Raw genomic sequence first — 132,096 nt, forward strand, 5'->3', positions numbered from 1 at the left:
GACTTGAGTGAAGAGAGGTATACATTGGTCACAAATATTCGAGTGTAAATAGCTGGTTTTGACACCTGCTTAATTATCACGCTCTCTCAAAATCTATCCATGGAGTTTTGGAAGGATCTGTGGTCTGACACACTGACAGCAATGGTTTTGCAAGGCATGGTGCTTCATGGAAGGCAAAGATCCTTCTAAATAACAACCCTAATTCCAAAACGGCCTCATTTGTGAAGAAGTGCTGGTAGATACATGAAGACAGTGATTCTGCTACCTGAAATCATGCAAAAATACATGAATAATAAGGAACACTAGAGTTTCTGTCTCAAGGAAAGTGTTTGGTTTTGGTTTGAGTTTTTTTCTGATTTGCATTTAAAGTTTAAAGCTTTATATGGAAGAGAAGAAAACTGTAAAAATCACTAGTATTTATGTGGTCTAGTAGGCAGAAGCTGATAGCTTTGCACATACTGAACTTTTAGGTTTCTTCTGTGAAAACCAAACCTGAAAGGAAAGCAAAGTAATGCTTTTATTTCTTACTCTTGTCTAGAGCTGAACCTTCAGTAAAAGGCAAGCGAGGAGAATTTGATTACGTGACACACTCTTGTAAGGGCTTTCCTTCATCTCTGTTATATGCTCAGGCCTGTACAGGTTTGCATATTTCAGTTGGTTTCTTCTGCAACCCTTGATGACAAAAATACAAAAGAATTCACTCATCAGTTACAGACAGTAGGATTTTTTACGGAAGCAATATATGTTTCTTCTCTTGTTCATGCTGTGCCACATCCCTTCTGATACTTCACAAACATGCCTTCTTCTGCAAACCTCATTGAAGTTCAAATCTGTTTTAAATTACACTACACTAGACAGGTGCAGTCACTGAGATCACTTAGATAACACAAAACACCTTTGACTTCTTGCACATAAGCCTTGCCCACAGAACATTCGGGTCACGACAGCCCAGTATGACTGCTCCAGGAAAAAAAAAAGTATGTAGCTGCAGAGGAAGTTTCAAAACCCCTGTTTAGTAATTTTGGTGTTTTGCAAACTAGGGTATACTTTGGGAAAAGACACACAGATTGGTTGTCATATTGCAAAGCAAGAGTAAAACTAGGATTTCTATTAGATATGCGTTTTCAAATACTTCAATTTTTAGGATACCCATCATAGCTACTTACTTGGAAACCAGTAGAAATGTTTGTAAGGAGCTTTTTGGTTCAACTCCTTTTCCATGTAAGGCAAGCTTATCTTGAAAGGAAACATCAGCTATACATTATCAACCTTTTTTTAAAGCATCCGTTTGTTCTCCAGTTTTCTTTAGAGGTAACAGAGGAAGGCCTCTCCAAAGATAGGACTGTTCTTCTCAACAATGTTTTGCTGAGTAGGAACAGAAACGTTCCAACTGAATGATGAAAAGCTTTATTAAAATTTTCCTTTCCCTTCCTATCATCCCCATGTAGCTCACACCCAAAGACTTCTAGCAAACATGAGCAAGGATGGAGAATTCCAACAAATACAGACTACTTGGTTGGCAGTGGAGCCTGACAGAGAGAGAGATGCAGAAATCTCATTCTCCCCCATTCCCAAAATAACTGTGAAACACACTGGTGACACTACTCTTTGATGAAGCCACAGTATATAAAGAACCTTAGAAAATTTCTGCCCACTTTAGTGCTGCGGTTACTGACAGAGGTGGGAAAACACACTTGCATCAGTTCCAGAAGTCAGAGGATGTGGGGCAGCATACTTCTCATGGGGCAGGAATGTGGTTCTTCCGTGCCCCCATCTTCTCCTGCAAAACGTGTGTTCTGTGAAGGACACTGCTTACTCCCCAGTGGGATTTGGCAGGAAAGCAGATGATTTCATAGCTTGCTTTGACAAGGAAGAGATTCAGTGTCATCACGGGACCTCCAGATTTTGTCACTCTGTCCTCCCTCCTGAGGAATAAGATCATTGTTTCTTTGGGTCAAAATTACTAGACTCTTACAGTGAAAATGCCATAGTAACAACTAGCTTGTCAGTCAAATCCAAAGCTACTATTAGGCTATTTTTAACAAGATCTGAAAGCCTTTCTCAACAAAAAAGTTACATTTTCAGCTCAAAATGAGAGCAAAACATCTGTGGAGACAGGGCACCTGGGCACATGTACTTCTGATGGAGCTGCTGGTAATGTAGACTGTCACTGTTGCTTTTGAACACTTCCATCCCTACAGTGGGCAGGGTTTTCGCAGCGTATTTGAAAAAAAAAAGCCCCGGCCATATCTGCCCTTTTCCTGAGGCTGCAGTGCCAGCCTGTGCACAGCCCAGATGAACACAATTCTCAGTTGCTTATTAGATGCAGACTTGCAGCCAATCTTTTCCTCTGGTGTCTTATGTGAAATCTTCAGGAGATACAGTTTAAATATTTCCTTAAAGTCATTTCTGGAAGAGAAAGGCTCAGTTAAAAGGAATGAGAATCAGCATGTCTGCAAACAGTATCAATACATGGAACCTGATTTGCTTTACCTTTCTCTTTAGATTTGCTCACGTTGTGTCAAGCAATCTGCATAGGCTGCTGTCCCTCTTCTATCAGTGAGCAGGATTTCAAGTGGCTTTTTGTCCACTCCCCATGATGAGTGGCTGGGTGACCCAGGCATCTAAGTGCTAACTGTGGAGCAGCGGCAGACAGGCAAGGTAACCTTGGCTGGCTAAAGGCAGTGGTCTGGGAGAGGCAGGCAGGGAGCAGGGATGCCACCGGAGCCACTGCAGCATTTTCCTCGCCAAGCTTCACGTGTGAACCAGCTGATTTTTGTTGACATGTGAGCCCTGAAGACAATTCCATCATTTCTAGAGCTGATACATTCTTAAATCAGGGTCAGTACTTACACAGTGCTTTTATCCACAAAATGGGTAACATGAAAATTTGTACACTTTTTGTGGAATTAGCAGATGTATGGCAAAGTATCCAAGTAAACAGATTTTCATAGCAAAAGCATATAACCACACTGTTCAGCTCAGAAAGATGGTGAAGATACATCAGTATGGACTTTTCCTCTGATGATCAGTATACCATGAACGTTTTTTAAAGTGAATATGTGTATAGAAAGTAACCATTTTATGGTAAGATTAATAGATTTATGAAATGTGATTCCTTCAGCATCTTATTCCTTATGCATAAGTACATAACTTCTTTAAGTGCCTCTGTGAAGCTCTCAATGTGCAGTTTCAGACAGATGGAACTGTGTTCAGCTTCAACAGCAAAAAGGAGTTCAAAAAATGTTCTTTCAGGACTATACTATTTCTGAAATCGCTGACCTGCTGAGATGCTTGCTTTGCTGAGAACACAACATGCCGTGCGACATCCACTTATCTCTTCAACTTTCTGGAAACACGGCATCAAATATTCAGTCCCCTCCAAAATCTCCAGATCATTTATGTATTGTACACTCAAGCCTACCACTGAGATAACAGTTATCAGCTGCTTCTAATAAACCCAAAATGCTGCTGTCCATCTTAGACACTGCTCTAAAGGTTAGTACTCCATCTACCTCACTCCAGTCTAGAGGCGGGTAAGCTTCTGATGCTGACACCATTGTTAGACTTCTACACCTGAACAGACAGGATTCAACCAAGCCTAAGGTGATGAAAAATACCTGAGATGCCCTTCCTTCCTATTTTATCCAGCCCAGAAGATTCAACAGGATATGCTTTCTCACAGCCAGGACTCCTTCAGACAGACCTCAATGCTCCACGTCAAACTGGAAAGATTCCTAGAGCTAGGGTTAGTACTGAGACGGAGCTACTATTTCCTTATCTACATGTTATCTGAAAATACACAACATATAAACATCACCTGACCCATACTCTGATTCTTCATACGGGACTGTGACACAGACTAAAAAGGCATCTGCTTCTGGATATGAAGATGACACCCTAATGCCAACACAGTCCCTGATATTAGAAATCCTAGCACAGTCTTATTTCCACATGCCAAGAAAATAATGTGAATTTATGGGATGCTGATATGCAGAGAAACAGGATGCAGCACACACCACTCTATCTAGTAACTACCCAGGGCCTACTGTGGATGTAGACTGCATACAAGCACTTACAGAACTGCTGGAGAAAACAACCATTTGCTCACAGCTTCAAAAGGGGAACTTGCATAGTTTGACAGGGCAGTCTTACCCTTTTGCTGAATACAGCCAAGGGTACGTGGGTGTCACTTAGTCGTGTCTGTCTCATCCCTTACAATGCAATGGAGTGTTTCTCATTCAGTCGAGGGGTTATCCAACATAGTCAGGAACTTTATAAACCTGCTAACTTCCCCTGGAGATATAGTGCTCAAGGAAGACTACAAGTACTACAAGTTATCAGCGTATACCACTCACTAGAGAGGGCAAAGAACATATCCTGGAAGAGCAGAAGCAGCCTCAAAAGACACTTATCCTTTCTATATTTCTCTCCTTTCTGTCCCCCTTTTCTTCTCTTCTTTTGTCCACACTCCTATGCAAAGATAAGCTGAAAAATGCATTCTAGCAGCTGTACCTGCCCACCCAATAGTCATCAGTAGCATTATTTAATGGGAAAGTAATTTTATTGGCAGACCCCCCTCCCCCACTTCCAAATTTGTTTTCCAGTATGCACTGCACTGCACTGCGTGCTGCATTGGTCACACATCTACCATTATATGCAGCCATAGCAATTTATTACTGGTTCAGGAAGGAGGATCACCTCTTAATTGGTTGTTCAGAGAAAAGAAGTTGTTTTAGTATTCTCACAAAGACCATCTCCAGCTTCTATCATCATAATCCTGTTTCTTCTACTATCTTCTTTCCCAGTGATGTCATCTCCTTATTTAATGGCTCTACTCCAAGATTTCTGAGACTCAGAAGAAACTGAGGCAACCTAGGATGTAATAAATCACATACTTTACACTGACTAAGCCTGTGATACCAAAAAGCATTCAAGGGAATCCCCACTTCTCTTGCCTTTTCCAACAGCATATGCTTGCCCTGTAAGTTCATCATTGCACGGGGACGACTTCTACCCCAAGCCACCCAGTGCTACCAAAATCTTATTAACAACTTTTTCATTAACACACACAAACTTGTAGTCTAAATCTACTTACCTTAGTACTTTCTTAACTAGAAGCCATTTCACTTTCTATTCAGTTCCTGTTCACCTTTACTTCTTTTCCATGAGTTTTAGAGGATTGTAAGTCTCTTGCATTACTTTAAATCTCATTTCTCCCTCATTTACCATGTTTCCATGAACTTTCGTTTTGCTGAAACAAATGAAGACCCTTGTGGAATATGCCCCAAATTTCACAGAGAGAATGCTGCCACAATGGCAAGACACATTATTTTCAAAGTCAAAACTCAAGTCAGTTTGAACAGAAAGTCAATGGGGTGACCTCAAAGTTTTGTCAGACACAACGTTAGACAAACTTGCATTAAACTAATGCGCAGCACCGAGAGTTTAAACAGTCTGAAGTTGAATTTAATGAAAATCTGATGGTTTCCAGGAGGGATAAGTGTGGGGCTGGGAGCGCAGATTCAATTCAGATGCCTATATGCATGATATGCATGAAAGTCATTGGGTAGGCTGAGATGTTTTGACCAGACAGGCATCTGATTAGTCGCCTTCGTGTAAATTTAACTTAACCTTGTCCTAAAGTATGAATGCAAATCAAAATAAATAGCCACCCTTTTGGAAAGAAATACTGAAGCAGTCAAACTTTCAAGAGCTTCTTTGAAGCTCTGGATTTTGATTATTCGAACTTTTATATTACTTAATAGTGACAACTTTTATAACAAAAGGAATTCTTAATACTATGTTCTTTCTTCTATTTTAGCATAACAGATCACATAACTGTTTTTGGGTTTCCAAATATAAGCAAGTGGCTACTTGTAAGATTAAATGGATATACGGGATATGTATATTCACATCCACTTACAGTCTCTATTTCCAGTGACCCACAACAGTGAGTTATTAACAAACATTTTTCATTCAATCCTACAAAATTTCTGCAAGTATGGACTACTATGCTAAACACAGCACTTAAGTTTTGATGTATTATTGTTGATTTACAATTAAAATTATTTTTATTTTCACTTCTAGCTCCTTAAAAACCTTAACATAAATACTCTTGGCATCCCTCCTGCACACCCACTCTTGCTGATTTGTGGATCACTTAAAAACATTCTAATATTTTTTAAATCATCCATCCTTTTCTGTCCTCTAATAACTACACTCAGATGTATAGACATAGGCATATTAGGTTGGGTTTGTTTTTTTTTTTTTTTTAATCTGACCTTGCAATAACATCAATTTCTAACCATAATAACACAAGAGAAACTAGAGAAGTAATTTTACTTCTGTGTAGGTGACTTGTAACACAGTTTTATGGATAGGAAAGAACCACAAAAATGATCCAGGAATGTGAAAAAATAACAAGAACCCTAAAAAGCTCAATCTGTTTAGCTTTTTCTTAAAACAAACAACAACAAAAAAAATTTGAGAAGTAACTTGATTACAGGGTAAAAGCACCTTCCTGGGGAGAAAATAGTGAGTCCTAAAGAGCTCTTTAATCCATCAGACAAGGCAAAACAAGAATCAATGACTGGAAGCTGAAGGCAAACAAATGCAAATTAAATAAGGTAGAAAATTTTTAGCAGCAGGCATGATTACTACTTGTATTATCCTAGTATCTGGAAGCCAAATCATGGATCAAGGCTCCGTTAAGTGCTGGTAAAAAAACCCCAACCCCAAACCAAAAGAAGACACCCAAAACACAGAAAAAAACATTGATCCCTGCCAAAAAGGTTACAAAAAGCACTAAGATGAAGTAACATAATAAATCAGTGATAATATTATCTGATATGACAGGCAGCAGTTTCAGGCCATGGTTTCACAATACAAAGTGTTGAGTTGGGATACAAACTTAAGGTGATTCTGCTTATCAAGACTGTTTTGTCCAATTCCCACCATTTCTCTACTCTACTGCTATGAAATGTTGAAGACTGATCCTTATTTTAAAACAAAATCATTATTAAATCAGGGTTTTCATTTTTATTCTGCAACAAAATGCCAGTGAATACTTTTGCAAGTATTTTGTTTTTTTATGAATTTCACTGAATGGTGTGACCAAATTTTCCCTAACAGTATTCCCACCAGTCCTTTCTACAGAAACTTGCTGCATTACTTGTGAGAAAAGACTCCTTTTGCAGGTTTTTCTCTGGGATATGCAAAGCTTGAGATTGTTTTGTTTTCCTCACAGCAAGTCACTAGGCTTGGTGACCAAATCTCAAGCACCATCCATAAAGTAGACATCAACAAAACCTGAAACTCATACCATGGTCTGGCAAGGTTTCTCTGAAAAAAACTAAATATGCTACCAAATTCTAACATAAAAGATAACAAGATGAGCTTGTGTTCCCAACACAGGCTCTGGCACTGGAGCCTACACACACATCCTTGGTAGCTTACAAACACAGTAGGCCACTACAGCTTGACTGGGAAGAAGATTATAGGTGTAAGCCAAGAGCAGCATTTTCCATTATTAAAGTTTTTGCCATTTTTTTGTGAGATCAAGGATCAGAAGGATAGCCCCTGAAATTCATTGTGGAGAGAACAGGGAGCATCTCTGCTTATTTTTCAACAGGAAAACGTAGGAGAAAAACCCACCTTTGATTTCTGTTTCTTGATTTAAATTATTCGCAGACTACAGCAACACCCCCAATGTCTATTGCACTGAGAAGCTCTAGAGGAGCTATTTTTTGGGGGTGGGAATGCTGAAGGGAAAATAAAAGCTAAAGAGCTGGGGTCAAAACTCCACAAATAGTCCCTGAGACTTGGAAGCAAATCGGACATACCCATGGTGTTAAGCAGCCATCCTTGTTCCTTCCCTTCCTCCCTGGAGGTGGCCAGCCTCCTCCCATCGGCTGATGTTCTGTGTTTCCCTGAGCTGGATATTCACACTCACATTCATGTGCTAGAAGGAAATGAATTACAACCAGTTCTAAAAGCTTTCATTTTTCTCTTGTTCCTTGTTAAAAACACTTCGAGCTATAATAAGTGACATTAAAAGAACACTGCTTCATTGCAAAGTTTAAACACTTAAGAGCCTTACTCTGTGGCTTTGTGCACTGTGCTGAATTTTTCCACGGGACTGCGGCCGCTCCATGTGTGCAGGACACAGCTCAGGAAGTGAATCAGGGCTGTGCATCAAATTAGATTATTTATTGGTTGGTATACGTGTTGTCTTTAGGAGTTAACCCAAGAACAAGACAGAACTACAGGAAGACAGCAATGGGCATGTGGTTAAGACAGTTGAATGCCACACAGATCACTCAGTTCTGCCTCCGCCTTCACCAGCAGCCCCCGTGAGCAAGGAGCAAGTCAGACCTCACACCCTGGCAGATGGCCAACCAACCTTGTCTTCCTCATTTTCTAGGAGTCCAAACAGAAGTACCTTGGGCCTTTCACATAGAAATGCAAAGCAGATGATGATAATGGAAGGTTTGGGTATTGAGGGAAAAAAGGAGCTGGAGGCACAAGGTTAAAAGGCAGGAGAATCCATTTAATATCATTGACTTTACTACTGACTAAACAAGTGGCTCAGTTTTCTCCTTGGTCTACCAGGACAATGGTGCTTTTCTATTCTGGGAATATGCAAAAATTCATCCAATACCGTGAAGCTCCTGAATATCATTGTAATAAGCCTACAAAAACAAAAAAAGTTTTCCTGATTCTCTATATAGAGAGGAAGTTTTGGATCTTTTAATCTCTTAATTATCATATACTGCTACATACTTGCTTAAAATATATATACAATATAAATACTGACATGTATAGAGATAGAACACATCTGTTTTTCCTCTCACACTCTATTTGTGATCACACTCTATATGTGATTTTTCAAAGTCCTTTCCATAGCTTTTCTCAGGGCTATAACTTTAGAATTCAGTGAAACTGCAACATGGAATAGGACAGGGAACAGCACCCATTGTCAACAAAAGTCATTTACTGGCTTACAAAAAAATAAAAATATCTGCACTCTCAGTTGCATGTTGTGTAACGACAGCCATAGGAATAGAAAAGCAACAGGAGAGTTAGTAAAAGGTAATGTCTTTTCCTACTTAATTACATCAGAGTATCATCACATTGAAAGCTTTCAGTAATACTGGGCTACCAAGTTTGCAAAATAAAATATTATACTTCGTGTCCAGCAAGAAATAAGCAAATTTACCTACATCTTTAAAAAAACCTGAACAGTTACAACAGTTACTCTGACTTAAAAATCTGAATTAAGAGAAATACCACAACAATTGCAAACACAGGTGATATCTCCTCCATTTTAGGTAGAAAGCCACTAAATGTAAAAATCTAACACAATAATCCAAGCAATCATTAGGTTTAGGCACACAACAGAACAGAAATATTTTAACAATGTCTGACAACATCCCAAGCACACAGTGTCTGGACACTACTTGAAGTGGATGTGCATGAGACTCAAAGACAACACCATTTTAAAGAATAATTTTCATCATTTAAGAAGCAAATAGAAGGAGAACAAAATAGAAATTTAGGTTCAGGCCTACAATCAGATCTTCAGAGTGAGAACTTGCAGAGTCCCATGAACTTCATCAGGCCCCCAGGCTATTGAGGTCCATCTGAACAAATCCAGTTGCAGGACTAGGACCTAAATATGTAAAGAGAAAAAGAATGAAATCAGGTAACACAGCACACAGTTCTAATTAAAGAGACACTAAACTAATCACAGAAAAATAATCTGAGTGCCTAGACCATGACAAGATCTCTATTTTTACCCTAAAATGCTGCAGCTACAGCAAAGGCAACAGTGGTATCTTAAACCAAGAGATTTATAGAGCATTAATTGATCACAGCACATTCCCCTTCAGGCAAACACAAGTAGCTGCAGTGTGTTTGCTCACCTCCTGTGTGCTGATGCTTTTTTGTTGTTATATGCAATTTGTTTTATTATTTTTAATAAAAGAGAGTGGTCTATAATCAATAAAGGTGATGTATTTATCTTCGTCAGCTCTTCATGTAGATTTTCAGCCTCTTAGTAACACGATGGCTAAAACTAAAATGAGATAATCTCCCCATATTTTTAGACACTGCAAAACTGACAGAATGTAAATAATATTTCTATAAGAAGCGTCATTGTTATGCCTATCTGAAGGTTGTGAGAAGTTCTAGCTTGGCAGTGTGTCTTCCTAAGGTTTCAGTGAAACCCCATGGTAGAATGCAACTAGTATCATACAACTGCTAATGAGAAAAGAGACTGTAGCAAAAAAATGCCTACCTCAAAGTGAGGTTTGCCCACTGAAATATAGGCTTCAACACAACACGAGTGTGTGACAGAAGCAGCGAAGACACTACAGGAATATCAGATTTGTGGTGGCACAAGCACATGGAATCACAGACTACACCGTGGAGAGCTGTGTCATCCAAACTTCCACAGCAGCACTTATCATCCACCCCTGGTCCATGCTTCCTCTCTACCTAAGGCAATCTCTCAGCTTGGGAGGCTATAATGGCCAATTCACCATGCCTGCAAATGTCAGCACTGCACCTTGTACCTTCATTAGCATGAGCTCTTTGAGACAGCCAGACCAAAGACAGAATGAACTGTCCAGGAGTATGATACCATCCTTCCTGTTACTAGAGCAGAGTTATACCTTCAGAGATCAGCGTGTAACCAGACAAATCAATATAAATACACCTTTTACCCCAAAAAAATGTTCAAGACAATCAGCAATCCCTGATTACTTTTGTATCTCCTGTAGGATGGCTTAAGATGCGCCAAGATCCTTCACATTAAAAAATTAATAAGTTTATAAATTAACTCAAGATACATGAGGACACGAACATGTTAAATTTACTGAGACATTGATTTGCCTATAGCACTCATGGAGAGAAGGACTCAAACAGCTATTATTTCTAGACAGGAAAAAATAATATTATAAACATAGTTTTCCATGCAGATGGACATTAAGAAGCCTTTTTTGCCAAGATGACACACTGACTTAGACCACTTATATATAAGGAAGCTCATAGATATGCAAGGCAGATGAGATTTCCAAACTTTGTGAGGAAAAGAAATGTGTTTGTCTTTTTAGAATTGGTGCTAGCTCAGGACAGATATCAAAATCTTTACTCCCATTTTAATATTGAATACCCAGTTATATCCCACATGTATGTCTGAAACTGGCATATGGTAAAGAATCTGCAACACTGGACTTCAAATATAGTGTCAGATTTTGGTCATTTTATCTCCAGAGAGTTACAGCCTCAAACTTGGGGTCACTCTGTAGGCATGTGGGGACTTGGGGGGAAGACCTTGTGCAGGCAGAGGTCCCAGGGCCCAGTATGCCCGTGGGATATGTTTGCCCAATCAATTTATGATTTCACAAGATTTCAGCAAGCAGAGAGTAATTTACTGCCTTATCTGGCTATCACTGCTCTTTCTTTGAACAACCTGAAACTATTGATAGGCCATTAATATCAAATTCCTTGCCAGAGTGACATTTCCAAAGAAAGGCAGGTTTTAATTTCTTTTCCTGAAACTTTATCTTTTTAATCTGGACACCTAACTACTCCACACCTAAGAATACCTTTCTTCTTGCTCTTGCAAACATACATTAACAGTTTAGATTTCCACACCTGGCAGAAATGTATTGAAAAACAACAACAACAGCAGCAAAGCTGTTTGGATTTTTTTTCTTCAGGTTATGCCTCCTTGACACTAAAGCTGCCTCATCTCTGGTTTAAGTCAGAAAAGTACAGAAACAATTGTAATTCACACCTCTTTGCTACCATGTCCATACAACTACACACCACTGGAAAGTGAGCCAAGTGCAGATGTATTCCCTCTGTCCTTTCTCAACCTGTGAGTTCTGCTCCATGCTGAAAGGGGAAGGAAAAGATGACTGTGGCTGGTATGGGACCTGGCCATAAAACTCTCAAGCTAACTGAAAGCTTCTTCCTCCTGGGGGGAATTCTTGTATCATCAGGCAGAATCAGAATAAGGAAGAGAATCAATTAATTATTACTGAAATTCTATGGAGTATTGTTATTAGAAGACTTGACTTCATAATTTAATTGTAAGGAAGTTACTGTATCTGTGTTCATGAAATGAAAAGATCGGTGCCTTCCCAGCAAATGCAAAATACGTCTTTTCATGCTAGGCACCCCACTGTGACATTACAAATCAAAATCAACAATTAATGTCCAGTCCTTTGTGGCAGGTGGGGAAATATTCTAAGCAATATTATGTGGGAAGCAGTTGTAGGAGTGAAGAATGTCAAATAATAAGTAATACAATTATATTTGAGGACAGATCTTTACAGTTTTTCCTATGAATGACTTAACTGTTGGTGACACAAAGCTGCACAGCTACATCATCATCCTGCCTATTGCTCAGACACGTAACTCTAGCATCACCTTACATCCCATAGATACTCCCAATCCCAAGACTGATATTCATAATTTGCAGATACTTTCAAAGCAACATTTTCAAGATGGTATTTTTCTTAATCCTCCCAATCAGCTAAAGTATTCAATCAGGTTAATCACCATCATCATCATCCTGTTTTGATTCAGCAAGATTTTGCTCTATGTTTTTTGATTTAGCAACATTTTTTCTCTCTGCTTTTGACAAACACAGCCTAATATCACACACATTCACTCAGAGAACTGCTGCAAAGACTCTTTTCCTAGTCAATCACTCGGAGAACACATCAGTATCTTTACAGCTCTCCCTGGCTACTTCTGCAGCATCTACCACTGGTCTTCACTTTCAAGGTCCATCCTTACTTATCACCATCACACCTATTGCTCCTTTATCCCTGTCAGGAAGACAGCTGTGGTTTGCTCATGTTTGAAACCAGGCCAATTTTCATAAAACATAAAACTGAAAACACCATTAGATCGTACTGTCTAATTTGATTATTATGTCATGCTTGGCTAAAACATTTTAAAAAACCTCCACTTTTTACTGATAAAAAAAATTTCAGGGATGCTTCTTGTATCTCTTCCCTTGCTATTTCCCATCTGCCATTCAGTGTCAGGAGTCCAGTTTCCAGCTCCTCTCACACCCACATGGTGTATTTTCAAACAAACCTCTTGTGCCTTTTTCTGTCTTACACCTTACACTTTATGGAAACTCCCTTAAATATCTGAAAACATACTGCATTACTGTTGTTCAAAGCTTTCTCTAAAATTCAGCTTACTAACATGCCCCAACGGCCCCTATGAGCAAAATATGTGATGAGTAGTTATATACACATCACCTGTTTTCAAATATCTAAAGTAAGCAAGAGTGGGATGTAGGAGACAGATCCTACCCTACGGTAAATAGAGAGAGGCTCCCTGAGAGAGATTTGGTTGAAGGAACTCCTGAAACACTGCAAAATGTCCTGTGAAGGAGTCTCTGCATATGCTGTGGAAATGGCCTAAAGAAATCAGTCTTTTGATTTAGTTACGTGAGTTGGATCCCTAAAGTATGAATGTTCCTGCTGACTACTAGCATTTCCCTTCTCCTCTGTGTATATTTTCTACTTTCAACTGTATTATATTTACACTGCTAAGATTTAAAATTGCAGATATTCTTTCCAGCACGTCTGTGTGATGCAAAGCATCATAGGAAATTTCACCATTGTACAAAAAAACAATCTTACAGTGCTATACAGTATTTTATTAAGCAGATCTTGACCATGCAATTATCACAGCATTACACACATATGCCTGGTGGATGATGCACAGCTCTGTGCACTAACTTCAACTCCGGCATTTACTAAATTCCTTAATCCTATACTAAAGGCCTAGAATGTGTTCATGGCTGGCACCAGCTTTTTTCTCCCCACTGTGAATCATGGGCAAATCCTCAAGACAAATCAACATAGCTAAAAAAGCAGAGAAGGGAGAATAGGAATATTAGGAAGAGTTAGGATATCAAGAAGAATTTATTCACATCAAGGGTGATTAGACATTGGAATGGGCTGCATAAACAGCAATCAAAAGTCATACCAGGCACCATGTAAAAAAGAAAATAGAACAGAACAACTGCTACTGGAGATGATCTAGTTCTTGCTCTAGATAACAGAAAATAAGTTCTTTCAAAGCCCAAAGTAAGAGAAAAATGCCTCCTGAAGCAAATAAACAAAAAAAAAAAAAATTAGGACACTGTCAGTCATAGATCCAAACCTCATCAAAATCTGACCACAGAATATATTGAATTAAATTATTTGATTTCATTACAATAAAAGTCATTAGTAGCAAAGAGTTAACCACGAAATGCTGAAAAGGACGTATTTGGTCCTGTACTATGGAACAGCCATTAATAATTCAGAAACCGGGGCAAGTATCATGGCATAAAATCTGCAGTTATTTCAGTTACTCAGAAACAAGGAAAATTATTAATCTAACCAAAATTAGTAAGTGGACCCCAGAAACACTAAATCAAGTTTAAATTATGATAGCTAGATAACAAACACATACTAAAATAAACCCATAAAAAAACCCAGTCTGTGCTTTATGAGGTTTCAAATTAAAGATACAACTGTAAGGAACTTGGTGAAATAAAACGTAATGTATTAGGCACACGGAGGGTAACAGTTACCTACTAAATCTCCAGATAAATTGATGTTAGTCACTAATATTTAGTCTCTTATAGATTTAACTCATTCAGTCTTACGTTCACTTATTCACAAGCACTGACACTTATCTGTTTAAAGGTCTGGCCAAGATAACTTACATGAAAAACAAAAGACAAGGGCCATCAGCTGTGAAGTCCTTGCCCCATTTCAGGAGTTGTTTTAATTACCAATATCAATTAGACAAGTCACAGAATCATAAAATGATTTGATTTGGAGGGGACCTTAGAGACCACCTATTTCCAACCCCCCCTGCCATGGTTAAGAACACCTTTCATTGGACCAGGTGCTCAAAGACCCATCCAACCAGGCCTTGATCACCTCAGGATGGGGCATCCACAACTTCTCTGGGAAGCTTTTCTCACTACCCCACCACACTCCCAGTAAAGAATTACTTCCTAACATCTAATCTAACTCTCTCTCCTTTCAGTTTGAAGCCATTAACCCTTGTCCTATCACTGCATGCCAGTGTCAAGTGCAAGGGGGTGGTAGGATTGCATTTGTTTAATGGAAGTCAATCATTAGATCAGTTATTCCATAATGGGAAAACACACCAGTTGCTTTGGCCTCAGGAAGGAACCAGGAGTCACTTCAGCAGTTTAGTTAAAAATCTCTGCTCAACACACCACTACAATTAAAAAAAAAAACACAACTAAAACCAAACCAAAACAAACAAAAAAATCCCACAACCAAAAAACAAACGAACAAAAAAAGCAGTTTAAACAATACAAGGCAATTAGAAGAAAACTAGTGAAACAGGATTATAAAAAGCAGTGCTGTGACCCTACCAGAAAAAAAAAAATCCCATATGAGGTACATGTCACTCTTTCTGCAAAAGGATACCAAAGATATGGACAGGGTTCAAGTGTGAACAGTAAAAAACATAGAAAATATCCAATAAAGAGGAATTAGAAAGTTTCAAATAGAGAATATTATGCATGGACATGTAAAGTAATTGCTCTAGAGAGGTCAGATCAGACATCGGTATGCTTGCTATCTTACAACACAAGAAAAAATACAAAGAAACACTGAAAGTGTGGAAAATTCAAAACTGAGCAGAAGAAATGTTTTTCACACCATTTCATCTATTCATATTGATTATCACGGAAATTCAGTTATTGGTCTAAATACAATGTCCCTATCAATGACAGTATAAATTAAAGCAGTTACTACATAGAGAAGTCAGGAAGCAACTTACTGGTAGTTAACGTCAACTGAAGCATTAGGTGGTATTTACTAGTTAAACAGGAAACTGTATTATGGTTTAAGCAAATATGATAATCCCTATGTAGAAATATAAATTAAAAAAAGAAATAGCAACTTGATTTCATTATCAGAATTTTATTCACAATCTCACAGTAACTCTTCCTACAGTTTGCATGAATACTATTAATAGCTCATTAACAACAGTCATTGTCTTTAGAAGGTCTTGAAACAACTAAAGTTTGGACACATTAAGCTTTTATGTGAGCAGTAAAGGCAAATACCTGAAAAATTAAAACCAGCATGATTATGAACTTGTTTACTCCATCACTGCAGGTTCTATCTAAAATACATTTTCCCCTCACTTCCAATCACAGCCAGTTTCTTAGAAGCTTGTCTGTTTTTCAAAGACCTGATACTAAACAGTGTTCCCTTGATCACTTTTTAAAAGAGTTATTTTAACAAGGATTCTTATCACAAATCTTGCTAACAAGCACCCAAGAACTGACTACTTACCATTCACCCATAGACAAGTGAGCTACAATTAGCTTAAGCACTGAATCCTTAGCACACAACTCTACTGCTTGGTTATCGTGATTAGATCATCCTGGTTTAATTTGAAATGCACATTGTCACTGCACATGCTAAGACCCACACTGCCCTGTTGCATTAGCAATTACAAAAACATATATAACAATAAAACCTATATAAAACATATATAACATCTTAATTTTCTATCAAAGAGCAGAGTCTTAATTTTATTAGGACTCTAATGGCAAAAATGAAAGAGAGCATAAGGATATGGCTTCATATATTTTGGTTGATTTTTTTTCCCCATCATGTCTAGGAAGGTAAAGAGAATACTATATTGTCTGGAGGTGGGGGAGAAGGAGAGGCTGTCAGCACTGTGAATGCAACGTTGGGCTTAGTCAGGGGCTGGGTCAGGTAAACAGGGCAGAAGTAAAAGGATGAAGCACCACACAGTACCACAGACAGTAAAAGTGAAGACTCATACATCAATAATATAGAGAGCACAAAGAACCTGCACAGGCAGAAAGATTGCCTGGGAACCCTTTCTTGGATAGAGAAAATACAGCTTGTACTAGGACACAAGAAACAGAGATTTAAAGAGCTACAGGAACTTTATGTGGTGATACTTGAGTGTAGGCTCTGGTTCTGGTAGAGAAGGGAATTTCAGTCCATGGGCAGCTGTGGGTCTGAGAAGACCTTACTGCCAGCAGTGACAGGAAAGCTGTCTGGAATAAAAGCAATGCAACAGGTTGCAGAAAGGCTGTATAACATTTCTGAACCCAAAAGGCAACATCATCAGTGTTCTGAAAGCAGCCAACTATTCACCACCAGGATACTAAGAACATAAAAATTATTCTCCTTGGGTAGCTTACTCTGGTTTGCTGTTTTCATTGGCTGTTTTCGTTTATTGCATTTGAGTGCAAGAACTGTCACTTGGCCGATTTACCTTTCAGTTGTACAGTTTCTACCTGTGATCATTTTACTAACATATCCCATTAACAAATACTGTCACTTTCTAAAATAAAAGGGACATTTTGCTTTTCTAAAGCTACTATATGCTTGATAGTATGTTCTGAATGTACATAACTTGAAATACACCTCATTGGACGTTTACCTGCAAAGTTGCCCCATGCTTTTTTCATTTTAAGTAGAAGGTGGGGAAGACCAATAAATTAAACTCATGGGAGAAAAGGTGTAAACTTACTTCATTTAGATGTAAAGGAATTTCTAGTTAAGGACACTTCTTTGCTCATTCCAACAGTACCAAAGCTATTTATTTGGTAATAAGAGTTTCTGGACTGAAACGGACATTTCTGAACTTGTTGATGATTAATGCACAGTTTAAGAGAACCATTACTTTGTGACAGGCACTACAGAAGCCAAATGTCAGATAATATATCAACTTCTGCTCCACTCTAATTTAACGGTTAGAACTTTTATTCTTACGGTCTTGTTTCAAATATTATACTACAAAGAGTTCAGCAGGATACACAGTAGTTGCTGTAAGTCTTGTAGTGCGAATATCACGTAGGCATTAAATTCGACGTATTTTAGCATTAGCCAAAGCACGTTTTTGAATGCGAACACGTGCCACAATCCCCTGCCTAACCACTGAAGGAAGAGCTAAGTTTCTGCTATAAATGAACGAAAGAAACCTGACATGGAGCCAGCGTGGAGCGGGCGCGCCGCCCGCCCCGGGCAGCGGCCGGGCCGGCGGGCAAAGGTCCCTCCAGCCCCGGCCCCGGCCCCGGCCGGCTGCGGGCGGCTGCCGCTCCCAGCGGCGGCGGGGAGAGAGGAAGGCACCACCCGCCGGGTCCTAACGCCGCCGAGCCCGGGCAGGAGCCTCTCGTCTCCCACCCCGGCGGGCTGAAGGCACTAAGGCGATGCCCGGAGCATCCCAATGGAGAAACTCCTGGCCGCGCTGGCTCGAGGACACATCTCACGGGGAGCACCCTGAGGCCACTTGGACGTGCCCACGTACAACACGGTCCGTGCGCCGGCAACCGGCAGAGCTGAGCACCGCCACGGGTGAAATCGCCTCCCCTCCCCGAGAGAGAAGCAGCGAAGGATTCCACGGGAAAACACAGAGGTCGGAATCGGCAACCCCTGACATCGATGTTCCCTCTATATTTGTAAGAAACCCTGATTTGTTCGTCAAAACTCAGCCCCTGAGCTTTACCTGAGAGATGCTCATCTTCATCACACAGTACAGGAACAGAAAAACGCTCTGGAACAGGTGGGAAAGTGAGAGAGCAGGACTAAAACTGTACATGCTGCAGCAGACACAAGCACGATTCCAGGATGTCTCCCGGCAAACAAAGGAAGGCTCTTGACAAGCCAAAAACAAGAAAAAGAGGAGACTGCAAGAAGAGGTCTGGCAAGGCAGCTTTTACACTTGTAGATGTGGAATTCACCAGCATGTCCGCTTTCTGGCTTGCTGTTGTTATTACGGTCTATTAAAAGCAAATGCAGCTGTACAAGATTACCATCCTCTGCACCTTCACACCATTCTTTCAAACACATCAGCCTGGCCAGAGCAGTAATTTCTAATGTATTTTCACTTTGCTACCTCTTTCTTCTTGCCTATACATCAACATCACTTGAAGATTAAACAGCAGAATTGTTGTAACTTTATATGTTTTAATACCATTTTAGCGCAACATCCTTAAGTGACCTGAGATGACATGGTCTGGGAGTGCCAGAACAGCAAACAGGATTGAGACAGTTGCTTTTATTGCCTTCCAGTGTTTCTTGTGGAATTGTGATCAATTTTGTTAACAGTTGCACATAGTTTTCATTAATGTGCCCGGTCTTGCTGACAAAGCTGACAAAGGGACAGGACAAATCCGTGAAAGTAGAGTTAGGTGCGCAGTGACAACTTCCTCGCAGAAACAAGCAGGACAGAAAAGGCTGCACCCAATGTACAGCCATGAGTAATGTTGAGTAAAAAACTCATATTAAAGAGTGGTCTTCCCACAAATCTGTTCGCTTTGGCATAAACTCCTCCACTACATACTATGCATGACAGAACACGACCATTATTTAAAAGCCAAAATACCTGACCTGTGATATGTTTTATCTATCCTGTCACAGCAACCTTTCTTACTCGTATCAAAACCACAAAACAAAACCACAGAACAAAAATTCTGGAGCCATAGACATACTTTCACTATATAAATCAACGCAGGCTTAGAGTTAACACCACTATATGGCACATGAAAAAAGCCCAAATGTCCTAAAGACTCAAAACAATATGAAAAAAGTTTTACTTCATATACTTTTCAAAGCCTTCTCACTGCTGTGAGTGCACATCTCTCTCTCTATTACAGATCCTAAAGAACCTGCTCCTAGCAACATTCTGATGTGAAGCTTCTGTAATGTAAGTGATGATTTGTGTGACTTCATCAATAGGTAAATCTGTTTGGTCTTTCACATTCTTATTGAACAATGAAAAATCAAATGTGTAAGAAAGCCAAAATTCAAGGAGAGCTAAGGTAATCAGGTCCAACTGGTTCAATATAACACTAATTAGTGTTTTCACAATGTGGAGAGCATTCTATTTGTGCTATCAACTTCCTAAACAAAACAATTTCTAAATCTGTCAAAATACTTTAAAAAATGCACAGGTGGCAATGCAAATCAGATACTTTTGTAGCCTCTCATCAAATATTCCAGAAATCAATACAATGAAACCTTGTTAAAAGAAAAAAAAGACAACTAAAAATTACTATTTCTCAGTTCCAACTTGGGCTCACAAGACAGATGTAGCTTACAAACTCAGCAAATCAACAGTGTGAAAAAGAGCAATCAGACATGGTAAAACACAGCTTTTGGAAAGAACATACATTGAGTAATTGCTAGCACACGTGTCCGAAGTGCACAGAACTTCCCAAGGATTCAAACGGATATGAGCATCTTCCACATTTTTATGCGCAATGGCATCAAGTTTCACTGTGGGCTGCAGCAGAGAGGGCATGCCTTGAGGCTGGCACATTCATTTAACATATGAGTCATTCAGTGTGGAAACAACATAACAGAAATATCCACAAACCAATGAATTGTGAAAGAACTGTAACATTTTCCCCCCTCAGGCCTGCATCTACTAAAGTGTCACAAATAAAGCTAATATCACAGAAATGATTCAGCAAAAGAAGAATTAAGCAGTAAATGACAGTCAACTCTTTTACAAGTCAATAACTTGACTGTTTTGATTTGAAACCATACCAGTCAATACAGTCATCTTAGAAAAGATCAACAAAAAAGACAATCCAGACCTGACTCTTATAACTAGTGCAACTACAGATTAGATACCTCTGAGACATGGAAGTTGCAAACGAGGTTTTTCTTCACTTATATCCTCCTTCAGAATCTGAGGGAATTTAAAACTAAGAACTTAATCACCACTCCCTTAGACCCCTCTTCCTCCACCCCTCCCCCCAAAAAAGTTGGTTTAAAATATAAATGAGATAAAATAATTAACCAAACACTTGGCATGCAATGAACCTGAGTGAAAGATTAGCCTGGCAAGAAAAAGAAAAAAATTGTAAGTAGCCTAGCTTCCTCTCCATTAGCTTCTCACTACATTAGCCCACAGACTCACAGCAGTCAAAAAAACCCCCAAACATTTGTAAGTACATCAAAGCAGGTATCTAAGTTTACATTCATATATCTAATATGCATATTTGTCCAAGTGCAGTTAAGGGAACCTAGTATGCTCCTAAATTTAAGTTCCTGATTTGTGTTTCATATTTTGGCACTGGAATGAGTACACAGTGCTTTGAGGGCCAGATTTTTTCTCCCTCCCACCTCGAAAGTAAAAATGAAAAACCAAGTGTTACAGAAAGGGATATTAAATAGTCACTCTTAGTCACCTTCCTTGCCAATCTAATTTCAAATAAGGAGACTGTTTACATTAATCTTTTTAGGTCTAACTTAGGCACTTATATCAGACTTTTGGAGTGTGGCCACAGACCTCTCGAGCACACCTACCAGGCATTCTCTGTCCTTCCTCCCCCAGTATTTTAGTGAAGATGCTCTGTTTCAATTAATGCTGCCCTAGGTACCTGTTGCGATGTACATCTATACCGTGTAATGGAGTCCAGAGCAGTTGGGTTCTGTCAGCCTGGCTGGGGCTCACCCCCACGAGAATACAGCCCTGTTTTCTTGCTCTCACTGTGTGTCCATGGGAGGTATCTGTGTTAGCACAAGGATGTGTCTGAGCTCCTTATCCTTGCCTCTCAGCAGGGCTAAGGCCTGTGACAGGCCCACTGCTCCCACTCAGGCATGAACCACCACCCCTCTGACCAACACAGTCTATCCGATTAACGCCTGAATCAGCTCCTGAGCCACCGCTGCTTCCTGCAGGCCAGGACAAAATTACGAGTTCCTGAGGTGTGTCTAAACCCTAATTTCACTGCAAGTAGCACACTCTGGAACGGCTATCTCAGCTATGAAACTGGTTCATCAGAAGAATGCGCTGTGTCTGCTGCTCTTTACTACAGAGCACACGCACATCCAGCACCTCAAAATACCCATACCAAGAAGCTCTAAGAACTGCCAGCTGCCACCCCAACAGTTCCACTTCAATATAAACCACCAGTGGAATTCAAAGAGAAGGAAGAAAAAGAGGCACAAATTCTTTGTTAATTTCAAGAAGTCAGTATATACACAGATAAGAATATGTATACTCGGCTTTGGTGAAAACAAGATTTTTTGCTTAGAGAATTGCTGGCCTAAGTAATTTCAAATACTTAAATTTAAAGGAATCACTTCTACTACACTGCAGTTAGAATAAAACTTTCACTGGTGTTTTTACTTGCACTTTCTAATTGTGTACATTATTTAAATGATGTGAAACTCCCAACAAAGTAGTACCAGTACAATAACTTAGCATGTTGCCATATTTTTTAACCAATACGAGGATTAAAAGTTTCCAGCTATGATTAGTTTGTCAATAACTACGTGCTTTGTATCTCCTGCAAAGCTGGATGCAATGCCTGTTAGAACATTCTCATGTGTAGTGATGAAATATGTCATGAGAGATTATACTCTGAGTGAAAAAAGCCTTTTTTTTAAATGAGAGTTCAAAAATATTCAGTTCTAAATATTCAGAGAAACAGGCTCACAAACAGTGAGCCATAAATGGCCACTAACTCCCTCTCTAAAATAACTTACTTTCCTAAAAAGATGCTTTCCCTATTTTTATATGCAAGAAGTCAATGCTAAGTAAAGTTGTTGTACAATGCTTCAGAATTTAAAATACTTCATGATATAGAGCACTCCTCCTACTTTTCACATTTTAGAAGGAAATGTAATCAGACAAATCCTCAGAGAGACACAAACATTTTTACTGAGAACTATCACGTAGTGTTTAATAAATTACATGCAAATTCCTACCAGAATGCCACTGTTTTTGAAGATGCCATATCCATTGTTATCCTCAGGATATCCATTCTTATTCATCATTAGTACCCTGCTTCCTTTGCACTCAAGCTTCAGAACGGATTTCTGACAAGCAGCCCACACCTACCAAAATGGTTTCTAGAAAGCAAATTATACAGCTGTAAGACATGGAAAATAAACCAGCAATTTGCAAACCACTGCAAGTGCAATGCAAACACAGCAAATAGAAAATTCGTTCTGAAATGTTCATTCTATTATGGTGGACACTAATATAACCACAGCTGTAACATTATACTTTTAAATCACTGGTTCGCCTATAGAGAAACTGCAAAAGCAAAATTCCTTTTTATCCTATGGAATCTCATATACTTCATCTCATTTGGGGGGGGGGAGGGGGGTCATTTACTCATGAATGGTTTTTATAAAAGAACAGGATAAAGGAACATTATTCTAAACTATACTTAAGGTCTTCTAAGGACTTACAAAAACTGAAGTTCCATTTACGCTGGATAGAGCAAATACACAGAACAGTAAAAAGTCCCTGATCACATTAAAAAAAACAAGTCTAAACAGGTAAGACAGCACAGGGGAAAAGTCCACACACAGCACAAACAGCAGGACTGCAGTAAATATAACAGCAGTTCTACTTTGCAGGTGGCTTTTCCTTGCAAACAGCATAGAAGGAGGTACAGGGTAAGGAGGGCACATTGGCTGGGAGGAAGCATATGTAGTATGCAGGAACGAAGCAGAAGTGAAGAGGCAGAATGAACAGCAAGAGGTGGAAGAAACAGACAGTAACCACAGAACAGAGATCAGCTAAAGTTAGTGAATGTTCTCTGAATGGTCAAAGGTCCCTGGACTTTTGGCTCTTTCTGTTCCTGCGAGTTAAGTCTCTGGCAAGGTCCTTTCTTTACTGCTCCCAGGCTTAGAGCAGTATACTTTGACTTACTTTATACTTATTTTCAGTTCTTTTCCTCATCGCAGTCCCCTCTCCACATTTTAAGATGGTATCAAAGATCTCTCCCTCACTTGTAGCTTTAAAACAGAGATGATCTGAATCTACCCAAAAACATTTGCACAGAACAAGCACATGCAGATCAGCCCTATTTGCAAGTGATCCAATTTCTGATATTCTGACTTCAGCCTTCCTAATGCTTTCTTAGGTAACACATACTGGATAGCAGAAAAGTGAGGCAAGGCACTGATCTAAAAAACAGTCGTTGAAAGTTGATAAGAGTATGTAAAACATACTCCATGCTGAATAACAGAGTTGTTAGGATTTGGGATGGGGACAGCTGTTGTATAGGCTCCGGTGCATACAGTCAGAAGGAAATATTCCAACCTTCACAGTAAACTGTACTTGTTCTAGTGTTAACTGAACAGATTAGGCCATATCAGAATAGGAGACGTATTTTCATCATCAAAACACTCACTGTTTATATCCTTTAGCATAGATGGAGATAAGTCAGTGTAAAGAGCAAGTCTGCCTACAAAGGCAAATCAAACCTGTGAAACTGAAGTGCTGTAATTTTTTATGGGGCTGTATGGATAGGGGCAAATAAACTAGATTGAAGTCACTTTCATCTGGTGCAAGATCTCCAATAGGAATGGTTTATACAGGCACAGCAACTGCAATATAATTAAAAACAATTTCTGGAATTTGGCCAGCACCCCTAGGTTGTTTCCTTCTATGCAGAAATAAGCTACCAACAGATACAGTTTTATACTGATACAGCTCTATTCACACCGGGGAAAGGTGGCTGATACTTTAATTATGCCAGTACAGATAAAGTAGAGAAATGTCTGATAGAAAACTGAGTGTCACAGATATAGTCCTTTTACCTACTGCAAGATAGCAACAATGTTCCTAGTGCAGGAAACACTTTAGAGTACTAATTCCTAACTTTAAAAATAATCCCTCCTGTGTCATTCCCAGAACACCATCAACCTTTGAAATGCTAATGAAATTACTAGAGAAAAAACAGACTTTGAATTTCTGCCAGATTCTGTCGGGAGTGCATCTGACAAAAGTTCTCTGTGCCATTCAGGTGTCACTGTTCTCTTCATACCTCCTTTTCTGTTAGAGTGAACTTTTTTTTTTTCTTTTTTCTTTTTTTTTTTTTTTAGCAACAATGTTGTGGTAACTTTGAATCTTTGTAAAAAGTAAATCTTTGGCAAAAGTAGAATGTGTGTATTGGCTTGAAAAATACACATAAAAGCAATTATTACTCCTCTGCCAGACTACAGCTTTGGAAATTACCTGCAACTTGCCAATGACAATAACAGGCAAGCAGTTATCCAGCAAAATTTCTTTAGTTCAGCTGCACAATAGCACTTCCACGCTACCTGTACTTAACTTGGTTGTTTGAAAGAGCATCTGCCAATTACAGCTGTGCTATTAAAAAAAACCAACAAAATGTTTTTGCTTCTAAAAGAAAAAAGTTTAGTTATTTATCCAAGTGTTCTTTAAAGAAGAAAACAAATGGAAAATAAAAAAAAAAAGTTTTAACCACTGTGTTGTCCCTGGGACACTATGAATGGTAACTCCCAGACAACTAAGTTGAGACACCAGAATAACCTGATAAAACAAGAATGCATTTTCTTCTTTACTTGTGGCTTCTTCACAACAGCTTCCAAAACAGACTCAAGAGAAATGCTTTGTTTTTGTCTCCCTATTTCTGCCCCCCCCTCCCCTAAAATAAGACCTCTGCTCTCAGAAATCTTTGGATAAAGTGAAATATCTACAATTGTAACTTACTTACCGAAGGCGAACTGTATGTGCCTCACTAAGAATAAGAACTGCAGCGACCACAACCTAGCACATTTACTGATAGGTGTATTAGTTATTGAAAAAATAGTAAAATATTTACTTGCAATAGGATAAATATTCTCATCTCAGGGACTGATCTGTGAAGCAAAGTGAGGTGCTTAAAAGCAGGGGTTTTTTGCTTGCTGGTTGATAAACCTCAGTAAGAAGAAAAAAATTAAAAATAAAACTTAACACTACAATTCTTCTATAGCATAAATAAATGGGAATGGCATACTTATATAGAAAATCTTATTAATTTTTCTAAATAGAGATCTCATTTATCTCATTACAAATAGTTAACAGAGCACTTTAAAGACTGCCAGCAAATGTAGTCCATTATATGCAGAAATTATAATTTCTCAATACTCTGAAATTCCGTAAAAATTAATCTAAAACATTTTTAACTTACAGAAAGCATCTTGAAGGATGCAATACTTAAATCTACTCCTTAAAAATCAACTTCACTGCTCTTTTTGATGGTATTCCATAACATACACAATTACCATTCCATAGCATGATAATGAAGTTAATCTTCAAAGCACTACATAGGCTTCATCACCTCTTCTTGGTGAGCATGTCAGGAATGAGATATCCTCTCTTGGAAGACCCTGAAACTCCCATAGCTGTATTGCAGATAAGGCAACAGACTCTCCTCCTTCAAAAATATAACCAACTAGTTCAATATGACAACAGTAAAAGAGTGGGGTCCAAGAGGAGAGCATTTAAGCTGGATGTTCATGACCAGGATAACAAATTCCTGGGCCTGCTCTCAAAAAAATGTCATGATGTTGGGACCCAAAATCAGTCTAGTATGTTGGGTGGTATCCAGTCCTGCCATTGTTGCTAAGCCCTAAGGTAAGCTACACATCAGCTCCCACATGAGCCCTCTCTTAGACATTCTTGGAACACAAGTCCCAAGAACAAGTTAAGGTATGTCTTTCTGAACGGGCAGGAAGTTCACTGTGTTCCAAAGAACAGTGGAACAAAGATATTCCATAAAACTAATACATCAATGGGTTACCCACAGAGAGAAGAGATACATACGCAGCTTATGTATTGCTCAGTTAACTTCTATTTTAAACTGCTAACACAAACTTACCTACAGTGGTATGAACTGTCTCTTAAAATATGTCACTTCTCTAAGATTGAAGGTGCTAGGTGCTACACAATTGGTTTTTTTTAAATTATAAAGAACCTTTAGTAACTGTTGCTCAGATTTTCTATAACTTCAGCAATTCAAGAGGTAGAAGAATTTGCCCCCAACTGTTTAGTATATTCTGTGGTAAGAATTACGGAGATTACTCATTTCTATAAGGGAAAAAAAAACCAAACCTTGTACTCTTCACCGCTTAGGAACATGCAACTTATCACAAGCATGTGATACTCCTTCTACTTACTTAAATGAATCAGGAAGCTACTATAAAACCACTTGTATTTTAATACGTTTTTTTAACCAATTGCTTGGCAGGAATAGTTGCTCACTTTCTTAAAGCAGATGATCTATTTCACATGCAGCTGTTTCTCTCACATTCTATATTGCCTACAGAACTGCACATAGAAAACCCTAAATAGATCTCATTGATATTAACAGTCCATTGAAGTTAAACATTTTAAAAGGTAATACAAGTATTTCTTTGATTTGTTGTAATCTTTTATCTAAAAATACTCTCAATTTTTATTCTTGATTTTGATCTCAAAATACTGATCCTTTTATATTATCTTTCTGGTTTTGAAGGTGGCAAGGAAGTAAGTCTATAGTTGAAATTGGGTAAGTCTTAAAAACAAATACCCAAATCTGTAATGTTTTCTCTTTGAAACACTACAACAAAAGAAAAACTTTTTGTTTATTTAACAAGGAAAATTTACTGCTTTTTTCTAACAATTACAGAACTATTTTCCACTTTTTCCTCCCTATCCCCCCCAAAAAGCAGAGCAAAAGAGGACCCTGGATGATGTCACTTATTCTTAGTGACAAGCTACTGGGGATGGCCATAACAGCTCCTGCCGCCATTGCACACCATTGCTCTCCAAGCTTCCTGCCTCCAGTACTGAGGCAGCAGCACTTGCTACACCATTGCACTTTCCAAGAGCAGAAATAAAGTACAGCAACACCAGTTCTGGGTGACTTTAAGGCTCTCTTTTACAAACCATACTGAAACTGAGTTACCCTGTCCTTGGAGAAAGTGGGGACTAGCTGAAGCAGGAAACAAACCAAGTTAATCCCACGATCTGAACAGACCCCCTATCACTTACTCTAATATGGAAGCTGCTAATTCTAAATTATACATTCAATACCAAAAGACATCTCTGTCTTTGCAAAATGGAAACCACAGTAGTTGGACCAACTACACACAGGTCCATGTTGGAAAATGGGATTAGAACTAGACATTCATGTTCTGTGTCAGCATAGAAGTCCTCTTTGGAAACAGTGCTGCTGAAATGTTAGATAATTATATAAGGCTCAAACTGCAACTAACAAATCCTCTCACAAATATAGACATGTCTATTTTAAATTAAATGTTAAGTGGGAAATATTTATAGTTTAAGTTGCACACTTTGCTACTTAATTATCATAATTTTAAAAAGAAGACACCTTTAATTTCCTCCTCCAAATAAGTTATTTACCTGATCTGTAGCTTGGGAGTCCCCAGTAGTCAGTTCTGAGATTCTCATCCCACTGAATGTCAAGGACCTAGCATCTGAAGGATGAGATTTCAACATCAGTTATTGACAACTTAACTTTGCCTCACCAAAGATAAACCAACCTTCATTCCCACTCAGGTCAGCTCATTGATTTCACAGAAAACACATTTAGAAAGCAGAGCTGAATGCTTTCAAAAATTCCACCCATGAGATAAAAAAGGGAAAAAAAAACCCCAACCAGCAAAAAGGAGCTGATGTAAAATGTTTGAGACTTCTTGACGCATGAGGAATCAAGTGTATTTGTATATTTGTGTGCAAAGTAACAAGTGACTGAAATTACTGTTAACTGCTTGCTGAAATGATATAATATCAAATACCTTACCTTCTTACTCTTCAGATACAGGACTCTGTTCTTTGACAAAAACCCAATGTTATCCTTGTACCAGAGGCTGTATTAGGAAAATAACAGTTCTGCTGAAAGAGTCTGGAAAAAAAAAATACCCTTGCTGCTCTCAATACCCATATTATAGACACCAGAGAATTATTATACTGAATAATACTGAACTTGATTTGTTTTACTCTTGTCCTACTTTGGGTTCGATGGAACTGTGTTCCATTAAAGTTTGACTTCACATGCATCCAGAATAGATTCCCACCAACAGGACCTATTAAGCTTAAGAATAAATATTGTTCTTCAACTACATTAAAAATAAATTTGGATACACCAAAGTCCTCAGTTTTTATAATTTTGTATCATTTAAAAAAAAATTAAAATTTTATCTGGTGAACACTATTTATAGCATTCATTCTGCAAAACAGAATGGACCAGAAAATATAAGCACTATCTCCAGAATTAATTCTGGTTTCTGATGATTTTATGGACATGCATTTCAAATTTTAGAAGTATACTGAAGCAACAGCCTCCTTTTCACTACTGCTGTTCCTATTTGGAGCACACTAACAGTTCAAAAGGTTTTTTTAACTGGCTTCTGACTTCTAATTATCCATTACGTTTATAAAGCATTTATTTAAAACAATATCTTCATGTTTCTTCAATTATGAGGGGACTAAACTAAAGGCTAACTGTCATGGGTTTTGTATCTAAACCAAGACACTTACACTCAAAAAAACCAGTGATGCTCTTTCTATGTCACCGAAGTTCTCAGCATCAGTACACTACCAGGAAGGCACTGACAGGAAGTCAAACGTGCATTAAATCATGCAGAACAAGAGCCTCTGTTTCCAGACCCAAAAGATACCACTATCATATATTTGAGAAATTTGAAATCCATTCAATTCCGCAAGATTTTAAGCAAGACAAATGATATTGTTAAGGCTTCTCACAACATATATGCATCTAGAAAGATGCAAGCAATCCAGTAATTTAAATAATAATTTGTCTAACAAATTAGACAGATATTATTAAAAGAGTCTTGATTTGTGTACCACTGAAAAGGCTGAAAAACTGTACTCTACCTGATAAGAAGCATTTGGCTGTTGGGTTTTTTTCCCAAATTATCATTTATTTGGCTGCTGGTTAGAACACCAAACCCATTGCCAGCCAGAGAATACCCACAGTTTGCAATGAGAACACAAGAAATTCAAGTGCCAGTTTAAATATTCACAATTATTTTCTTAATTCACTGCTAATAATTCTTATTGAATGTACATTGCATACAGTTCCCATATAGAATATGACTAGAAACCAATTTGTGCTGTGAAGTCATTAAGTTCTAAAAATAATTGGATGTCTTGGAAAAAAAATAAACACTACATAGAGAAACCATTAGTCTAAAATTAAATCCTATTCAGGTGTTACAATGCCAAGATTTAAGGACATATTTTAGAAAAAAATAAAATTAAAATAAATTTTTAAAAATTCCAAAGAGGATTTTTTTTACATAGAAAATTTTCCAAGCTGTTGATATCTGTGACTTCCTTTTTACTGCCTCTGAATGACTTGAGACTTAATAACAAACATTTTGATTCAAAACAACAACTCAGACTTACCAAAATATTGAATTTATATCATAAACACATACAAAAAGTCTGAAAAAGCAGCAAAAGGGAATTGTGTCATTAAGATCCTAACCTCCATTGACAGCTACTTCAGAGATAATAAACAGTGCTAGAATTATTTTCCAGACTATTTCCCTCCATTCATCTCATAAGTATGTGTGCTCCTATATGTGCCTTTTAATTTCAACATCATGTGTCAAATGACCAACACAAAGGCTCTGACAGGACAAAAGATATGTGCAAACGTAAATGAAATGCTAGCAATACCCAACCCAAGTAAGTATAATTTAAGAAAACTTACCTGGACTTGAAAAAGCACCCTTGAGCTGCATCAGTGCTAATTCCCAAATGAAGACTCTGCCTTGCAAATAAGTGAGCTTTCTTCAGATCATTATTCTGTGGCACAGGCTCCTCCAAATGGCAGAATGAATGTATTGCCATTATTGAAAATTTACAGATCATCTGAAGAAATTGAACTGAAAGCAAGAAATACGGCAACTTTATTTTGTGTAAAGTGACTGAAAATACTTTACTTAGTTTTCAAGAACTTGTTACTTAACAAAACATTTAAAACACATAAAGGATATGTATATGCAGTGATTGATAAAATATAAATGAATTCATTAAACCAGATGGACAGTTCATCTAAGCAGAGATGCCCAGACAAGGAACTCCCATTTAATGCTACTGCAGAACACCATTTCAATACATTTTAGGGATGTTTCTTATACATTATAGATTTCTTCTCTTCAAAGCAGCTTTCACCTGGGTATCTATAATGATACACATATCTTTGTGGAATATTTGCTTGGAATATAGAATTATCTTCAAGTAGTTCAAGTTACTCCTTCCAGCATGAATTACTTTGTAGCTAGAAACACCAAACGTCATCTACCACCATTGTGCTAATACAGACAGCTTTAGAAGAACTGCCTTCAAGTTTCTCACAACTTTCTCTGATTTCACAGAATGTATGCAGTATTTTACTTGGGATGCTTTCTTGAGGGCAAGATGAGTCACAGATTCTAGAGGCATAATCTGATGAGCATCTATTCTGGTAAAATGCCAGTTCAAAGAGAGAGGACCCTGCTGCTGCTTGTTCTGATCCTTGGGTCATGATCCCATCTCCTGATGGAGCCACTCACTAGACAAGAGTGAGGAACTAGCTTGGGTTAGAAATTGCTGCTTGCTACAGACCCCTCTTAAAGTCAGGATCGATTTTCTGATTCAAGTCACTGCATGACGGCACAAATCACTGCGCTAATACAACAGGAGAGAAAGTGAGCGAACAAGACCACACAGCTAATTGCAGCTACATATGTCAGCACTTAAGAAACTGCTGTTGTCACCCGAGTGTAAATTCCAAGGTAAATCACAGAAAGCAGTACAGCATACTACTGGACTGCTTTAACTTTCAGTTCCCCCTTTGCATCACTGGTCATCCTCCCCACAACGACATAAAAAATGAAGACTTGGAGAGCCTCACCAAAATTGCCTGGGGTACAATTTCTTGCCAAAGACCATACACTGCAAGTTTAAGGTGGGATGAACTAAACAGGATGGTCTGCAAATTCCAGCTCTGCTCTTTGTGCTCAGTTTAAAAGTACAGTATGTACAGCACTTGACAGCTTCCGGTCTTCTGGCACAGCATCTCATCCTAACGAGATGCATTCTTCTTAGCAGATCAGCCACTTCATCCTTTAGAACCACTAAATGAATGAACAGCATCAAGTCCTTGTGACTTAGGAGTCTTTAGCACTTTATTCTAGCATTCAGTCTTTTGCTACTCTAATCCCGTAATCAGATAACATCCAATCAACATAATTTGAAAAGAATAAAATGCCCACAACATCCCTGTGGTGAAGACCAGCATAAAGAAATAAGTCCACTCCTTCCTAGAACCTCTTATTCCTCTTAATTGCTTTCTATACTCCCTAAAAGCCCAAGAGACCTGCCAGGTCCTTAACAAATTACTTGTGATGTTACCATACTCCTTGTCTTTTTAAATAAAAGCATACAACCATGTGTTTTACTGAAATACACTGCTACCAATAAGACATGACAACAACTATAGCCTGTTACTGAGATTAATTCACATACTGGGAGGCTTAAAATGTTACATAAAAACATTTCCAATTGCATGCAAGTGGAAGTGATTGGCGTTTTACAGGCAGCAGTTTAGAGATTTCCTCTCTTATCACCTTCTTGCTTAAAAGTAAGTAATTAACAATACTAAATGAGAACAGCTATAGAAATATCAATGGGTACAAATTTTATCCAGACAGATGAAGAAAATCCATATGATTCCCTGCACATGAGAAGGATTATTGTTTATTAAACTCAATCAGCTGTGTCTCAACATCTACGTATTCAGATTCTACATAGAATATTCTAAGAGTGGGAGCGTTTGTTGGGGTGGTAGCAGGTTTGGGATTTTTTTTTTAATATAGGAATGCCCTCTCACATTCTGAGTCCTTGTTTTGGAAAGTTTTTAGGGCCTCAAGCCTTTCTTAGGCTGCTAACTTGCACTGATGCCTTTGCTACCATAGTCTCAGTATTAGTGGTGCCCAAAATAAGACACAGTAAGCTTAAATCCATTCACACACCTCAACTGCACATAAAGCATCAAATTTTCAGGCACTCTACTCTGGACTAATTCTAGAACAAGTCAACTGTATGCTAGGAAAGAATTCGTATACAAGGAATTTAATCTGACATAAAACTATATACAAAAGATTTGAAACAACACACAAAAAAGGCATGAGTGTATTCCTCTTACTGTTTTAAATCTTAAACTTGGGTCAAATTTGCAACTCCATGCTACAACATGATGCAATTAGGTAAAATAACGGCAGTGACTTACTGGAGTTTAGCTTATCCAATGCATGGAGTTTTTTATAAAGGAAGTATCTATTTGCATAATACAAGTGTGATAATCAAAAATCACTCTAGTTAGAACAGGCCTCAGAGGTCATCTAGTTCAATCTCTGCTCAAAGCAGCATTAATATGTGAATTCTCATTAATGATACAAGTTGTACTCTTAACCTTGCAGACCACTAATCACATGTAATCCTTAATCAAAAGCACTCAACTGCTTTTGATAGGATTACTTATCTGCCAAAGGGTTTGTGGGACCAGTCACTTGCCACACATTAGTCCCAAGCATGGAACATTACAGCACTTCCAGCTGTACTCAGAACCAGCCCCACGCTTGCATTTCGCTTTAAATGTCTTCTAATCAGGTACTGTTATGAGAGCAGTTTTCCAAGGGGACCTGTTGTACAGGGGTAGATTTTGATAGATGACAAAAGGATGGAGTGAAGTAGGGGGTGATGAACCCCCCCTAAGCAAGGTAGAAGCACAGGGCTGGGTCCTGGTTTCAGGTGGTTCACAGGTTGATGAATGTAGGATAGAGGTCCTGCTCTGAGAGATGCTTATAATACCTATAAACCAAAAAACTTCCTAAAAAGAGAAATTAACACCACTGGCACCAACAGCCCTTTAGATATCAAAGTCAGTGACCAAACTTCAGCAGAGTAAGTTTGGGAACTCTGCTTTAGTACTGCCATTTTGTTTTGTTCCTCCACTTTTGCTCTGATAAGGACCTCCATTTTGGATTTGTATTTTAAGTTTATACCTTTATTTCATGCACAAAATATGGTAAAGCATTGCTAATTACAAAAAAGAAAAAAAAAACCTCCTCACTGAAATAATCCACAAGCAATAATAAAAAAGTTGAAATATTTTGTAAAACCATGGTTACCCAATGACACAAGCTGAGTTACAAAACAATTTTTCTTTATATTAGCTCAGTAATATCCTCCGTTCTGAAGCATGAAATACAGTGACAACTTATCTATGCCGTGTGACAATATGTGAACTCAGCCAAACAAACCAAATAAAGAAAAGTTCATCTTCTCAATAATGATTTCATTTGAACACTTAACACCCGCTATTGTAAGTAACTTCAAACATTAATACTGTGGACACCACTGTAAACAATACAGGCACTATTTAAGTGGTAACAACAGCAACAAGAAAAAAAGAGCAGAATATGTAGAACAAAAAGGAATTTACTTTAGCAGCTTTGTTAACCTTGGTCTTAGGACCATTCAAAAGGCATTTTAAAACACTGGGTTCTGGGGTATTTTTAAATACACTGAGAACCTTTTAAATTCTACAGTTCCAGACATTATTTACATGCCTTCCCCAAGCATTCATTAGTAGCCACGGCTGTTTGCTAGGTTGCATAGAGGGCCTGTCCCTATCTGACCTCTTCCACTTAGACTACAGGATTATCCAAGAATTTTCTCTTACATATCCAAAAAAGAGTTAAATTTCCCACCAGCGTTTCAGCGGCAGAAGTTAGGTCCCAGGATGGTGCACCCATATCAACCACAAAGTCATGAAAGAAAGGGACATGGTTTAAAGATGCAGGTAGGAAGCAGCAAGAGACAACAAATCAAGCCAGCATTTCTAAAGCCAAAAACAAGAGGCCAGTCAGATTCTCACACTGACAGAGCACTTTTACCAGCAAATTGCTACCTTAGATATCTTTATTTTATACTTGTGTTAAGAAACTTCAATATTTTTTCTGATTAATACAGGCAACTGATTGATTCTACTAAATATTCAAGTTCCCTTTTAACAATAAACTATATTGCTTTTGTATTTTAGAAGGAAAAAAAATTACTTCAGAATAGTTGTTTGTAACAAGATTAACTGCATTTCCATGTTTGCAACCTTTTATAGGAGTGTTGTGTTTGGCATTCTAGTTGAGAAAGGAAGGTCAATACCTGACTACCAAGCAACAAGTCCCTGTCTGGGTACCCTGTCTGAGGGAGGAGAGAACAAATCGCAAGGAGATGCTCTGAGGTATGTTGCCAACACAGGTATGCCCACACCTTGCTAGGGGCTGCTGCCATGTAAAAAGCAGATGAATGGTTTTGGGTTCTGGCCAAGGTGCAACATTACTTCACTGAAAACTTTAACTAGGAAAAAAGAAACCCAAAAAAAAAAAAAAAAAAAAAAAAAAAAAAAAAAAAAAGAGTTGTGTCAATTATACCAATTATACCATATTGTGCACAGAGAATGACATCAGCACACCTCAAAACTTCTGCATTAGCACACCGCACACCACAGGTTATATAAAAATTACCGGTGTGGCTAGTTAATAACATTTCTGATATAAGGAAAAAGCACTATCAGACTGAAAAGGACAATTACAGCCATTCCCTTCTATTCTAAAGGCAAAGGTAGAAATGATGCTTTCTATAGAACAAGTACTGAACATTACCATAGCATTGGAACATATCTCTAATTTTCAAGTACAAAGAAAGGCTGAGAGATTGACAGGGAAGAGGATGTACAATTAGATGCACTTAACAGGCCAATGGGTTGCAACACTTGAGAATGAGAGGGGTGCTAAATTTACATCAGCAAACCAGAAATCAGCAATATTTCACTTCAGCTAGAAGCTGAACTATTGATATTTTAGGCTATAGGAAAAAGTAATCGTTTTGGGTCACCACCATGATCCCATTCATCCACTCCCCACACCCCCTGCCAACAGAGGGTCCAAGAACTACAGAAAAAAAACCCTCTAAATACAGTTTGGAGATTTATAACAATAATTTATTTAGAAAATGGTAGTGGTCTCCAGGCCCAAAATGTCTTCTTTTTGAGGGTGAAGAACTACAAGCATTCTTACAGCAACTAGCATGATAACAAAATCATGATAAGACGATCCAGCACCACAAGCAAATAAAAACTGTCATATAAAAACATCTACGTCCTACACCTTTAACAAAGACAAATTATTTTCTTTCATTAGCCCTACCTAAGGAATGACTTCATATACAAATACAATTTTCAGACATTAAAAACAAAACAAAACAAAAAAAAAAAAAACACCAAACAGAAACCCCACAGGATAATTCAGAGACAGGAAAGATTTTGCAAGGACTTTAAGCTCACACAGAATTAGTCCGACCAAATGTAACAAACTCTTTAGGCTCATGCAACTCTGAAAAGTCAAGGAAATATGCAATATGTTGGCAATTCCAGAAAGAGGAGACAGGACAGGCATTTTAAACTCTTCAGAACAGGCATCAGTCTTTCTTTCTATTTACACAGCACTTACTCAAAGGAGATGCCAGAAGCTGGAGCCTCTGTTCCCACATAGTGTAGTGGCTGTAACAATACCAGCATCCTTACAGGGGACATTTAACCAAATGGGATTGCAGAAAGAAAAATCCTCCAAGACTAAATAAGAAAAGAATCACAAGATAATGGTGATAAAATGTAGCTCAAGTGCTTCAAGTACCAGAGGGGAAAGTCTCTAATGGACAAGTAATGCTACGTCAGTATAAGATCAAATAGGTAAGGAAGAATGGATACTCTGTCACTTTTAAACTTCATAAAATGGATCATTGCTCTTTTTTCTTTTGTCAATACCAATTGACATCTTCCAAATTTAGAATCAGTCTACTTGAAAAGACTCCTTCCTTCTGTACCAGAATACATGAAAAATATCTTGAAGAACATGATGGAATGTAAAAAGAACTGGCCAATTTCTGGGACAGCAAGTGTGTTACTTAATATTCTTTGCTCTGCTAACACAAGAACTGGATTCTGCAGGCAAGATAATTAGAATTTTTTTATCCAAGATTCACAAGGGTTCAACTTTAACTAATATGCTTGATTATCACTTCTTTTTTCAAGAAAACAAAACAACCTTTAAAGTTACTTTGAAGACAGAATGAAAAAACTAAGATTCTTTTCAGAAGTGTCATTATATCAATTATTGTTTACTTGCATAGATATAATTTGGTATTCATTTCCCTTTTATAAACACACACAAAAGAGTGATTGCACCTTTTACACCATCCCAGTTTTCCTGAATTCCTGTACAACACTGTCTTTAGTGGTGATTGCTGAAAATCACTATCCTCAAAATGAATGAAACCTTACTGATAATACATCTTGGAATTCTGCTATAAGTCTATCAGTTAAACCTAAAACCACCTTAGAAATTCCAGACTTTCATACAGAGGAAGAGAAAACCAGTATAAAGGCCAAAAAAAAAAGGAGAGTCAAATACAACCTACCTTAAAAGAGCAATTAATGTATGAAACCAAAAACTAGCATATCACATCTGGGCAAGTATTAACTACTTGTTCATTTAATTTCAAAACACTTGGCTTGCTGTAATCGTCCTTACTTTGTAAGTCTTTTAACCAATGCAACTCCAAACTTCCACACCAGTTTTTCAAGTCCTTAACATCAAACTGGGCAATATCTTTGCCTCTACAGAGGCATGAATTTTGTTTCACTGTTGTTATATTACCTCATGCTGAGTCCCACCCAAATCCATCCACCAACATTAAGCTGTATTTTCTATTTTTGCTAACTTTCACGAGAATAGCAATGCAACACCACAATGCCACAGAAAGATAACCTAACTACAGGAAGATTCCTAAGGACACAAATGCGTACCATAACCATCATGATCATATCAGATACCACCCAGCTTTCCACACATTTCAGAAACATTTCACCATTGATATTTTCCCCACTAGAAATATTTCTGAAAATACAAGACATACTAAGTTAACTCTTGGCTATTGTTCTCTACTAGAATGGAGTCAGAAGCCTACGGGCTGTAGGAAGTGGAGATGAAATAACTTTAGGAATAGTATGAAAATTAAGAAAGTATTTTTGAAGGCCAGCTGCGATTCCCAAATGGAAAATTTTGCAGTGATTCCTGAGAGCACTGCATCAGGTGTCAAGTGTTCAGCTTCTCTCTTTTTACACAGCAAAAAATGCAATCCTGTTAAGGATGACAAAATAAGAGACACTCTTATAAGATCCAAGAAGAAAAAAGAAGTCTACCTTTACCTCAGAGCAACATATAGATTTCTCCTGTTCTGTCAAGGCTACAGGCACTCTAGTAGGGAAAAAATGCAGTACTCCTGTATTTTTGAAATGAGTCATAAAATATAAGAGGTTTTTACTTCAGAAAAATAAAGGGTTTTAACAGACAGCAGCTGACAAAAACACCTGGCCTCTTATTTTAGCTACTGATTTTAGAATCTCAGTCTTAGAAAATATCTCCCTCCCTTTGGTTAAAATACAGCAATGCAATAGCCAAAGGATACTACGTATACATTTCAACATCAGTAACGTTACTAATTTGTGGACTTAAAAATTGTTGAGGAATGCAAGAAAGTTTACAATCACAGTCACCTTGACTTCATATACAAAAAAAAAAATTATCTAAGTGAGACAATGGCTTTCTCGTGGTCTGTACTTAAAAAAACATAATACATTTAAGCATTAAACAGAGAAAAAGAGGTACATATACCATTAGTTACTTTATTATTCTTACATTAAAATTTTAACTTGCAAAGTGCCATTTTGGAAATGTTATGTTAGGTTTTGGAAAAGGAGGAAAGTCAAGCAAAAGTAAAATCCAAGAAACAAAACCTTCAGAGCAAAACTTTTCAGCTGGTACCTCCCACTCCACTCTCAGTTTCTCAGGGACCATCATGTAGCAACAACATGGTTAGAACTGAGCAGCCAGCGAGTGTGTAATTTGCATGTGAAAATATTTTTAGAAGACACACATGAATAGCATATGCTCTCAGGCTGAGTACAATTTTCTTAATAAATGCCCTGAATATTGTTTCCCCGACATTCTTAACCATGTTCCAGATAATGGTTTCTGGTACAGATTTGTTACTTTTTGAAAGCACCATATATATACATATCAAGCCTTAAACAACACTCACTTCAAGAGTTCATCCTGGGGTTTGGGGGGAGACCCTGAGTCTTCACTGTGTCTGTGTAATCACAAAGTTGGCAAATTATGCTTGAACAGAGTGCAACAAGAGGATGATTACCTGATTCAGGAAATAAAAGCAGACATGGATGTTCATTCACTTGCCCAAACCAAAGGAACTTCAAAAATTATATCTTTAAACCCTCCTAATTCTTTCTACTTTATGAAAAAAAGTTTCAAAAGGTAGATAAAAATTGATAGAACAAGAAATAAGCCATGTGCTCATGCACTGCTAGTTAAATCAAAACCAAATCTAGTCAAATCGACACAACATGCAAGACAAAACTCCATTTGAGCAAACAGCAATCTAACTAGATCCCAAAGTCATTACCAGTCCACATCTGGAACACTCAAATCAATTCCCAGTGACTTGGCATCATGTTGTTATTATTAATATAGGACTGTTTTGTTCAGGACAAATGAAGTTCTGTGGTAAAATGAGATGAAAAACATCAGTTTCTTTTCTTTGCCAGCACACAAATTCTATTCCTCAAGCATATGGAAAAACTCAGGCTCTGGATTCTGTCTTTGGCACAAGTTTTCCTTTAATCAACTTGAATGTCAGGCAGGAAAAAACAAAGGATACCAGTACATCCTACTGTGGTACTTAAGAGTATATAAAAAACACCTGAAATCACAGAATACTTTGGGTTGGAAGGGACCTTTTAAGCTCATCTAGTCCAACCTCATGCAATGAGCAGGGATATCTACAAGACCAGGTTGCTCAGAGCCCTGACCAAAATGACCTTGAATGTTTTCATGGGTGAGGCATCTACCATCTCCGGAACCTGACAGTTTTACACCACCCTCATTGTAAAGTATTTCTTCCTAGACCCTGCTAAAATGTCTGCCCCAAATATAGGTTAATATACCTAAAACGTTGGGGGTGGGAGGGAGGAGACAAAACAGAGAATGGAGGCATTAGGTAGCTTAAAAAATCTTAACAATATTGAGTCATGAATTCTAGCTTACCAAAGAACTAGGATCTAGTACTATAGCTTTTTCAAAATCAGCCCATGCTAACAGGCAGGAAGAACATCTATTTAATCTTTCTGATGCCTTGAGGAGCTACCTAGAACAGAGGCTAGACACTGTTAAAGGAATAAAGTATGTATTTATTAAAAAGGCCTTCGAAGGATATACCTTGGGCAGTACAAGAGCCTGGCCGAGGCTACGCCCAAGATGGACAACGGGTCACACATTTTCACACTTCTGTAAGTTTTGATCTATTTACATATTTGGGTTAATGATACAATTACAGCTCCAGGTTATGAGGTCCCATCCTCCCAGATTGCTCTCCTCAATTCGCTGTTGTTTTGGGCCTGAAGCTGCAATGGTGTCCTTGGTTCTCAGGCTGGAAAAGGATTGTTTTGTCTAACTACCCTGTGAAGAGAACTTGCTAACACTTTATATGAAGTTCAGAGTTATATATTAATGAAGTACAGAATCTGGAAAATATGAAAGCTAAAACTTAAGGCATCACTTCCAGAGCACAAACACACACAGGTAAACACCTTTTACCACATTATCTCTTAGGCTGTACGTGCTTGAAACAAAAGTTTGTGGAAGGTCGAAACAAAACGGCAGACTCTAGTCACCCCTGGGAAAAGGTAAAACTCACACTGCCATGAGAAGCTAAAAATTTGTTCTTGAAATTAATAAACAGAACTTATATTAACTTTCATACTAATTAACAGAGCTTATATTAATTTGTGTACATCCACAGTATTTTAACCATAAGGAAGTATTACTAGGGCAAAAACCACAATACTCTGAGAGTCCCAAAATGCCAGGAGAAATATCACTGCATACGTACAGCTACCTAAGGAAACTATTACATGATATTATTATTGCATTATTTGACCAGTTTTAGCAGTTAAACAGAGCCACTGGAAGAGAGATAAAAAACTTCTCAAAGGCACTGCGTGTATGTAGGAACACCCATCTCAATGGCCGTAGAGCAACTGAGTTCCTTCTTCTATTCAACATACCCAAAAGTGCTTTACACTCCTGATGAACGTACACAGAAAAAAAAAATAAAAATCATTCTCCACAATCAAAGCACGAATGAAGCAAACCTCAACACGAATCTAAAAATAAGTACTCGTGACATAATTCTTCGCAAATTTCATTGCAATATTTCTCCAGTCGAGCATAAAACTTCTGCCAAAAGAACAAAATACTCTCAAACATTAATTCAACCTTCACAACATTGCTGCACAAATTACAGGAATAACTACAGCAAAAAATTAGATTACGGATGTTACGCCGGACCCGTTATAGTAACACATCCTTTCACAATGCAAATCATACAGTGCTAAGCGCTTTTTAAAAACGCAACCAGGAAAGCAGAGGCAGGCATAGGAGAGAAGGTATTTTCTGTGCCATCACTGGAACAATCTGACTCACTCACTCCCTCCCGCAGCCCCGGGGAGCAGGAGGCTGGGGCCGCACTGACAGCTTTCCTGACGCAAGAGAAGCGGAGCACTGACCTAAATGCCGCAGCTGCTGAGCTCCTTGCAGCTCAGCTCGAGGAAAAGGGGCCAGCATGGATTCGAGCGCCAGCCACAAACACTCGAGCGACTGCAGCCCGAGTCTGCTGGTGCAGAGATGCCCGCCGAGACCCCCGCATCACCTCGACCTCTTGAGCCTGAAACCTCCAAAAACGACTGCGAGGCGAGCTCTAGGCTGAGGTTTAGAGCAGAGATTTTCAACAGGGAGCTGCGCATCTCCGCAGCGCTTCGGCGGCAGCAGCAGAACTGGCCGCCCCAGGGGCTCGGGCAGAGAGTCACACGGGAGGCACCGAGCCTCGGACAAGGTTAAACCCCACCCTGGGCGCGACTTCAGGCAGGTATTCAATAGCCCGCAGGTTAATCATCAACTCCCTGGCCCGGGCTCTCCCGCCCCCGGGCAGAGCGCTGCCCGGCCACCGCCTCCCGGCCCCCAGCCGCGGCGGGAGCAGGTGCGGGCCCCTCCCTGCCCGGGCGGCCCGGGGAGGCGCCGCAGGACCGGCCCCCGCCGCCGTCCCTCCCACTGAGCCGCCTGAGTGACGGAGCGGCGCGGAAGGGCGCGGAGGAGAAAGGGAGGGAGCGAGAAATACCTCGGGCGCTGCCAGCCCCGCTCGGCGCAGCCCAGGGCCCGCCCGGCGGTGGCTCCGCCCCCGCTGGCCGCCGGGAGCGAGCGGGGCGGGCCCGCATGGAGGCGGGAGCGCGCCGGAAGCTGCGCAGCGGCAGCAGCCGGGCGGGGGGCGGCGGCGGCGGCGACGCGCGGCGGGGTCCGGGGCAGCGGCGGGGGCCGGGAGCGGCGGCGGCGGCCGCAGGTGAGAGCGGGGCCGCCGAGGGCAGCGGGCCCGGGCTGTCCCGGTCCCTTCGCCGCGGCCGCGGCGGAGAGCGGGGGGGTCTGGCGGGTCCCGAAATGCCGACTGAGTATTTCATGTCAGTAGCAGCGCGGGGAAGGAAAGAAGGGTGCGGGCCTTGCGTGCCCCGCTCGTCAGAGATGCGCCCGGGCAGGTACCGCGTGTGTGTCCGCACGCATCCGCCCCTGGCACGGTGTTCCGGTGTGGGGCGATTAACACTGTGAACGCCTTTTTTCTTCTGCTATCTTTCCATGGCGTGGGGACCGCACTGGATGTGGAATAAGGGCTCAGGAGGCAGTTTACCCCTAGGTTTATCTGAGAAAGCCGAGCACGTTTCGTGTGGGAGGGAGGGCAGCAGCCCCGCGCTGGGCCTGCCCTGACGGCTGGTTAGGTGGCATCCACCCCCCGTGCCTCTCATTTCCACTGCCCTGGGACACAGGTCGCGTGCCTTCCTGAAATCTTGCCTCTTAGCTGCAGCTATAATAAACTGCGCCCGTTTAGGCTGTGTTTTTCCTACATACGCATTATTGTTTCAGAAGGACTGAATGATGTGCCAGCAAAACGTCGTCCCCATCCCCATACGGGTCGTACATCCATAAAAGCATTTAATGTGTGGAGGTCTCAGAGAAGTCTGCCTGTAGAAGAAACTCTTAGAACAGTGGAATAATGATGTTGCATGCTGGTTCGTTTTGCAGTGTCCTCGGCTTTAGCTTTATTTGCTTAGTCTATGTTAGGCTATTTTCAGAAAAGGAATTCATGTTTGCTCCCACACCATGGAGGCCTGCAGTTCTGCCCAGTACTTAGAGGCTGTGCTGGAGAGGGAGTTGCTTTCTCACAGGAGCGATGTTACTGTAGCATGTAACAAAATACATTTTGCAGCCAAAACTGTCAATTTTTGAGGTATGGGCTGAGATTTGGATATTTGTAGTTATGACCTCAGATAAAGAAAAACCTCAATACTTTGATTTCTTACTGTGTAAAGAATGGAACGGTAACTAACAACATTTTTTTCTTCACATTTGTTTCTTTTAATCTTTTCAATATCCCCTTGATGAAGGAAACGACTTGTAAGGTGATTTACAAAGGTGTTATTTTTTAAATGTCCTTTTAGCCTTTGAACAAGGAGATACTCTCTTCACTGTAGTGTAATCACTGTTTTTGCTTGCCTTGTGCAGTTTGTAACTGATTTAGTTCATAAGGTACTGTTTCACAAGGTACAGTTATTATCAAAAAGGCCCAGGTCCCTTTTTCCATAGAATTGTTTGATGTGATGGTTTGGGCTGGAAGGGACCTTTAAAGATCATTTAGTTCCAACCTCCCTGCTGTGGTCAGGGACACCTTCCACTAGACCACGTTCTTCTAAGCTCCGTCCCACCTGACCTTGAACATTGCCAATGATGAGATCCAGTCAAAATCTGCCCTTTTAAAATTTAAAACCACTCCATGTGGCAATACAGATCCCAGTAAAAGGTCTCCATCTCTTCCTCACAAGCCTTTTTTAAGTACTCAAAGGCTGCAGTAAGAGAGAGCTCTTCTCCCCAGAGCTAAAAATCACCAATACCTTCCTGTGCTGTTAGAAACTTTGAAGAGTATAGGCAGGCCTCTTGGTACCACAGTGCATATCTAGTACTGGCAGGCCCATTTCATTTGCTCCTTGTGTTTGTCCTTGAAGTAAAAGAATAATTAATTTTTAAAAAATGTTATTGTATTTGTAAGAGAAATGAAAGTCTTTATTTCAATATTGTGGTACTATTGCCTGGGTGATTTTATCTGGGGGAGGTATTGTACATCTCAGAACATCTTTTACATCTCAGTATTTAAGCTTTATAAAGAACAGGAGTAGCAGAAACTGAACACAACCAGAGGAAAAAAACCCCTTGCTTTCCTTTTGAGAGAGCTGTTAGGGTAAACAGGGTCTTGCAAAGAAATAAATATGTCTTATAAAACCAAGGGGCATGCTTAAAATGGAAGAACCTGCAGGTTTTTAATGTTACTAACCTTTTGAGTGTGTGTTGAATTTTTGTGGTGAGAAGTTTCTCAGGAGTTTTTGTCACGTGATCTGGTTTCTATTTACTCTGGAGCGCTGAGACTTCTTCCTGCCAAGGAATTGACTAAAAGTCCCTTGAAAAATAAAGTTATATATTTTAGTATGATATATCCTGTGATAAAGGTTGTTATCTGTACAACTTGTATAAAACAAGTCAACTTCCTGGCTAGACTAAATACATGATAACCGAGTTGAGATGCAGTGTGATATTGCTGCTGCCGCTCTGTGAAAAGTCGGGGTGCTTGTCTTTCCTTTGTACTCCAACAAGCTTGTATACCTTGAGCTAATTCATTAATTTTCACCTTGCATGAGCCCTGGAATGGGCTGTTTCTTTTGCACCATACAACATTACTTTGAAAGCTAGACATGCTCTAAGGCACATGGATTGATATTTTTATCTTCTTGCCTTCTATTACAACCATTAGCTTCATCAGTCAGGGAATAATACTGTCTCTACATGGTGCAGCCTGATAATTCTGAAAAGTGCTGCTGGACACACTGAAAGTATCAGTAGGATATCACCTCATTTTGACCACCCATGCTTAAGTTGCCATGGGGGTCTGTTTTGAAATCTGAGTGGTTGTGTTTTTCTGTTGTGCTTTTTAAATTCATGCTCTGTTGGTTTTTAGCATTCCATGCAGTTCCGTAGGGTCTCTCCTTGCCAAATATTATGAGTAGGTTTAGGTTGAACTATTACTATTTAGTATTTACACTGGTCTCAAGACTATTAGTATTTACGCTGGTCTCAAGAATGCCTGGAGATTTTTTTTTTTTTGTAAGGAGTTATTGCTGCACTGTATAAAAGGGTTGAAAGGACATCATGGTGTGAGAGAGAATGTTTTTCAGTGAAGTAATGAAACGGGGACAGTTGTGGCTGAAGGAAAGATACTGCACTGATGACTTTGCAATTCAGCAATTTCCTCATGCATCTTGAAGAGATATCTATTTATTCTAGTTAGATTCAAGACAACAGGAGCGGGATTGGGTCCCTGTAGTTCTTAATTTAAGGTTTTGAGTTCACAGTCTGCACTAGAACAAAAAAATGTATTTTCAGTTTAGAAAATACTCTTCTGAATTAATTTCCACAAATTATGCAAGCTGCATTTTTGTTGGTATTTTTTTTCCCCCAAACTTCAGTCTAATTTTTCTTTAATTGTTTTATTCACTTCTTATTTTTCAGGAGTCTTTGAAAAATCCTTAGTGGTCATGACATTGTTACAAGTGACATAAATTAGCCAGTGGCTCAGAATGATGGATACCCAGAAGACTACAAATGGTTTGCAAGTGATTGGAGAAGGGACTGGTATAGGGAATTCGACACTCCACATGGTGGGGTATTTGGGAAAAGTCAGTTGAAACTTGTTTTACATATGTGCAAAGTTCATATTTTTCTCTGTTTTGAGAAATTTTTAATTGGCCTTAATTTTACAAAAAAAAAAAACCCTCAAAATTATTTTCCACGGAAATCTATAACAATGGCGAAAGATTATTCTAAGTAAATATGTGCCTGTGTGTTTTTTTACTGGCACTATTTTTACAACTGTTTGCATTCCTACGAGAATTGATTTGTCTTTCAAAGATCTGAGCTTGTGTTACCTGACAATAAGGTTCCTGTGGTTCAGTTCAAGTAGAATAAAATCTGCATAATTGTGTTGTTAAAGACACCTTATTTGAATATTTAAATAAAAAATTAAATTAATTTAAATCATGCTACCATACAAACATATTAAAAATAATAAAAAAGAAACCAATGTAGTTTGCTTTTTTATATTGTATTGTATTATATATAGGAGTTGAACAATGATTTTGTATCTTAATAAGTATGTCTTACCTTGGGATAATGTATGAAATACATAAACTTATGCTGCTTTATCTTTCCTGGTTTGTTTTTATTTTAGAACTGTAATCCTGTGGAAACAACTGCACATGAATATTGTCCAGTCTGCAAAGAGAAGGGTCTGATCCAAGGTTTACGGACTTACCGCCTTAATTTTGACGAGTCCATTTTCCTTTGTGAAAATCCTCAGGTATTACACTAATAGAGAGTTTATTTGGCCCTACAGAGGCCTTTACCTTCAGCAGTTACACCTCTCTAAGCCCATGATTTTGTTAGTGGCGAGCAGACTGTTGAAATAGGATCCCTCTGCGTCTGAATGCTGCAGGATATTTGCTTGCAAATAGGGAAAAACAGAACTAACCTGTGTGTATGCAGTGTTTGGGCACTAAAGTGGCTCCCCTAAAGGATTAAAAAGCCTAAATTAAAATGAAATAAAGGAGGGTTCTTCTCATGTAACAAGGGATCACAGGTGGTACTAAAGAAATTTTTGTGCAAGTCAGAGTAGAAGGTGAATATTACTAGGTGATCATGTAACTAGTGCATAAGTCTAGCAGATCTGAGTCTCCCATTTTCCCTTCTTTAATACTGAGTGATGCAAAAACGTTTATAATTGTAATGATACTGTTTCTCTTTCTTCCCCCCAGCTTTTTAATTTTAACCTTAGCTGGATTTCTGTGCTGCTTAATATTTGAATTGTGATTTTGCTACCTCTCCCTTCACTGCTCTGTGTATGTGGGGAGGGTATAGCAGTCCCAAACAGACTGGTGCCCTTAAATTAGTAGAAACTAGACTAGATATGCGTCTCAGAGTTGGTTTTCCTCTTTCCTGCTTTTAACTAATTACAATATGGTTCTGGAGATTGGTAATAGGGATTTGTCTATATTCTGGTTGCCACCTGAGCATTGAGCTATCCTGAAAGATACTCTGCTTGTTTGGGCACCAGTAGTCTCTCAGGCATGAGATAATAATGTCAAATCTGTACCCTAAAGGAATGGATTTAGCAGAATAAGACAGGAGGACTTCCCTTAGCAAAATTAGGTTGTTTGCAGAAGTTGGAAGAATTTACTGGAAAAGTATTGTTGAAATGACACTACTGATATATTTATTTCACAGTTGTTTATAAGACAGTGGTGGGATAACTCACCCTTCCTGTCATACCTGTGTTGAATATATGTATTGATTTAGTTAAAATATCACTTTACAGAAGTCCCTGTGGCTGGGTCGGATGGGGGTCTAAGCAACTTGGTCCTGTAGAAGGTGTCCCTGCCTGTGGCAGGGGCTTTGGAACTGGATGGTCTGTAAGGTCCTTCCCAAACCAAGCCATTTTATGATTCTGTGATTCAACTGCATTTTAAAAGTATGTTTTGTATTTTCTTTAGCTCTTGTTCACCTGAAATTGCTTTGTAGATTTCACTGTAACCTTCTTTCTTTCCTTTAGTGTATCTACCCACTTGGTTATAAGTCATTAAACAGCATAATTATTTCTACTGATTCAGAAAAACATCAAGTTCCAGCTACTCACAAGAAAAGGAAATTGGGTGATACCAGTGACTTTTCTGCTGTTGAGTCAGATCCAAAAAGAGCAAGAACTAACAACGTGCTCAATGTTGAGCACACCATTAATGCAGATTCCATTGTGAAAGGCTCTCAGAGTAGTTTGTGTATTCCCAAGGCAAGCCTACATGATGTATTACAAAATGACCTGCAAAACTCTGGCAACCATGAGGGGTCCTGCATGCAGAAGGTGGATTTTGAAACAACCACCAAGACCAACAGCTACCAAGAAAGTCCACCGAAGACTTCTAGTCCCAAAACTCAACTATTGCCAAATTCTGAGCTATTATCAACAGCACCTGAAATTTCACTTAAAGAGAGTAAAGATTCCAGTAAAAACAGAGATTTGTGTCTTCAGTGGAGACACAAACATAATCTCTGTTGGTTAGATTGTATTTTGTCAGCACTGGTACACTTAGAAACATTGAAATCTGCTCTAACAGAAGAATACAACAATGGAAAATGTTTACTCCAGAAGCTTCTAACAAAGTATAATCAAGCATCTGTTCTTCTGAATACCTGTAAAAGGAGTAAAGTAAAAGGTGAGTCAATTTAGCTGCTGTTCTGTCATAGTCAGACTGATTTGCTACAAATACGTGGAATTTAGTACAGCGCACTTATATATGCCTCCTTTCTATTTCAAGATCACAAAAAATACAACTATTACCATGAGTTTGCAGAATATTGTGTTTTATGTAGCAAAATCCTGGTAACATCTGAAATTGTTTTCCTTGGGGCAAACATGCACTCTTTAAAGGCATCAAACACCAAGCATCTCTTAAATTTTTTATGTCATATCCAACATAAAGATAGTATGAATTATTTATGTAATTCACTCTTACTTTGTTTCCTTCCCCTCTGTTGGTTAACGTGTTAGGATACTGTTCTAACCTTGATCTTCAGAACAATTTCTGTTGTGGTGGATATCCTTGTGTAAATGGTCAGTTGCCTTGTCGCACCAAAAATAGTAAAATAGGGAACATAAGTTCTTGTCTAGCTCCAGCTGTGCTCACTGAAGGAATGCTTCTCCTGAGGTCTATAAGTTGCTGTAGGTGACAGTGTTCCCTAACCTGCTTCAGTCAGAAGTAGTCTAACACATTAACCTTGATCATAGGTCTGGAAAGGGTTAGTGAGTGCTCAGTAACCCTTAACAGGGGGTTAACAGGTCAGCTCAGCTTAACAGGTTGAAGGACTGTAATTGAGGAGGATGGGTCACTGTATTCTACTGGTGTGGCCTTTGGTCATTTTCTGTTCTGTTTAAGACTCCTAAACTAGGATCACTGGTTTATTTTTCTTGAACTGGACCATTGTTGTAAGTCTAAACTTGTAAGGTATGATCTGTTACAGAAGGAATAAAGCTCTCTGTTAGCCAGTACCTCTCCTCAATTTCAGGGGACGTTCTGTTGGGCTATGTGTATTTGAATATATAAACCACAGTCACAGGACAGCCCTCGGTAACTTGAATAAAGTCCTGTCTTTCCTGGGAAAAATAATGTGTATCAAAAGTGGTTTAATCCATGTTACAAAGGGGGGGAGAAAACCCCAAAATATTCTGAAGGACTTCATGAATGTGCTTGCCAGGGAGTCAGGCTGCTTGAGTTTAGGTGTTCAGCTGTTACTGGGAAACCTGCCATCCTAGAACCTGTCTGAGATGTTTTTCTTTGTTGGGCTGTGTTTGCAAAGGACCTCTGCTGTGCAGTAACCCTTAAATGGGAATGTTAAGTGTTGGAATACAGTGTTATTTTGAAAGCACTTAAACCCTTTCATTTCAATTGCAGCAAAACAAGTTAGTTTATTTGGGTAACAGCGGAGAGGGAATTGGATGAAGAGTATTTTTGTGGAGAATAGGTGTAGAATTTGTTCTGCTCTTCTTTGTAATGTTACAGTATATTTTGCATACAGCTGCTTTTAAAAACAAAAGCAGTATAGCTGCAAGAAACTTATTTTCTTTTTTCTATGTGGTTTATATGTAATAAGCAGTTTCAACTGCTATTCTAAATATTTCCTTTAATTTCTCCATAATTTATCTATTATGGTAATGATTGTGTAGTAGAAGTTATGTTCTTGCTTGTGCTTAAAGTATGTACTTGTGTTTAAACAACATGCAAAATTAAGCTACTAAGATATATAAAGTAAAAAGTTATTTTTAAATTTAAAATTATTTTTGCTATTTTAAAGGCTCATTTAGGAAATTGGTATTTAATCTGAAACAATACGTTTAAATGGTTTTTTATTTGAATTGTATAACCCTAGAAAGCATGTAAGCAAATTTTTGTGCTTTTGGTCTTAATGCTTAAGTTTTAAAGTTTTAATCTCTGAATCTTCAGGATTTGTAATGTGTGGTCACACTATCTTTAAAAATTGTTACTTCAAAACTGTTACTTCTTCAAAGCTAAGAAGTTCAAACTTCTTAGTCATAATTTAAGTCAGAGCAAGTAGTTTTTAGTCAGCAGACTTCAGTGAACTGTGAGTAACTTGTGTAAATTCGTCTCTGATTTTCAAATCAATTAATACCAAGAATTGGCTGTTCTACCAACAAGTCTTAGGCAAGTACAGGTCAGTATGAATGTCGTGGGTTTGCAGAGAGGAAGTGCATGCTAGATATGCATGTAAAGGCGTGGGGTCTGTTACCTATGACTACATTAAGACATACGTGTTTTTTTCTTCAGATGTTCTTCCAAAAGCAGAATCTCAGCTCAATGAAATCAGAAACATAATGTTTACAGAACTTCAGCCTCTGCTGAGGTGTGAATTGGGTAAGTAATTAGTGCAGCATCTCAGTAATTACTTTCAGGAAACCCTTGCTGTAAAGCCTTTTATCTCTTACATAAAAGTATGTGTGCATGTATGCATACAAGAAAGTTTAGAAACACATTTGTTTCTATTGGTGACTTGCACATACTTTACAGTGTGATCAGCTGGTTTGTCCTTTGCCCAGTTTGACTTTTTAGAGAGCAGATAATCTTTGTAATTATGCTGTAGTTATGAAATTGTCACTGATAACAACCTAATAACTTACAAATAGAGCCTTGAAATAATAACTGAAATTTAAATCATAGTAACAAGCTTATCTTCTTCCTTTTTGAGGTAGTGAAAGGTGATTTCAGATATTTAGTGACTATTTTTTTCTGCCTCATCTTTGAAGGTAATATGGAGAATCCAGTGTTTGCACTTCAGCTACTCTTACAAGTGGATCAACAAGCTGAGAAACTATTCTTGCATTCATTTTCATGGAAGTTTGAATGTGTAAATTGTGGCCACAAATATCAGGATCGGTGAGATTTTTATATAGCTGTTCTACTTTACCTACCTTTTAAGTCTGTATATAGTAGTTGGTTTTCTTCAGATTTCCAGCTTTAAGCTTGTTGTTGAAGTTTTACATGATCTGCTTTTTCATTTGCAAATAATTTACTGCCATTCCATGTCTTAAGCAACCACGTTATCAACTAGTTAAGAAAGAAACAGTAGGTAACCATGTGAGTCTCTGGACATGTTCACTCTGATATTTTGCTGAGAGTATAAAAATTGTTGTGGTTCTAAAGAATGTATGCCCAGTACACTTCTGCTATTGAGAAATACCTGGAATATTCACTTGGGTTACAAAGAGTTAGAGATTCTCTAACATAGGTTATCTATTTTAATATAGTATTACAGGGGATTAATTTCTTGAGAATTGATTTAGTTCTGTGTACCCACAGGTACAAGCTTGTAATTTAGGCTCCTTTTAGAGTCAGCTGGAAAAGAGAGATGCCTTCAGAAGACAGCTCATTTTATTTGAAAAACATCTGTTTTCCCTCCACTGTATTAGGTTTATATAATAAAATTTTAGATCCCCAAGTGAAATGAGATTAATTCTGTTACTCTGGAAAGTTAATATGTAGCCCTGGTTAATAGGATGTCTTCAAGAGCCTTTGTTACATTCTGTGCTTTTTTATAAGTTTAAAACCAGTTTTGGTTGAATATAGAGGAAGTCCTTTCTGTGGCTAATGAATGAATAAACTATATTACTTCACTGTAATATCCCATACATTGTATTTTTGTACAACAATGTAACCTCTGTGTAATCTGCTAAGAATGTTTTTAAAAACATGAATGGTTTTTAAATGGTTTTTAAAAACAAGACCTTGTATGGCATGGACTATCAGGTAATTTGTTGCTGCTTTCTTCTTGAGATTCTGTATTGGCTAGAAAATTATGCAGATTCTGGTACAAGTTCTGTCTTATGTAGGAAAGGAAACCAAGATAACATTAAAGGGGAGAAAAAGCAAATAATGTGAAACTGAAGGCCACAGGGCTGCTGAAAACAAATTGTGACTGATGCTGTTTGGCAGAACTGAATTCAGGGCTGACTTGGATGTGGTGCAGTCACAGTGAATTCCACACAAGTGACATGAACGTGAATAGTATTTGGGTTTGCCATAATATTTTTATAACTTGTTTCCTGGTAAAGTGTGTATATTTATTGTTTTCTAATCACCAACTCAGCTTACTCTTTTAATGTGTTTGTGTGTCCAGATTGAAGAAAACACTAACAACATTTACAAATGTAATTCCTGATTGGCATCCACTTAACGCTGTTCATATTGGACCATGCAATAACTGTGGTAATACATCTCAAAGGCGACAGATGATCTTGGAAAAGTAAGTTTGAATATGTGAACTTAAAAGTAACCTACATAAAGTTCTGAGACTTCATTTATTGAACCTATGACTTTTGAAACCAAACTATTACTGTGGGTTTTCAGAGATTCTCAACCTTAAACTCTGATCAGTACTCACTTTTAAAGATTTTAGATCATTCTTAAAAGCTGAAATAGCAAATAGTGTTTACTAAACATGACACAGAGCAGTGTTTAACATGCTGATCAGCACACGTGTTTGAGCTAGGTCATAAATACTTAACTATCAAGTAGTAAATACAGACAATGATATCCAGTGTCAGCCTTTTCACAGCCCCTGCTGTGGATATAAGTTGTTTGATCATTTGTTTACTTATTTGACTTGGAAACAATGTCCCTTGCTACTGTGTTTATGGCACAGGGTTGTTTTTCTTCAGCTTTTCCCCACTCCCCAAATCCCTTATTTGGTGTTTGGTTTTTTTTCCCCTAATCTATAATTAAATGGAATATCCAGTTGGGATATTCTTTTCCCTTTGCGCTTCCTGTGCAATCTGAAGAGTCTGTGAGAAAGTAGAATAGTAAGGGCAGAACCACATATTCTTAGAGATGTATTACTTTTTCACTAGGAACTTTTGCCACTGTTTTATTGTAATGAACTGGTTCTTTATTGTTTCTTTGTCAGACTACCCTCAATATTAACGTTACATTTTGTGGAAGGCTTGCCACATAACAACCTGGAGAAATACTCGTTTCAATTTGAGGAAGACACCTACCAAGTAACATCGGTTGTTCAGTACCAAACAGATAAGAAGCACTTCATAAGCTGGTCCTTGAATCCTGACGGTAAGAATCACAGAATGGGTCAGGCTGGAAGGGATGGCACGGGGTCATCCAACTTCCCTGCTCAAGCAGGGTCATCCCAGAGCACAAGGCACAGGATGGCATCCAGATGGTTCTTGGATATTTTCTGTGAGGGACACTCCACAACCTCTCTGGGCATTCTGTTCCAGTGTGCAGTCACTGCACAGTAAAGAAGTTCTTCCTCACGTTCAGGTGGAACTTCCTGCGCATCAGTTTCTGCCCATTGTCTTCTGCCCTATTGCTCAGCACTGCCGAGCAGAGCCTGGAGCTGTCCTCTGACACCTCCCTCTGGATGCTTACAGACACTGATGAGGTCCCCTCTCAGTTGTCTTTTCTCAAGGCTGAACAGGCCCAGCTGCCTCAGTCTTTCCTCATAAAAGAGAGAGATAAGATAGAGTTTATGGTTCTTATCTACCATAATATTTCATGAGTCTACATGAAATGTTTTATGGGTTACTGCAGTAGTCTCAACCGTTGATCTATAATAACAAAGATTTCTTTTGTCTGCATTCTAGCCTTCATATTAAAATGTTGCGAATAAGTGGGGGGACTCATTTCTCAGAGTGAAGATTTTCAGTTGGTTTAACTGCACTGTGCTGTCTTACAGTGCATTTACTGGAAAAAGTGATTTGGCTATAGAGTTTTTTTTCCCTTCATAACTTTGTAAAAGTTAAAAAATGCAGTCTGACCATGGCTGTGGAATAAATAGTACTGTTTATTTTTAAACCAGTGATTCATCCATTCTTGGCTAGAAGCAAGCTAACCTATGGTACTATGAGCAATTAATGAAGTTATTTTTTATATCTGAACTTTATGGCACCTCAGGGGTGGGAGGCACAAATCCATGCTCGAAACATTACTAAGGGTGAGATGGTTGTACCACTGGTGGAAGATCCATAATCAGTGAAAGTGAAAAGGTGGTATTTTGATAATCATGCCCCTGTAGAGAGCATGGGGTGCAGTCTTATGAAGTATTGTTACAACGTGAAAATTGTGTAAATCATAATGCCAGAGATAAAAAAGAAATGGGAAGAGAAAACAGCTGGAAAATGCCTAGTTAAAAACCTCCTATATGTCGTATATTTCTGTTTTAAAATTCTTGAAGCTGTAAAATATTCTTTCATAATCTATGAACAGTTTGGAGGTGATGAGACAAGAGTATTAAAATGAGCAGTGCCTCCTACCCAGGCAATGAAAAGGTCTGCAGAGAAACTTAATTTGAGAGGTGGTTCTTACCTCAGACTGGTGAGGGTATTTTCAGACAAGATATTTCAGCCAAAAAACACCCTTAGCTAGCTTTGTTTTATGGTTGACCTACTCTGACCTGTAATAATATTGCTGCAAGTTCTTCTTATATTTGTTCTTTTTACTGTGGAAGTCTCACAGTTTTCTCTGGAGAAAAAACAACTCTATTTTCTGCTTGTCAGGGGAATGGGTTAATAAAAATACCTGACAAGTGTGAGGATAGTGACTTCAATTTTGAATGTCTCTGAGTCTCTGAACTGGTTGCTATTTTTCAGGAATTTGGCTTGAATGTGATGATTTAAAGGGTCCGTATTGCAAGAGACATAAAAGATTTGAAGTTCCTCCTTCAGAGATTCATATTGTTATCTGGGAAAAGAAAGCATCCTGTGTGCCAGAAGAACTGAATTCACAGTTCCGAAGTAAAAATAGTGAAGATTTTTCTCTTACTAATGTACATTCAAATTCCACAGTAGTGCATTGTGGTTTTGATAGCACTGTCAGCAAAACACCTGCAGAACACCACAAAGAGGATTTTGTGAGGACTCCAGAGAAGAAACAGCAGCATGTAGCTGAGGACCAAAGTATTGTTCATCATGGTTTAGAAAATCTGGCAGACGGTGATCTTGTAACACTTGATGAAGTTCTAGTTGACTTGGAAGATAAATCACTGCCTAATGGACTGATGGTGGGAAATAACCTTCTTGATGGATGGGGCACACTACAACAACAGGAACCAGCTTTTTCACTTAGCACTCCATATACAGGAGAGTTTGCTGGAACTAGTCTAGCTATGAACAATAGATCTATGTTACATGAAAATTCCAGTATTTGCTTACCTCTAGAAGAGTTGAACCCAGTAAATATTACTCTTCCAGTGCCCAAGAAACATGACCCTGATTCATCTGACTCATCGCCTTCTCAATTAAATGGTGGAACTCATTTAGCTAACAGAGAACATGGATTAAAATCAGAACTACTGCCAAACCAGAAGTTTTTAGCAGTAGAAAATACTATACAAAAATCACCTGACTTGAAAGATGCAAGCAAGACTGTAGTTAATTCTAAAGCTGGCAGTTCTTCTAGTGCCAGTAATTCAGTTCAGCCCTCACACAAAGACCAAAAAGGAGGATTTGTAGGAAGCTGGGTAACGAAATTATTAGGCAAGAATACTTCTTTTATGCCTTCTAGTGCCTCAGCTCTCAAGAATGAGAGAAGTTGCAAAACTCCCTCCGTGCAAAAAATAAGCGAAGTTCGGTTGCCAATTAAGGGCGCAAGTAACTTTGGTGGATTTCAAAGCAGAGGTACAAAGACAACAACTGAGACCCCAAAGTTACTGGCCCCTCAGAGTAATAATACTCATCCTCTATCAAATTTCAAAGGATTTCCTCAAAGCACTTGTCTTCCAACAGCAAATCATACCACTATTGTAGGTCCAACTTGGACTAAATCAGAAAGTACATTGGGTACCTCAGGTAGAGTGACTCAATTCCCTTCACCTGGCTATAACTCTGGTAAGGCAGAAGAGTCAGATAGTGACAAAACAAAAAAACTTCGCCTAAAATTGTTAAAAAAACTTAATGCTAAAAAGAAAAAGTTGGCTTCATTGGATAGATTAGTGGAACAGATGAAACAGGAAAAAACTGTGAGTGGAGACCTAAACACCCCATTGCAGACTGAATCTCAAAATGACAGTGAATTATTGCAGAGCTTTTTAAGGGAGCTGCAGTATCAGATTGATATCACAGGTAATGAATCTGAATTTAATGCAAACTCTGTGCCAGGGTGCACTGGCTGTGATAATGCTGATGAAATACTGGCGGAAATACTGTCCCCTGCTTCGACTGGCGCTTCCTTGGAGGCTCCAAAGAGCGAAGATGAGTGTACGTACATGGAAATGGTGCACAGCAGCGTGGCTACGACCGTGCCCAATGGGAACACCAGTGTGCCACAGGCAGCAGTGACAAGTGAGGAGCACAATTACTACAGTCCTGTAAAGGACACTAATTCAGAGCTTGATGCAATGAACAAACAGTGTGTGAAAAAACTTTCTTTTGAAAGTCCTACGAGAAATGATATCCTCGAAGACCTGTTCTCCATTTCAGCACCAAGCTCAATGGCAGCTGACATAGATTTACCTCATTTTGATGAAACTCTGTTTGAAACTTGGTAAATATTGAGTTTCTTGGGGGTTTTTTTCAGTATTATATATATTTTGAAACAAAGCACTACTAAATTATATTTTATAACTAGTTTAATTGCACACTGGCTGTACTTGAACAATTTACATATGAGGTGGTTTTTTCTTAATGTAACAAGCAGATCAGGGTTTAATGAATTTTATTTTTCTGAAAGGCAGTTATTTTAGCTGCCAGATATGATGATGATTTTTATATAAAAGCTCCTATGAGTCTTAAATTTTGCTGCTTTTAATATGAAAAACTTCCATACTCTAGTGAGTTTGAAAAATAATTAAGTTCTGTATTCTTGATGATGTAACAAAAACTAATCATGTAGTAGTAATTTTACAGGTCCACTCAACTCCTGAAGTTATTTTGTCCGACATTTAAAAAAAAATATAAAAATTACCTTCTGTAATCTCAACTTCTGAAGTTATTTTGTCCAACATTTAAAAAAAAAAATTAAAAATTACCTTCTGTAATCTGGGAATTTTGCATCCTCTGATATGAAGATCATTTGTAACATAAGCCTGAGGCTGGCATTCTGCTAGACTGGCATTCAACTCCATACAGAATTAGTGTTCTACAAGCTCATGCTGCTGTATACACACCCCTTGGATCCAAGAAAAGATGGATACATGGTAGCAATTTTCCTATTTGAAGTTATAGCACCTACTGAGTGTTCATCCTGGGCAACTGCAAATATAACATGGTAGAATATCTTCTGAGCCAGGTTATTTTTTTAACTAGAATTAGTGAGATTCGGTCCAGCGTTTGCATCACTAAGAAAGAATATCTGATGTATGCGTTGGTTTTTCATAGCTGCAAAAACATTTAATAAAAGAAAGGGTTCTTAGAAATAATTTAACTGTAAATTAATGCCTATTACTGTTGTTACTTGGAGTTTTTCATGACTCAGGCTGTGCACCCCCAACCATATGTGAGATGCCAAGGAGAGGCAAGGTCAGTAGGAAGAAAGTAATGGAAAAATGTGGCAAGACAGCAGTGAGTAAGCAGAGGGATTCACACCTTGGTGTTTCTGGATTGGTATAGCTTTCATTTTGCTGGATTGGAATCTTTTTTAAATGCACAGACACAAAGCTGAGGGTATTCTATGCAAAGTTGTATTAGCTGTATGTTTTTCTTGTTCTTGGAAATGAGAAGGATTTTATCAGCAGGTCTTTATATCAGACATTTTTAGAGGTGTTTTGCATTTTTTCATTGTTTTAGATCCCAAGTTCAAAACACTAAATGCTCAGTCTTACTTTTCCAGTAGATGTACTTGAACATAATGCTATTACAAGGCATGGCTACAGATTCTAATGGTTTTTGGATTGTTTGAACTAGGTTTAAAAAGTGTTTGAAAAACTGTCAGTGGCCCTGAACTCACAGTGTCAAACTTATTTCTGCTGCAGTTGGGTACATTGTTATCAAACTGGTACTTCCGGCAGTGAATGTTTTCATTTTTGAAATTTAAGTTATTGTGAAGAACTTGAGCTTCTCCTTTGTTTTAATTACTGTGGTAATATTACAATAGAAAACAAATGAATGGATTCTGAATGTTAAGGGCTGGTGTACTGCTTATGAAATGTTTGCCCATTTGTGAATTCCCTAAATAAAACAAAAAACAAACAAAAAAAAGCGGACCAAAATAAGAGTTTGATTTATCTATGAATGGGTTGCAATGACCTGCAGCTGTGACATGGGCGCTCCTTCTCCACTGGTTTAGGACACAGCACAGACCCAGGGGTGAGTAAAGCAGTGAGCCCACGGTCGGTGGTGCAGAATGCACAGGGCAACAGGAGGAAGAGACCCTGCTAGAGGATGAGGAGGTCCTGCTGGAGAGGTTTATAATGAGGTTCACGACATAGGGGGGGGGGGTGTGGGGGCAGACCTGCTGTGCAGATATACCTAGACAGAAGCAAGGACCTCTGGTCACCACTGGCACCCCCTCCACAAACTGAAGTTGGGAGAGTTTGGTCTGCAGCTGCGTGGGATTCACTGTGGGTGCAGGTATATATAGAAGCTCCAAGAGCAAACAATTAGCACTTGAGATTAGAGTAGGTATGAAAATAAATCTGTTGGTGCTGCATGTTCCTGGCTGCCTTTTTTTCTGAAACAGAAAACTAAACATGATGCACTGCAGATTTGTTTGTTTCCATAAATGTTTTACTGCCTCTGATCCTGTGCAAGTGAGAATTTGGCTGAGGTTGAATGAAAACCCCATGACCGAAGAAACTGGTTGGAATTTGAAACGTTACTGGGTCTTCTATATTAAGAGTAGTTTTTAAATGCAGCTCTTAATTTGCCAGGAAGACAATACAAAGTATTGTAGTAGTTTTCTGTCAACTGGAAATACACCAGGTGGGCATATAGCAAGGATAGGTAGTGATCAGAAGCTGGCCACTGTATTATGGAGATTTTATCAGTGTTCTAGAGTAAATTTCCCAAAGTCTAATGGCTTTGAGCACTGCCATCTTCACCACTAAACCATGTCCCTAAATGCCACATCTACATTTTTTGAACACTTCCAGAGATGTGACTCCGCCACTTCCTGGGCAGTCTCTTCCAATTCCTAACCATCCTTTCAGAGAGTTTTTTCCTAACATCCAATCTAACCTCCCATGGCACAACTTGAAACCATTTCCTCTCATCCTGTCTCTTCTTATCTAGGAGAAAAGGCCTGCCCCGACCTGGCTACACTCTTTTCAAGTAGTTGTGAAGAGGAATAAGGTCCCCCCTGAGCCTCCTTTTCTCCAGGCTAAACACCCTCAGCTGCTCTTCATCAGTCTTGCACTCCAGACCCTTCCCCAGCTCCTTTGCCCTTCTCTGGACATGCTCCAGCCCCTCAATCTCTTTATAGTGAGGGGCCCAGAACTGAACACAGATTTTGAGGTATAGCCTCACCAGTGCCAAGTACAAGGGGACAATCCTTGCCTCGGTCCTACTGGCCACACTATTGCTGATCCAGGCAAAGATGCCATTGGCCTTCTTGGCCACCTGGGCACAGCTGGCTCATGTTCAGCTGTCACTGACCACTACTCCCAGGTCCTTTTCCACTGGGCAGCTTCCCAGCCACTGCCCTCAGTCTGTAGCACTGCCTGGGGTTGTTGTGACCCAAAAGCAGGACCCAGCACTTGGCCTTGTTGAACCTCACAAAACTGAACTCAGCCCTTCAATCCGGCCTGTCCAGATCCCTCTGCAGAGTCTTGTTAGTCCGTGTCTTCTGATTTGGGAAAGGCATAAAATCGTGACACTCGAGAGTTTGGAATCGGCTCTGCAGAGACATTGATGTGATTCAGATCTTACTACTTGATGATACATTCAAACACTTCTTACAGCACAGTAAAGGGTGAAAAACAGGGCTGCATTCTCACATCCTGCCTACAATAAACCAACACAACTGCAAAGGAGCTGCCTGGATAGATTTCTGGCTGTATAGCTGCTAGAGCACTGTTCAAGAAATCTACTGTGATGCTGATTACAAATCTGATTTTGATCTTGATGTTTTTCATGGCTGACTATTGCCATTTATTCTTCCATCACTGTTTTTTGCTTTAAATAATTATTCCCTTCTTGACAATGTATCAGCGAGAGCCATTGTGTCTTGTCTGTGTTCCTTTAGCAAAGCTAAAGCAGCTGCTCTTGATGTGAGCCCCTTCGTGCCCAGAGCAAAGCACATTGCCCTTCGAGCAGCTCATGCTCGAAAGCATGTGCTGTGCTTTGAAGTCCACCAGGATTCAGTCTCAGAGTGGAAGAACTTCCAGTCTAAGTATGGATCTAAGACAGCATGCAGACAGAGCAGGAGAGAAGGTCAGTGGGATAACAAGGCTGATGGAGTTTGAGGCATTTTTAGTTTTACACTGCTGTGCACAAAGGTGGTGTGGTTGTTTGCGAGGAAGATGCTGAAGCTGCACAGCTCACGAGAACACCGTGGAGCCACAGGGCTCACAAAGGAGAGGAAATGCTGGGAAAGGAGTGTAAGGAAGTAGGGGCTGGGTGTCTCCAGCGTATGTTTTCGAGGAGGAGGCCGAAGAAACCCTCAGGAGAGGCTTCTCTCCAAGCTGGGTCTATATTACTCTTTCTACGGAAGTTAATATCCAAAGGGGCTTCTGCAATACCCGCGGCAAGTGGTTGTAGTTTTTGTCCCAGGTTTTCTGCTGGTGTTCAGACCGTTTCAGCTGAGGCTCCTCTCCCCTCCTCTGGGCGATCTTTCCCGGGAAAAAATGCGTTTGCCGAGGGGTTCGCGGATGCGAATGAAGCAGAGCTTCAGCACAGCCGCCAGCCCTGCCCCTGCTCCCTCCTCCCGGCCCCGCTGCAGTGGAGGAGAGCGCTGGGCCTCTCCCACTCCAGGGCGGGGGATGTGCCCCACGCGGCCGCCGGCGCGTTCCGAAGAAGGAACCAGAAGCGCGTCCGCGGTGTCACGGGAAGGGAAAAAAAGTGCTGTTTCCGCCCGGTTTCGAACCGGGGACCTTTCGCGTGTTAGGCGAACGTGATAACCACTACACTACGGAAACTCCCGCTGCAAGGCCTCATTGCTGCTATCCCCCTTGACCAATCGGACAGGGCACCCGAAACCCCTCCTGTGAATGCACGCTGCGGGGGGACAGCGGCATACTTTCCCTGAACTTTCCAGCCAGCGTCCTAATAACAGTATATGGGAAGGTGCTATTTGCTCGGCCCGTTGTGTCCTAGCTGGCACGCAGCCAAATATACTTTATAAATATACTTTCGGTTTTATACAAATTATATTTTATATAAATGTCTACTTTTTGTATAAATATATATATTATACAAAACATATTTATAAATACACTTCAGGTTTCTTTGTAGATCACTTTGTATCTCTCTGCTTGTATCCTGGTGTAATACACTGCCTTAGGCTGTTTTCAGGATGCATTGCCACTTCATCTTTTCTAACGCAATCAGCTCTGGGACTTAGCTGCCCTGTAACCCCCTGGGTAGCTGTCGCAGTCATTTCACACACAATTTAACCCCTCCTCCCGGCGGGGCAGGAGGAGCGAGGTCCCGGAGCCAAAAGCGGGTCTCGGGCAGTTCCCACCGGTATAAAGGCGGCGCGGGTTGCTTACAGCCGCCGTATCTTGCAGGGGGGAAGGAAAAAAAAAACCACGGCGCATCGAAAAAAATCACACCCCGTCCCTGGGTGGGCTCGAACCACCAACCTTTCGGTTAACAGCCGAACGCGCTAACCGATTGCGCCACAGAGACGCGCTGTAAGGGAGTTCCGCCGAGCCGCAGCTGATTCTCGCGGCGGCTGGGGCGGGCTTTGTGTCCTCGTGTGTTCTTGCTGCTCCCTGCTCCTTTTGGGGGCTGCGTGGTTCGGGGTTTTTAATCACCCTTTGGGGCTCGATTGCTTTTTTAATCTGAAAAACGGTCCTTCCTTTGCTTTCCTTTTTTGTTTTCTCTGTTGTTTTGTTTTCTCTGTGGCCTTTTCTGTTAGTTTTCCTGAGGGATTGGGAGTGGACAAGCAGAAAAATGCAGTGTTTGAAGTTTTTTTGCCTGTTGGTGCAAATGGGAATCTGAAAGCTGCTCTCCGAGACAGCTCAGCTGGCAAGAGGAAGCTGATAGTATGTGCCAAGGATGAGGAAGGCAAAAATTAACATTGTCCTGTTATTAAGGTGGTCAAGGGATCCAACATCTTTCCTTCTGATAATTACAGTACCAAAACGAGTGGTTGTGACCAGAGACTTGAAGAACAGAAGCCAAAATTCACCCCACAGTGACTTTTGATTCAAAGACGTTTGATAATTATTTGCAAGAGCTAATGGAAAGCAGGAACACTGACAGATATGAGACAGGGAGAAAGAGACTTCTCAAAGTGGAGTAGAGAGGAAGATCTGTGAATCTGCTGCCTGGGTAGCCTCACCTCAGCTCTAAACAGTCTATATAATGAATTCTTAGACAAATTGTAGCCACCTAAAAGGTAATAAGGTGATAATGGCAGCAAACACGAGCTACAAAAAACAAATCAGCAAGGAAGATATACCCTAGATGGATGAGGGCCAAGTATGGGAATACTTAAGCAACCTGCATGTACATAAATCCATTGGCCGTGGTGGGATATGCCCACAGGTGCTGGGAGAGGTGGCAGATCCACTGCCATCTCCATCAGCTTTGATCAGTCATGGCAATGAGGGGAAGTGCCCAAGGATGGAATAAAGCAACCATCACCCCCATCTTCCAGAAGGGCAAGAAGGATGACTGGGGGAACTACAGGCTGGTCAGCTTCACCTCAGTCCCTGAGAAGGTGATGCATGAGCTAATCCTGGAAACCATCTTGAGGCACATAAAAGACAGTGAAATCACCAGCAGTTGGTCAGTATGGCTCAGACAAGGGGAAGTCGTGTTTGACAATTTGCTAGACTCCCATGGTGAAGTGATTGGCCTGGTAGAAGAGAGGAGGACAGCAGATATTGTCTGCCTGGACTTCATTGAGGCCTTTGACACTTTCTGTCATGAGATCCTTGCAGAGAAGCTGTTGATGTGTGGGTTGGATAAGCAGACAGTGAGGTGGATTGAAAAGTGGCCAAACTGTTGTGTCCAGGGTGTGGTGATCAGTGGTGTGATGTAGCTGGATGCCTGTAACTAACAGTGTACCCCAGGGATGAGTATGGCACAGCAATATTGCACAGCATTCGATTAATGATCTGGATGATGAGCCAGAGTTTACCCTCAGCAAGTTTGCAGACAGCACCAGACTTGCAGGAGTGGCAGACAGAGTAGAGGGGGATGCTGCTATCCAAAGGGACCTTGACAGATTGGAGAAATGGGCTGAAGTTCAACAAAGAGAAGTGCCGAGTCCTGCAGCTGTAGACAGAAAAACATCATGCACCAGGACGTGCTGGGGGCACCCATCTAGAATTCAACCTGTCAGAAAGGAATTTGGGTGTCCTGGTGGACAGCAGGTTGAACACAAGCCAGCAGTGGGCCCTTGTGTTCAACCTGCTGGTTTCCTTTCTCTTTTCTTTGGGCCAAGAAGGTGAATGGTACCCTGGGTCACATTAGACAAAGCATTGCCAGCAAGTCAAGAGAAGTGATACTGCTCCTCTGCTCAGCTCTGGTGAGGCCATGTCTGAAATACTGGAGGTAGAGTTAATTTTCTTGGTAGCTGTCATGTGGCTCTCTTTTCAATTGGTGCTGGAAACACTGCTGATCACAAAGTCACTGCTTTTAGTCACTGCTGAGCGGGACTTATACAAAGTCTAGGCCTTTTCTGCTTCTCACATCACTCCATCAGTGACTGGACTAGGGGTGCACAAGAGTTGAGAGGGGACAGAGTGGGGACAACTGACTCCAGAAGATCCAAGGGTTACCCCATACCTTATGGCATCATGCTCAGCATATAAAGCTGGGGGAAGAAGAAGAAAGGAGAGAACATTTGATGTGGTCACGTTGTCTTCCGCAGTAACCATTTTGTGCCATGGAGCCTGGCTTTCCTGGAAACGGCTGAACACCTGCCGGCCTGTGGGAAGCGGTGAGTGCATTTACTGCTTTTATTTGCTTGCATGTGTGGATTTTCTTAACCCTTTTCTCAGTTTTATCCTTCTGATTCTCTTTTCCATCTCCCTGGTAGGGAGTGAGCAAGTGGCTGTGTGGGGCTGGGTTGCCAGCTGGGGTTGAACTGTGACAATGGGACACAGAGTGGGAGGAGGCTGTGCCAGGGGACCTGGAGGGACTACAGCTTGTGTCTTCCAGCTCTGTTTTGAGCTGAATTTGTACCGATGAAATATGAAGACAGTAAGTGAAAGAAAGAAGCCTGTGAAATGTGGAGAAGGAGGGGGTTTTGAGGCAGTGCTCTGTCGGCTCATTCTCTTGGCTGTGCAGAATGAAAGCAGCATTTTAAAAACTGCAGCACTGCCCTTTTCTTCATGCTGCGCTTCACTATTTCCAGCTCTGTTCATGTGCTCCGCTGGGGTTTTGTCAGGGTTCAGCAAGGATGCGATGCTGAGGCAGGTTGATGTGACAGAAGGTAGTCACTACATTTGATGGGGCTGTGGGGCTTTAAGTTTGCAAAGCACAGTGCTAATATTAACCAGCCAGTCCAAGGGGCTTGTGTCCCCTTGCATTTATGACAAAGCATGACAGCTGGGTGTCACCTGGCATTCATATATGGGAGCTTCACACGAGCAGCCTTTATTTTATCAAGAGACACACTTTCCTTGGAGTCCTTTCTGCTGAGCTCTGATCAGAGTGCACGAGAGGGGAGATGAACGTCCCAAAAGATATTTATAGATCTGTGTTCCCAGTCCTTTCCTCTTCACCATGAAAGCAATTCTACAAAGGGATTATTTTGACTGGCTGTTCAAGATTCCACAGGAGGAGATTAATGTGCAGGAAGCCTCGCAGCGCAACTGGAAAAGCTCGCTGGCTCGGCACATTTTCCTGAGCTTCATGGCTCACTGTGTCAAGGTTATCTTCCTCAGACAGGACAATGTGGATGTCAAACAGCCATGCAGCAAGCAAAAGGGCTGGGGTGTGACAGCAGCTGCTGAAATGCTGAATTGCCTGTGCCTGAAGAGGCCTGACCACAGCTGGGGGCTGCAGAGGGTGGAGGCTGGTATACAAGGTGTGTATCCCTCTCCCCACACCTCCTTTTCTTTTTTTATTTATTTTTTTTTTGTCTGTTCAGGAAAATCCCTTATTTCAAACAGAGAATTGAAATATGATGGAGATGTTTTGCAGTGATATTTCTCCCAGGTAGATGGGGTGTTCCAGTGGTGCCAACTTTGTCTTATCCAGACAGTGATCTCGTGTGTGTTTAGGTCTCAGGAAGGGGGATGTAGTGTGTGTAGATATGAAAAAAAAACTGTTTGCAGAGTCATTTTAACCCTCCCTTGCCAAGGCAATTCCCCAAATTGCAAAAATATTCTTTGAATCTCCTACCCTGCAGCTATTCCAGTGCCAAGGGGTATGAGAATGTAATATTCCTCCCCACAAAGGAGGGCTATACAACAGTGTTGCCTTGCCACGGTAAAGGGACTTGTTCCATGTCTCACATACCATCTTGATTTCCTTGTTTTTTCCTCAAGCAGAGCCTTCAGAGTGGTGCTGCACTTTTAAAAACACACAAAACAACAACTAAACAAAACCCTGCAGTTCATTTCTTGAGGCAGCCATACCAAAAGAGGTTCTTGCTGGCAAAGTTTTTTTCTCCCTGCACACCAAGAAATCATTTTAACAAGCCCTGGAGTTGATGTCATGTTTTTTTTAACTGCAGGGAGGAGTGTGAAACCCCGCTTTCCTCCACGCATACATGTGGGATGGCTTTGGAGCAAACCTGGGTAAGATGAGGGAACAGGCTGGGTTTCCAGAAAAGCACTGAGGATGTCAAGTGCCAAAATGCCAAAGCAGTGCCAGAGGACAGGAGGAAATCAGAAGGGGCAGAGCAGAAGAGCAAAGTGGGGATGAGTGTGTGGTGAGAGGCACTGAGCGGCAGCAAAGCAAAGAGCTGGAAAACAAAGGGCAGGACAAGGAGAAAGTAAAGGCATCAACAGCTCATCTCTCATGATTTGGCCAGCGCACAGGGAGAGGGATGGGAAGTTAGGTCAGCCAGCTGGAAAGCCTGCTGGCATAAACTCCTGGTGTGTTGTGGGGTTTTTTGCATTACAGCAACTTCACACCTCAGCAGCCTGATTCCTACCCTCTTTTATACTAGAGTTCTGCTGAACAGAAGTCACCTCTGGGAAGTCTTTGATAGTGGGGAAGCGTGTGTGTTTTCTTGGCAAGTTGGAGCAGGCTCATGTGCTTGTACTGCCACTTGTAAATCAAAAGCAAGCTGCAGGCTGCCTGGTGGGTTTGCACAGACACAAAACAGGTAGCAGAAGGAGAAGGCTCAGTGCCTGCTGCGGGAGGATGACTGGGAATCCTCCCACCACATATTCCCTGAGGACCTGCGCTGTCCCCTTCGCCCTCTGCTGTCAGCGGCTCCCTCCTGCTTGCCCATGCCCGTGCACAGCTCCTCTCTCTACAGTCATAACACTGACCTCTGCTTAGACAATATTCTTCTTTTGACTTAATTCAGTAATGGCTTTTCGGTGATGGGTTTTTTCTTCTCAGAAGATTAGTAGGTGCTTAGCATTAAATACCATCCCTAAATACCAGCTACAATTCTGTGTTCAATAGACCACAAAACATAAACATTGATGTTCAAGTAGGAAAAGATCATATTCTGGGGAAAAAGAGAACTTTACCTGAATAAAAGTATTCTCAAAGAGTTGTTGTGCATCTCTTTTTGTTCTTGAATTTGAGGTTTTTTACAAAGCAAATCTGGCAAAAGTTAAAAATCCGAAGAAAAAATCACAGGCCAAATCTTAACCTTGATATTCTTTGTGGCCTTGCTTCTCACACAGTCGTATCTGTATGGACTGCAGGGAAGGCATCCCAGGAATACAGCCTTTTCCTATTCTGATAACTATGTCACAGCTCACAGTGTTAATCACCCACCTCTCAGCCAGTTCATTTCTGTGTATTTGTTTATACCCAAAGTATATGAGAGTTTTCCGTATGTAAGACAATGGATTGTAAAAATTTGCATGATAGAGAGACTGGATAAGAACACCATTGTAAGTAAATGTGTCCCTATTGAAAAAGATGGGTTTTTCAGGTTGGCTCCTGCTGGGAACTCCTACCTGGCTGTGTCCCACGCAGAGAGAGGTCTGATTTGCCTGTGACAGTATCTAGTGAGTGATCTCAACCCCTTAGCTTTTTGTTGTATTTTCTCTTTCCTGTCCAGTTGAGGAGGGGAGAGATAGAGTGGCTTGGGTGGGCACCTGATGTTCAGCCTGATGTTCACTGGGGGTCAACCCACCACTCTGTCCAACACTGCAGCCGGTGCTTCTGTGCCAGCTTCATCAAGGGGTTGGATCCGAGCTGTGAACATGCTGCAGCAATTGTGCTCAGCTATATTGGGCTTCAAGCACTAAAACTGGGGCACAACTGTGAAGTCTGAGCCTGTAAAATGCTGAATGCTTGTAGCTGTCACTGTCTTCCAAGGAGTTATTTGTAGGGGAAAGGGTGCAGGATCCATGCCTGGTAACAAAAGACGTATTTCTGTGCTCACCAGCAATGCTCACAGCACTGGTGCGCTGCCCAGGGGGTTCAGGAGCTCTGGCTGTGACGTGCTGGCCTGGGGTCTCCTCACTGGTGAGACTGATGGAGATGTGACCAGGAAGAGTATCTGCATGAGAGCAACACCGTTGCTGAGACTTGTCGACATTATTTCTTCTCCCAGCTACTTGTGGAGTGGTCGGGCACTTGCTGACAGTGCCATAGTAGCCTGACTGGTTTCTTCCAGCCTTCTGCTGTTCCACACAGCTGGCCAAATGCTCAGACATGCTTTAGATATCCCGGTTTTGCTTGTGTGCTGGAAGGGCAATAGGTATCTTCCCCATTACATATCCTCTCAGATCACAGACATGTAATCTGTTTTTCCCCTGGGCTTCATCTGTACGTGGTGAGTGAGCGAGCCTGTGGTTATTGGTCTGACAGGCACAAGAGCAGAGGGTGCTGCCACTCTCCTGTGATGCCATAGGAAGTGTTTCATGATTCAAGATAAGACCTTCACTTCCTTATTCTGTGCTTGTAGCACTGAGCTGCCACCAAGGCTGCACCGTCCACCCAGACAGCCCACTCACAAAATGGACCAGGAGACCCTGGGGAGCATTGTCCTGCTTGTCATCGTCACCCTGATCAGTGTTGTCCAGAACGGTAAGACAAAAATGAACATTTATTTAAGGGATAGAAGGGAGCTGAGGAAAGTTCTGGATGAACATATGCTGAGCTGATCTTTGGGTAGATAATCTTTGGTTATAAGTGCACGCATGCTTAGGCATGGCTTTGGCTTTAGAAACAGCCTTCTAAGAATGGAATTTTGTGTGACGTTGTTGCAGTATCCTGACAGTCACATGGTCTTACGCTGACATTCTACAGTGAGTTTGTTATACATTTCAGCTAATGTAAGGACTAATATGCTGGAATACCCTGTGGAAATATGCGTTTTGATTTGGTGATCAAGACCTCCTTTTCTGACCTAGGTCCCTACTATGGCCAGCCAGGGCTGCTCTCAGGCTGGAACCCTGCTGCCATGGGCAGGGATGGAGCCCCTGGGGGGCTGCAATGGGTCAGACCTTTGCATGGAGCTGGGTGAAGGGGACAGAATTGGAGGAGTCTGTGGGGGCTATTTGTGGGCAGGCAACTCTCATACTTTCCTGCATCTCCAGGTCCTGCAGTATAACTTATCTCAATTGCCTGTGGTCCCAAGAACACTGTACATTTCCTATGATAGTCAAGTTTCCTTCTCTAGCTCTCAGTCAGACCTTGTATAGTCCCTTGTGTAGTCTTCAGGATTTTTTAAATAAAACAAGTATTTCTCCTGCTCAAATTTGATTTTAACTTCTTCATCCTCTCTTACAAATACTTATTTTAGCAGGAAGTTCTGCCCAGAATACAATGAAAGGATTGAGTTTTGCCTCAGCTGCACTAAGTTCACCCAGGTTCAAAGAGATTCAGAAGGGGGATGGGGGCTGGTGAAAATTCCAGAAATCTTTAGTGAAGGCTTCTTATTACAAATGGAGATTCCCACTGAACACAAAGTCCTAGGAAATGGGCTATTCTTGGGCTGCTGCAGAGAGGGGGAAGTAGTGGGAGCCTAGCAGCCAAGGAGCAAGAAAAAAAGAGATGCAGACTGGTTTAGTTTCAACATAGGCACTAAATGCCACATCATTTAACCCAATGCTATTCTCTGGTAAGGGCACAGTGTGTGACATCACCAGAATATGGCATATTAAGTAAGACCAGACCACATACCATAGTTAAGAAAATATGTCAAATATATATTTCTAGCTATGTAATCATATGACTTCATATACAGGTTTCTTTTCCTCTCACTCGCGCGCGTCAGACTTCAATCCATGTGCTTTTGTCTGCCTGTGAGATTATTGACCCAACTGCTACAAAGGGGAAGTAGGATGCTTGGCAGAGTCTGCCAAACACGTGAGGCAGAGAGCCCTAAACCATGATTTCAAGCTTGGCACCATCTGATTTCCTCTTCCCGAGTTTTCTGTCTAGAAGGACCAGACTTGATATGCAGTCTTGCAGTGAATGCAATTATGAAGGCAGGAATTATGAAGGTAGAAATGTTTGTCAAGGGGTATCAGGTGTACTGAACTCTTGCTGTGGCTCTCGTTCAGCAAAGCACTTGAGCCTCTCCTTGACTGTCTCTAAGTGCATGAAGTCATTTCACGTAAATTTGTGATTAAATGCTTCTCTGCATAGGGTGCAGGACTAGAAAACAGCTTGAATGCTATTATTCCTAAAGATGGAGGTGGGCTATGGTGCTGCCCCAGTCTGGTGTCCATTTACTGTCACCTTGTTCATGATGGAATCTCCACGTCCTACGGAATGACTCATGTGGCCGCATACCGCTGAGTGACGCATGTAGCCTGAAGTTTTGTTCTTTTACCAGAGAGATGATGCAATCCAGCAGCTTTCAGGGCAAATCAGTGGTCATTGCTGAGCAGATCAGGACAGAGGAAACAAAGTGGAGAGAAATAAGGGGCACGTTTGCAAGCACTGGCTATGTGGGATCATCATTTCCCAGTTTCTGCTGGCATGGACTTGTGAAACAATTGGACTTACACTGAACTCCTGCACATTACCTTGATCAGAGTGGGACTGCCACTGTTCAGGCTCTGGGAAGTCTGTGCAGCCCTAGAGCCTCAGGGTATTATCTCCTGGAACAGCTGAGGTGAATTAAACCTCTCCACTTCCAGCCTTGCTCTGCTCACTCCTCTCTTGATGGCTTGTGAAAGCACCCTCCTGCTTCCCCGTATCGTGGAGCCTCTCTGCAGCAGCAAGCTGATATTTGGGAAGTGGCAGCACCTGCCGCAGCAGAGAGGGAGATAAATAGCTTACTTGGCTTTCTCAGAAGCTGTGGTATTTTCTAGAGATTTCCTGTTCATGATAAAAGAAAGGGAGGAGGTGTGCTACCAGTGAATCCATGTGGTCCCAGACCTGCAGGAAGTGATTTCCCATCACTGCAGCTCAGCACTGGACAAAAAAGTGCTATTCAACTCTGTCCTTTTCAATTAGGTCCTCTTAGTCACTGTGGGCAGGGTAACCTCTTGCCAAGGGCTGTACTGATGTGCAGGTGGAGGTGTTGAGAACTCTGTGACACCGGATGGTGTCTGGTCTGGGCTCCCCAGGAGCCAGCCAGTGCACTGTGCTGGTGGCAGTGGGAGGGTCTGCAGCCTGGCTCAGAGTAAGGGTGCGGGCTTAAGGCACCGTGCATTTTTCTGCAGAAGGGCTGTATATACCCAGGGCATCCCACAATTCTGGGAACCGAAAACTCAGTAGTTTTTATTCAAGACAATGGAAGTACAAAAGAGGCAGCTCTTCAGATTGCAGGGATGAAATCCTGCATCTTATCTAGTTAAAATGTATTGTTATAATAATGTATTTCATTATGGGATATCTTTAATGTGTATATATTAGGTTAATATTCCAAGCCATAGAGTGATTTGGACGCACTTGAGATGGGGTGCATGACAACAGAAAGCTTGTAGCTTGTAGCCTGCCAGAGCTCTCTCTGGGGTATTTAGATGTATGATTGATGGTCTCTGGTTTAGTGTCATCAGATAAAACGTGTTTGTCAAGAACATGATACATTATCTTGAGGTGCTGCATTTTTGCAGCAGCTAACACTCTGACACAGCTCTGTTGCTTAGAAGGAGGATACACACAGATCAGCCATTAAGACCAGGGTTTCTTTAGGCCTTTCCGGGTCAAGAACCAGCCCTGCAGGATGTCCTTGGTTTGGCAAATGGTTTTCACTAAAAGAGAATAGACTCCCTCGTCTCCCTGCTCTGTTGGAGAGCAAGATTTGTGGTTGGCAGCTCTGACTGGGAAGCTCTTTTCCCACTGGGAGCTCAAAGGACCGGGTCAGGGCAGTGCTTCTGCAGCAGACATGCAGAGACTGCCCAAAGTGCAGTGTTGGGATGAGGCAGGGATTGGAGGTGAGAGCCTGCTATCAGTGACACACAGACAGGTTAGGATGCACAGAGGGTTTGGTTAAACCTGGGTGACAGAGGGAGCACACTGGCCACATCCTTCACCCTCACGCACCTGTGTCTTCTCCTGCCATCTGTCCAGCATGGATGCTCATGGGAACAGAGCTGAGCCCACAAAGCCCAGATCCTGCAATATCTTCGGATGACATCTCAGACTGAATACTCTGTGGTTTTTTAACAGCTTTTTTTGCTAACAAAGTGGAGCATGAAAGCAGACACTGCAATGGGAAGGGATTGCAGCGGCAGGGATCCTCCTCCTTCGACCGTGTCTACACTGCCAAGTGAGTAGATAAGAACTGAGGAGTTGGTGAGGGCAGAGTGGAATTCATCATATTCTGCATTAAAATTAAATCCAAACCTTTTGGGGGGCCAGGGGTGGATTCCAAATTCCCTCAGATGAAGGCTTTGTAGATAATCCCTAGCTGTGTTCAGACATGAGGTTTTTGGATATATTTGCTGCCTGAATCCAGCACCCTTCTTGCCACCGTGTGCTGCATCTGTATAGGTCTTGCAGTCATCACAAGTACTGTGTCCCTTCATTTGGGAACCAGTTCACTCTTCCCTGCTGAAAGTGTGGCACAGGCACAGCCAGAGTCCCAAGTGCTCAAAAGGTAAGAGCCTGCAGAGACGTCAGCCTGCTGAGGAGCAGGTAGGTGGCAGAGCTTGTACAAATCCCTTGGTCTCTGGCACCGCCCTTGGCACACAGCTCTCCACTTCTCCACTCCTTTGCCACGTAGAATCACTCTCAACTTCTTCAATTCTCTCCCTCAGAAAGCATTCACAGCTAAAGCAGGCATCTGGAAACCATTCCTGTTCCCCTGCAAAGACACATGTTAACTCTGTGAGACACCCTTATTTGTGATGCAATTCTACATTTGTTGATTTCATCCAACAGCTTTATTAATATGACTCAATTAAAAGGACTTCAAGCCAATGAAGCACACAGCATCTCATGATCAAACAGGTTAGGGAGAAAGTGGCTTTCACAGGTGCTATACGGGCAGAGGATGGTTTGTTTTCCTCATCAGGCAGCACAAAGGCATCCATTATGTGAGTGAGAAAACAGGGAAGCAGATGTGGGTGAGGAGCCCAGCCCTTGGCAGGTCAGGGGCCTCCCACCGCTCTGGGGTAAAAGTGCACTAGTGCAGCCCAAATTCATCTGCCACCATTCTCTGCAGGTGAAACGTACTGATTTTTTTTCTGTTTGCCTGTGCTCTGATTTCTCTCATATAAATTCCATTTTAGCCAGAACTGTGGACATGCATACCCTACGTTTCTCGCTGTGCTTTGGTGTGCTGGCCTTCTGTGCAGCCAAGGTAACACACTCTTTTGTTTATTTGGGTTTTTTTCCCCTTCAACCTGGCACCACATTCAGCAAAGGATGGTAAATTGAGAATTTACACTTTCAGGGACCAACCCTCCTGCAGCAGGGGAACCTCTGTTAGCTTCCTGTCCTGGAGTAAAGCATGCTGCTTGAGTAGCAGCACAGTCATGGCATGGCTTGGCTTATGTCAACAGATGTGTTCCCAGGCTTGATTCCATGTAGTCCAGGCCAGGGACATTTCCCATACTGGCATTATGGATGAGTTGCCTTTGGTTTGGGTAATGGGTTTAGTACTTGGTTGCTAGATTATTTCCACATTATTCAGTCTTGGGACAAGAAATGGGCTCAATTTATTAAATTGTCAGAATTGCCAGCTCTCCCATGTGCTAAGGGCAACCCAGGACTATTGACCTGCATTTCTAATTGTGATCCCCTTCAATGCAATGTGAGTTTATCTAACATTAAGGTGTGTGCTTACCTGGGGTACATGTCTATTCTTTCTGGGGTAAAAAGGAGTTTCCTGACCAGGAGGAGAAGTGGTTTTTTCTGCAGTTGTGGGAAAAGCTAGAATTACGGGGGAAAGCCCCTTTTTATATGCTCAGAAGTTAGTATTGGACCATAGTGTAACCTCCATCTGCTCCTAGTGAAGTACGTTTACCAGCAGCCTTCTATTTCTGGTGAGGACAGTGCCTGAGTTGGCACTCTCTTTCCTGAGCCTGGTATGACCCACACTGGATTTCACTAAATCATAGAATGGTTTGGGTTGGAAAAGATCTCAAAGATCATCTCATTCCCGCTCCCTTGCCAGGCACAGGGACACCTTCCACCAGACCAGATTTCTTGAAGCCCCATCCAGCCTGACCTTGAACACTTCCAGGGATGGGGCATCCCCTACTTTGTGAAACCTGTGCCAGTGCCTCATCACTCTCACCGTGAAGAACTTCTTCCTTAAATATAATTTTGACCTGCTTTCTTTCAGGTTAAAGCCTTTTCTCCCTTGTCCTATGAGTTCATGTCCGTATAAAAAGTCCCTCTCCAGCTTTCTTGTAGGCTCCCTTTAGGTACTGGAAGGATGGTGGTGAGTGTGTGCTCTGCAGTGGGCACAGTTGCAGGCAGGATTACACCCACAAAGTCTTCAGAAAAGCTGGAGTGAGGGCAAAGCAAGTGCTGTTTCCCAGGCAGAGGTCTCCGTCCCAGTTCCAGTGCTTGTCCTGTAACCCAAGACTGTAGATTCCCATTTCCATTCCCGCCCAGGCAGCAGATGGGGACAGTGCATACAGGGAGACCTGGGCTGGTGTTTTTAATGCCTTGTTTTATCCTTTACCCAGCTCCTGCTGCCTTTGCTGGCCTGATGTACTTGTTTGTGAGGCAGAAGTACTTTGTGGGCTACCTCGGGGAGAGGACTCAGAGGTAAGGACTTGCAGAGCCTCTGTACAAAATCCAGAATGTGGCTGCAGCACAGCTGGATGCTGCCACTTCCACAAGTTCAGCTGCTGGCTTTGGGTAGTGCAGGAAAGCCCCTCTCTTTTGGATGAATGTGGGTAGCTGTGGGAGACGTCAGATGTGCAGCAGCACTGGGGTCAGGGGGCCTGCAGCTCCTGCTCACAGGACTCTCTACAGGAATAGGTTTGCATGTTTGTGCCACTATTTGTGCAAGATTGTCCTTTTATATTAATACTTATATTTTATTTATATAAATAAAGCAAATCACATGCATGTGAAACAGAGTTGGCCCACAGCCTGTAATGGATAAGAACACATTCAGGTCCCTCTGGACAGGTGCTTTTGTAAGCAGCAGCCTACGCTGAGAACAGAAGGCCAAAAACAGACCCAAATGGCTCCTGAAAATTACATTTCAGTCCTCTCAAGTACCCGGCAAGACAGAAAAGAAATTTGCCCCCTCTCTCTCAGCCCCTGGGAACTTTCAGTTGGTCTCAACAGCTGAGTCCAAAGTCTGAGGGTTCTCATGTCAGATGATGCACATTAACAAATTGCTTTCTCCCATTTCTGTCTCCTCAGCACACCTGGTTACTTGTTTGGAAAGCGCATAATTTTGTTCCTGTTCCTCATGTCTGTGGCTGGAATTCTCAACTACTATCTCGTCTTCTTTTTCGGAAGTGACTTTGAAATACACATTAAGACGATAACCAGCGCGATCTCCCCACTGTTGCTCATACCCTAACTCCCCACAGCACTGAGGGGGTCAGCACGCTTCGTATATCAATGCCCACAAGCTGCTATAATTCAACTGTTTAAGAAATGAACCCATAACCCAGTGAGATTTCTGTAAATCTCATGCTTGACAAGCTCTGTAGTTTGATTTAGCCCTGCTTTTTTCTTCAGGGAAAAGATTTATCATGAGCACTTGGCACGCCCAAGGAATGGTAACAACTTTCAGTTAATTCTTTAGAATTTTTTTCTCTAAAGTGCATCTTGCAAGCCAATTGCATGACTGGAAGGGGCATTGCATGCTTGCTTCATAACTGTGTTGTATTTAGCTTTTGTCCCGAAACCCAGGATCCTCCCAGTGTCGTCCCTGGCTGGTGGCTCCCCCAGTCACCCTCAGATGCAAGAACAGCCTTTCACCAGCATTCCACACACCCCTGCCCGCACAAAGGCATGGACCAGCCTCTTCACCGACCCTTTCCCTGCGACTTGTTGATGACCAAGCTCTTGCTGTTGCAGGAGGGTGGCAAATTGGCCCCTCTCTGGTCTTACTCGATAAATATTCATGTGCCTAACTCTCGCCACGCTGATCTCATTTGCACTTCAGCCTCTTTGTTCTCCCAGAGCTGGGAAAAGGAGCGGTGTGTAAATGAGGAGCTGGTGTATCGCCGGTGGGGTTGGGTTTGTTTTGATCGGCTTTGCTGAATAAAACATTCTAAAAGCGATGAAACGTGTCTGCTGCCATCTTCTTTGCCCGGTGCGTGATCCCAGTGCTCCGCGGCTCAGCAGCGGGCCGGAGAGAGGAGCAAGGGCAGGAGCGCCGGGCTCTTTGTGCTGGCTGCTGATCGCCCTGGGCACGGCAGGACCGAGCTTAACAACTCCCCCTCCATGAGCACGTTCAGTGCTCTGCTTCCAGCTCTGACTCTGTGCCCCGCAAGTCCACGCCGAGGAGAGCTTTGATTAGTGGTGCAGACCGAGGCAGGCAAACAGGTCGGTGCAATCTTTTTAAGTATTGCTACCCTACGAGTGCTGAAGCTCTTAAGCCTGTCTGATTGCTGCATGCAGGATGGATAAAGCTGTATTTTATGACTCCTTCGGGAGGGAATGAGGCTCCTCGCCATGTGAGAAGAGGGTTTGCAGAGCTGTTCACAAAAGCAGGTGCAGAAAGCCATCTGCTTTTGTACTACACTAAGGCTGGAGGGTTTTGGTGCTGTCTCATGGGGCAAAGGTGCTTGTGCACGGCTGCTCTCCTCTACAGCTGGCAATTCACATGCATCTTTTTCTTTTTTGTGTGTGTGTGCTCTACAGGAATCTTAGATGTGAAAGATTTGTAATAGACACATTTATTGCATGATGATTATAAATGTTCTCACTGATTAGAATAGGCAATTAACATTTTTAATCTAGCCTTCCAGCCTATAGTTGCTGAGACACCTTATTCCCAGGCAGGGCACTCATGCTTCTTCCCTCCCATATAACTCCCCAAATACTCCTCACACCATGCTTTTCTGCCATAGCTCTCTTCATAGCTCATGTCAGCTGCCTGTCCTTAGTGGAGACCCACTACCCTTCTGCCCCATGGTGTCAACCCATCAAGGGATGGCAGCACCCCAGGAAGAGAGGGGTAACCCCAGTGGTCTGGAGCTACAGAGTTCCTCTGCACTGCTGGGATCAGCAAAGGCTCATGCTGCCACCACCTTTAGCCAGTTCAGAGCAGGAGAAGCTTCACCAGCACCAGTCCATGCTCTCCAGCCTGTTTGGCCTCCCTGAGGTCTGGGACTTGTTAATGGAAACCATCACTTGTGGGAGATGGCTCTCCCAACTCTGTGTCCACCTCGCAGGTCTCCTCGGATGGTTGAGTCTCCCTTGGGGCTTTTTTGTCCTCTTTATCAAGAAACTGCTCGCTTGAACTCCTACTTTCCCCTGTTAGCATAGAATCAGCTCTCCACCAGCCAGCTCTAAAGGGAAGAAGATTCAAGTGTCTATTTTGGGTCAGATAACCTGTCATAGCACTCTATTGGCTCTCCATTAGACTTGATGGTCCTTGTGGGTCCCTTCCAACTCAAGATATTCTACGATTCTCTGTCAACTGGGTGGTTGGTTCTTACATAGTTGTGCTTAGATATGATCAGGTCATCTTTCAGAGGAACCAAAGCCCATCTTTTGCTGTAATGTTTTATTTTGCAAGAATATCTCCTACTTGCTTCCTGAAAACCTTTCTGATAACAAAAGAGATTAAAATGTAGGCAAAACCCATTTTCCGTCTATCTGTAAATGGAAATAGTGATAGTATCAGACAAACATAAATTGATCACTATGTAAATTCTTGCTGAATGTCACACTGCTTTCCATATTACAGGCAGGCCTTGTGGTTGCATTTGCCTTCCCACTCTTAACATGAAAGGAAGGTAACATCAGTGATATCTGGGCTTTTCCCACAGTCTTACACAGCTCCAGTTTTTGTTTTCAGCAGCAAAACCACCCTGATCTTGTTGGTACAGTTTTCAGCACTTAGCACACCATCTACTCAGAAAGCTGCACTCACAGACTCTTTGCAAGGGGGTTGGACTCGGTGACCTTTAAAGGTCCTTTCCATCCCAAACCAGTCTATGATTTTATGCTTCTACAGATACACATGCAAAAATACAAACATCACTGTAAAAATGCATGCTGGGGTCACATACACAAGAACCTATGAGGACCTGCTGAGCTGCACTGGACTTGGGGATGTGGTTGGTGGCAGAAGTGGCAGTCCCCTCTGGTAGCTCCTGCTTAAGGCTGGCGTGAAAACTCCAGGGGCCAGCACACATTTGGTGCACTGCACACAATGGGAGCTCCTGACCTGGAGCCACAGCTGTATATGAAGAGCTAATGCTTCCCAGTTCTGCTGGTCAGCAACAGTGTGGCCAGCAGGACCAGGGAAGTGATCAGCCCCCTGTACCCAGCACTGATGAGGCACTGGAGATCTTGTTGCTCTCTACAACTACCTGAAAGGTCTCTTCTCCCAAACAGCCAAGCAATAGGACAAGAGGAAATCGCCACAAGTTGCACCAGAGGAGGTTTAGATTGTTTATTAGGCAAAATTTCATCCCTGAGAGAGTGATCAGACATTGGAACAGGCTTCCCAGGAAAGTGGTGGAGTCATCATCCTTGGAGGCTTGTAAAAGCTGTGTAGATGTGGCATGGAGGGACATGGTTTAGTGTTGGACTTGACAGTCCTGGGATAACAATGGGACTCAATGACCTTATGAGTCTTCTCCAACCTGGATGATGCTGTGATTCTATCACTGTGCTGATGCTACTCATTGTCCTACTCGCTGTGTTCCCAGGCTGTGGGCTTTGCTTCACCAGCGGTGCTCTGGCTCATTGGCACGATGTGCCACTGCCACACCTCGTGGCTATTCATGCATCAAAATCCCAGGTGCACAAACAAATATTCTGTCCATCAGTGCATATGCATAGGCACAGTGTGTTAATTTACCATTTATCTCTCTCTCTATTATCTATCGATCTATCTATCTGTCTGTCTATCTGTCTGTCTGTCTATATGTATATCTATCTGCATTTCTAACCATGTTGTAGGTGCTGACTCACGTGAGTGCTGGAGGCTGACAGGGAAGGCAGGGAAGCAGGCTGCTCAGGCACCAGCTCTCTCGCAGCTTAGCTTGCAGGCTGTGCACATCAGAGCCTGCGGAGACTGCTGGAAGCCGGGATATCGCAGGTTGCTTTTGATCTGCTGACAAAGGCCTGGAATGCATGCAATGTATCTGCCACAGCAAGCGCGTCTCCTTCCTTACAGCACTACAACCCTCTAGTGGAAACTCGGCCCCATCGGCACGCCGGCGCTGCTGGCCGTGCCACCAGCCGTTCCCTCAAGGTTTGAAGGCTGACAGCAATGCAAAAACATCCACATTTCTGAACAGGTGTGTTGTTACTATTGAATGCTGGTTTTTATTATTCTGATAAATACGAGGTCCACTCCTGAAGCAGGACCCCTCCCCTACCTGTGCCAAAGCAAGCAGTCCTGCTTAGCACAGGATCTGAACAAGCAGGTAAAATCTGAGTGAAATAAGAAACTTGTGTGCACCAGGCACAAGGGTTTCCTGCAGTATTTCCTAGATTCCCAGTTTCCCAGAGCTTGAAAAACCATCCTGTGCAGTATCAGCTTAGTCTAAGTCACACTTCTGCCAGGTCAGGTTTCTAAATGTCTCTGAGCACTGGGAAAGCGATTCTGCTGGCAGGGAGAAAAGACTAGCCCTGGACACCTTCTTCAGCTCTCACCTGCTCTGAGGTTACTTTCTTCTAGCAGAGTAGCAGGTTTAATATTCACAGAAACCTTTCCAATGCCCTGTTGGGGTGGGATGCTGCAAGGCATTGAGCACTGGCCCAAGACAGTGGTGTGCCACTTGCAGATGGCACTTGGAGCAAGACTAGGCTGTACTTGGAAAAAGTCCACTCATGATAAGTGAAAGGGCAGTAAAAACTGAGAATAGTGGTAAAAGCGTTCATTGTGTGATTTTAAGTTGGTCTCATGTTCCCACTGGAGGGAGCAGGATGAGCATTCCCATGAAAAAGCCCCTTTTTGAGGGGCTCTGCAGAGCCCAGCAGAGCCCACCAGCACCCTTGCAGAGAACATGGTGACTCCTGGGAGAGGGAAGGATGTTCTACACCATGATATCCCTTTGGAGCATGTGGGGGACAGAAAAAAGCTTCACAATCCCTTTGGGTAAAGGAAACTGCTGTGCCTGGAGCTGCCAGGGAGCATGCAGGACACCTCAGCTGTGGTTCCTATCAAGGCAGTTCGACACTTCAAGGGATAAGGATGGAGAATCAGCCCTTGCATTGCTGACTGGCTGCAGTGGAGCAAAAGGTGCTCTTAGCAGGACTATTGTGATCCCCATGTCCCATGGAGATAGGAGTGGTGAACTCTGCCCCTCATTGTACCTGCCCTGGCAGAGGGAGGCTGTGGGCAGGAGAACATCAGCTCTGCTCCATCCTACCTGCCAGAACATCTCACTGCTCCCAGCCAGCACATAGAAATGCAGAAGCTGGCAAAAGTGAGATTCCTGCCCCAAAGGACAAACAGCTTCCGCAGTGAGATGTTTTTCCCCTTTAGAGGAGAAATAAATAACTTTTCAATTTCAGCTACCAGGATCTTCACACTGTGAGATGATTTCATCAGACAGTGGAGCTTCTGGGGCTTGGTGTTGGCTGCCTACTGAGCTTCTCAGATGCTGTCCTCTGGGAGCTTCCTGCTCATCCTCAGGGGAAGGGAACCAGACACCAAAGGGGCAGCTGTGACACGGGATGCAGAGAGGAAATGGGATGTGTTTTCCACCTAAGGAAATAAAGGTGTGATGGCACTGCAGTGGACTTAAACTCACAGTTATGGCAGTGCTGTTTCTGCCATTTGGGAACTGACAGGGACCTACCTGTGTGCTGTGACCCCTTGCAAGGCCAGGGGATGCTTTGGGAGGCTTTGGAGCAGCAGGCTGCTGCCTGCTGTGCTGCTATTTGCCACCACTTGTACAAGCATACGATTGATTTATTGTTCCTGTGTTTTCCCAAGAGAGTGACACTGCTGCCTTCATCCCCAAATGAATGTTTTTTGTGCTTTTGGCACAGCACTTCAGAGGGTGTCAGTCTGATCCAGCAAGAGCCCCCTTGGTCCTCTGGGATTAAACAGAACAGCATGGTGTCTGCTGGCCAGCTGCTTCTTGGTATTCATTTTGCTGCAGCAAAGGAATTCCTTTCCAAAAGGCAGTGCCAGCCTTCCCACTGCCCTCAGCAGACAGGAGGGGATGGTGGAGGTCCCTGCCAGCAGCTGTGAGGCTGCAGTCATGTGTCCCTGTGCTCTACCACCCCTGTGGGGACCACACACCTTTGCTGGTGGACAGATTTACTTCCTTCTCTCAGCCCAGGCAGCTTCAGACACAAGCCAAAGCAGGCAGTCATTTATCACAGTTGAAGCTGCAGCTCAGTCCTGAGCTATGTTTAACAATACTGAGGTTTCTTGGAGTGTATCTTGTTCTGCTTGCCTTCAGCAGAGGCACTGCTGAAGAGCAGAAAATAATAGTTTTCATGGCATGACCCCACTGCTTGGTTCAGCTCCGACCTCATTCCCCAAATCTCATGTGCCCACTCTCCCGGCTCCCTTCAGGATATTTCCCAAGCATTCCTTTCAGTGCCTGCTTCACTCATTCATCCCTCTCTGTGTTTGTTGTCCCGTCCATATCCCTCCTAATCAATGCACCTACTGTCAGAGCCACCTGATAAGCCATACAGGGACCTGATCTGGCTGAAAACAACCTTTTTCTCCCTTTACTGGCTTGTTTTTAACCTACCTCAACTCCGTGTTCCCCATTGCTGCACGTGGAGTCCTTAACAGAGGTCCTTGTGAGGCTCTCGTTGTGTCCCTTCTCTGTGGTGTAAATGCTGTGCTGATGTATCAGTCTTGAGAGGCTCCCGTGGGGCTTAGGTCTCCTTCCCCTAGTTCACACCAAGTCGCCACAGAGTCCTCCAGAGGCCAACCCTCCCTTCTCTCCACACATGATTTGCACAGCATCCCACGCAGCACAGAAAACATGACAGACCTGGGGTTCTTGCCCAGCTTGCAGCCTGTGCTGCAGATCTCTGACAGCACAGACCCTACCCATGACATACCAGTGACACTGCTCACAGATGTGAAATAGCAGCAGGAAACTCTCCCCATAAGTTTGTTATGGGGACCAAAAACCCTGCTGGTCATTGCTCATCTCACCCACGGCTGGCTTTGTTCCTGGGCTGCTGTATTTCAGTATAGTACTTTCATTTCCCAAACAGGGTCTTTGGTTTGTAAGTTTGTGGGGATTTTTCCGACCGAAATAGAAGGATGTAGCTCTTCTGACAGGGCTGGTAGTAAGCAGCACAGACTTGGCTCAAATTTAGAGGTTGCTAATAACACATTAGCTCCAACTCCTTGGCAAAAGTCAGCTGAACTTTTCCTGTTCACACACAGTTCACACGATCTTGGAAACAGTCTTTTGTAGCAGAAATGAAAATCAGAAAGGGAGACAAACAGTGATACACTCCTACCTGTTCACAGCCCAGCCATCCCAGTGAGGTGCCCTGAGCCAGCAGGCTGTTCGCCCCCATGAGGTGACAAGTCCCCAACCCATCGGAGCCACCACTTCTCCATGGGATTGCATACACTTTCCCAAGCCTGACATTTCTCAGATGCTGCAAGCCCAGAGCTCATGACTTATCACATTTGCACCTCAGTAATAGCTACCTCCAGTATTTCACTGTAAAATGTGTTTGGAAGAGGCTGACCTGGTTTCCAAGGTGTTGAGTGTCCTGCATCACCACTCACTCTGTGGTGGGCTGATTTGGCATGCTGAATCACCCCTTGCCCCTCTTCCCTCTTCTCTCCCAGATCCCCTGTGACACATACTGGTTTTCCCTTGCCCTGTGTGGTCTGAGGAGCTTTCAGATGACAGCATACTCAATGTGCTAATTTGAAACAGCAGGATTGCTCCAGGGCTGCATTCCCAGCACTCATCAGGCTCTGGGCACAACATGCTGGGTGTTTACTTCCGATGGGATGCAGAGATGCTCATCTGTGACCATGGGCATTCTAGACCCACCAACAGCTGTGTGATGCCCAGAGCTGCCCCAGGGAAACCTTTTGCACTGCTGAGGGGGTGTGAGGGGGTCTGGATGGGTCTCCCATGTGCTGCCAATTAGGAGGGCAAGTAAGGTTGACTTGTGAGGTTGCACATCACATGAAAACACTGTGGCTTCATACACCACTGAGCACATTTGCTATCTTGCAGGCACTGGAAGGAGATGGTTCATAACTTTGTGTCCTTATCCCAACCCTTGCTTTTCTGGTCCTGATCCCAGTGTCTCATCCCCACTTCTGCTTCAGCACCAGTGCTCAGCAAATCTCTCCCTGAACAACTCTATCCCATCAAATGGCAGAAGACCTCTTGTTTCTGCAGGGTAAAACCTGTCCGCAGAAAGAGCCTGAGAGGCTAGATTTCTGTGAGGTTAATTGCGAGGTGGGAAGTTGTGTTCATCTCCGTGCAGTGTGTTCTGCTCAGAGGCCACATTTGAAGATGCCTGAGTAGCTGTGGTGTTGAACTTGGGATCAGCGTAGGCTTAGCCTGTGCAGACTCAAATGCTGCTTTTAAATACAGCCAGAATTAATAGGAGGCCTGGGGAGTATAATTCTGTTTGCTTTGTGCTTACACTTAGTCACAGGGATCTTGCTCTCAGCCACCATCAAAGGTAGGATCATGTTGACAAGCATTTTTGGGTTGACTCAGTGCAGCTGATGTTATGATGAATTTCTGCTCCCAGTGAATTTTGCAAAATACACTACGGCTGTCCAGCAAGGCAAGGGGAGCAGAGTGGTGATGCATGCTGCAAATCAATTAAGAGACACCCTGCCAAATTTGTTTCTTTTTCAAAGGATTCAGCAAATGACTACAGGATGGTACAAATGGCTTTTATTAGTGTAGCATGAAAAATTCAGCACTGTAAATGAGAGAAATGATTAAGGCCCTCAAGACCATAGCTGGGCAGGGCTTGTTCTCTCTCTCCACCATCTGATGACCATGAGTCACACACAGACCTCAAGCCTCGATGGTACCAATCTGCTCCAGGGCTTGCAAAGGAGAAGTAGCCATCTCCTAACATCTCCCAGGGGAGGAGACTTTGCTGGCCTGGGGCATGGCACAGTTCTTGCACAGGAGCTCCACACAGCTGCAGCCCCAGGGGCAGTAACAACATCAAGGTGGGTGTGAAGACTCTCCTCCAGGCTTGGGTGAGGGGACATGTCCTGGGACTTGCGGTGATGGGAGCAGCAGCCCACAGAGTAAAGCATCCCATTGTCATCCCCAGTCCACTCAGGGAAGCTCACACAAACCTGCAGAGTCACACCCCCTGCACATCCTGTGCTCTGCCTCCTTCAGCAAAAATGCCACCAAATGCAGGCAGGCTCGAGGCAGACGCAGGTCAGATGTGTGCCTCCAGAAGAGCCTGTACAAATCCAGGGGCAGTAGCTGTGAAAGTGTAGCTTGGGACAACATTTGGCAGGATCCTTAATGCTTCCTCCCCTCCCTTCTGGGCTGAGAGAACATAGAGGGTGATGCAGCAATGTTTCTTCAGCACAGCCTGTGTTGCAGCTCTTTGTTATAGCGGGCCTGTACCAAGCTTGAGAAGGCAGCACAGCCCAGGAAGTCTTTGTATATGGACAGCTTCCTAACCCTAGTTCAAACCAGTCTGCTCTGGGTTTTGGCAAGTGTCAGTTGGGAAACCTTTCCTGCAAGTTTTATTCCAAACATGTCAGTGTTTTTTACTGTTGCTTTGTGGGGTTTTCTAACCCAGATGGCGAATTCCAACTGACTTTTTCCCCATGTTTGGCTACTGTAATAAATGTAATAGTGTGATAGTTTTACAGTAACAAGAGATCTAATATCATTATTGGTCTTTCTTGGTGTTTCTTGGTCAAGACAGTTTCTTGGTCTTTCCTTATAAAACAGCAGAATTTTGTAGGAGATTTGCTTAAGGTATCCATCCCAACCATAAGTGCACAGTCGTGGTATAACCCTGTCAGAACTATACAAGGGTGCATAACTCATTCTTTATACTCATCATACATGTGGGTAAAGATGAAATTATGACATATATCCAAAGTTCTGGGGCAGAGTACTGTGCCAGGAGACCTCAGTGTGCCAGGAGACCATACTGGTTGCTTGATGGAGTTTGTTGTTTTACCACTGGCAAAAGTCTAGTGACTTTTGAGATTTTAGGTACAGGATTAGGTGTGCCTTGGAAGGTGCAAAGAGCACTGAAACAGAGCCAGTATCAGCTTCTAGCAAAGGACCTCTCTGTGCAGTAGTTGTGAGGGAAGCAGAGCTGTGTCCCCTGCACCTGAGGACCTGTCACTGTCGGGTGCCCCAAATACTGTCATTTTGGGGTTGGGGTAAGACAAACTGAGCCAGGCTAACTCACACACTCCTCTTCTGCCTCAGCACATATTATATCACTCAGGTCAATGCTTTTTCAACAGGTCTCAGGATTTAGTGCCATTCATATTTGATCAGGCAGAGATCCCCAAGGAACCATTTGAATAGCAGAGGATATGAGTACAGAATATGAAGGGACCACCTGGGCCATTAAACTCGGTCCCCTGTTGTCCCTTGCAACCACATAACAGACATTTAATCCAGAAAGGTCTGGATTAAATGGAACTGCCTCCGTTCCTCCTCCCCTGTGTGGCTGAAGCCTGCAACATGATATTAAAGCCATCACTGAAAGCACATTTTTTGCTGCAAAAAGGCAGAGCTCCCAGAAAATGGAAAGTCTCTGGTGTCTTTGGCCATAATATATTGCTAGGAATAACATAGTTCCTAGCAATAGCATTTCACACTGAGCCAGACTTGGCATTTCCCCAAACACTTTCTCAGCCATTCTAGAGATTTATAACTAATAATTGCATAGCTGGATAAATAATTAGACTCTGAGGTTTTCGTCTTAGCATTTTCCTTATAAATAAATCCCTTATTCACAAGCTATATTAAAATACCTGTCGGTGGTGTAATGTGCATTTCATATCGCACTTGCTTATTTCCTGCCTGAGTACATTGATTTCATTTCCATTATCTGTACTTTATTTATGCAATTATCAGACCTGTCTTTCATCAGAAATACACCTATTCCATCTGTATAGGTGTATATCGCTATGTTGGAGATGGTTCACATACAGAAACTGTTCTGGTTTAACCCCAGCCAGAAACCAAGCACCATGCAGCTACTTGCTCACTCCTCTCTACCCCCATAGGATGGGGAGGGGAGTTAGGGAAGGGAAAGAAACCCCGTAGGTTGAGATGAAGACAGTTGATAATTGAACCAAAGTAAAAAAAAAAAAATGCCAATAACAATAACAATGAAGAAAAATAATAAAACTCAATCAATTGAAAGAAATCATGAGTGATGCACAATGCAATTCCTCACCACCTACTGACCAACATCCAGCCCATCCTTGAACAGCTATCAGTCTGTCTCCTGGTCAAGAACCTCCAGTTTATATACTGGTCACACTGTTCTGTGGTATGGAATATCCCTTTGGCCATTTCTGGTCAGCTGTCCTGGCCATGCTCCCTCCCAGCTTCTTGTACAGCTTCTCACTGGCAGAGTATGGGAAACTGAGACTTAGGGTGAGCACTACGTAAAAACCCTAAAACATCACTGTGTTACCAACATTATTCCCATAGTGAAGTCAAAACTGTGACAGCACTGTACCAGCTACTAAGAAAAAAAAATTATCTCTATCCCAGGAAAAAAAACCAGGACACAAACACACATATAAAAAGAGTAACAAAGAAGTGGGTCAGCACAAGGCAGAAACCTATCATGAAATGATGGAGTCATTCTAAATTGCATCTGATTGCCCTGCGTGAATGCTGAGTTATGGCAGAGCTATGGCAGACCATGTTGTTCCACTGAAGGAGCATTTTAAAGGAAGAACAGTGATCCCCAAGAACAAACTCAAAGCCTGCAGAGGAACTGTTCGTTAATATTTAGAAGGTACTTATAGGAAGACAGAGAGAGCTATTGCAGCACTCCACTCTTGCAGGACCTGGTGTTAGAAGACATGTATTAAGCATCTAAGAAAGTGAGTGATAAAGAAGCACAAAGAGCACATGAGAGCAATATATTCACCTCTCAGAATTTTACACCACTCCCATTTTCATTCTTGGCATGCCCAGAAGTTGCACAGCTACTCACAGTCAGGACAGGACAAGAGGTATCAGGTTAGATTTATAAAAGGACAGTCACCCTCAGCACTGGAAATAGATGAGCATGTCACCTTCCATCAGCTTGAGGCAGATTTATGGGAAGGAGGATGTGGGAGGCCATCAGGGCTGTAGCTCTCCCCCACCCTGTTCTGCTGCCTCATACGGCACCTACACTGCTCCTCATCAGTGCCGCCGCCATATCTGGCCCCATTTTAATTTGCACCACTGTTAATCCCTGGTGGAGCTGTATCCTCCCTCCGTGTCTTCACTCCTCTCCCAAGTTAGCCAAAATCTCTTTGGAGCAGTTTGCAGCCCATAGCGATTAGCCTCTCCTTGGGAGATGTGTGGAGGGGAGCAAGCAAGGCAAATGTTGTCTGGGAGCAGACTGACTCTTATTCAAACTGAAACGTAAACTCGGGAGATCCAAAAGACCTAAAGGACTGTTTTCTCCACACTCGATTCTCCTTCCATTGCATGCCAACTGGGTGCTGTTGTGAGCTAAAAGCAATGGAGCTGCTCTAAGAGGGATGGGGAAGACATGTGACCATCACTGAATCCTACAACAAAGACTGGGTATAGACAGCATGGACCTGACTCCCTCTGACCTCTCTCATGAAAACTGAACTCACTTCTGTGTCAATAAATTTGATTTCATGGTTGTGTTGGGGCAAAAGAGCAAATAAAGACACTGGCTTCTGGCCCTACATCTCATGCCTCAGCTTCAACCCCAGGCAAGAGTGACAGAGAGATGATGTGTAAGGTATATTTCTTAATGACAGTAATTTATTTCATTCATCTGAAGACCTTTAGCAAAACACCAGCAAGTTCCCATAGTAAAGCAGGTAGAAAAGCACTGCTTTTCCTGTTTGGTCTAATGATGGATATATTTTGCATCACGCAATTGTAAAACACAGACTCTAATCGGCTGAGTCAGACAAAAGCAATCTGTAAGAACTCATTACTATTTCCTCCTAACCAATTTTTCTTTTCTCCATTGGGCCCAAGCCTTGCAGAAAGGGTAGTAGAGGCACTTCTAAAAATGCACAGATGAATGCATGCATACAAATGGATATGAATCTGCTGAAATTCCACAGAAAGTAGAAGGGCTGTGGAGCCAGCAAGCCAGGCTTAGCCACACATCTTCCCCTCGCCACAACCCCAGCCATACTCTGGGCTTCTGAGTTCTCTGCAAAATTGAACGTTTTCATGTTGCTGGCTGGCAGGAGATACACTTGCTCCGGGCTTTTGATGAGGGGAACTGGGGAGCAGCTGCTCCCCCAGAGTAAAGGAAGGGCTGTCAAGTGGTCATGGTAGTTGGCTGGCTGCTGGAAGGGGGCCAGGAGTTTCAGGAAAGACATTAGTCATTCGACTGACTAGAAAAATCTTTAGTAACTGCCAAGTGCTTTCCTGGTCCTATGAGGGCTTATTTGGTTGGGTTTTGTTGGGTTTTTTGTTTGGTTGTGGGTTTTTTTGGTTGGTTTTTTGGGGTTTGTTTTTTTTTTTTTTTTCATTTCTTTGGCCTGTTGAGTTTTGGTTTTGATATTACCTTGTGAAAATAACTGATACTGTGAAACACCCCAGAGAACCTCTGCCTTCAGCAGCCAAACCTGTTCTGCCTCACTAAGCTGTTCTGCCCCACAGCCCTGCAGCTGCAGCACAGCTCTGCTGCTGCACAGCCCTCAGAGGAGCATCCCTCAGAGAGCAACTAGACAGACACTGCTGCCACTGCCCTGCACTCAGAGAGGAGCAGAGGCATTGCCAGAAACTCAGTCTATTCTTTACACCACTGAGTGCTTTTGTGGGTCACTTCACACTGTATGTAGAAGGGAATAAGGGGGATGAACTCACCTGTGTTTATCATGAACTTTCACACAGTTTAAAGGACTTTCTGTCATGCTGGCCCATGAAGACCTGTGCAGTAAGATGTGATCAGAACAGCATGGTGGGAACAGCCAAAATGTTCCTTGATGAGGTGGCCTGTGGAGGAAGGCTGGAGGAACACTACATAGGGAGCTACTGTGTCTGGAGTTAGGGAATTGTACTTCATAACCCACACAGAAGGCATTCCTACTGATGTTAAGCTATGTCCTCTCCAATGAAGTTAGAGAAAGAGCAGAGAGGACAAGTAAAATGATCTAGGTAGTGAAGCAACTTCTAAGGAAAACTGGAGCAGTGTGAGAAGAAACAGTTGGTAGATATATGTATGAGGAAGAATTCCTCACCCACCCAAGTTAGTGGCAGACACCAGAATGGTTTGGGAACTCCACTTTCCATTCAACTTACATGGAAAGAAATCTGGAAACTGCCAAACCACTCCCCCCCCCCCCCCCCACTCCAAATTAAACAAAAACTTTGTCAAGCCTAAAGGAAACATGTTTGCTAGAAATGGCGCTTCTACCCCTGCACATTTCCAGTGTAACGCTAAGAAACCTCCTGGGGTAAGTATGCTGCCTTTTCAGTATGCTCAGTAGCTATTCCTGAACATATTAAGAAATTTGTTGTGGGTGAGGTACAGCAGGTTGCATGGAGTTGCAAGTGGAGCCTGGCAGAATACAAAGAGAAATTGCTGTACAGCTCGAGGTGGTTAATGTTGAGCATTAACCTCTAGTACCCTCATCACTGGGGGTTCAGTTTAACTCACTGCAGAAACCCTTCACTCTGGACATGTTTGTTGCATGTAGATTTGTTTAACAGACTTGTGGAGAAAGCTGAGAAGTGAATACTTATCATTTCTCAGGGCTGCTCAATCTATAATCTTTTAACAGTTATTTTGTAGCTGTGACTTTCAGGCAGAGACTAGAGCAGAGCTTCATGAAGTGAATGTTAATACTGAACTGCTCTGAGCTTGGGAGGAAGAGAGGCAGAAATGTGGATAGTTGCAGCCTTTGGAGAGACAGCCATTTCATAGGCTGGTACCAAACTTTCTACAAATCTGGGCAGTGTATACAGACTTCTGTCCTGCTGAGAGCCCTGATGACACAGGCAGGAATTTCTCACAGCAGCAGGGGATCTTTCAGAAGCCTCGATGGGTGGCCTCCTCCCTCAGCTGAGCTGTTTGTTGGGAGGACGTAGAGATCAGTACTGGAAACTTATCCAGCTTACTATTTATCTTAAGAAGAAGGAGGTGATGGGTTATTCCTGGTCCATATCAATTTTCTGACTCAGAGATGGCAGTCAGTAAATATTCAGCTGTGGAAAGTCCATGAGCAATTAGCAGCACAAGCTGCTGAAGGTGGCAGTGCTGCTGTGAGAAATGTTGGTACACCCACAGCTTGAAAAGTTAAAACTTTGGCCAGTACTTCAGCAAAAGACTTAAAGTGATATGCAGGTCAGCAAGCAGGTAAAGTGATGCAGACCAAGAATCATGTCCCGCCCTTACAACTTCCAAAACACGAACTTCTCACACTTATAATCAAAACTAAAATATCTTTTCTCAGTATATACACGTTAGATATGGCACCATCAATTCAAGGATTCTTCCAGCTTCCCATGAGATTTCAACCAACAGATGGCAGCAGCCTTATTCATAATGGCACTACTACTGCAGTTTTTGTTCTCATCCAGGCACATGATCGCCAGGTTCCGTGGGATGCTCAGGACCTCACTGATGAGCCTGGTGGTCAGAAGGGCACTAGAAATGTCCCTGTAACAGAGCAAGCGGCTATGAAACACAGAGAGTCTTTACTGGCTGCACTCTCCACTGCTTTCTTAGGGACAGAATGGCTTAAATGAGACTACAGATGCCTGAGAAAGCACAGCTGAGCTCTGTCAGAGACATTAGACACCACAGCCCCACGAACTGCATAGGAGCTGACATTCAACATCACTGTTTTTTCATACATGAACTCTGCATGGTTTATGTAACATTTATTTAGGCACTGCCTCCATCGTGTTTGCAAAGCAGCACTTGGCACGAAGCAGGTGTGTGTGGTCCTTTTGGTCAGAAACCACAGGCACTTCTCACTTCTATTGGCTCCTTGCCACTTGTCATGTAAAAGCATTTCGCCATTCACAGACTGCCACAGGCTTTTCCCTATGAAAAACCACTTGAAACTCAATCTCCTCACATGAAAGTTTTCATTCTGTGAGAGCACTTACCTTTTATACCCACTTTTTACACGTGTAGTTAGATTGTCCATGCACATCAATGACATAAAATCAAATTTTTGTGGTTATTCAACAGAATCCTCACCCATCTCATACACATTTTGCTGTATGTGCAACAGAGCTAGAGACAGTTTGCTAAAATATTTCCTTGGCCTGTCACACTACACTGGAGAAGGGATGCAGTGGATCTGAGAAGCTGGGTACTGCAGGGCTGGCTGTGCCTGGCTGAATTCTCTCTCTTCTTCCCGATGGCATTGTGGTGGTCATGTGCCTCTCCTGGCCACTGGTCACGGCACATCTCGTGGTGAAAGGGTAAGCATGGGAATGGACAGAAAAAATGCCACTGGCAGCCTTGTCTTGGTCTTGGTCATTCCAATACAGCTTTCCTTCAGCAATCCCAGGCTCCTGAGACTCATGGGAATGTCTGGAGCAAAGAAGAGTTACTCTCACTGGAGGAGACCCAGTTTAGAGAACATTTAAATCAACTAGACATATAGAAGTCTGTGAGACCTGATGGGAGGCACCCATGAGTGCTGAGGGAGCTGGCTAGTGTAGCTACAAGGCCACCCTCAAATACGCTTAAAAGGTTGTGGTGACCAGAGGAAGTAGCTAAGGATCAGGAGAAAGCAAATATGACTCCTACCTGCAAGAAGAGCAAGAAAAATCTGGGGAACCACAGGCTGGTCAGCCTCACCTTAGGACCTGGGAAGATAAAGTAGCAAATAATCCTAGAAACCATTTCCAATACATGAAGAAGAAAATCATGGCTGGAAGAAGTCAGCATGATTTTTGAGGGTTATGAGAGTGAAATCATGTTTGGCCAGCCCAAGAACATTTTAAAATGAGATGACTGGTGGATGAGGAGGGAGCAGTGGCCTTTGTTTACCCTGATTTTAATCAAGTCGTTCTCCACAAACAAACTGATGAAGTTCAAGCTAAGCGTGTGAGTGCAAAGCTGGACTGAAAGCCAGCTGAGCTGCTGAGTTCAGAGGACAGTGATCAGTGACACAAAGTCCTGCCAGAGGCCAGGCCCTGGTGCAGTACTCCAGGGTTCCTACTGGGTCCAATGCTGCTTAACAACTTCATTAATGAGCTTAACAGCTTCATTAACGGGACAGAGTGCACCTTCAGCAAGTTTGCAGAGGATACAGAATGGGGATGAAGGTTTGATGCACCAGCTGGTTGCGCTGCCGTTCAGGACACCTCAAGAGATGAAGAAATGGAATGGCAGGGATCTCACCAAGCTCAGCAAAGAGGAGTGCAAGATTTGCCCCTTGGGAGGAATAATGGTATGGACCACACTGGGGAGCAGCCAACTGGAAGGATATTTGCAGAGAAGGACTTGAGGGTCTTGGGGACACCTACCTGACCATAAGCCAGTGGTGTATCCTTGAGAGAAAGTTGGCCAACCTCCTCCTGGGCTGCATTAGGAGGAGTGTCACTAGTAGGTCTACAGAGATGAACATTTCCATCTGCTTAGCCCTGGTGAGACACATCTGAGGTGCTGTGTCCCAGTCTTGGGGTCCTCAGTACCAGAGATATGTGGACATACTGGACACAGCCCCTCAAAGGACCATGAAGATAATTAAGGGATTGGAGCACCCTGACATATGAGGAAATGCTGAAGGACCTTGGAGGGTTCAGCCCAGAGAAGGGAAGGCTCTGGGCAACTTTTCTTATTGGTGCTAAATTAATGGTTGGGAGATAACTAGAACAGCTGGAAATACAGAAAATACTTTTTTTTACCCCAAAAGTGATCTAACACTGGAACAGGTTGCCCTGAGAGGCTGCAGTCACTGTCCCTGGAGGTATTCAAAACATACCTGGAGGTTGTCCTGGTCAGCCATCTCTAGGTGGCTTTACCTGAGCAAGGCAAGGGCTCAAGCTAGATAATCTCCAGGTGCCTTCCATCCTCAGACATTCTACAACTGTTGTATTCTTTAAATTACCTTGTTTTAAAATTAAGTCAAATGCATATTTTTCCTGAAGTGAGAGCCTAAGCCAAGGAATGACACAGAAAGATGAATCAGTAGAATCTTATGATTTCAGAAAATGTTTTCTGTGATTTCTCTGTTCCTTAAAGTAATTGTGTGACTGAGCCTTGTTCTTAACTTTATTCCTTGGAAACCAAAAGCCTGCTTAATTCCAATCCGCATAAAAATCAACCCTGCCAATACCCCGGACACCAGACCAATAACCTTCCTCCTCCATCACCATTTGGGCTAAATAAAATACACTAGGCATCTAAATTAGGTATGTGCAGTCATCTTGGAAGGCACATAGAAAATGACCTAATCCATAATTAGCTCACCGAGTCTGGATTCTGTGGGAATTTCCTTACGCTCTTGATTTTGCTGCATACATTAGTGTGCCTCTGCAAAAAACCTCTGAGGCTGACAAGAATACACAAGCACACACACGACTGCACTGTCCTTGTCCTTCCGCTCGTACCCCTGGCCTGTGTTTTGTCCCTGTGGTGCTCCATTGAGGGACCTTCCTGGAGCTCTGCTCATGAGTACCCCAGGCGCAATGGGGCCCTCTTGACTCTGCTGCACATAAATACGTCAGACTGCTGCTCTCCAGCTCGTTTATGCAAGACTGCTGCTCTCCCGCTTGTTTATGCAATCCCCAGGGGAGCTCTAGTGGTGCTTGCCTCAGAAGAAGGATAAGAGAAAGCTTACCTTACCAGCCCTCCCTCAAGGGCCAGGTACAACTCCCACCTCTGCACTGAGAGGATGACAGTGCTCAGTGGCCATTGTACAGCCTGTCTGTCTATACCTGGAAGGAGGGAGCCAGGGATATGCATGGCTGTGATGTTCACAGGGAAGGTGACAGCAGGGCTCACAGTCACAGTCACGGTACTCAAAGAGAAATGGGTACGCAGTAACAGTACTAAAAGAGAAATGTGCAGCCCTAGAAGATGTTTCACTCTTTTGAGCAGAAATGACGCAAAAATAAATCAAAATAAACTTTCCAGCTTCTATGGGGTCACTGAAATGCAGTCCAGCTGTAAGAACAGAAAATCGTGCACAGTGCATGGCTCATTTTCCCCTCTGTAGGTTAACCAGGGAAGGTCACAGCAATCATGTTTAATAAAATAAAGTTTCCCTTATTTCCTGGCACTAGCTCTGAGCAATTGGCCAGAAGGGCTGCTTTCAAATCACTCCCCAGTTATTCTGTCTCTTTTCTGCTCAATATTCCTTGAGGCACTTGCAGCCAAGAAGATTATCTCTCTCAGTTTTTTTTTTTTTTAATGAAAAGATTATATTAATTTAGCTCAGATTTCAACCAACACACATTATAGGTCTCCACAAATTGTAGATTAGCATGGGAACTTCAAATACACAATAATTGATATATATTACATTCAAATAAAGTCTCAGGAGGGCAGCTTCAAGTGCCAGTTTAATTCTACTGTTTTTTTATAAGTCTGATCATGGTATGAAAATAAGTCACTGGGAGAAAATCTCCCCACACTAACAAACTGTTTCACTGCTTTCTCCTTAGTGCTACCTTCTGTTTTTTCTTTGACAGCTATGCTGAACATCTGGTTTGATTATCAGCAGATCTTTTAGGCTGCAGTCCTGACTGAAAATGGTCTGTGAGGTGCCAACTGTCCTTATTTCATGGCTTGCCCATCACTCAGAACACAGCCGCTTCTCAGTACCTGTTGAGCCACATTACCTGTGGCTGCATCCATTTTTCCCAAGAGCAGCCACACTGCCCGTGTGCCCAGCCTAGCTGTGGACTCTCCTGCAGCTCTGCCTGCAGGATGATCATGCCAGCCTCTTCTCAGGATGGCAGCAGGATCCACAGGCACCTTCTTATTTGGAGCCCCCACCTTTGGGGTCTTCAGCAGGGCTGTTGCTCAGGGCTAGGCAGTGCCACCAGGCCTGCAGAGCCGAGTTAATGCCCACAGAGAATGACTCAGGCAGCACAGTTGTCACTGCCGCCTACCCAAGGAACTGAGAGCCCTGGCAGTGGAGAGTGAGCTGCAGCTTGTCCTCAAAACAGTGCTCACAGGGAGTGCGTGGTCATGCACATGCCACCAGTACAGGCTCCTCGGGAGATGGCCATGCATGAGCCTCAGTCACAAGTGACAGTAATCTTGGGGCAGCCTGGTCATGGCTGGGTTGACATACTGGACACAGAGATGGCATCTACAAAAGGAGGGAACCAGACAAACATTTCCCAAACCTGTACACTCCTGCTGACAGATGCTGGGAAATACCCAGCTCAGTGTCCCCAGGAGCTGAAGGGCCTTACACAGGGAGGTCCCTGCCACTCCAGACCCACCTACCAGCACAGGTCCTGAAATAGCCAGGGCCTCCTAACTCTCAGAAGCCCTGGCTTCACTAGTACAGCTCCAGCCTAAAGCAGTCCCTGGACTGGAAGGATTTCTGCTCCCCCTTCATCAGCCTCTTTTGCATATTATTAATAGAAAGACATCCAAAAGTCTGTTTTGCAGCTTAGGAGCAGCGGAGCTTTGAGAGCTGGATGCTCCCTGGGAATGTCTGAGGGCAGGGTGTGAGAGGAGGAAGACAACCCCTTACATGTCTGCGTCTGCAATTTCCCATCATAAGGCTGTCTAGATCCCATAGACACCCTTATTTCTTGGAAGATTTTAGTGGAACCATGATTCAGCAGCCTCAGTCTGCAGACATCAGCCTTCCTGAACTGCTGGTCTGCATCTCGTATCCCTGCTGCCCATGCCCCAGCAGCCAAAGTTTCCACCCCAGCCCACCCATGTGTGAACCTCACTGCTGCTGACCTCCTGCCAGTTTCCATCCTGCCTCCACTCAGAACATTCTCTCCTGCTCATACACCCATCTCCTGTGTTGTATCTTGCAAATGAGCACCATGTGTACCAGGAATTTTAATAGAAGCTAGCCAGTGGAAGAGACCAGAGGGTGCCTCACACTCTCCATGCCCTAAGGAACTCTAAAACCAAAATATTTCATGAATTAATTAAATGCTTGTCCATTGTTTTATCTTCAACATCAGGTTCAGCATCTAAGATTGATCACCAAGATTGTGGCTTTTTAATGGTAAGCTGCACTCAGAGGTGGAAAATTGGGAAACAGCATGGCTACAGCACAAGAAAGTGCTGAGGATCTTAGCGCCCAAGAAACAAGCCGGCAGGGTAGGGAAAAGCCAGCAGGTAAAATACTCCCCTTACTGAAGTCAGCTAGAAACAGCTCCCATTAGGATGTTTCCAAGAAGGGTCATTCCTGACTCACCTGAGACAGGGACCCATGCAAGCAAGTCAGTAAGCGTCATTGCAATGCCCTCAATCTCAACTGGAAAAGCAGTGGCATGACAACAAAGCCTTTAATGCACATATCCCTCTGAAATCCCAGCACTTTCTGCAGGATGATAAGCAAAGTGATAGAGCCCAAACTGCTCTAGGTTTCTGAGAAAGAATTTAAATATTCATGCAGGCAATGGGACCAAAGTTTAGGGGAAATAGGATATTACAGTTTAATAATTCTTGACACTGCTAAGCGCTCTTACTCAACTTCAGGCCACAACAGGACAGATGAAACCACCGTGTCCCACAACTCTCAGTTTTAAGAGATAGTGTAGTGAGAAAATACTAACAACACTCAGGTGTGTTATTTTCCAAGATGTGCTAGTCAACATATTTTTTTCTACAACACAAAGATTTTGAAAATAGGAGGGACCTTTCAGAATACCTTGGCAGAGCAAAAAACCTCGAACTGTTACATCTAAAATTTTGGAATATACGAACACAAGTAGGTTTAAGGAATAACAGTGCCATTAATTCCAGAAGGATAAGTTTTGATAAAATGAGGAGTTAATTAATGTTTTTAAGAACTAAAGGTCTTGACTGTGGAAAAGGCTGGCAGCACCTTTACTCTAAAAAATAAAACTGTGTGCATTACCTATGGTGAGTTTTTGTTCTAAGCAAAAGATCAGCATGGTCAATTGGATGAAAAGTTATTTTAAAAACAACTGTCAGGAACAAGGAAAGAGCCTATAAAGGAAAACCTGGACAACAAACCATGCCATTTCTTCTTGGTTAAGAAGTACTGAGAGGAAATAAGCATTGACAAATATCAAGGTGAATTAGAAGCAGAACAACCAAACAATAAAAACATGGCAAAAAGCTCTTAGATCAAAGGGAGCTACTTACAATCAGTGCAGGATAAAGACTAGAGACTACCCATGTATAGCACTCAAAACTAACACCCATTTATAGGCCTGTGTTGAGAAACTATCTGGAATACAGTGTGCAATTCCCACAGATCAGCTCCAGGGAACATCTGAAGTCGAACAAGTACAGGGTATAAATACAAAGAGAGAGAAGGGCTTTTCTAAAAGGGAAACTGGCTGCCAAAGAATCCCAGCTGGATATCAGAGGGCAGAAAAAGGATCCTGTAATAATTTTTCAGAAAAGGCAGTGAGAGAAAGTAGGTCAAGTAATTTTGCACCTAGCTCATGCAAATCTTCTCAAAGTACTCCTGAAGGTGACATTGCTGTAGACAGTGCATTTCTGGTGCCTGAAAGGGCAGAGCACTGGCTGCAACAGACCAGGGAGTATCATCAACACAAATAAACTTATGCAAACTGATTGTAAGGAGGCTCATCTCCAGTAAAAGAGGCATTATATTCTTAATGAGACAGAGAACTCTTTAAAATATTGGGAAGCTGGACCTGGAGCAAACACACATTCAAACCAATATGATTCTCATATGTTCTCCCCTTATTCTATCTAAAATGGCAGCTTATATACACTTTGAAATAGTTTACAGTTACAAGTGTTTCTCATTGGTACACGGCATAGGAAAAAAAATGCTAACAAACACTATTTATCTTATTCTTAAGGTGGCTAAAAAATTCACACTGCAAACTGTACCTATTAATACCCAAAAACCTTTTGTTCCTTATGAACACCTTAATAAAGAATTTCTAACTGCGCCGCAGGCTTCAAAGGCCTTGAATGTGAGGCCCAGTCTGGGATAGCTCAAATCTCACTTATCTCACTCTAAATATAAATCATGTCCCCCTTCTCTTAGAAATTGTGCTACATATTCTCTCTTAAACACTTTCACTATGTATCAGATAAAACTATGGTGTTGTACTTTTTTTATTGAAGTATTTCAACCCAATGAGCAAAATACAAAAAATTCTTGGACTAATGAAAGAGATGTTAAGTGGTTTCACTCACCATGCCCAGTACAACCTGATTACTGACTTCCATGGAGATGACCTCTTGAAAATAGAGAAACCATTGGTTTGGTCTGATGAATTTAATAAAAAAATCTCTTAACTGCAGTGATCTTTTTTTTCATTTTTCCAAAATTTACATATGCTAACTACAAATGTTGCTAAGTTTTCAGCTCAGATTTTCTGCATTGTCCTTAGTAGATTGTTTGCAACACTGTAAATTCAAAGGCATTCTGTTTCTCTAGAGAGTTATTTTGTTCACTGATAATGGAAATATCTTGAACCCTTCCTTTGCATTATTATCAAAACAACCAAGGAAGAAGAGGGAAAAAACCCAAGCAGAGCCCCATCTCAGCATCTGGGCTGTGTCCTGGATATTCCTAGAGTAAAAGCCATTGCAGAAAAGCCTGTCCCACTTGAATGGTGCCCTACACTTTTCTCTTCTCTTCTCTCCTCTGTGAGGCTGCCCAGCTCCATGGACTATGGATTTGCCCAGGCTTCCCCTAGGACTGGGATAGTAGATCTTGCTATTACTCTTGCAGGTCCACACTGATTAATGCCACATGGTCCAGCAGGACCAGTCTGATTCTGATAAAGGCTAAATACCCAGTTTCCCTTCTATTAGACTATCCTGAGCACATCAGGATATTTGATCTGACTTTATGCTTCAACCAATCTTCTGGTGTGTTGTGGAAGGACAAACGATGCCTTTTCTAGCATGAAATTACAGTGGCTGACAGCAAACCCTGTCAGGTGTGAAGTGTGCACTCTCACCAGGGTGGGTGGACACTGCCTCTATTCCTTGTGTTATATGGCTGCAGGGGTTTTGATTCATTATTGGGCCATTTAAACCCAGATTTATGTCTCTTAGAGCTGCAGCACTGCTCTAATTAACATTGTGGGACTGCGTTTTCTCCCCCTCTCCACCAACACATAGTGATGTTTGGCAGGAAGGATGTTCCTCTCTTCAGGAATCTGATTAAGAACATCAGTTCTGACCTGGAAGGTGCAGCGGGCTCTTTTCTGCCCTGAATTGAGCAGCACTTCCCCTGTGCTCCCCTCATTGCCCTGTGGCACTACTGGCAGTACCAGAGCTAAGACCCAGCTTGGCATCACAGCAATACTGGTGGAGGAAGCGATGAAGGGGAGGGCTCAGCTCTACCTCAGCCACAGACCAGAAAGTCAGGTGGGCAGCATAGCAGAAAGGCAGGCTAGGGAGAAAGTCTGTCATGCGTTTTCAGACTAATTTAGTTTGTCCTTGGTTGTCATTGCAATGCCTTCCACGCTCATTTAAAAATACATTTCTGCAGGCTGAGCAGTGACTAAAGCGGAACGGCGTAGTCTGCTCTGCTGCAGGAGGCAGGACAAGAGGAACATATCCAGTTTTTCTTCTTTCCCAGAGGTGCTCCTGGAGCTGCAGATTTGCTCTTGGCCATCAGGACACAACTCCAGAGCTGCCAGTGCTTTGGAGCTGTGCCCACTCCAGCTTCCCTGTGCTCAGTGCCCCCAGCTGCTGCAGGGGCAGCCAGGAGCTTGCTGACAAACCCCCTTGTCCTGCTCTTGGCCCCATCTCCTGCAAGATTTGGTTGCCTTCAGTTAAAAACTCTGCTTACATAAGTAATACTAAAACCCAGCTTTTCAAGGGGTTATACCTTCGTTATGTCCTTAAGGTACTTTAGATCTTAGAATGAGTAGTTCTTTGTACAAAACCACAACATAATAGTGAAGTACTCCAGCCTTCAGCTCATGTAGCACAAGTTCCTTAAAATCCAGCTATGTTTAGAAAGAAAATTTTCAGTTATTTAACATTAGAAAGAAAAAAATCGAAAGCAATTTTTTCTGCACGAACAGTCTGTGGATGTTGGTTGGTGTTCAAAATCCTCTTTTTGAAACATTTAACGTGAATTCTCGGTGATGTTGTTTTGCTTCTGTCACATATGCTCCATCTGTAAGATTTGAATCACTCTTGAAGAAAACAGGAGGATCTCCATGGCGACAAACTCCTGTGGTCTGAAAAAATGATGACATTTTTTTCTCTATATTCTTATATTTTTGTTTTGTGATCCCCCCCCAAGATGAATTAACAATGATAAACATATAAATATGGTCTGTAATATTCAGTATAAACAAAATCTTCCTGAATGTTCAAAGAATCTGTCCTCTTTTATGTACACCTGCAAAAAGTTATCAGCATGCTGCTATGTAGTGAGAACTCTGCAGGAGGAGTACGTGAACAAAAACTGCTGCAGTCTCACCCACACAAGAGCTCCAGAACTGGAGGATGCTGCTTCCTTAGCCTTTCCTCATGAAAAATTAACACAGAAACATCTCTCTCATAGATCCTATCAAGATGAAAACACACAGTATTCTGAGTGTTTATACACCCTAGTGAGTGATGCCTGTGAGGCTGCTCTGAGCAAGCGGAGCAGAGGGAATCCCCTTGAAAAGGGCCAGGCTTTGCCCCTCACTATGATGACAGCAACACTCAGAGGTCCCTCTTTTTCCTATGACCCACTGTGCAAAGGAGGAAACGGAACATTTTTCCCAAAGGCCTCATATTCCCAGTTATAGACTTTGAGCTGTTTTTCTCAAATCACAGAAAATTGTAAAAGACAGAATATCCATCAAAGTTAGGATGAAAAAACACCCAGCCTCTTGTCCTTTGCACCATCTTGGAACGGCTGGTCTCAAAAACACCATGGGATTGAACTGTGATTTTAGCACAGATTCAACTTACGTTATATAAGCAAAGTAATTCTAGCAGTTACCTTGTTGTTGGTACATTGTACAATCTGTGTGAATAAAACTATGTGGGTTTTTAACTGGAAGATTATACGGTGAAAAATGGCTGGCAAAGAAAGCCCAATTGTGTTTTGCTCTTCCAGCACTCTGTATTTACATTGATCCTGTTAAAAACATTACAGGATTCCCTGTAGGATAGCAGCCAGCTGAGCTTATGCATTTTCTTGTTGCTCCTAACACATTAAATAGCGAATTCATTTATGTTAAAGCTTCTTGTAAAATATTCCAGATCATGGGTTTTCAGTAAATTTCTTTTCATGTGAAGTTTTTTCAGTTTCTGTAATTATAATCGGATACACGCACAGCCAGCTCCCTAAGAAAATGTCCTTGGCTTCCCCTAATCTTACACAGGTTTTATAACAGAGTATTTATACTTATTCAGTAGGGTAGCTCCTGATTTATACGAGTTTGTCACTGAGAGGAAAAAAAAGTAAGAAAAAGGACCACAGGATTATGAGGGCCATGGTTTAACCACAGCCAGCACCTAAGCCCCAGCAGCTGCTCGCTTGCTACCACAGTGGGATGGAGGGAGGGAATCTTAATGGTAAAAGTGATAAAATCTTGTGGGTTAAGATAAAGACGGTTTATTAGATAAAGCAAAAACTGTGCACACAAGCAAAGCAAAGCAAACCAAGGGGTTAATTCACTGCTTTTCATGGTCAGGAAGGTGTTCAGTCATGTCCAGGAAAGCCAGGCTCCATTGCAGTGACTTAGGAAGGAAGACAAGAGCTACGACTCTTAACATCCTCCCAGTCCTCCATCTTCTCCCAGATTTATATGCTAAGCATGATGCCACATGTTCTGAGATCTCCCTTTGGTCAGCTGGGGTCAGCTGTCCCTGCTGTGTCCTTTCCCAACACGTTGTGCGCTCCCAGCCCACTCGCTGGGAGCAGGAGCAGAAAAGGCCTAGATGCTGTGTGAGCCCTCCTCAGCAACAACTAAAACATCTCTATGTTATCAACTCTGTTTCCAGCATAAAACCAAAACACAGCTCCATACCAGATATGTGAAGACAACTAACACTAACCCCAACTAATGTCAGCACAATAGGATAGGGTTTTTTAACTTTGAATTCTGAGGGGAAAAAAATTCTGGAACAAATTAGCAATTTGTAAACATGAAAATGAGTAAGAGATCAAATGAATTTGTCATGGACAATCTGTCAAATTAATCCGCATCTCTTCTGCATGGTAGGTCTTTTGAGTAGAGGAGAAACATAAGTTATACATCTAGAATTCAGCAAGATCTCTGCTGTCTTATATGAAATTTTCATTGGCAGGAGAGGAAAACATGGACTAAATGAAATTGTGGCTAAAAGGTGTAAAAATAATTAGCTCACATGCTGGGCTGAAATTAAAAAGATTAACTCATCTAATGAGCGGATATATTGACTGTAGGACATCTGCTGCCTGTCCGGAACCAAAGTCCATAGTGTTCTTTCGTTAGTGATTGACAGCATCACCAAGCACTCACCCAACAAACGTGCCTGGCAAAAAAGGCTGGTTGCAGATGTGGCCATTTGAATCACTGTCTAGACTATACTGATGGTACCAAGTAATCTCCATCAACTGTAATAAGAGCTGAGATTCCTGTCTCACTCATAGAGCCCCACATTTTTTTTCTTAGTTAAGAGTGAAGTTTGTGAATCATATTTCAGCCAATTTTTAAAGAAGTTATTTTTGGCATTCAGTAGTCTAGGTCCTATAGCAAACCATGGAAGAGAGTAAGAGTTTTGCCCTACCCTTCTTGATGGAAGAGGCCTTCAAGTTCTTGGGCACAAAATTCCTTCATTTGGTTCATTTTGTGGTTCTACTGATACTGACAAATGGAGAATATTAGCTCCTATTACCTATTTTCTCCCCATTACCACCAAGCATCTCACAGACAGGGTTAGGTAATCCTGCCTTTCTCCAGACACAGAAACAGAGACAACAGATACATGGAAAATCAGGGCAAAACTGAGAGCAAGACCACATGACTTGTCATATCCACCCACCAAGTCTTGCTGTCCTGTGATAAATTTTAACTGCAAATTCTCTTTTTCCTGTTCTAATAGAAATCTGCATAATTTAATGGAGACACCAGGCACCAAAACACAGAAGTAATAAAGAGAAAAGGGTGGAGAAAAAGAAAAACTTGTTAACTACTGCATGTGTATTCAAAGTACTGTTGTCTCACGCTTTTCATTGGGGATTCCTGCTCTGGATACTTTGCTTAGGCATGTTTGGGATCAGATCATGTTAAATGGAAAAGACTCAATGTCTCCTTTCCCCCTTCCATTATATAGGGCTTGATCACATTGTGCAAATGTTTGACCCCCAAAAGGAGCAGAATCAGACAAGAAGATAACAGTCCCTCTGCCATTATTAAAGCATTCATATTCATCAATGTTACAGTGGGGGAAAAGCACAAAAATGGAGGCTTCCAGCCAAGCAAAATATATTATAGAATACTGAGAATTCGTGAGCATTGAAATGTATGATCCAGCATCACTCAGTTTTCTCATTTCCAAATTGCAATGAGATCTGAAATTGCCCATTTTCTCGTCATTTACCGAGGGTTAACAAAAAGAACCATTCTTTCTCACACTGTGCTCCCTAGAGAATTTCTAAATCATGTGATTTTGCCATTGTGGCCCTTTCTGCTTTCAGAAATGTCTCTAGAAAAATGTCTATTGTCCCCAAATGCCTGTTAATTGTGCTCAGTTTACTATGAAATCATTGTTTTTTCTTCTAACGGCTTCTCCTGCAAATCAGAGATCAGCTCATCTGTCTGAGCTCACGCTTTCTTGCACATTAACAACAGTGCAGAAGGAAGCTAAATTATACCCACAGTTATTGCAGGCAGTCATGATATTCCAGCTAATCTCAGAGTAATGTCATTGGAATCCCATTATCTTCAGCAGTGGAGATTAGGCTGATTTAAGCAGTTATTTTCCTTCAAGTTCCTCCTCTACCATGTACTGAAGTTGCAAGGCTTAATATACAGTGTTAACAACTTTCCAACATAGATCAGATTCAGTGTTTCAGGGAAGTGCTCGTTTTCCTGGCTGCAGTGATAGTGCACACGTGTGTGCTCAGAAGTGGGATGCTGGCAGCAATGCAGGCAGAGAAAATTCATTTGCATTGCACTTCTGCACTGCAGAAGTACCTGATTTAAAGATGGTCAATACAAGCCATCACTGAACAGATCAAAACTGACCATGAGCAAGGCCAGAAATGGGAGCTCTTACAGTTAGATCAGTGAGGTCCTGGCACAGTTTTTGTTTTTTTAGAAAAATGAGGTGTTGAAGTGGGAGTAGCCTGGATGTAACGCTGCTCCTTCATGAGGGCTGTGAGAATGCAGTGCTCCAGCCTGCTGTCCAGGAACAGACAACCTCCAAAAGTGACTCTAGGTAGGAAAAATGTCTGTGCATGCATGGGGACTGCAGGTTTCCCACCCCAGCACCACCTGCCTGCACCTCCCAGCCCTTGGCTGCTGGCCTTCTGGGACAACGCTGGACCTGCAGCAGGGAACTGTACACTGCTTACCACTAAATACTTTCCTTTTTTTTATTAAACTGCTGTTTCATCTGAGCTGGTAATTTGCACTCCTAAATTATATATCCCAATTAAGTCAAAAAGAAAAACTAATGTAATTATAAGTTGATGTGAAAACCAGAAGAGTCAGTGGAACCTAAAACCTGTGATACATTTTTAACATTTCAGTGTGCACACAAAAGTTATAAATATATCTCTAACAAACTCCAACTGCTGCTGTAACAGAAATGTGTTCATAAATGATCAGGAAAGTTGTAATTGGGTATTTAGGCATTGGCAGACTAATTTTTCCCCAGAGCACTCAACTTCCTCTCCTTCTCCCATAATTTTCTTTAACTGTAATTTAAATTCCTGCTCCCCGCAAGACCCACGGGGTGGTATGGCATTAGCTACAGTTTTACTCAAGGCACCTGCCAGTTTGCCAAACCAAAGCTGGTTAAAACATACTGCCAAGACATGTCCAGGAGCTCAATTAGTCTATCAGACGCATTAAATTGTAGTCCTTGAGCATGAATGGTTGGATGTTTCAAGAACAGTATTGACACTTCTGTATCTGAGTAAATTTAGCCATAAGTCAGCTTTTCTGGAGTTAAAATTCTCCATTTGTTCTTGTTACAAACTGAAGTTTACATATGAAGTGTATCCTCAGTTTAAAACATCACTCTTGCTACCACAGACCAAAATTGCACTTGCTTGGATAGTACATGGGAAACCTCTGGCATCAGGGAGATTGTATGGAAGGAAAAATCCTGTGAGCCTCCAAGGCAGCAGAAGTTTGTAAGATGGGAAACCTGCCCCTCTTTAAGGCGCTTTCTGTGAAAGCTCAGAAAACTCCTTCTCAAATTAATTTTGCACACTTCCGGAGGCCACTAATTGATGTGAACACTGATGTTTTCTCTGGCAGCTGCAAATAGGGGATCATGCATGAAGTCTTACTGGAGCCAGCTGCGGGCCATGTGGTTTAGCTGAGCAATTGAAATACCTGGGTAATGCACTCAGTGTACAATGACCGCATCTTCTTACCACTTCATAATCTTGAGGCTTTCCAACAACAGAACCTCTGTTCCGGCTTCTGAACACAACCAAAGAGCAACAATTCATTAAAAGACTTGTTAAGTTGACTAGAATATTTTCAGTGCTGTGGAATGGCTTTCAGCCCAAGAAATCAATGAAGCCTTTCCAAATATCCATAAATCACCTTGAAATATTTCTCAATAATTTGAACCCCTGCCCAACCCTGTTGAAGCCAGCAACATTAAACAGGCATGGTTGTAAGACAGAGCTCAGCAAAGGACACCAGCCTAGGGGGAATTTTAGGAAGAACAGCACAAGTCTGAGTAGGGCTCACAAGCAAAACAGTCCACAGTGGCCCTGGGACACTTCCAGCAGAAAACCTCCTGCAGAAATAATTTTTAAAAGATCACTTGAAATTTTACCAGTAGAGGGAAACAGAGCACCTCTGCTGCAACCTGCTCAGAGATGCAGGGCTGCCACTGTTTCTCTGATGATGAGCTGTTCTTCTGTCCCTTTTCCTGGTTACCCCCTTGCATCCCGCAGCTGCACACTTGCATGCAGGCAGCCCTATGCCTGGGGGCAGCCGAGGACCCCGTTCTGGCCACGCCATCTGCTCAGGTCAGAGGATGAGCAACGCCTTTACCCTCTTGCTGCCAAGGCTTTTCTCTTCCTGAAACTGGGAATGTTTGCCCTTGGTATGTAAATTAAACCTTCGAAATTTGTTTCATGAAATTAGGTTGCTAAATATCCATTAAAGCACTTAAATACAAGTAGCTTAATCTTCAAAGCTGTTACATACCTCTGCCTTAATGGAATTTGTGGCTTCTTAGCACTTCTGAAAATCCGGCCCCTAAATGTGTACTTCACCACTCATGTTTGGCATTAGGATCCTGCCTAGAGAGACGGAGTTGTTTGGAGCAGGATAGGTTGATATGTTTTCCTCAATCTGTCATGAAATATTTAAATGCTTTTATATTAAACCTATAATTGCTATTTTCACTTGCTCTTCAGACTCTGCTTTTTTCATAGATGGGATTTGCGGTGCACAAGTTTAGATGAAAAGGTGTTACATGTGTCTTGTATGGTGTGAACACAGCAGCAGTTCCTTGCAAGCAATGATATTAAGTCTCAAAGGGAAAAATAATTCCTTGACTTCCCTTGTTTGGATCCTCTCTTTGACAGCTAGATAGAAATAGCATGGTCAGAAGGATTTTCTACTCATGCAAATGTACGTGCAATTTGTGCTTCATCACCCATCCCAGCCTCCTCTTTCTTGTTCCATGTTCTGCAGTGGCACGTTCATGTCCTGAAAAATTGCTTCTGTTAGCAGTGGTAAAGAAGGGAAGCTGGCAGGCTGTGTTTTAAACCTGCCATCGTTATTTCAGCAGTTACGCAGAGCTAGGTCAGGCCAGTTGTTTTAACCTACAAGTTGTAAATAACTTTTTAAGTGGATTTCATTTCCTGAAGTCACACCGTGGGGAGGAAAAGTGGGAGGTCAGGAGGTCTGGGTCTCCCATCACCAAAGTCAGGTGAGGTTCTGCCTTTGGCCAGAACATGTCAGACAGTGCCACTCACTCCAGGTTGGATCCAGGATGTGACTGTGATGGGCACCCAGGCCTTAAAGGCACTTTTGGGTCCTGAAATTGAGAGCGCTCCTTGAAGAGACCTAAACATGCAGCCATTTATCTGCACACACAAAGGCAACAGCCTAAATTGATGCTTTAATTCCTGAAAGCCATAGCCTCACAGCAAAGGCGTCAAGAAGTGTGAGTCATCATTAGTGGAGCTTTCACAGGTTCAGTTTCATTATTGAGTAGCTCCATGCCCATTAGTATGGTCTTCTTCTTAAAGGAGTCAATATTCTACAACCATTCAACAGCAATTAAAAAAAAAAAAAGTGTCTTATTATATCACATCCTCGGTGATTTTTCCAAGAATCTAGGTTATTTTGGGGTTTAGTCTCGCCACTAAAATTTTCTTGCATTGAGAAATTGGTCCTACAGAGAACCATTGAGGAATTTACTGGAAATGAGAGAGTCTGGAAGTGTTGCACAGGAAATGTGTGTTTTTTCGTCTGTGCTTTTACAGGTTTGCCAGCAAAAGGGGTAGATGTAGCACCACATCAGTATTTTATGGGCAAGAATCTTTATCTTTATTTTTACTATTTCTTGTAAACCATATCATTATAATAATCACTGCTTATCATGATAAGTTTGTACATTGCTGGGAAAATGCTGAACAAATGATACAGCACATGAAATTATCAGTATCATTTGTTTCAAAGTGAGAGTAGTAGACTGTTTCAGCATCGGCATTTTTACAGGCTTTTTTTCTGCAATTTTGTTCTGTTTGGCTGTAATAACAGTCTGTGCAGGAGTGAGAGAAATAGTCACAACATTTTTTTTTTTTCAGAGTGAACTATAAACTACAAGTAAAATACAACAGATAGGATTATATTAAATTGCCTCAGTCATCAAGCTTTTTCTTCTGTCTGTTATCTTTTACATTTAAAGCATTGCTTATTTGATTCATTTTTGCCTCTTGTTTGTTGAGAGGGGAAAAGAAAAAATTTTCTTACACTTCACTCATTTCAGCAGATCTTCTTTTTTTGTAAAGAATTATTGGATTCTTAAAAAAAATTTGGTATTGACAATGGTAGCTGTTCTACAACATGAATTAAGTAAAAAGAAATCATAATATTGGATCAAAAATAATTTCTTCCAAATCAGTCTGAAAAATCTATTTCCTTTTTAAGTAATCTAGATCATACTTTAAGTTTTTTTTCTTCTAGGTACAAGGACAAGGAATTTGCTTTCTAATGGAAGAAGTGGAGGTTTTTTCCATTTTCCTTTGATACTAAAGGATAAATAATGAATACATTACATGTATAACAACAAGAAAATCCTGAGAGCTGGAAACAAAAAATTAACGATATTGTCAAGATTTTCAAGGGCTGATGAATATAGCTGGAAAACAGCTCCATCAAAAGCCTTTTGTTCATCTATTTTGCTCTTGTATTGACAATTGTAAAGAATAATTTTGTAACTTTAAATGATTTATTAAGCCTCTCCATTTCTGTATGAGTTTGGCTGAAGGATGCTTTAGGTAACAGAAACTTAATTATATGGTTTTTTCCTTTTTCATAAAATATGCACGCCTTAAAAAAAAAAGCTAAAACACACACTTAAACCTAGAAAGAATGTTCTCTTTCAAATCAATAGCTGATAGCAGTACTGATGATGTTTTGCTTAACCGAGCTCTGTTGCTCACCTCCCATGGTATGAAGTCTACAGAGAAAATAATTTTAACCAAGCCATTAGTGTTCTTTAAAAATGTCTGAATAGAAAAAAAGGTATCCTAACCCCATTTGTATTGCCTATTCTCTCTATTTTCTCTTTGCAGTTAAAATTGTTGCAATAAAAAAGAACTACCAAATAAACACATAAAAAGCAAACAAACAAACAAAAACCAAGCAATAAAACTAACCAACAGACAAAAAAGACCACAAACAAACAAATAAAAAATAATAGTCCACCTGGTGCTACCTGTCCCGGTGAGAGTGCATTTTGTTGATCACTCCGGCTGCAGCAGTGTGTCCCTTCTAGTTCCCCTAATTCTACTGCCGTTTGCTGGAAGTTATCATGAATGCTGGCTGCTTAATCTGAAATTATGTTACATTTTGCCACCTATTTCTCCCATGTCCTGAGGATTTAAGCAAACAGCAGGGCAGATTTGGAGATCCAAACAAAGAACAAAATGCTCTTCCTATTTCACTAAACTGATCTACATTCAAAGTAGTTATTCATTGGAAGATGTACCTTCCTAAGGCAATAAGTTTCAAAAAAAAAAAGTTCACTGCAATGGCCAGGTGAAAACCATCTTTGCATCTGTATCTCTGCAAATGTTGTCATACCCTTCTTAAGTGCTTTTAGCCTGTAAATTATTCAGATGGAAACATTATGTTTCATATGATCGCAATGAAGAGCTGTGAAATGAAGAGTGGTGCACAGGTACAGAAGAAAAGTATGGAGAGACTTTGCAAGTGGCCTTTTCTGTTCCTCAGAATCCCAAATCTGCAAGGATTTCTGATGTATACAGGACAAGAAATTGCTCTCCAGAAATTGCTTAACTTGATAGGGAGTGTTCTCCTCACCCTACCATGCCATTAGTTCTGCTGAAGCACTGTACCAGCAGACAAATGGAGTTCATAGCAGATGCTTCTGGGGTTTGGTGTTACTTGATTAATTTCATAACACTAACAAGTTTAATATTGGAGCAGCTTTCTTCTCCCTTACTTTGTTCGTACTGTCTTGCCTTGTTTTTATTTCATATGCTCCAGCCTATGTGACAACAGCTTAGGACACAAGGAATTTTGGCCTGCCTGTGGGCTTGTGCATGCATTTCATGCTAACAACTCAATGTGGCAGTCATGTACAGCCTTCCTCTGCCTCCTCCCCCACTGCTGGTGTGTTAGTAGAAATAATTCTCACTCTGTGGCTGCAAAAGATCACCAAAAAAAAATCCTTGTAATGAATGACCCAGGCACCCCTCACTGATTCAAGCCCAGCTGTGCTGACTGTGCTACAGGATAGCCTCACTTATGGCCTGGAATATGGACCATAGCTTCATCAAACAGTTTTGTAAGGACGCTCATGGTCATGATTTACATGAGCAGGGGTTGTAAGTCTGCTGCTAGTTGTAATCTCTGCTCAAGTGTGTATCAGGGATGTTTGGGTTTTCTTCTTCTGCATGCTGGAGCCTGGATGAGACAAGCTGGTTTTTGATTATAGGGATTGGAGTTACATGCATATTGTTCTCAAGTGTGTTTGATTACTAACATTTTAGAAATCACTGACTCCTCTTCTGGCAAAACCGATTCTTTTCTGCAATCTCACAGCATGAGCATTGTTGTCACCTGAAAATGAATTTTTCAGGATTGTGTTTTACATCACAGTTCTCTCCTTCCCCTAATTAATTTCCACCTGTGTTTCTCATAGATGCAGATAGAGGACATGCTGGAAAAAACACCAAGCAGGGCATCATTCTTATGCTTTCACTATTAACATGTTCCTGTTGATAGTAGCTGCTGTGACAGGTGGGAGACCTGAATGTGGAGCAGGTTCCCACTGAGACAGTGACTCCATAAACCCTGGAAACTATGAGCTACACCATGGGAGTTTACACCGGAGGTGGATGCAATAGGTACACATCAAATACATGAGCACTAGAAAATCTATGCAGTATGGTAAAGGAGGGGATACAAATGAAACAAGCTTAGTGAACATAGACTGCCTTGGTTGGGGCGGGGCCTTCAAAATCCCCTAGTTCCAACCCCTCACCATGAGCAGGGGTTTACACTAGACCACGTTGCTCAGAGCTCCATCCAGCCTGGCCTTAAACACTTCCAGGGATGGGGCATCTCCAGTTTCTCTGGAAAAGCTGTTCTAGTGCCTCACTACCCTTGCAGTATGTAATTTCTTCCTAATACCTAATCTGAACTTGCTCTCTCTCAGTTTGAAACCACTCTCCCTTGCCACTACATGCTCCTGTGAATTGTCTCTCATGGTATATGCATCAGAGAGTACCAGAACTCAACCTCACTTCAAATCTGCTAAGAGCTTCTGGAAAGGAAATGTGTGATGAATGCTGCACTGTGCATCCCTCAACTCCTAAATGTCTTTTCTGTGAAAAGGACTTGGCAAAGAGGAACCAGACAGCCAGACACAGAGCTGTCACAGGCAGTTTGGGAGAACCTAATTACCAGTAATGTGTGAAAAAACCAGGGGTTTGGCATGCTGAATTACATGGCTGGCTGTTCAGATGGAAGCTGGAGTATAAGCCAAAAACATATCCAAATGGCTCTGCAATTCTAACTCCACTTAGTCCTAGATATTGGCTCTTCAATGGGCAATTCTGATCTGACAGAGAAATCAAACCTCTCATTTTCATAGTATGAGCTTCCCAAAAGGGGGGTTGCTGCTCAGGCAAGCCATCCCCAGACACTTGCCTGTGTCTGTCAGGCCACAAGCCAACAGTAAACCCACCAAGTGTGGAGATGAGATGAAGCTCTGTTTTTCCTGACTGAGCTCAGCCCCCAAGTGATGGAGGAGAAAATAAAAGAATGTGTGGATGGCCTGGAGGTAACATTGAGAAAGAGAAGCTGGGATGTTGGAGCCTACAGGATTGTCTGAAGATAAGAAATGCTACTGAGGATGTGAATCCTCTGGCAGCAGATGCAGCCAGACAGGCATAGGAGAAAATACTAACTGAAGGAAATTTCTGTCCATGAATGTTGGCTGCTTCATCTTCTGAGTCAGGCTGGGTTCCTGAAAGGACACAGTGACGTGAGTTGCTTCTTGAGGAATGACAGTGCTGAAGCTGTGTGCAGGACCTGAGCGTGCATGACATGAATAACAGATTTCCACAAGCCAAATCTCTCTGAATAAAGAAATGCCATCTCTTTCTTCAGCCAATTATTTATTCATTTTCAAGAAAGCAGGATGACGAGAGAAAGAATAGCAGCAGACATCGGTATTCGAGGGCAGAATTAGAATTTTAATCTGCCTGTTACTCATGAAGCAAAATTCCTAATATAAACGTTAAGTATTGCATGCTCCTATTGCGATGCCTTGTCAACAGCTGGCTATGATGCAGTCCGGGTGTGCAAAAAAGAGAGGAAAAGGAGTCAGGCAGCAACTCTACCTCAGGGCATCAGCAAGAGAAGGAGCCAAGCCTGGGATGGGTATAACCTGGGTTAAAAGAAAGTTAAAGTCAAGTCTGGCTGGGACCTTCTGCAGGGCAGATGGAGATACCACTAACAGGAGCAGCAGCTGGAGCTGTCAGGGCTGGGCTTTGCAGTCACTTGGAGATACCTGTACAGTCCTGCTGGGTCTGCCTTTGGAAGGGCAAGAGAGCTGAGCAACTTTCCTTCACTTTCAGTATTGCCTCCTCTTACTTCCTGCTCTCCTCAAATCCCTTCCCAAAGGATTCCCCTTCCCTGCGCAGAATACAAAATTGTCTGCTTTGGTCAGCCCTTTTGCTGCTTTCATCCTGCTGCCTCTCCTGCAAGATCCACCCAGTTCCTGGTTCAGCAGCTGGATCCTGGCTCTGGGATGTTTGTACAATGCTACTGATGTGACAGTGTGGCTCTGGATGGATTCCTGCTGATGCCACCTGCAGTGTGTGTACTGATAATGAGGCCAAGTGCTGCTCTGCCCCATCACTTACCATCTCAGGATCTTGTTAATTGCTGCTGCTCAAGGAGCTTATTTGTGCAGTAAAGTATTGATGAAAGCAGATCTGTGAAAATCTGAAATTTTTGTTTGTCATTCCCCTGAGCAAATAACAGTGCATGGAACACTTGCAGCAAACACTGTGGCTCCCTGATCTGAAGAAAGGGAGGGGAAAATAGACAAAAGTACTTTCCTTGGGTGACTGCAAAGGTACAGAAAATATTTTGCTTCTCTATAATCATATTTGATTTTACTAGGAGCTATACACATATTAAGAGAGGCTGAGCACTGGAATGGATTGTCCAGAGGGGTTGTGGATTCTCCCTCACTGGAGCTATTCAAGAACCATCTGGATGCAATCCTGTGCCATGTGCTCCAGAATGGCCCTGCTTGAGCAGGGAGGCTGGACCAGATGACCCACTGTGGTCCCTTCTAGCCTGACCCATTCTGTGTTCCTGTGAGCATAGTGAGCTCCCAGCAGCTATCAGGAGACACTCAGCTTGAAATGAGGAGACAGCAGTGGATTAAATATAGGATGCTTCCTTCAAAGTGTTGTATCCTCATTGTCTTATTTTGGGAGTATGTATGAATGGGATCTTCCTTGCATAAGTATAGTAAATTTATTTAAGAAAGTAATCTGAGAGGGAAAGAAGTGTCTGCTTATTAATCCAGAGCTGTCCCTTCTAGAAGCACTAACTCCAGGTGCTGGGGCAATGTACTGCACTTGGTCTTTGTGAGTGTGGCCAGCACCACCATGGGTGACTTTTGTCTTGCACACTTGCTTTCTTCTGTTACTCTGCAACTTTGGACAAAAAATTACTCTTGAAGAATTTCAGAGGCTGAATTCTGTATTTCAGGTATGGGTTTGCTGGCAAAATTATAGTCTATTAGAGCATGAGTACAAATTCCCAGAGTGGGCCGAGGAGGGAAGGAGGCAACAGCGGTCAAAAGGGAAAGTTCCCTTCCTTGGAGGAAAGGAATAGGAAGCCTGGCACTTGCCTAGAAAGGCAGGTGTAAGTTGAGCACCCTACACAAAGCAAGCTGCAATACTGCAAAAGAGGCAGTGCTACTCCTTTGCTCACCCTCTAAACAGTTTCTAATGATGTAGCTAAATACTTCCCTTTTCCTGCTACTGCTCATGAGATGGAAAGCTGAAGCTGTGCTGGGAGATTCCCACATGGCTCTGGGTGGGAGCAGGGGTGATTGCAACCCCTGCCTGTGCTCCCAGCTATGCCGCAGGTCAGGATGCTGATCCAGCATGGGAATTTTGGCAAAAATTAAAAGAGCAAGGTTTTAGTTTGGCAAATTTCTTGCTGTGGAGTCCTGGGGATAGTGCTGTGGCCTTTTAAATAATACCTAGATAGCCCTGGTTTCTGGATGACCTGACACATCTCTGGAAAGTGGAGCATGGAGTTGCGGCTCAGTGTGCCCGATGGCCACGAGGGACAGAAAAGACAGGAGGAGACGAGGGCTGCCTGGGGAGGTGACACAGCCTGGGCAGGGGGCAGGACTTGGGGAAGAGCATGCAGTGCTCACCCAATCTCTCCACTTTCTCCATGGAAATTGTTCAGTGGACTGGACTCTGCAACAGGCTGAGCCTCAGGAAGGAGAAAAAAAGTGGAAATGAGGACCTGAAAGGCGGAAAAGTGGAACAGAGAGATGAGAGAAAGGAGTAAGCCCAAAGAGCCAAGGAGGGGGAAGAGTCAGAAGCCAGACAAGATATGCAAGAAGAAAGAAAATCAGCCCAAATCAGAAAGCAAGCTTCAGAGGTGGCAGAAGAGTGGAAAAGTGTGAACAAGTTGGCCACTTTCAGGTTAGAGTATCCTGGCAAGGACATTTGGTCACTTCATAGGGGGGCTGCAGTGGGAGCACTGCTCTGCACTTCCAGGTGCCTTGGGACATGCCTAACCTGCCAATCACTGCTTGAAAACTCTTCTTCACCTCACAAGTCCCAGGAGAGGCTTTTCTGGATATGGAGAAAAACTTGTCTCACTCTTTTGTACGCAAGATCCATAACTTAACCTGATCCATGACACCTTTAGAGCACTTTACTATACTTACACAGACTTTTCACAAGGTGCAAACTATGCTTTTCTCAACAATGTATTTCTAAGGTGCCTGAAACTACCATAATTTGTTTTGTACAGCAGAAAAAGCCCTGGGCTTCTTTCCTGGATTTTGTTTTGCTTCATTATAAAACAGTAAATATACCACTGTATCCAAATGTCTAAAAAGTAGCCAAACAGGTTTTCATTTTATTTAATAGTGTAGCCAGGGTAAAAGAAGAGGGGTCTTAAGCCCAGTTGCCATGATGTGCTGGAGTCTGGTGAGAGAATCCCTCCCAAGGTCCTGAGGTAGTACAAAGCTGGAATTTATCAACTACTGGAATAATGAACTCATGATGGATTTAATAAAATCATTGTTTTTCTAGAGAGAATTGTTCAGAAGTGCAAGCTCACATTAATACGCTCAATTATGAATGATCCTTAAGCAAACCCAAAATAACCTTTCTCAGAAATGTGTCTTCCACTCCCAGGAGCTGGGAAAAAAAAGGTTGTAGGTCAATGCTTGTGGAGGAGTTCAAGTGGATAATAAAGAAGTGCATGAGTCCACATAGCACTGTCCATGAACTACAATTTTTAAAAGCCTGCAAAGCAGGGCTGCTTTTTGCTAAAGCATAGCTCTGTTCTGTGGACCTAATCCTTAGGACAGGAGATCCTTCAACAGACCTATAATGCTGTAGACACTGAATTACCCAGAATACTCTGTGACCCAGAATATTAGCAATTTAAAATATGGAAAAGATACATTTAAAACAAACATTTTCTCTCCATGTCCAGAGTGGTTACTTGTTTATGGTTGTGGAATGTGGGAGGGTGTGGTGTTTGCCTTAAGTAAAAACTATAGGATAACTGCAAACAGTATTAAACAAACTTGGGCTATATTCATATTTGCTTTGTCATGACAGATACGACATTTGAATGAATCTTAACTTGAACCATTTTTGTGGAAAAAAATATTCTAAGATTCTGATACTTGTTCAGAAGTGAACATGCTAGGAAATCATACTATTTCCAGCTGAGTAAAAATCTGCTGTGAAAATAATCTGCTGTGTTCTGATTCAATTATTCTTCACATAACATCTCAAAATTGTATCATACACATTTTCAGAGTCATAGGCAAGTTGAAAAACCTTTCATGGAAAAGTCTGCATTGCAGTAGGAAGAATTCAGTGTGTGTGTGTGTGTGTGTGTGTGCGTGTGGGACAAGTTTGGGGTCTTGTAATTTGTTTTTTCTCATTTGGAGGATAAATCTTTCAAGCAAAACCAGGAATAAGAACTGCAGCCTCAGAAGTTCATAAGTAGGATTTTAGTAAAGGTTTGCAGTATATTAGAGAGGAAGTATTACATGAGATTCAAATTTCACATTAAAAATCTCCTGTAATATGCAAATTTTCATTCCATTTTAGATGAGAGTTTGCTTGGGTTTTGTACAAATTGAGCAATATATTTGGAAAATTATACTAATTTCCTGATCCTGCTCAAACAAAGGTAGGACCCACATCACTGTCCCTGCTTCTTTCCCTGTGCAGCAATAATCACTTGCTGGATGCTCTTGTAAAAACCACAGGAGCCTTACCGTGACACTCCCAAATGCAGCTGTATGTTGTGTAGACCTGAGCTAAGAGTCAGCCCCACTACCAGAAAAGGGGGTTGTGGAATAACTGATTTGCCCGTGCCATAAGTGATGAGCTGGATGCTGATCCCAGGAGGATTTGATGTCTCTTCATTCTCCACTGTATTTAATAGGATGCTGTTATGCTGCCCTCAGCCTGGTGAGGGTCACACACTGTTATGTCTTCCCTCTCTGGAAGGTGTCTGGGACGTCCCCTTGGCTGCAGAAGAGAACAGCCACACACAGAGACCTGATGTGGCAGCAGCACCTTGTCTGCTCATGGAGCACGGGGGTGGCAGCTCCTTATGTGCTTTCTTAGAAGACTGTCAAGGAGAAGCCCAAGTGGGTGTTGAATCTCACTGTTTCACAGTACAACAAACTCCTTCTGGGAAGAGAGCAAGTGGTTCCTGCTTGCACTATTGGTTTCCCCTGGCCTTGATATCAATTCAAGTCTTATGTGATGTTCCTCCGCAATATGCTGTTGGATGTACGAAGCTGTATCGTTAAATAGGTCACTTTGTCTCTCTTCATTATAATCTTAATTTTATCATTTTACCCACATTATGTGCTTGGGTGTTTATTGACCTTAAAGTCAGACATAAATGGTAGTGAATGGGTACATCCTGCCCTTGATGTGAGTGAATGTGAAATGCAGCTAATGCTTTTTGAGGGCCTGCCTCCAAAGTATTTGGCACTAAGACAAGTTCAGTACAAATGGGAGGTGACACTTATTGGCAATACCAGTTTCCTCATGCCTAGCCATTCCCTGCTTTATACTGGGGATGGAGGAAAATATGTTACGTCTCCCAAAGAAAGGCATTTTGCCTTCTGCTGGGGGAGTTGGAGGCCATTTACCTGAGGAGAGCATTGGGTAAGTGGATTTTCTTTCAAATAACAAAAAGCAGGGTTGGACCCAATGCCAGAAAACGTCCCTGTTAACTACTGTGTGGTATATCAAACAGCCTGCTGTTGCAATAAAATATTTATAACTAATCATTTTTTTAAATGAAACATGTACTTCATGACACCTTTTATAATTAATAAGCCATGTTACAGCTAATTTTGCACACGGTGTTTCACAGTTTATTATGAGGTACTATGAGGAGACATAATAAGTACCTACAAATAACCACCCATATTAAAATGTAGTATTGTAAAGAGGAGCAATTAAGCTCCTGGGAAGCTTAGTGTTATTTGTTTGTAAACAAGTGTAAGGGTAGGGCCTCTGCCAGACAAAAGATTGGGGTTAGTGGGATGATAAAGCAATAAACCTCACATTGCGTGAACGTATTATGGTGGAGCTACAGTCAGGCAGTAATGAGGATGCTTTAGCAAAGACTTTAATGAAGCTGGATTTTGCTGACAAACAGTGCTTAAAGACACTGGTATGGTTAAGCTATATTTAATGATGCATTAGATATCCTGAGTGCTGAGATTAAGACTGAAATAATGGCTCATGATCTCAGTAAGGCATTCTCAGTGGACTTTGGTTACATGAACATATTCAACATTCACCATTAACCTCTCCAATTTGCAGATTAAAGACTAAAGTAAGAGGCTTGATGGTGTTATGCTGAAGAGAAACCTCAAACACCTGTCATTCAGTGTCCTCAACAAGTCAGAGGTTGTAGATACAAGAAACTCTGAGAGATTCATTTTAATCAAACCAGAGAGCAGCAATGTTGCAGAGGTCACTGACTTGACCAAAGCAATGCAGAGAGCTAAGCCATTTCCTGAATTTTCCTGCTGTGTAAGCACGGAACAGCCACTGCCATCATTTTCCATGGCTGTTTGTCAGGACAAACCTAGTCAGGATGGGATTACTCACCATGCTTAATCTTCTAATCAAAAGCTAGAGTAGGGTTAAACCAACTAAAACTCAACATTTTCATATTGCAGATGTGGTCAGAGAAGATAGCTCCAAATGCTAATTAAAGCATCTTCTGAGGAAGAATTATCCCTTGATTAGAGCCAACAAAATATATGTCTTGCTCCTGTTATCCCTGCCTGGCAGAACAAGCTGGGTGCACAGCGCTCAGGCTGAGCAAGGCAGGAGAAAGCTGGGCCCGGTGCACCTGAGCAAGCCATCCTCCCTCAGTGCTCCCCGGCACAAACCCCAGCACTCCCTGGGTAGGGATGGAGTGGGGAATACCCCTCTGACACACACAGATGCCCTTCATCTCTCTGCTGCATGCTGGGCTGGCTGGCACGTGCAACCCCTATGGCAGGGGGACAAGGCAGCTCACACCAGAGGGGCCCCACTGCCACCCAGGTCAAGCCAAGAGACAGCCAGGGACTCCACATGCTCACTGCCAGGCACATGCCACAATCTTGAGCCCCAGCGCTGCAGGACTGGGCCTTCCTGTGAATTAACCAGAAATGTGGCGTCTTCTGTCTTGCTTTGAATGCAAAAGGCTGAGGCTGGCTCTGTTGGTTATTTGGAAACCAGCAGTCCTCATATATTTTTACTTTTATTGGTGCTCTGGGCTCAGTTTTTGCAAATTGCTGAGGAGTTTTGCCAAACCAGTGACAAAACTTCAGCTCTCACTGGCTTAATTGTTGGTCCTTTGGTAACAAACATCTACAATGCGAATTAAACATCTGCAAAATTCTGCCCCACTCTGTTTGTGCCAAATCCCCACTTCCTTATTTGAGATCAGGCACTGAGGAGGCAAAACAAGTCTGCATACATGATTTTCTTGCACAACATTTCCTGACTGTTTCTTTTTTTAAGGCTGTGTCAATATTTGGCTCACATTCTCTGCAGGGGTAAGCATTTGCGTTTAAAATATAGTGTAAAGCCAGGTGAAAAGTTAAGGCCTTTAATCATGCTCAGTTTGAATGCTGACAAAGTTATTTTGAATTTTCACTTAATTGAACTTTCTTGTCTTTGTCCTATCTTAGCTTGATCTGTCTGCAGCATTACTGGTGTTCCCTGGGCAATCTTGCTCTGGTTGAGTATACCTGTCCTTGGTTAGGTTTTTTGAAGTTGTTGGATCAGTTTGAATTTGCCCTAAAACTGGAGGCAGAAGAGCTGAAGAGACATGCAACTGGATGAATAAAACTCCTGTTTTTGTCCATCATGCTGAAGCCAGCAGATGGTGCTTACTGCCTTTGCACATTTCTTGGAGAAACCCTACATTTTCCATCAGTTAGTTTATGGTATTTACCAGGGAACAGCAATAAGACTCACAGCTACTTGTCACTTTATAAAGAGATGAAGGATTGGGTTCTGAAAGCAAAACACATCCCACAATGTTGAGAGCTTTAGCATTTCAACTCCCTACGATTTTGGGTGTTTTCACAGACTGTTTTCTCAAAATGATGCTTCGCTGCTACGACAATAATTGGTGCGGTTTGTATTGCTGTTGGGAGTTTTTGCTCTTTAAAACTGGAAAGAGTGAAGAAGAGAGCAAGTCATACTATTTCCTTGGATGCGTTTTAAAGTGGAGCTCACAGAAGCAGGCTATAAGGGACAAGTTATGCCTCTGGTATGAGGTAGCTGAGGCCCAGAGGATGCAGTTCATGTCGGGATGATTTGCAGGGAATACTGAGCAGCATTTCCAGGAGGGGTGCTCTGAGACCTCTTCAGCCCAGAGGAAAAGGGCAATAAGCTCTCAGAAAAGCATCTTCCCAACCCATCCACAGCAATGGTAAAGAAGCACTGTCTATCCTCACTGATACGTGTAGAAAGTCGTTGTGTTCCCATGTGCTCTTCCAAGTCTTTTGGGAGACTTTTGCACCCTGAATATTTTCCCAGAACAGCTATAGCTGTTCTCCCTGTGTGACTTATATCTGCACTCTCCCAGTGTGACTTATATCTGCTGAAAGGTGCATAGAGATTGAGTTACATGGTTTAAAAAAACCCAAAAACAGAGGTTCTCTGTCATGTGGTAATGGATAGTGTGAGCAGCAGTGCTGAGGATAAAAGGCTCAGTTACACATATACACTCATTTCTTCTGTGCAAAGAGGTTAACTTGTACATTTTATTTACCTATGTATTTCACCTATGTATTTCCTTTCTATGGACACAAATCAAAACAGGAACTTACCTGACAGATTGCACCTTTCTGTGAGCATCTTTTATCCAATATTAATATCATTCTCTTCCTTGCAGTTGAATCATTATGTCTACATTAACGCAGTAATTTCTATTTCCAGCCACATGTCAACAGCTTTACTACTAGGTGACAAATTTGCTTATCTTTAAAACCAGTAGGAATTTCTTTCAAGATAATGTGTGTCCATCCATTTCTCCCTGCTTCCAGCCCCAGCACAGTGTCTGTCAGTGCTATCTGCATTTCTAGGAGCTGCCTCAGGTTTAAACTTTTCATTTGATGATGGAAACTGAAGAAGTATTTTATTTTCTTTTTTATTTTCTTTTTCATTAGGGATTACCTGATGTACAAACACAGCTAGGCTTTCTACATGGGAGGGAAATTTCCAAACCCATCAAACTTATTAGAAAAGTCAACAACCTGACTGTTGGGCTGTATGAATTTCCTGACCACTTTCACCAGATTTGGCAGCTAACCCCGTGTCACGATCCGCTCACACAAGCGGGGTTCGTGATGGTTTGTTTTAGGGATCTCAGAGCGTAAAAGACACAGCGGGGGACAAACTCAGTTTATTCAATCACAAATGCACCTTTATTTAGTGCCAACAAATGCAATAGTGGGAAGAGAAAAGAGAATAGTAAGAAAGACAGAGAAAGAGGGGAAGGGGATTATAGCTACCAACATGGAGGGTCAAGTCCTCGAGGCTTTTGAAGATGCCTATAGACGCGAGTTTCTCCAGTGGGGTGATCACAAAGTCTGTGGTTAACTCAGAGGTTCTTATAGTCTTCTCTGAAGCAACAGGTAGTTGGCCAAACAGGTGGGGGAAATCATTGCAGTGTGTTCATTTAGAGAACTCAGAACAAGTCGGTCGTCAGCAGGTACAGCGTCAACCAGTACAAGTCAGCAGGCGCGGTCACTTCACCGTGACTTGCCCATTGTTTCTGCTCAGGTTCTGATGTTCCGATATGGATGCTGGGTTTTTCCATCGAACACACCTGCAGGCAGCACTTGGCCAACATCCCACCTCGGCCAGGCCAGAACTCCTGTGTTGAGATTCTAAAGTCCCTTTTAGGGGTTTCAGTCTCTGTCCTTGACTATGGTCGTGAGGCAGATGAGGGATCTTCTGACCATCTCTTACACCCCGGAAAGTGAGAGCTTCAGGGAAGCTGTGCTGCTCAGTGCTTTACTCTTTCAGTCCTCAGGTTTTCTCCAAATGATTTTTTTTTCTCCCTATCTGCATGTTTACACTGGAAGCTTGGTGAAATTACAGAAATATTGGTGTTTTCCTGAGGCTGACAGCTATCACCGCCAATAATAAAGATAAAATATAAAATATTCTGATGATTAGTATCTTTATGATTTGATAAAATGTGGGTAGTGTGAATCAAGGATTTTCTAAATAATACAGAAGAGTGTGGCTAGGCTTGGGCAGAGGAACCAGGCAGGGTCTAGCCCGTTGTGAATCTTTACTGAGAAATTGGTGTATTTCAAATACCTGGAACTGATATCCATGGCATTAACAAAAACAAACTTTTGGGATAACTTCAGTTTTCATCTGTATCCAGGAGTGCTGAGCACCTGCTCTTTAATCTAATATTCTATCACTATCTGAAAAAACGGATATTGGAAGCAAATGACAAGTGGTTTCTAAGGTATGATAAAGCTACAACTCAATTTTTGGTTTATGTCATGTTCAGGCTGACCCGCCTTGGTCCTTGAGTAACCAATCTTCAAGAAAAAGGCTTGCATCATCAAGGGTCTTTTCTGTCCTACTTCTGGCAGAAAGTGCTGTTATTAGCAAAGGCAAAAAGTGCTCAGCAACTCCGTGGCCCCACTTCAGCAAAGCAGAGGCAGCTTCTGAGCACTGAGCTCCATAGGAGGTGTGAAAATGGCCTTCTTTGCTTTGATGCACTGGAGACATAGAGAGGTCTCTCAAATCTGCTTTGCCCCCAAAGAAATCAATTGCAGAGTTCTCATTGATTTCAATGAGACAAAACCCGCCACTGCTTACAGGTGAGTAAATAAATTTATTTCGCAGATGGAGAGGTCAATGCACACAGAGCTTTGCAATATGAAGCCCTGAGCACTCCTAGCATCACAGTGAGCTCAGTGCTGCCTTGCTGTGGCGTTCTTTAGCACTCAGCCCAGACCTTTCCCCATCCAGGCTGTCTTCATCTGCCCACAGGAACAAAATGAGAGGAATCACGTTTCCTCCAGGTCACCTTGGGTTTCCATAGTGACTATTTGAATGTGATTGTCTTATCAATCAGAACCTTCTTTACTCTCATAAGCAACTATAAAATCTGCTTTGGTTTCTATAGCAACCATCTTTAAACCCATGTATTTATTTTCTCTAGGCTTAGCTGAATTGTTGGAAATAGTTCAAATTAACTGCTGGTACAATATTTCTTATATTTTTTTTTCCCTTAAGCTATCCTTTACTGTCATGCAGAACAATTATGACAAGGCTATGGTCCTTGTCTTTTGGTTACTTAGAGACCCTCTTTGCTGACTGACCACATGAGCAATGCCTCTTAAAAATCATGGGTTTCATGGGTTTCATGGTAAACCTAAAACTCTGGAGTTCAGTCTTTCCCTTCCCAATTCAGGCCCCTATGCCATTCCATCCCCATGCACTCAGCACAAAAAAAAAAAAAAAAAGTTGCTGTTTTGATACCCCAAATCTCTTTTTGTAATAATATGCAAGAATAGCACCTTCCCTTCAGTAAGCTCAAAGCAAACCACAGCTGTTACTTTACAGCAAAGCTGTGAGTTACTCAAATATTATTGTTGGTGCAGCACAATGGGCACAAGGTTAATGGTCCATTTACATTCCAAAACCAATAAATGTCAAGAACTTTATGGGGTTTTTTCAACGTAAATGTGGTAACTGGAGAAAGGCTGATACCACATTATCTACGGTTTCTGTTCACCAGGCAGCAGGTACACATGAAGTTTTCTATAGAGCTGAGACTGGCACAACCACAACCACACTTTTACTTCATGATCTGACCATAAGCACCCATTGCTTTCAGTCTCAAAGCTCATCTTCGTGATGCCATGGTTTAACTTGGCAGGAAGCTAAACACCATATGGCCACTCACACCACCCCTCCAGTGGGATTGGGGTGAGAAAAAAAGTAAAATTCGTGAGTTTAGATTAAGACAGTTTAATGAAACAGAATAGGAAGGGATAATAGTAGTAGCAGTAATAACAACAACAACAACAACAACAACATATACAAAACAAGTGATGTACAATACACTTGCTCACCACCCATAAGAATGGGTTAATTCAAGGTTATAAAGTTATTATTAGATAATTATTCTGCTCTGTGGCAGCATTTTCTAGAATTCTGTTTGTAGCAGCAAGTTGCAGACGTGCCATATCTGCCTCTCTCCAACTTCCAGGTTACAGGGGAAGAGAGGCCCTCAGCTCCACCTGTGGTGCTGCTTTCTAGATGTCCTGGGCTTTTATATCTCCTCTTTCCCTGTAGTAGGAAAACTATTTTGGTTTTGTCATGAGATGAGAGACTTGTTTTTCTCCTAATTTTTAATTTTTCTCTAGAAATGTTTGGTCTCTACAGTGTCTCCATCTGCTCCCCCTTGCTCAGAGCTGCTGGGTTGTTGGCAGAAGGAAAATCTGTGCCTGTTCTGCATGTGCAGAGACAGCAGCAAAGATGCACTCAGTCCACCTTGCTTCTTAGGAAAACAGTCACCAATGAAATTGAAAGAGTTCAAGGAAAGGTGAAAAAAGAGCCAGATAGCTGGGGCTGTGGTCCCATATTAGGGAAGAGCAAAAGAGTTTTGTGCCAGCTGATGGGAAATTCCGTAACTGAAATCCTATTGGTATGAGAGGAGGAATACATTGAGATAATAAAAAGGAGAGGAGTTAACTACTTCTAAAATTAAAAAGGAGGAAAGTGTAGTGACTCAAGATCACACTGCTGAATTCACAAAAGGTGGTTGGTAGTGCAGGGACTTGGGCCCCTGCTGCTGCCTGGCTGTGCTCAGGGATGTTTCCAGGCTTTTCCAGGGTGTACCGTTGGTGATCCTCAAGCTGAGCTGCAGATTAAGGAGAGGAAAAGGAAATGGGATGCCTTGAGGCTGGCTGTGAGAGCTCCTCCAAGGAGAGCTGTAGGGGACCAGATCATATTTAGAACCCCCAAGGAAGTAAATGCATTTGTGTTCAGTAAGGATTATGACCTACTTGTGACAGCAGGAGGGCACTGGGCAGTGCCTGACTTGCCAGGCCGGGGGCTGTGGTGTGCCAGCACTGAGCTGGGGGCAGAGCTGTGGTGTCCTGACTGCCAGTGCAGGGAGGGAGTCACTGGTGTGTGTGCTGTGAGCTCAGGGCCATGGCTCTGTGGCACTGCTTCAGATGTGGCCAGACACCCCAGAGCACAGCACAGGAGCTCATTGCTCTCAACACAGCAATTCCTCTGCTCATACAAACCCTGGAGTAAAATTGCTTCCATAAAGAAATGTTTTGCAGAAACAAAAATTGTTTTCGGAGGGAGCTTGCCTGGAGCTCTTCTTCATCCCTAAACTCTCAATCCCACAGCATTTTTTTTCCACACAGGTGCTCCCCAGGTGCACAGGGCTTTCAGCTCTTTGCGGGGTCCTGCAGCACTGCTGTACGCTACCTAGGCACTTGCAAACCTGGTTACAAGTCTGCTGGGTCTCAATCTAAGTGAGGATGCCAGGAGCCCAGGTGACTTTGGGTTTGCAGGGGAGATGGCTTCAGGCAGTGATGGGTCACAAGGAAGCCACAGAACAGAACTCCCCAGCAGAAATTGCTGCTTTCTTCAGGCAAACACTTGCAGTACCTCTGCCTTCCTTCAGTGAAGGGTTGCTTCCACTGGTTACACCTTCCAGAGGAAGGTCTCCAAGGATTGGGAGACTTGGGACCATTACATTTGACTTGGCATGGTAAGAAACTCACAGGTTTATATAAGAATGTCTTCATGTCTAACATGTAGCTGTTGTTATCTAAACTTCAGCCAATGTGCAGGCATGTTCAGAAGCCACACAGCACCCATCTTTTACCTTCATACACCTGAAGATACTAAAATCATATAGTCATAGAATGCTCTAAAATATTGTATATCTACACTGTTAAGGTCTGTAAAATCTGTTTCTTTCTATGCCAATTTCCTGAAATTGTCTAATATCTGAATGTGTAACTCGCATATAATCTGTAAAAATAAGCACATGCCTATAGAAGAAGGGAATACAGGTGACCTTGTCCCTGCTAAGTAACAGCTGTGTTAATTAACCAATACAGCCTTGCCCCTAATGAGTAACACCTATATCCAATAATATCAGTGTGATAAAAGGGGGGGTGGGTTAGTTGGTGAGAGGTGGGTGTTATGTGGGGGGAGAGGAAATGACAGACTCATGAAAAAGAAGGCTCTTGGGGAGGGAGAATCACTGCTGTGAGGTCAGTCTGGGTCTGCAGTTAGAGCCTGTTGTTGGAACCTGCAGGCGTAGTCTAGCTGGGTAAAAGTCTGTGTTCAGAGTCTGCAAGCTGATACCTGCAGTCGTGGTTCAGCAGGAAATAATCAGCAGTCAGAAGCTGCAAGGGAAACCTGCAGTAGGATCTTGCTGCAGCTAGGCTCAGTGAATTGTTGGAGTCAGGATGGTTAAGCTGCAAAGAGGAATAAACCAGGACCCTTTTCATGCTGTGATGAACAAGATGTCTGTGTCTTGGCTCATTTCTACCCTCTAACAAGAGGGCTGCTGCAATACATGCCTATTGCTGGCAGTAGAGGATTGTTTACTGATCTGAAGTCAAATACTTAAGAACTGGGAGATGCTGGAGTTGAAGCTATCATTGCAGTTTTATCTTGTAAATGCTCCAAAGAACAGAGTGTTTCTTGTTCCACTTCCCACCTCCCTCCCCAGGCAGGCTGAGCTTTTCTTCCTTCTCTTTTTTCTGTGGGCTTCCAGAGCTGCTGGTTTTCAGCTTTCACAAGGACAAGCAGGGACAAGCTCTGTTCTTGCTTTCATGCACCTGGCATGCAACCCCTTTGTGTCACTGTGGATATATTTGCTCTTCACTTCCTGAAGGTGAGGAAAAGGGGCAGCTGGGGAGAAGGGGCAGCTGGGGAGAAGGGGTGAGAGAGGCTGTTTTTGCATTGCGGATTTCCCCCCGAAGCATGTGGTTGGGCGAGTGTGAGGCCTGTGAGAGCACAACTCAAATGACAGCAGGAGTGCCATATCAGGGGCAGATAAGAACCACATTGCTTGCAAGGACTAAGAGCCTCATTGCCCTTATCTCAGTTTTCAGAGCCACTGAAGCCCTGTGTCTTTCTTTCTCCTGTTTGCTTAATGTATTGGGAAGCTGATGCTGAGCAGCTACACATGTTCCTGTCTTCCCTGGGGCATGTACAGCACGGCCTGCAGTCCCTCTCTGCTTCTATTCCTCCCTCCCTCCAGAGTGTGGGAGCACAGGCTGTGCTTATTTAACACCCTGCTCTCTAGCTGCACATCCCAGGCTTCTTCTCAGCAGCTGCCCCCAGGAACATGACTTTGTTATTTATGCTGCTCCCACTCCCACTGTGCTGTGTGGGTCCAGAGACTGCTGTGGGTTTTCCCTTGGGTGAATGACTCAAGAGGCAATAAGACCCAGAAACTGTGCTGGATACTGCCACAGCAGTTTCCACTAGATTAACCCTGGAGGACTGCCAGTAAGATAGAGGGTCTGGCATGCTGCTCACTGGGCTCTCGCATCCCTGCAAAGTGACCTCAGATGACTTGACTTCCAGCCTTCCTGTGAAGCATCTGAGCAGCTCCCACAAAAATAGGAGCAGTTTCTGTAGGAGGGACTGTGGAAAATCACTAGACTTAGAGTTAAAACTAGCTAGCAACACCACTGTCTCCATCCCTCATTGGAAGAGGGTGAGATGTGCTCTGAGCACAGACACAGAGCAGGTCTTGAAAATTATGTGATGGTTGTCCTGTCCTGTGATACCCTCCAGTGCCCAGGGAGACTCAGCCTGGGTCTGGGCAGCTGTCCCCCCAGCAGTGCCCGCTTAGATATAGCCTCTGGACAAACAGATCCAAGTTCCTACTCACCCACTGGCCAGCATTGTAGTATTGGTCAGAGACCAGAGATCTGAGCAAAGGGTACATAAGGACATGCCTTTTCCATGATATTCAACAGAAAAGAAAGCCATGGCACAAAAGTGGGGACAAGGGATGAGAATTTCAGCAGGGCCTTTGAACTACCTTTCAAAGTCCAAACTTTCTTTAATTTCTTCTTACATTTTATTTAAAGACATCTGAAGTGTGGGATTTTGAAATACGAAAGCAGTTATCTGTGCTCCCTGATGCTCACAGAGAGGCAGGAATCACCTGTTTGACTTGATAGCAGTGGGTGAAGCAACATTTCTTTTTATATTGGTTACACCTCTGTAGGCACAATTGCTGGTGCCAGCAGCAGACAAGGCTGTGTTTGGGTCCTGTGCTGGGCTGGCTACAGGAGGCAGAGATGGAAGGCTGAAAAGGGGGTTACAACAATTGGTGCTGTCTGAGTGCTCTGAAGAGGGGCAAGCAGTTCTCAAATTTCTGGAAAACTCAAAATCATTTCGAGAACACAAATGAGAGTGGATTGGGCTTTTCTTTTTCTTGCAGAAGGAAAGTATGATGAGATCTGTGACTACACCTATGAAGAGGTGAGCAGGAGTAAGTAAAGTTTTCCCTGACATTGTGTAAGTCTTGTCCCAGGGTCAGATGCATCTGGTGGGAGTTTATGCTGCAAGTAACTGTGCCTTTCTGTGGGAGGTTCCTCCCCTGAAACATTCCTGAGCGATTAGTCAGATTTTTATGCCTCAGATAGAAATGTGTACTATGGCTTCTGGAAAGAAAAGAACAAGAATATACCCGAGCAGAGCTGTGGTGCAAGCAGAGGGAGCTGACCAGCCTGGCTGAGCAGGCTGAGGCTGTCCATGGCTGGCTCTGCCCACCCTCAGAGTGGGTGCAAGTCAGACACAGCTCTCAAAAAATAAATTGTCTGTGCTGTTCAACAGAAAACAAAACTGGGGCTTGAAGATGGGGATGAGGGTGGGAAGTAAGTTTGCAGACAGCACTAAGCTGGGCAGGAGTGTTGATCAGCTGGAGGGCAGGAAGGCTCTGCAGAGGGATCTGGACAGTTTGGATCAAAGAGCTGAGACTGATAGTGTGAGATTCAGTGAGACCAAGAGCTTGGTCCTGCACTTGGACCACAACAACCCCAGGCAGGGCTACAGACTGAAGGCAGTGGCAGGAATCTGCCAGGTGGAAGAGGACCTAAGGGCACTGGTCAGCAGCAGCTGGACGTGACCCAACTGTGCCCAGGTGGCCAAGAAGGCCAATGGCATCCTGGCCTGGATCAGCCTTATAGGCTGCAGGACCAGGGCAGTGATGGTCCCCTACACTTGGTACAGTGGGGCCACACCTCAGTTCTTGTGTTCTGTTCTGGACCCTCACTATGAGAAGGACACTGAGGTGCTGGAGCATGTCCAGAGAAAGGCAACAGAGCTGAGGAAGGGTCTGGAGCACAAGGCTTATGGGGACCTGCTGGGGAAGCTGGAGGTGTTTAGCTTGGAGAAAAGGAGGCTCAAGGAAGACCTTATCACACTCTGTAACTGCCTGAAATGAGGGTGAGGCCAGGTGGGGGCAGTCTCTTCCCCCAGGTGACAAGAGACAGGACAGGAGGAAATGGCTTCGAACTGGACATGAGGAGTTTCAGATTGGATATCAGGAAAAAAACTCTCCACTGAAAGAGTGGTCAGGCATTGAAACAGGCTGCCCTGGGAAGTGGTGGACCCACCACCCCTGGAAGTGTTGAAAAAACGGGTAGATGTGGCATTTGGGGACATGGTTTGTCTGTAAGCAGTGTTGCTGAGCTAACCCTTGAACTCAGTGATCTTAGAGATCTGTTCCAACCTTAACATTTCTATGATTCTATAAATTTGTGTAAAGTTTGTGCTGCTTTTCAAAATCCGAACTTTCTTTGTTTCTTTTTTCTGTCTTCCTTTAAAGACAGCTGAACTGGCACTATTTAGTCTTGTATAGCCCACAAGCGAGAACCTATTGTGCTAAGCAGAGGACCAAGTGCATTAGTAAAAGGTTCTCTAGTTTCCAAAAGGAACAGTAATTCCAGAATGGAAATCTGTAACTATTCCATCCCTTTAGAGACCAGTGAGTAAATTTGCTCATGTTTGAGTACTTGAATTAACAATGTGTAAGTATCACATCACTTTCTAATTTTGGAAGAGTATGTTGGTAAATCAAAGGCATCCAGAGCCATGTCCTGAATGTTTTTCTGCGTGTATTGTGACTGTTGGGTGGGAATAAATGTGTGCTCTCTAAATAGAAATAAAGACATGATCTGTTAGCATAAATTAATGTGAAATTGTTTTAAATGAAAACCCAGACTTAGTGTTTAGAGCTTGGTAAAAAATAAAATAGAGCAAAAATCACTACCATCCCTGGAACTGTCTTGTTGGTCTGGGAACAAAAACTGTGCTCATCATACCCGGAGGAAAGATCCCTGAGGAGGCTTTGTGTAAGTGGTGTTACACTGTCCATCTGCCCTCTCTGCCCCACTGAAAAGCCACCCAGTTGCTTGGCCACGGGCTGACTTTGGAACATGAAAGCAATTTTGTTGAGGTCAGCTTGACTAATCAGCCCAGAGAGCTGGGTGTGCCTATACATCTTTGCAGAAACACCATGAGGTTTAATTGTCCTCTGAACGCAGAATCATGGACCATTCATTAAGGAATTAAACCTGTGCAAAGCTGCATTTGCCAGTGGTGAGAGAAGCATCCAGCTGCCTTTTGTTGGGTAGCCAAACTGTAGGCAACAGATTTAGGATGCAGAGAGGAAAGGTTTGTTACTTATGCTGATGTGAAGGGCCTGCTTTTTCCTAATGAGGTCCAGGATTCCTTGAGGAGCTCCTAGGGAGGCATCAGCAGCCACCGACCACAAAGGAGGTTTTGACTGTTTGGTGACTTGTTGAAACCAAATATGTTGTCTTCAACAAATTGGGCAATATTGGAAATGAGACTGGGGGGGGGGGGGGGGGGGGGGAATCTTGCAATAAGTAGCTGGGCATTCTGGAACACTCTTCTTGCTTACTGTCTCTTAAATGCAAAAGCAGACTATTTTATCCAAAATGGAGGGGAGGGGGCAGGGAGGCCAGAAGACTATCATCTCTGAAATGGATTTCCCATTTTCTGCCCATTTCCTTTTGCTGTTAGGGCCACATTGCCTGCATAGGGGGGACCTTCCCGTTTCCCGAGCAGGGAGCGTGTATCAGGGGCTAAGGAGGACAAAACTCTTGTGGTGGAGGTCAAGCCCGCCTCTTCCTTGTTGGTCTCTTTGGGCCAGACTTTGGCAGATGAGGCCCATTCATGTTCAGAAATCTCAGCCCTTTGGCAGAACAACATGGTAAGGATTCAATTGGCTTAGTATTTCAAGTGTTTCATTTAATTAGAGAAGTAATTGCATAGGGAAAGGCAGCATGGCACAACAGATAAACACTTGGGTTTGATTTAATTCAGGCAAATAAGAATTTCTTGTTAGGATGTTAATTTAATCTTAGCATTGCATGATCCTCAGTCAGTGCCTTTCATAAGGTCTAGGAGGGAAAATTAAAGACAGAAATAATAAAAACTTGGAAAGGGCCAGGCAGTTAAAACTACATGGTTGTGAACTGAGATGGGAGAAGGAAATCAGGTGCCACCAAGATTGGGGGCAGGGTCTGGTTTATGTGTGTGGTCTGACCAAGCCCAAGAACACGCCAAAGAATGAAACAGGAGGACAAACATTGGGGTTTTTGTGTTTCTTCTCTGCTTCCATCCAGCCCCAGGGCAGCAAAGGCAATATCCTGTGTGATAGCCACTGTCCACTCACTCTCCTTGCTTCACTTTGTTACTGAGGTGGCCCTATGGTTTGGGTCTTGACTTCCAGCTGCAACTGCCACAAAATTCACTCTCTTCTTCCCGCTGTGCTGGTGGAAAAGGCAAGCGCTGCTTGGGAAAACAATAAACATCACCCAGCTTCCAAAAATCTCTGCAAAACAAACATGAAGGAAAGGATTTAAGATAGATTGAAATGGTCAGGTTTGACTTTTATGGGGTTGCTTCTGCCACGTATTTATCGTACAAAACTATCTTGAAGTGCATTTCTAAAGGAAAACAGAACTGGCTTTGTTCTGAAAATGCTTAAACAGCCTCTCTTAGAGGTTTGCTGGCCTTTACAAAGGTTTTGCCCTGAAGTGAAATCTTAGTAAAATCCCTCATTCAGAAGACTGTTTTGCATTTCAGTGGGC

The 132,096-nt window shown here is 42.3% G+C and overlaps 2 protein-coding genes, 1 long non-coding RNA gene and 2 other non-coding genes across 9 annotated transcripts; 2 read left to right on the plus strand and 3 right to left on the minus strand.

The window, feature by feature from the left end:
- Positions 1–8,530: 8,530 nt before the first annotated feature.
- On the minus strand, positions 8,531–42,146 carry LOC136285159 (uncharacterized). 4 transcript variants are annotated; one of them, XR_010719366.1, is made up of 7 exons: positions 41,594–42,146; positions 39,052–39,162; positions 30,560–30,734; positions 28,622–28,688; positions 28,222–28,295; positions 22,782–22,925; positions 8,531–9,673 (listed from the first exon to the last, which is right to left on the minus strand). It is a non-coding gene; the product is annotated as an uncharacterized lncRNA (long non-coding RNA). The 4 variants fall into 4 exon arrangements; XR_010719363.1 differs by having other exon boundaries at positions 28,622–28,723; XR_010719364.1 differs by lacking the exon at positions 39,052–39,162 and having other exon boundaries at positions 28,622–28,723.
- Positions 42,147–42,397: 251 nt separating this feature from the next.
- USPL1 (ubiquitin specific peptidase like 1) lies at positions 42,398–58,461 on the plus strand. 2 transcript variants are annotated; one of them, XM_066175962.1, is made up of 9 exons: positions 42,398–42,420; positions 45,684–45,850; positions 46,402–46,530; positions 47,779–48,436; positions 50,564–50,650; positions 51,040–51,169; positions 52,410–52,535; positions 53,196–53,356; positions 54,895–58,461. In XM_066175962.1, exons 2-9 carry the CDS (start codon positions 45,752–45,754, stop codon positions 56,787–56,789), a joined length of 3,285 nt encoding a protein of 1,094 aa, XP_066032059.1. In that variant the 5' UTR covers positions 42,398–42,420; positions 45,684–45,751; the 3' UTR covers positions 56,790–58,461. The 2 variants fall into 2 exon arrangements, with proteins under 2 accessions (XP_066032059.1, XP_066032060.1); XM_066175963.1 differs by lacking the exon at positions 42,398–42,420 and having other exon boundaries at positions 42,484–45,779; positions 54,895–58,460.
- Positions 58,462–61,240: 2,779 nt separating this feature from the next.
- On the minus strand, positions 61,241–61,313 carry TRNAV-AAC (transfer RNA valine (anticodon AAC)). The gene has a single exon. It is a non-coding gene; the product is annotated as a tRNA-Val (tRNA).
- A 638-nt stretch (positions 61,314–61,951) lies between these two features.
- On the minus strand, positions 61,952–62,025 carry TRNAN-GUU (transfer RNA asparagine (anticodon GUU)). Its single transcript has one exon. It is a non-coding gene; the product is annotated as a tRNA-Asn (tRNA).
- A 6,407-nt stretch (positions 62,026–68,432) lies between these two features.
- Positions 68,433–76,091, plus strand: ALOX5AP (arachidonate 5-lipoxygenase activating protein). Its single transcript, XM_066177438.1, has 5 exons — positions 68,433–68,523; positions 72,064–72,163; positions 73,128–73,198; positions 74,535–74,616; positions 75,226–76,091. The coding sequence occupies exons 1-5, from the start codon at positions 68,454–68,456 to the stop codon at positions 75,386–75,388; spliced, it is 486 nt and encodes a 161-aa protein (XP_066033535.1). The 5' UTR covers positions 68,433–68,453; the 3' UTR covers positions 75,389–76,091.
- Positions 76,092–132,096: the final 56,005 nt, after the last annotated feature.

The sequence above is a fragment of the Chamaea fasciata genome, unplaced genomic scaffold (assembly GCF_029207755.1).
Source record: "Chamaea fasciata isolate MVZ Bird 193981 ecotype frontalis unplaced genomic scaffold, bChaFas1.0.hap1 SCAF_2, whole genome shotgun sequence".
Classification (NCBI taxonomy): Eukaryota; Metazoa; Chordata; class Aves; order Passeriformes; family Sylviidae; genus Chamaea; species Chamaea fasciata.

Excerpts from the sequence above, each read along its gene's own strand:
- ALOX5AP (XM_066177438.1), top strand. The coding sequence starts at position 68,454 with ATGGACCAGGAGACCCTGGGGAGCATTGTCCTGCTTGTCATCGTCACC. Across the intron at positions 73,199-74,534 it reads TGGCCTTCTGTGCAGCCAAG|CTCCTGCTGCCTTTGCTGGC; the intron begins GTAACACACTCT and ends TCCTTTACCCAG. Across the intron at positions 74,617-75,225 it reads CTCGGGGAGAGGACTCAGAG|CACACCTGGTTACTTGTTTG; the intron begins GTAAGGACTTGC and ends CTGTCTCCTCAG.
- USPL1 (XM_066175962.1), top strand. The coding sequence starts at position 45,752 with ATGATGGATACCCAGAAGACTACAAATGGTTTGCAAGTGATTGGAGAA. Across the intron at positions 46,531-47,778 it reads TCCTTTGTGAAAATCCTCAG|TGTATCTACCCACTTGGTTA; the intron begins GTATTACACTAA and ends TCTTTCCTTTAG. Across the intron at positions 51,170-52,409 it reads GGCCACAAATATCAGGATCG|ATTGAAGAAAACACTAACAA; the intron begins GTGAGATTTTTA and ends TTGTGTGTCCAG.